At 41.4% G+C, this 144,179-nt stretch overlaps 1 protein-coding gene across 2 annotated transcripts; it reads right to left on the bottom strand.

Annotated features, from left to right (window-relative positions):
• Window positions 1-67,038: 67,038 nt before the first annotated feature.
• IRS1 (insulin receptor substrate 1) lies at window positions 67,039-143,449 on the bottom strand. Of its 2 annotated transcripts, none has more exons than XM_064286620.1 (2): window positions 139,718-143,449; window positions 67,039-71,598 (listed from the first exon to the last, which is right to left on the bottom strand). In XM_064286620.1, exon 1 carries the CDS (start codon window positions 143,447-143,449, stop codon window positions 139,751-139,753), a length of 3,699 nt encoding a protein of 1,232 aa, XP_064142690.1. In that variant the 3' UTR covers window positions 67,039-71,598; window positions 139,718-139,750. The 2 variants fall into 2 exon arrangements, with proteins under 2 accessions (XP_064142690.1, XP_064142689.1); XM_064286619.1 differs by having other exon boundaries at window positions 139,730-143,449.
• Window positions 143,450-144,179: the final 730 nt, after the last annotated feature.

The following is a 144,179-nucleotide window of genomic DNA, read 5'->3' as shown; positions in this document are numbered from 1 at the left end:
CTGAAGAAACTCAGGGATATATTAAGTTAGGTTAAGGGCTCGTCTGCTAACCGAAAGGTCGACAGTTCAAACCCACCAGTGGCTCCATGGGAAAAAAGACCTGGCTATCTGCTCCTGTAAAGATTACCGCCTAGAAAACCCTACTGGGAAGTCCTGCTTTATAACACATGGGGACCCTACAAATAGAAAATCAACTCAACGGCACCTAACAATGACAACATATTGAGCTAAGGTACATCTCATTTCTGAATCACGATCTACATCCCTGAATGACTCAGCTTTGATCTCGATGGTTTCATGAAAGAAAAACATTGCCACAAAGCAAGAAAACCCAAGCTTCAGCAAGATTTTGGCCAGGTATCCAGGAAATTCAAAATAATTCTGGATAGAATGTACCCAAGGTTTTTATCAATGTCCATCTTGGTGGGCATAGTTCATTTTCAGCTCAGTCAGGTCTTTTGGAGATGACCACAGGAATAGGGCAGATGCTGAATAAACCAGATATATCCTGTGGTTTGTGTTTCAAAGGTAGCCACAAATTTTGAAGGTATGATTCATAGTCATCAAGAGCTATGAAACTCCTCTGAAACTGTTCTTTCACTGCCACTAAATTGCTCCATAATTCTTCAAATTTGTAGCTCTACTGAGGTCCAGGAAGTTCAGCAGTAGATTATGAATGCTGTAGGAAATGAGTGTCGTTACCAGCTCAGGCCACTTGACCAGTTAGAGCCTGAATACCTGCATTTACTTGAAACAAGGATAAGACAGGGACCACAGCTCCTGACTCCCTGTAGGGGTCCATGGAGGAGGACAGCTATTTCATGCCTAGCAGCTTGCATCATCCAGACCTCTATGCTAAAATTTGCAGATCCTTCCAAGCTCTATTCTATACACTCAAGCCAGTTTTGAGCTTTTAGGAGCTATGCTAGACTGGAAAAATGCTGGAGAAACCTATTAATTTTGCCAGTAGAGATGCCCTATTAATTCTTTACTCCCAAACCAAACCCCACAAAAACAAACCAGTTACCGTGAAGCCGATTCCAACTCATGGCAACCCCGTGTGTGTCAGAGTAAAGCTGTGCTCCATAGGGTTGTCAGTGGCTGATTTTTCTGAAGTAGATCGCTAGGTCTTTCTTCCGAGGTGCCTCTGGGTGGGCTCAAACCACCAAACTTTCAGGTAGCAGCAGAGCACTTAACTGCTTCACCACACAGGGACTCAGAGTCACAAAAAAGCTCAGGGGTCCCGTATAACAGACGCCATTCCAGGTATAAAATGATAACAATATCAGCCAACTTTTGCTCAGAATAAACCACTCCAGAGCTTAGTATCTTAAAACAACAGCCAATTATTGACCTCACAATTCTGCAGGTTGGTAACTGGGGCTGTGGTCAGGTGGTCTTTTGGTCTCAGCTGAGTTCAATAATGCATCTGAGCTCAGCTGCTAGGCTACACTATCCTGATGGGCCTGACTTAATCAGTTGGAAGACCCTTAAAAGAGGGTCAAGACCCTCACTGAGTGCAGAGACTCCATGTTTGAGCTTGTGCTCTTGGGGACTAGCTGCTCATCATCTTTCCTTCCTGACTGCCTACCTTATGGAGTCTAGGCCTCCTTAGCTGGTCCCTCCTTCCTGACTGCCTACCCTATGGAGTCTAGGCCTGCTTAGCTGGTTCCTGCAATTTCATGAGCCAATTCCTTGTAATAAATCTCATACTAGTTCTGCCTCTCTGGTTGAATCCTGACTGATATACTTATCATCAGAAGTCGAGTAGGAAATTCAAATTTGCCATTTGGGTCTTCCACGAAGAGATTTGTGGCTGCAAAGTATAAGAGACAACCAAATGGCTTGAACCTTCTCCCAACATCTTTTTCCAACTGTCATGGATTGAATTGTATCCTCCTAAATAGCCATCAACTTGGCTAGGCTGTGATTCCCACTATTGTGTGATTGTCCACCATTTTGTTACCTGATGTGATTTTCCTGTGTTGTAAATCCTGCCTCTATGATATTAATGAGGCAGGATTAGAGACAGTTATGTTAATGAAGCAGGACTCAATCTACAAGATTAGGTTGCATCTTAAACAAATCTCTTTTCAGATATAAAACAGAGATGTGAGCAGAGAGACAAGGGGACACCCTACAACCAAGAAACAAGTGCCAGGAGAAGAGCACATACTTTCAACCTGGGGTCCCTCACTGAGAAGCTCCTAGACCAGGGGAAGATTGATGAAAAGGACCTTCCTCCAGAGCTGATAGAGAAAGACTTCCCCTGGAACTGATACCCTGAATTTGGACTTTTAGCCTACTAGATTCTGAAAGAATAAACTCCTGTTTGTTGAAGCCATCCACATGTGCTATTTCTGTTACAGCAGCACTAGATGACTAAAACACCAACCAAGTAATCTTGAGCAACTAGCTCTTGTTACCTCTTTGAGCACTGTTATTTTATTTGCAAAAGAGTCATAGTACTAAGTCCAAGGCTACCTACTTTATAGGTGTGTTCTGAAAATCAAAGGAGATAAGGTATGTAGAAACATTTTGTAACCTGCCATACAAATGAGAGATGGTTAGTGGTAAAACCACCTAGGCTAATATTTTTAGTTAGGAAAGGCAGGGAGGCAGACAGTATGAAAGAATAAACAGTTACTGTGTGCTGACTATGAACAGGAAATGTGAATAGATTCTCCCATGTGATCCTTTCGACCTTGTTATGAGGGAAGCAGCATCTGTCCCATGTCATAGATGTTAAAAAAAATTGAGGCTCAGAGAAGTTGCCAATTTGCAAAAGCCACAAAACATGATTTGGAGTCCAGGGTGAACCTGGGTGTTATGACATCAGAGTTCAGGTTCTTTCTGTGACACCACGCCATCCTTCTTCAAGGAAAAAAGGTGATTAATATTTAATGTCCCACTGTGAAATCCATTCAAATGCCTGGAAAGCTTGCAAGAAATAGTTTCCATATAACAACTATTTGGGGGGACCTTCTACTTTAACTAAGGAACAAACTAAAGATATTTTCATAAGTGCAGAAGTTGTTTCATCTATAATACCCTGAGTCCCACCTTGAGAAATCAGTATAAGAGAAAATCTTTTCAGCTTCCATGCCAACCAGCAAATTTTCTTTCCTTAATCGGCAATAAAACTAGTCACATAGCATAATGAAAGTAAAACTTCACCGTGTACTTCTTTTCTGGTGGCTCCAGCCTTCAAATACTCCGAAAGGACACTTTATTATGTTTGCACCCACAAGGAAATTAGTGTGGTTACAGGTTAAAGCTATTCAACAAATAAAAAGAGGTGTTTTGTGCATTGTTTTTGAATGCACCTTTTCCTCAAAAACTTTAAAGCAGCCAGAATAATTTATGGGTTAGGCATTTCCTGAGAGTTAATGATCAACTATCTGAAAATCTTGTGAGATAGTTGGTAAAATGGCAAGGGAGTTCCTTCCACTGGGCTCTCGAGATTTAGAAACATTTGTTGTGCAGAAATGAAAACCAAAATGAGCCAAATATATGTATTTATAGCAGGTTGATTTTTTTTTTTAGATCACTAAATTATAAAATAAATTCTGAACAAATAACTTTAAAAACCAAAGAAGAAGAAAAACTCATAACACTTATTAAATACCAGCAGTCTCTGGATGGCACAAAAGGTTAAGCACTCAACTACTAGCCAAAAGGTTGGCGGTTCAAACCTACTCAGAGGTGCCTCAGAAAACGGGCCTGGAAATCTGCTTCTGAAGGGTCACACCTTTGAAAACCCTACGGAACAGTTCTACTCAGCACACACAGGGTCGCCATGAGTCGGAATCAACTGGACTGGCAACTAACAACTACCAACTGCCACTCATGGTAATCCTATGTGTGTCATGGTAAAATTGTGCTCCACAGAGCTGTTGTTGTCATTGATTTTTTATTTTGGCAAAAGTATACACAGCCATTTCAACAATTTCTACATGTACAATTCAATGACATTGGTTACATTCTTCAAGTTGTGCTACCATTCTCACTACCCTTTTCCAAATTATTCCACCACCACTACCTTAAACTCACATGCTCCTGAAGCTTCCCAACCAAATTTTTGAGTTGCCCTTGTCAATTTGATCTCACATAGATAATTCTTTAAAGTACGCCTGCTTTCACAATGCTGAAAGCAGACGTACTTTACTAATTAAGATAAGCTTTTTTTGGTGATGTTGTTCAAAGAAGACTTCAGGGGATAGTTTTGGTTTAAGGAAGGATATAACAAAGATCAAGACAGAGATAAACAAAATAGAGAATGAGAAAACTATAGAAAAAAATCAATGAAAACAGAAGTCGTTTTTTGAAAGAATCAATAAAATCCATAAGAGATTTCAATGTTGATTTTTCAGAAGTAGATCACCAGGCCTTTTTTTCCGAGGCATCTCTGGGTTGACTTGAACATCAAACCTTTTGGTTACCAGCCAACAACTTGAACTGTTTGTACCACCCCACCAAATATTATGCTTGCCACTTTAAATAGTTTTTCTCTTAAGTCTCATAAGATCGGCAGTAAGTATTTATTAAGCCCATTTTAATGATGAGAAAATGGCGTTCTGAGAGGCCACACAGCTAGTAAAAGCAGAGCTAGGATTCAAACCCAGTTCTGTCTAGCTCTAACCCAGAGCCTATGCAACCTATGTAGAGCCAGGGATTTGTAATTTCTGCTTTTTGCAATTCTGTATTCCTTTGTTTGAATGAGCATACATCATTTTTTGTAATTTAAAAAGATGGTTCTACTTAAATGTTGTTGCTGTTAGGTGTCATAGAGTCAGTTCCAACTCACAGCGACCCCATGTACAACAGAATGAAACACTGCCTGGTCCTGCACCATCCTCACAACCTTTGTTACACTTGAGCCGGTTGTTGTAGCCACTGTGTCAATCCATCTCTTTGAGGGTCTTCTTTTTTGGTGACCCTCTACTTTGCGAAGCATGATGTCCTTCACCAGGGACTGATCCATCCTGATAACATGTCCAAGGTATGTGAGACATACTTTGCTTCTAAGGAGCATTCTGGTTGTACTTCTTCCAAGACAGATTTGTTCATTCTTTTGGCAATATTCTTCGCCAACACAAGTCAAAGGCATCAATTCTTCCTTGGTCTTCTTTATTCTTTGTCCAGCTTTCCCATGCATATGAGGTGATTGGAAACACCATGGCTTGGGTCAGGCGCACCTTAGTCTTCAAGGTGACATCTTTGCTTTTTAACACTTTAAAGAAATCTTTTGCAGCAGCCTTGCCCAATGCAATTTTTTTATTTAAATAAATAAATTAAAATAAATATGTCAACCTTAACATATTGACTCAAAAACAAAATTGAATCCAATGTGTAAAAATTCAACCAACGCTATTTAAATCTTTATGAAGCTAATTGATCACAGGGCTTAAATTCTCATTATTTCTTGGATGGGGGCAGAAAATTTTAATTCCTTCTAATTTTGAATCAATCCCCTGAGGGCAGGGACCCTGTCTTACATATTTACCCTATCCTGGATACTAAACATGGAGCATAGCACATAGTGGACACAGCACATAGTGAGTACTCAATAATTATTTGTCACTGAATCCAATTTTACGTATCAACAGCATTGGGTTAGTGCATTAAAATGTACAAATCGCTTTCACCCACATCACCTCTTGGATTTGAACTCAAGCAGGTTTCTTGAATTCTTGAATACAAAAAAAATGATGTTTTTTGTTGTTGTGTTGTTTTGCTCTGCTACAAATGCTCTGTCATTAAGGAGTATCGACTTTTGTTAATGTTTGGCAAAACTATACCACCTATTTAAAAAAAAAAAAGCACTAAAATGAACTGACCTGTATAATACCGAATGACATGTTAGTGTTTAAGGGCACAAGTTTATTTGAAGTGTTTGAATCCGGCCTTATTACAGTGATACCTTATAAACAAGACCAGCAGTTGTCAACTATGATGTTGGGTCGCCAAGGTATCGACATACCTAAGATAAATACAAAAGAAAGGCGAGGAGCTGGAGTCAAAAATTCCTATATTATCATTGAGGCACCCAGAGCGAGCAGCCATTTACCGGTAGGAAGGTTAACTAACTATGAAGAATGTCAATGGAGAAAATGGTGGAAAACCAGAGACCAAGGAGGAATATCAAAAGGCCAAAACAAACAAGCAAAAAGTCTACTTATTTAGCTATGTGTTGACACAGCCTTTCTCAGAGATTTTATATTTAGGTCATAAATTAATTTAAAAAAATGTTTGTGTGCTTATGTAACATAAGGCTTGGAGACCTACAGCTATAGCAAAAACAATCTCAGCCAATACAAAAAAAAAGTGAGAGTGTGTGTACATCTGTGAGTGAGTGTGTATGTGTGTGTGCCTTGTAACATGAAGTTAATTGAAATTAAAATGTTTTAAAGGATTTTTTTTTCCACTTGAGTTATTTCAGTGTATGAAAATCAACACATTTTATTCTCCATTACCCATGGTTGTATTTGCTCTCTACAAATACTTGAAGGGCATGACCAAGCCAAGTTATGCATTATTCGTCGTTTTTCCCCAATTTCTCTTGAACAATTTTACTTCAGTCTAATTCCTAGTCATGGCCTCTGGGAAATTCAGCACTCCACAGGAAGGGCCTTTTGCTTTATGGTCTTATATAAAAGAACCTATCACCCAAAAGTCATGGGATATGTTGCTGACTCAACCTAAAGAAGGATTTCAGGTTGGGTCAGCAACATATCCCAAGAGATGAGGCCGCCAAAGCTTCCCTTTAAGGCCGGGTCACAGCAAGGTTACTGAGAAGCCTGTGTAGACACCTGTAATGACTGCTGGAACTCGCTCCAAAACCAACATCTATAAAAAGAAACTTCTCTTCAATCTCCCCTTTGAATCAGCAAACCTGTGTGTTTTCCTAGCAGGAAGCAGAGAAGAAACCATGGTCCCCCTTCTCTCTAGTCTCCCTTGGGAAAGAATCCAATATGTAAATATTCAGCGAGACGATGTGTTTTGGGTTTTGTCCATTAAAATTTGGGAATGTTCATTTAGCAACTTAAGCAAACTCTCAGAAAGTTGGGAAATGGAGAGAGAATCACCACATATATGTGTTACCGTTTCCAGGCCCCAGTTTGGTTACCTCTGAGTCAAGTTGCAGGCAGATAGTTCATTCTTACCTGTGCACCATTTTGGGACTACAGGGTAATTAAGTTACGCCTAGATCGAGGGTTTTCCCAATATCTACCTCGCCAGGCTGGGAGTTAAAATTATCATCACAAAACAGCAGTAAACCTATTTTCTCAGCTGTCACCTACGCTGACATTCTTTCTAGCCCCCCTCAAAGTCCTCACTGCTTATTAGTAGGAGCATCCCCAGTGGTGATCTTATGTGCACTCACAGATACAACTTCTCCGTTCCCCCATCACTTCTGCCATCTTCCACCTTCTCAGGATGTTTGCATTTAGGACCCACCTGGGTTATCCAGGATAAGTTCCTTCTCTCAGGTTCCTTGGCTTAATCACATCTTTTGCCACATAAGGTAATATTCATAGGTTCCAGGGATAAAGACCTAGACACTGTCTTGGCGGCAGCGGGGGCGGGGGGTGTCACCATTCAACCCATTACAGTATCCTACTCCTATTTCATGTCTTCCTGGCATAGATCAAGGGTCCTCACCTCCTCAAATAACCCACATAGAGACAATAAGAATTCTTTTCAGGAATTGATATGGACACGTCAATCAGTTTGATATGGGTGTTTGGCAAGTGGCTTTCTATGAACAGTAAATCAGGCAACAAGGCGTCCTCTGCTCATTGGGCCATGGAGTCCTCGCTGAATCATCTACTGGCAGCTGGACAGAGAGAGTAAGAGGGAAAGTGAAGACTTAGGAGGGAGGGTGGACTGCCTCACTTCAGCCCACCTTCCATTAGCCAGAACCCACCATATGATCACATCTAAGTGCAAGGAGGCCTGGTGGTGAAGTGGTTAAGAGCTCAGCTGCTAGCCAAAAGGTCAGCAGTTTGAATCCACCAGCCACTCCTTGAAAACACCATGGGACAGTTCTATCCTGTCCTGTAAGGTTGCTATGAGTCAGAATTGACTCAACCACAGTGGGTTTCGGTTTGACTTTTTTTTTAAGTGTGAGGGAGGCTGGGAGATATAGTCCAATTGTGTGCCCAGGAGGAACAGGGAAGACTATTGGTGAATAAGTGGCAGGTACCAAAGCCCATCTTTCCTACCATGTGGAAATGAAACCAAACCACAGCAAAACAGTGGGAAAAGCAAAGAAAAGGATTTAAGAAACATCATTTGATGCCCTGGATAGAGCTATCCCTGGAGTCGGACCAACTGCTATGTCTATCATTTACAAAGAAAACATTCCTGTGTTTACTGAAATGTATTCAGCAGAATAATAATTCCATGAGATAATAAGAATTCTTAAAGCTAAAATAGGGGTCTGTGTTGGTGTCTCTGTGGGGACATTGGCGGTTCAGTAATAGAATTCTCACCTTCCATGAGGGAGACCCAGGTTCAATTCCTGGCCCTTGTACCATCTGTCAGTGGTGGCTTGCAGTTACGATGCTGAACAGGTTTCAGCAGAGCTTCCAGGTGAAGACAGTCTAGGAAGAAAGGCCTGCTATTACATTCTGTTTCATGATGGCGCCATGAGTTGGGGGCCGACTCGACAGCAGCTAGCAACAGCATAGGTTTCTGTACTAGAGAAAGCTTGTGCACCTCCCCCATGTCCTCTTGGTCCCCCTTATCCTCCAGCCACAGATGGTGCTGTCCAGGTCCACGAGGCTTTACTAGACTCACACAGGTGCAAACTGACAATGCCTCACCTTGGGTCAATGCTGGTACCTCTCATTTCTGGCCTCAGAGCTTCTCTGACCTCTCAGTGGATTCTCCCATGGAAACTGCTCAGCAATCATGGAAACTGTGCAGCACAGGGGTGCAGGGAGTCAACCCACATGGGGCCACTCTTGAGCAAGGGAGTCCAGAAGCTAATGGATAACTGCTTCCCTCTTTTGTCTCCTGGGAGGAAAAGCCTGAGACACATCTGATAGACACATTTGATAGAGCTCCTCAGGCAAAGCTCTAGTCAGAAGCTCAAATAATGTTTCCCAAGATTCTCTCGAATTTGCCCCGCTTTTCCATGTTTTGGTTTTATTTTCCAGAAGAAAACCCCATAAGGCCAAGCAACAGGGGTGTTGTTAGTGGTAGCCGACTTGGTAACAAAGCCTTACGCTGGCTTCCTCTCCTTTGCTTACTCACTGCCCTTTGCCCTTTGCCCTGCTTTCTGGGTTCACACTCCAGAGTAAACTCCCTGCACACAGCTTTGGCAGCCCCTGCTCTTGAGGGAACCTCGGCTAAGACAGTTCCTTTATAGAAAGACAGAAGCTTTAACACATGAATGTGTGCCATGATTCTCCAAGAAGAGGTGGTATGCAGAGCTTCCCAAAGATTCTTGATTGGGTCACATTATTTCTTTCCAGAAGCCTGTGGAACTGAAATAAACTGCCTTTCTATCAATTTTGCTTATTGATTATACAGAATCCAGTTCTCTAATTATTTTAGATCTCCACCAGATCAGAAGCACTGAGAGAACAGACATTATCTCTCAGAAAGCTTCACATTAATCCATCAATGTGTCCACCTCATTGCCTGGCATAAAGTTAAACTACTTGCATCAAGTTGATTTCTATCCGTGGTGACTCCATGTGAGGCGGAGTAAAACTGTGCTCCAAAGGGTTCTCTGTGGCTGATTTTTCAGAAGTGGATCACGAAGCCTTTCTTCTGAGGAGCCTCTGAGTTGACTCAAACCTTCTCTGGGTTGCTATAATGCTGGACACTTTTGGTCAGTTGGCAGCCAAGGGCATTAACCATTTGCACTATTCAGGAACTCTGGCACAAAGTTAGACACAGAACACTCAATAACCACCTGCAGTTAGATTTATAGCACACTCACAGATTGAATACGCACTCAGATTTTGAACTGATGTCTTTCTTCAAAGGTGCTGAAAAATTCAGTCAGAATATTTTTTCAACTTTTATTTTACTTAATTGGAAGAAAGCGAATTATGATTATGTTGACTCTAAGTCTTTCTATAACAATGCCCTGGCTTCTCCTCTCCTTCCTTTTCTCTCCTTTCCCCTTCCTCTCTCATTTCCATTTTTTTCTTCTTTGCTTTGCATCTCTTTCACCATTCTCTTTCCTCTCTCTCTTTTCTTTTTTGGTTTAAAATTCAGAGGAAAAGACTCCAGGGACAGTGAGTCAGTAAATTAAAACCGTGTTGACTCCCATGGTGTGTGAATAGTAAACTTCAGAGGATTCCAAAATAGTTGTATTTCTTGTGGGAAAATCACCACCATGCTTTCTGCTCCCATAGATCATGATGCTGATTTATAATTATCCTGTGCAAACTATTTCTTACATGGGAGTCTTCCCCACTTCCCATCCCCAGCCTCCTATTAACTCTACTTTGTGCTGCTGGCACTTGCATAATCCAAAGACAGAAATCTTGGTGAGAAAGTAATAAGTGTTTAAAAGCAATCATTGATGGCCATCCTGTCTTAGACATGGGGTTGTAGTTAAGGGCAGAAAAAAAAAAAAAAAACCATTGCCTCCAAATTCATTCTGTCTCATCAAGACCCTATAGAACAGAGTAGAACTGCCCCACAGGGTTTCCGAGGAGTGGCTGGTATATTTGAACTGCCAACATTTTGGCTGGCAGCCATAGCTCTTAACCACTGTGCCACCATAGCTCTGTTAAGGGCAGGGTTCTTATAAATTCCCTTGATCTTAGCATTTTTTATTGGCTAGCAAATTATGTTGATCAATCAAAATCAAAATGTGTTCATTGCCTCCTTCACTTTGAGTCCTAGGTGGTAGGAGCTTTCCCTATCTATTCAACCCCTATTTGTTCATTCACACAGGTAAGGAACTCTGATATGTGCAACGTGTGACAAATTTATTATTGTTATTTACAGCTGCTATTTATTAACAGGAAACCCTGGTGGTATAATGGTTAAGAGCTACAGCTGCTAACCAAAACGTCAGCAGTTCAAATCTACCAGGTGCTCCTTGGAAACCCTATGGGGCAGTTCTACTCTGACCTGTAGTGTTGCTATGAGTCAGAATTGACTCGACAGCAATAGGTTTGGCTTGGTTTTGGTCTATTAACAGATGACTATTTTACACTAGTCACCACCCTTCTGTCAGTTTGTCATACTGTGGTGGCTTGTATGTTGTTATGCTGGACACTGTGCCCCCAGTATTTCAAATACCAGCAGGGTCACCCATGTTGTTGTTGTTGTTGTTGTTAGATGCTGTCGAGTTGGTTCTAACCCATAGCAACCCTATGCACAACAGAACAAAACACCGCCCGGTCCTGCACCATCCTTACAATCGTCGTGCTTGAGCTTATTGCTGCAGCCACTGTGTCTATCCACCTCATAGAGGCTTTTCCTCTTTTCTGCTGACCCTGTACTTTGCCAAGCATGGTGTTCTTCTCCAGGGTCTGACCCCTCCTGAAAACATGTCCAAAGTATGTAAGATGCAGTCTCGCCATCCTTGTTTCTAAGGAGCATTCTGGTTGTACTTCTTCCAAGACAGATTTGTTCATTCTTTTGGCAGTCCATGGTATACTCAGTATTCTTTGCCAACACCACAGTTTGAAGGTATCAGTTCTTCTTCAATCTTCCTTATTTGTCCAGCTTTCACATGCATTTGATGCAATTGGAAATGCCATGGCTTGGGTCAGTTGCACCTTAGTCTTCGAGGTGACATCTTTGCTTTTCAACACTTAAAAGAGGTCCTTTGCAGCAGATTTACCCAATGCAATGTGTCTCTTCATTTCCTGACTGCTGCTTCCATGGCTGTTGATTATGGATCCAAGTAAAATGAAATCCTTGACAACTTCAATCTTTTCTCCATCTATCATGATATTGCTTATTGGTCCAGCTGTGAGGATTTTTGTTTTCTTTATGTTGATATGCAGTCCATACTGAAGACTGTGATCTTCATTAGTAAGTGCTTCAAGTCCTTTTCACTTTCAGCAAGCAACGTTGTGTCATCTGCATAACACTGGTTGTTAATGAGTCTTCCTCCAATCCTGATGTTCCATTCTTCTTCATATATGGATGCAGCCCTGGAGGTGCTCACTCACCTCTGCCAAGAAAAATGGAAGACAGCTTTCTGGCCAACTGACTGGAAGAGATCCGTATTTATGCCTACTCCCAAGAAAGGTGATCCAACCGAATGCAGGAATTATAGAACAGTATCATTGATATCACACGCAAGCAAAATTTTGCTGAAGATCATTCAAAAACGGCTGCAGCAGTATATCAACAGGAAACTGCCAGAAATTCAGGCCGGTTTCAGAAGAGGACGTGGAACCAGGGATATCATTGTTGATGTTAGATGGATCCTGGCTGAAAGCAGAAAAATCCAGAAGGATGTCTACCTGTGTTTTATTGACTATGCAAAGGCATTTGACTGTGTGGATCATAAAAAATTATGGATAACATGGCAAAGAATGGGAATTCCAGAACACTTAATTGTGCTCATCGGGAAACTTTACATAGATCAAGAGGTAGTTGTTCAGACAGAATAAGGGAATATTGATTGGTTTAAAGTCAGGAAAGGTGTGCGTCAGGGTTGTATCCTTTCACCAAACTTATTCAATCTGTATGCTGAGCAAATAATCCGAGAAACTGGGCTATATGAAGAAGAATCACCCACAGTAGACCCATTTCAGCAGAGCTTCCAGAGTAAGGCAGACTAGGAGGAAAGGCCTGAAAAATCTCCTTCCAAAAATTAACCAAAGGAAACTCTATGGATCACAACAGAACACTTCTGATCTTGTGCTACAAGATAAGCCCCCTAGGTTGGAAGGCACGCAAAATACACAGTGACTACAACCATGGACTCGACCATATCAAGAATCATGAAGGTGGCACAGGACCAAGCAGCATTTCATTCTTTTGTGCTTGGGGTTGCTGTAAGTCAGAGCCAACTCAGTGGCAACCGGCAACATTTGACACCAGGCCTAATGTTTTACATATGTCATTGTGTTTAATTTTAGCTTCACAGAGACCATTTGAGATAGGGATTGCTATCCCCACTTTACAGAGAGGTTAAGTAACAGACCCACCATCACAAAACTGGTTAAGTGGCTGAGGTGGGATTCAGACTTACATTCATCTGACTTCAAAACCTGCACTCCCTAAATGACAAGAGAAAAAACAGAGATTTGGTAAGTTAAAATAATGTAATATATGAGACTACCACTGTCAGTGGAAACCGTGGTGGCATAGTGGTTAAGTGCTATGGCTGCTAATCAAAAGATCAGCAGTTCAAATCTAGCAGGTGCTCCTTGGAAATCCTATGGGGCAGTTGTACTCTGTCCTGTAGGGTCGCTAAGGGTCGGAATTGACTCAACAGCAGTGGGTGACACTGCCCATAAAAAAAAAAAAAAAATTTTTTTTTTCCATAGCACATAATAAATTCTTCTAAAATGATCGCTACTGGGATTGTTATGATTGTTTTCATTGTTACTTCGTTATTTCTATGACTATTATTATTGTTATTCAAATCCTCTGACTCTTCAAATTTAATTTCCAGGACTTAAAAATACCTATAGTGTTAAAATTATAAGTAAAACTTAAATGCCCTAAACTAATGAAAAAAAAAAAAAAACTAATGACAGGAGGTAAAATGACAATAATCCAACAAATTCACAAACACGTTATCAAAATGCAGAATAAATTAATGGATTTAAATAACGACAACCTCTAAATGTTGAAAAATCATTCATGTCATTTCACCTCCTTGATCAATTTTTTTCATGAGCTATCTAAAAAACCCATTGAACAGAAAATGTTGAAGATGAATATTGAATGACTAAGCAATGGTAGGACAAGCTGATAACAAAGTCTCTGGAATATAAGTGACTAGTATTTCTCATTGTCCAAATCAAAGACCATATTCTACCTTCATGATGGGTATATTACAAGTTGATTTTTACATCAAAATGGCAAGCAGATTGGTAAGGATGGAAGTCAGCCTCTGCCAGCTGTTAAACACTGAGTCACTTTACCTAGAAAGACTGTGAAATTTTCCTCTTATGGAAGTGCAGACAATTTCCAAATACCAACAAGCTGCATTTCAAAAGCAGTTCAGCTACTTGGTGTCTGGTACTCCAAATGCTCTTTCCCACACTTACATGGTGCCCTTAGGTCCTGGGGTCAACTCGCGGAAGCCTGTGACACAAACAACACAGCTAAAGTGCCCTCTAATCACATGACCTGTACACCATGGACTGCAATGGGACAGTGCTGCTGAGATAACAACCCAGGGTGGCATCCCTGGCAACAGATGGGAGTCACCTTCTGCCTCTTCCCTGCTAACCAGGAAGTAGGACCCAGCTTCCCTATGACCTGTTAGAGGAAAGACTAACGGGATGGTGAAAGGCACCATCAGGGATCCCAGAAGAAAGCAATTAGGGAAGGCTAGAAACTCTTGGAAATCCCAAGGATGCTTCCTGTGCTGTGTGGTTCCTGTCCCAGTTCCCTAAGGCTTACTTCTTCCAAGAGCTTCTGTGGGGTTTCCTGTTTCTCTTTAACACAGAGAAGACAGGCTCAGTTTTCTCTGTCTGTCTTTGAGAACTTTTGAAAGGTGCTTTACTGCATTGAATGTTTCTCACAGTATGGGCTTCAGACACTTCATGGTATGAGGATGGGCACAGATAACTCAAGCCCATGTAATGGACCACTCTTTGGTATTTGGCTTTCTGTCATTCATCCCCCCCTTGTTTAGGTTACCTGGTTGTACAGTAGTTAAGAGCTCAGCTGCCAATCAAAAGGTAAGCAGTTCTAATCCACCAGCCACTCCTTGGAAACCCTATGTGGCAGTTCTACTCTGTCCTATGGAGTCACTATGAGTTGGAATCGACTTGATGGCAAAGGCTTTTTTTAACAGGTGTTTAGGTTATAACATGCCCAATTCCTTTGCGGGAATTATCTCCCCCATTGGTGGGATTATGGATGAAGATGTCCTGCCCTCCCCTGGCCAAGTGGTAGGCTGAGACCCAAGGCAGGTCTAATCTTTTCTTGGGATTTTGATTCTTGAGTAAAGTGATACAGAATGAGGAGACAAAAAAAAAAAAAAAGTGACGCCCTGTAAAAACTATTAATAATCAATTTATGAACACATATATTTATTTAATGAATATTGTTAAGCATGATTCCAGGAACTAGATATTCAGCAGTGAGCAAATTAGACAAAAGGCCCTGCCCTTGGGAAGCTTACATTTTAGTGAAGGGAGACAGACAATAAAACATAAAATAAATGTATTATGTAGTAGGTTTTTCACAGTAGCCAGAAGGTGGAAATAACTCAACTGTCCATCAACAGATGAACAGATAGACAAAATGTGGTATATGCATACAATGGAACATTACACATCCATCAAAAAGGAATGACAGTCTCACACATGCTATAACATGGATGAACCTTGAAGACATGCTAAGTGAAATAAGCAGACACAAAATGACAAATAGTGTATGATTCCACCTAGGTAACTAAGAATAGCCAAATTCATAAAGACAGAAAGTAGAATAGAGGTTATCAGGGGATAGCGGGAGGGGGTAATAGGTAAAAAAATTTAATGGCTATACAGTTCTGTTTTGGATGATTAAAAAAATGTCTGGAAATAGATAGTTGTGATAGTTATACCACATTGTGAATGTACTCAAGGCCAGGGAATTGTATACTCTAAGATGGCCAAAATGGTAAACATCATGCTATGTTCATCTTACCACAATAAATAATTCTTTTTTTAAATGCAATAACGTTAGAGGACAATAAGTACTGTTGGAAAATATAGACCAAGGAAGGGAGATAGGGAAGGAACAGGGTGAGGTTGCAACTGCCATCAAGAAGTAGCAAATTCTGAAAATCCCCTGTAACTGAAATCAAAGAATTTGCTAATGGATTGGATATGAAATGTGCTTCAAAGTTTTTGGATTAAGCAACTACTCATAAAAAGTTGTCATTCTGAGAGAAGAATACTGCAGGAAGAGTGAGTTGGGGAAAGTGGAAAAATGAGAGTTCATTTTGGGATGTGTTAAGTTTGAGATGTATATTAGACATCCAAGCAGAGAGGTTAGCAAGCAGTAGGATACCAGACTAGAGTTAAGGAGAGAAGTCAGGACTGGAAACACAAATATAAAATTTTAGAGTTGTCAGCATGTAAATGGTGTGGTGTACTAATTTTCTATTGCTGTAGAGCAAATTACCACAAATTTAGAGGCTTAGAACAAATCCCATTTATTATAGCACAGTTCTGTGAGACAGACTTCTGGACATAGTGTGGCTGGGTTCCCTGCTCAGGGTCCCACACACTGAAATCCAAGAGTCATCTGGAGCCACAATGAGATTTGGGACCTCTTCCAAGCTCACTGATTTTTGGCAGAATTCAGTTCCAGACTATAGGACTGAAATCCCTGTTTTCTTGCTGGCCGTTGGTCAGAGATCACTCTCAGTTCCTAGAGGCCACCCACAGTTCCCTGCCACCTGGCTTTCTCTACAACATGGCAGCTATCATCACCAAGGCCAACAAGAGAATCTCCTTCCCTTAGGAAGATAATAAAATTTTCTCTCTCCAGGAAAGTCCAGTCATTCTTTTAAGGACTCACCTGTTTAGGCCAGGGAATCCCAGAATAATCTCCCATTTGATGAACTCAAAGTCAACTCACAGTTCCACCCATACTCAAACAGAGGGGATTATACCAAGATGTGCATACCAGGGAGAAAGACTCGTGTATCCAGATACACCCATCTCATCCCTAGCATCTCACATCTCTGCTTTTAAAAAAAAGCAGTAAAGTACAGACACGAAAGCACAGGCTTTAGCAAGAAAAGAATCTGGGTTCAAGTTCTGACTCTTTCATTCACCAACCATGCAACTTTGAGCTCATTACCTAACCTCCCTGGGTTCCATTGTCCTCATCTGTCAGATTCAACAATATTACCTTCCTGCCTGGGTTATTGAAAGGATTCAATGAGGTAATGGATATAAAAGCATTTGTGTTGCTGTTGTTAGCTGCCATGAAGTCAGCCCCCAACTCATGGCATCCCATGTCCAATGGTTGTGTGTCAGACAACACACGAGCCTCCACTGGCAGAGAGGTGGTAGCGGCGCTTGAGGTGCATTGACTGGAAATCAAATACTGGGAGGGAAAATTCTACCACTGAACCGCCCCTTTGTGCTAAGTAACGTTGACTGTTGGAGTGCTGTTGTTCCTGTTCCTTGCTCTGAATAAAAATGGGACAGATGACCTCCTTCTGTCTGTCAGCATGGCCAAATATGCACAGACCCAGAAACCTTAAGATAAAAGCTGTAAATAGCATGAGGCGACAGCATGGCTCGCCCATAGCTCTTGACCTAATAGTGACTTGCTAATGTTATCCAACCCTTACCTTAAGCTTCATCTTGAACTGAACAGAATAATTAAAAATGAAAAACAAAAAAACCTGTGTAGTTGAGCTATGCTATGCAGATTCAAACCAAGGCAACGAGGTAGAAATCTCAAGACCAGAAAAAGTAAAAGCAAGTTAGAACATTAGAAACCTTTCCTTAAGCGAATGCAAATTCAGAGTGACTGCACAATTTATAGGACTTTGGTCCAGTTACCAAGTTCCCCAACATCAGAGAAATACCACATAAAATGAGCATACCATGGTGTCTGTTTTCTTGATCATTTTTTTATACACAGACTTACAGTATGACTTAAAGAATGTTATGCGATTAAATTTTGTGGGTATTTTTCCACATTCATATTAACTATAACTTTCTCTTTTGTTATATTTAAAATCTTTCCTTTATATTACCTTCTGCATATTAACTACTAAGAGTTGTGCCAAATCCAACTTTTCATTTTTCTTCCTAAATCTCACAGTTCTCATGATGAAACAAATCAGATGAACCCAATCATGACATGGTTTGATTAAACATTTCTTCATTCCAAGGGTTACCTTGTCCTAAAAGTAAAGATAGGGATGAGTCAAATATTCCCTTTTGGAGTTCCTTTTATTCATCAATACTTTAAATTGCAATGGTTAAGAGGTTGGCAGTTCAAATCCACCAGCTGCAGTTCTACTCTGTCCTATAGGGTCACTATGAGTTGGAATCAACTCAACAGCAAATTTTTTTTTTTTTTTTTAAATAAGTTGGTTGCTTTGTTGTTGCTGTTACCTTGTTCTAAAACACAAGGGTTAAGTATATATGAAACTCAGGCTGTCATTTTCTTGGGTATGGACCCCCAAAACCCAAATATTCCATGTCATGGAATTCAAAGACATTTTAGGCAACAAAGAAGGGCCGAAGGTCTAAGAAAAATTTTAAACATGATTGGAAATGCTCTAGTCCCCATTGACATGTTCTGACCCTCATCCAAGCTTCACCTTAGTTAAATTATATTATGAATAAGATGGGAGAGAAAAAAAAATAGCATGCCTCAATGAAGCAAAAAGGGAGGAATTTTAGCAATCAAAAATGCAAGTGTATGTTGGGGCAGATGATTAAAGCAATATTTGATGTTTGAATTCCTAACCTCTACTTCTCATGGTAATTATAAGGAATTAGAGGGAGAAGGAAAAGTAGACAACTGCAGGAAAGTAATTTAGTAAATGATCAGGACTATTTTGTAATGTTTCTATATTCTGTACGTGAGATTCAACAAATAATAATAAATATTTCGGGGCCAAATCAACTGGGTTTGTGAGTCAATGGGCCATTAATCACATCTACCATTTTGTCAGCTGCCTAACTCCACAGGCCCATTACACAAACTACTGACTGAATGCATTCCATGGGACTCAAGGGTTTCAGTGAAATGGCTAATGTTGCTTCCTAAGCAATGACAAATTTAACTAAAAATGAAAGAAAAAGTTAAATTAAAGATCAGAAAACTGTTGCATATACATACTGTTTGACTCCCGATATTTGCACATGTATTTATTTCTCTAACTCTCCCCTTCTTCTACATTTTCATTCTGTTTCATTTTTCCTTCCTTTTTTCTTATATTTATGGTGAGACATCAATAATCTACAGGTGTTGTCAAAAACCAAAGAGCTTGTTCACTTGAAGCTCACCTTATTTAGGATTAAGGACACTTTTTCTATAGTTTCCTCATATTTCCTGGGAATTACTTAAGATGTAATAATCCACAAAGTTCGCCATTGTGTAGAATTCACTCCACTGAGTTTCCTCTGACTCAAATGCAGAAATTGACTCCAGTTGTTGACCCAGGGTGTTCATAACTCAAAACCAACAGGAAGTCTAGTAAAGTAATGAAGAAGAGGGAATGGATAAGGACTGGCGATTAGATGCCAAGAAATAAAGCCCTTTTGATGGCAAAAGAAGTCTAGCAACCACAAACTGATAAGGAAGGCTCTGGGGCTGCCTTCCCAAAGAGATGTCATAAGGAAAGCTAATTCTGAATTTAGAGGAAGCACTGCTTGCCAGTGGAGGGTGGAGGCCAAGTGGGGCAGCAGAGAGGCAGCTTAAGGGGGTAGAAGCAGCACATCCCTGCAGTCTGAACTCCAGCACAGCCCTGGATTTGATATGACCAGCTGAATGGCCAGGCCAGTGCCATTCATTCCATCTTCTTGAGTCTTAGCTGCCTTATCTATACAATGTTGCTGTCGTTAGGCACGGTTGAGTCAGTTCTGACTCATAGCGACCCTATGTATAACAGAACAAAACACTCCTCAGTCCTACGCCAGCCTCACAATCGTTATGCTGGAGCCCATTGTTGCAGACACTGTGTCAATCCATCTTGTTGAAGGTCTTGCTCTTTTTCACTGACCCTCTACTTTACTAACCATGATGTCCTTATCCGGGGACTGATTCCTCCTGATAACATGTCCAAAGCATGTGAGATGTAGTCTCACTACCCTTGCTTCTAAGGAGCATTCAGGCTATACTTCTTCCAAGACAGATTTGTTTGTTCTTTTGGAAATCCATGGTATATTCAATGTTCTTCGCCAACACCATCATTCAAAGGCATCAATTCTTCGGTCTTCTTTATTCATCGTCCAGCTTTTGCATGCATATGAGGTGATTGAAAATACCATGAATTGGGTCAGGTTCACCTTAGTCTTCAAAGTGACATCTTTGCTTTTTAGCACTAGCTGCCTTATCTGTATAATGTATATATTGTATGTAGATATAATGTATAATGTAGCTATAATGAGAATTGTTCTGAGGCTCAAGTGAAATCATGTAGTAATGGCCCTCGTAAAGTGGAAAGTGGTTTACCAATGTTAATTCTTATTATTTTTTGCTGAACTTGTGGCCCCACCTTATGATCTTTGCTTGGGAACACAGGACAAGTCTCTGCATCTGTGTAGTACAATTTAGGAGGCCCCATGGAAATTTTCAGAAAAGGAGTCTTTATTCCTAATTAGTAAGAGAAACTTGGTGCTGATTCTCATTACATTGCAAACTATGAAAACTTATTTCCTGGAGTTTCTAGCTCCCTTTCCCTATAACCTAGCCTATCCAATCCTACTCTGGGAAATATTTTCCTTTTCCCTCCTTCTTTGCTCTGTTTGTTCTCCTTGACTCAAAACCTGATCCCACTAATAAAAACACTAACAAACTCATTGTATCAGTTACATTAGATTTTTAAAATCTACAAGACTTAAACAATACAGAATGTATGATTCGCTTATCTGGAAGCTTTGATAAGGGTTAGACAATCTAATGGCTGTACAACATCATAAAACACTAGGTCCTTCTTGTCCCTCTGCTCTTCTAAACACAATGTCAGCTTCAACCTAAGGTCGTTTCCTTGTGGTTATAGGATGGCTACTCATATCAGTTAGGGTCCTATGCTTCCTTGTTCGTGTCCACAGAAGGGGGGACTGGAAGGCGACAGGGAAGGGAGGAAGAGGAAGATATTCTCCTCTAACCACTGATCAAAGCCTTCTTGTCTGTCTGATTGGACAAACATATGCCATTTACCCTTGAGCTGTTGCACAAAGAATGATGCGCTCTGAGTTCTTGAACCAAATGCTGATAAGGAGAAGATTATGTGATTGGCTGAGGGTAGTCAGAGCACCTTCTTCCCTGGAGCTGAGTCAATCCTCAACCTCCATTGCTGATACACATGGTGGCTGGGGAAGGGGGCAGGGGTGCAGTGGAATAGATATTGTGAAGTCAAGTATAATGTCCAATACACCTGAAAGGAAAATATCATAGATGAGGTCTCTTGTGTCACTTCTGCCAGAGATCTCTGCATTTTACCAAAGGAAGAAATAAGACAAAGGAATGAACATCTGAAATTTTAGATTTTATCTAATTAGAAAAGGTTCCCTCAATATCCTAGAGATGACAGACCAGATTTGGGAGGTAAGGAGACTTTTCCTAAAAGTCCATGTTAAGGAAGGAAAAGTACCAGGGTATAGGTCAACGCAAGAGGAGTTTTACCCAAAGAATTGTTGCTAAATAAGAACAGCTCAGAAAGAGAGATCATAGTTTACGTGTGTGGATAGAAGGCCTTAGAAACAAAATCAAGGCCAAGAAATGACAAAAAGGAAGACACAATGAGGTATAAATGTTAATTAAGCATGGAAGTTGGGGGTCAAGTCCATGGGGCGAGAAAGTTTGGAAATTAAATCAGAAAGAGCTGGGCATGAGTCATTTGGGGCTAGAGGACCCATCGCTCCAATACTTGACCAGTTCTGAGGTAGTGTTTATAACAACCATGTGAGAAAAGAAGACGTTCTCTGTTGCTTCGACTCCAGCGTGCTCTTATTGTTTTCTATATCACTTTGTAAGTACCTCTTTTATGCAAGTAATGCACACCTTGTACATTGGTTTGCCAACCACTCCCTCACCCATGAGGTATTTTTGTAAGTGTACTATGCTAATGTTTTTACAGCAACATGTAAAAAATTTAGCATAGCAGCGCCTATGAAAATACCTCGAGGGAGAAGGGAGCAGTTGGCAAACAAATGTAGAAGCTGAGCATTATCTGCATAAAAATATGGTATGTATATAATCAACAAACTGAATGAATTATCTCTACCAAGAGAATACCAAAAAAAAAAAAAAACTCATTGCCCTTGGGTAGATTCCGACTCATAGCGACCCTATAGGACTGTGTAGAACTGTTCCATAGGGTTTCCAAGGAAGAGCTGGTGGATTCAAACTGCCAACTTTTTGGTTAGCAGCCAAGCTCCTAGCCACTGAGCCACCAGGGCCCAACCAAGAGGATTGTTGTTGTTGTTAGGTGTGGTCGAGTCAGTTCCAACTCATAGCGACCCTATGCACAACAGAGCAAAACACTGCCCAGTCCTGCGCCATCCTTACAATTGTTGTTATGCTTGAGGTCATTGTTGCAGCCACTGTGGCAATCTGCCTCGTTGAGGGTTTTCCTCTTTTCCGCTGACCCTGTACTCTGCCAAGCATGATGTCCTTCTCCAGGGACTGATCCCTCCTGACAACATGTCCAAAGTATGTAAGAGGATACACTATATAAATATACAATATATACAGTGTTCAACTGAAGCAGAAACCATGAGGAAATGTAGTGTAAGATGTTTTTTGGAGGTCTCTGATAACATTTAAGGAGTCCAGATGACACAGAAGTTAACAGCCTGGTGGCTAGCTGAAAGGTCTCAGAAGTTTGAACCTCCCAGCTGCTCAGCAAGAGAAAGATGTGGCAGTCTGCTTCCATAAAGATCTATGGTCTTGGAAACCCTATGGGTCAGTTCTACTCTGTCCTACAGGGTTGCTATGATCTGGAATCGACTTGATACCAGTGGGTTTGGTTTTGGTTAATAACATTTATCAAACTCTTTAGTTGAATTAGAAGAAACATCTTCCACCTTAGTAGAAGAGTTCCCGATTTTGGTGGGATTTGTAAATAGTAATTATACTTAGGCTTTCTAGTCAAGATAAATCTGGTTTGGGTGTTGCCTAAACAAAGCAGGTCGCCCTCTGTATTGATGGTAACTCTTTGAATTTCAAATAATGGAACCGCAACTCAAACAAGCTCTTGTGTAAAAGAGAATCCCCTGTTTCCAGAAGGTCTACAAGTATCACTAGCTTCTGGCCTTGTGGAGAGAGGATCTAAATAATGTCATTAGAACTCTGTCTCTTGATCTTACTTTGCTTCATTCTTGAACCTGTGTCTCTCCAAGATGACCTCTGGGAACTGAGAACCACATCTTCTCAGCTTAGCAACTCCACTGTAACACAGTTAGCTCCAACTGCACAATTCTAGGGGATGCAGGGATTGGTTCAAATGGGCCCATATGCCCATCTCTGAACCAGTCACTGTGGCCACGGGGCAGGGGGACTGTGCGTCATGTGGTCAGGAGAGGGCAGGCCACTGTGACGGCTGGCCCCGGCAGGTTCACTCACAATGGGCAAGGCTAACACCAAAAGGAAAACAAAGGGCTTTTCTCAGAAGGGTACTAGAAAAGCCTGCTGGGCATTGAGGGGCCAGAGCTACCACAGTCCTACATACTCTCTGTGTCTTGGTCTTCGCCCCATGACTTCCTGTAAGAGAATTAAAATCTGTTCAGTTCCCCCCGTCCCCTGCCTCCTTAAATATAAAATCATGGTAATTCACATACACACATATCAGAGTAATACAAAAAAAATCGCCTACTAGATATTTATGAGTTCTGCAACTTTAATATAACAGAACATTGAGTAATCATGGTGAACCAGATCAGGAACACTACTGTGATGAAAGTCTTTACTAACCTCAAGTGAAGTTTCACCTAATTAGATGGTAATTACACATAGCTAGCACACAGTGTTTGCACATAAAGAAAAAGGCACAATAAATATTTGATCTGAGGACTGATAGCCCTGGCTGGGTTCTCCTTTTAGACACAGAAGCCTTCAAAGAAAGGCCTTTTTTTTTTTTAACCTAAACATGTCAGTATGTGCTTTGTGTCTTTATGATTAGCTTTGAAGAATTTAAAAAAAAAAAAAAAAAGCCTCCAAATCAGACCATAGAGGCAGAAATGTGTTCCAGCGTGCCTAAGTGTCTTTCAAGGAATTCTCCATTAAAATTCTGCTTTCCACACTAACAAGTGGGAAGAGCTGCTGGGCCGTTACAGTATTCGTTTCATTGACAGATTTTATTGCTGTCTGTTATCCGCCTGAGGATTTCATTTGCAGTTTATCACAGAGCAATTAAAGACATTGCTCCTTAGATACATAGCTAGATGGTTTACTTGAAAGTCACTTTGCTCATTAGAAATCATTACATTAATACACCTAACTCTTAGAAACTATCCTACTCAGCCAAACACTAATTTTCTACCAACTTCACCTTCACATCTTTGAGAAGCTTTCCTCCATCAAAAATATCATTGGACAGGAAGGCCTACAGAATACTTCTTATATAACACGCTCACCTAAAAACCTAGTAATGAATAATAGTTACATTACTTTCATTAAAAAAAGGACTGTTTACTTATACGCAAGTGAATCACACATATAAAAATATGTCACAAAACAGTTGCAAAAACAAGCTCCCAAAAACCCTTACCTTAAAGGGGAAAATGAAGCCCCTAGAAATGTAAAATTCAAGAGGATTTACACTAATAAAATTATTAAAATTTGTTATATTTTAATAACTTTAATTAAAATATACTAAAATGTAATAAATATATTTTACTTACCACCCCACTAAAAAAGCAAAGCTTCTCTTTGGCAAGGACTATTCCAGTATAATTCTCCCCAAATAACATTGGCCCTAAGCCCAAAAGAAAGCAAGAAGCAGATTGCAGTCTGTTTGTGGGGCTGTCTGAACTGCCATTGCTGTAATGCCCTGTGCCCCCAGGGACGCCTGACCTTGCTTATCTGAGCGTGAGCGCCTTGCTGAGTTCAGTCTGGACCTCCCGGTATCTACACGGGCTGGCTCACAATGTAAGCAGGGCCTCTCCATGCAGGTGGCCTGGCTTGCATATGCACCACCTTTCCAGTCCTGTGACAAATGCTTGGTATTATCAGGGTGTTACACACCCAAGTCCATAGAGACATGAGGGAAGTCAGCTGGTCTTAGGTCACAGGAGAAGTAAGCACATATACCCTGGACTCTTTTATTTCAGCAAGTCTCTATGGCTGTTCTACTTTCTATTAGTGAAGATCAGATGGGAGTAGAAGAATAGTGATTGCAACGTCCTGTTTGGGGAAGAAGGAAGAATTTTACAGTGGATCAAATATATCTAGTTCCCATACCATATGTATTCACATTTGGGTACATAATCTTACCAAAAAATAAAATTAAATTAAAAAATAGTTGCAAACGATCCTACTTAAAAGCTATGCCTCATAAATGAAAGATACATGGTCAAGATTTTAAGGGTAGGGTAGGGTCTGTGTCTCTTCAAGGGTAGGGACAGTGTCCTGCCTACAATTCTATCTCCAGTGCTGGGACATGCCTGGAACATAAATATTTGTCCTATGAATAATTAAACAATAGTTCTCGGAAGTATCTGATTCATAACAGAAGCTTGGCTAATGTTTATCTCCTTTGAGCCTCTTCCTCCTACTGTTGTGATCTTTTGGAGAAGGAAGTTCTAATCTGTGTCTCCCAGAGTGAAAGAAGCCTGTGTGGAGACTTGATGTGAGCACAGCACCATCAGATTCGGAATAGGCCTTGTGAGGTTTGGCGAAGGAAATGGCTTTTGGGCTGGACTGCACGTTTCAGCCATCAATGATGGAAAGGAAAGATATCTCAGGAGGGGAAGAGTACCAAAATCACACGGGCAAAGAGCTGTATGATGTGACCAGAACGTAAACCACAGGGGAAAACCTGTTGGAGAAGAGGCTAAGAAATAGGGCCAAATCCTGGAGGCTCTCAAAAGCCAAACTAATTATTCTTGTGTGGTTTGCTCCCCCAAGTTAGCTCAGATGTCAGATTGGATGCGTTCATGAGATGATTTACCACAGTGCCAGGAAGTAATACTATAATACGATCCATCCCCGTTTCAGCTGTTTCCGTCTCACTGGGCACAGGGCTTCACAACCTGGGGAGACTGTGCTCAGCTGGTGGCCATTAGGAGCCGTGTGCCTGCTGGTAATCCTTTCAGAGGCTTCTACTTAATCAGTTACCAACAATCATGAATATGGCACAGGACCAGGCAACGTTTCATTCTGGTGTGCATGAGACCACCATGAGTCGGAGCTGACTTGAAGGCAACTAACAGCAACTTAATCCATCTCCACCTTAGGTTTCTCCTAAGAGAATTAAACATTGAGTTTTACATGTTTGAGAGCTGAGATAATTAGACTTATAAGGACACAGCATAGAGGCTCAAGAAATGCCATGGATGCATTGATTGTTCAAAACAGATGATCTGAGACCTTGAAGCGTATTTTTTCAAAAGTCATTGCTTTGGAAAAAGGAAGTCCAAATCATAAATTAAGGACCTTGCACAGCCTTGCATGAAAGGTTGGCAGTTCGAACACTTCCAGCAGCTCCTCAGAAGAAAGACCTGGCAATCTGCTCCCATAAAGACTACAGCCAAGAAAACCCTATGAGGCAGCTCTACTCTATCACATGGGGTTGCTATGGGTTGAAAACAACCCGACGGCACCCAACAGCAACAGACTGGTAGGTTGAAGTTATTTTGTTATTATTTTTTTTTTCTTTCTATCCTATCTTCCCTTAATCACAAATTAAACTATGTAAAAGTGTCAAAAGTATATTTTTGTTTTCTGTATTCATGCCCTGCCTTGTTTCCAAGGTATTTTTAGAAATTATTAAAAGGTGTATTTTTTAATAGGTTACAAGCAGCCATCTAAGACACAACTATTAGTCTCTATTCATCTGGAGCAAAAGAAAAGGAAACCCAAGAATCAGAGAGGTAACTGGACTACAGGACTAACTGTCTCCATGAACCACGGCCTCCTACACCTTGAGACCATATGAACTAGATGGTGCCCGGCTACCACTACTGAACATTCTGATCAGGAATACCATAGATGGGCCTTGATAGAAAGGGAGAAAAATGTGGAACAGAACATCAAATGCTTGAAGAATCCAGACTTACTGGCCCTGTTGAGGCTGGAGGAGTCCCTGAGACTATTGCCCTGAGTTACTCTCCAAACCTTGAAACGATACTCTCTCTGGCCGTCACCTTTGTACTAAGTAACAGTTTAGCTCAAAAAGTAAATATTGCATTCTTTTAAAAAAAAATAATCTGTATAAGCTCAGGTGGACAACAGCTATTTTAAAGCATAGACAAGAAGGATAGAGGACAGGGAGTTTAAGTCCATCGCAGCGAAACAACTAGTACAGAAATAAGAATGTTGACACAATGTGAAGAATGTAACCAAACTCAATGATCATTATGTTGAATTAAAGTAGGTTTCATTGTGTATATTTTCACCAAAAAGAAAACAGAAGATTTTAAAAAGCATGCTGTCATGGATTGAATTGTGTCCCCCCAAAACATGTGTTAAATTGGTTAGGCCATGATTCCCAGCATTGTGTGGTTGTCCTCCATCTTGTGATTGAAATTTTATGTTAAGAGGATGAGGGTGGGATTGTAACACCACCCTTACTCAGGTCATCTCCCTGATTCAAGGTAAAGGGAGCTTCCCTGGGGTACGGCCTGCACCACCTTTTATCTCTCAAGAGATAAAAAGGAAAGGGAAGCAAGAAAGAGTTGGGGACCTCATACCACCAAGAAAGCAGCACCAGAACCAGAGTGCGTCCTTTGGACACAGGGCCCCTGTGCCTGAGAAGCTCCTTAACCAGGAGGAGATTGAGGACAAGGACCTTCCTCCAGAGCCGACAGAAAGAAAAAGTCTTCCTCTGGAGCTGATGCCCTGAATTTGGGCCTGTAACCTACCGGACTGTGAGAGAATATATTTCTCTTTGTTAAAGCCATCCACTTGTGGTATTTCTGTTATAGCAGCACTAGGTGACTAAGGCATATGCTTTTTAAGACATCATACTACAATATTACTAATGATACCAAACTTGTTGCTACAGAGTCAATTCCGGCTCATGGCAACCCCATGTGTTACATATTAGAACTGAGCTTCATGGGATTTTCTTGGCTATAACCTTTATGGAAGCAAATTGCCAGGCCTTTCTTACACAGTGCTGTTGGATGGTTCAATCTGCCAACCTTTTAGTTCATAACCAAGCACAAGCTGTTTGCACCACTCAGGGACCTTATTTGCTAGTGAATGAATAGTCTGTGGCTTACAATTTGCCAAGCATCTTGCCCTAGACTTCCCACACGGAGACTGACTTTCAGCACAGGAACAATTACAATACAGGAGTCTCTCTCTCCCAGGGAAACGGGTAAGAAACCACAGCCACAAACAACGAGGGATGCTTCGCCCTAATTTATTTAAAAAAATTAGATATTCTTCCTCCGGATACCACCATTTTTATATTTGAACTACATGTTTATGTAAGGAAAATTCTTCCCACCAAACTCCAAGCTTGTGTTTCACCTTACAGATGACCCACCTCCTTAATGAAGTCTTGGTGAGGATCAGAATCAGGTTTACCCTAAGTGTCCACGGCCAGAGTTCAAGATTTCTTTCCCGTTAGCATAAGTCCTCATAGTCCAGTGAGAAAATTGTTAAAAAAAAAGAAAGAAAGAGATTGATGATTCAGTGGTGACCTTAATTGGCAAAGTTAATTAAGAAGTTCCTAACCAAAGGGTTCACAGTGCCAACGCACCCAAAGTTGCCTCAGAAGAAAGGCCTGGCAGTCTGCTTCTGAAAGGTCACACCCTTGAAAACCTACAGAGCACACTTCTACTCTGCCACAAACGGGCTCACCATGAGCTGGAATCGACTTGACAGCAACTGGGTTAGTCTTACAGTCTTCGCTTAACATCGTACTGGTCTTCCCCCAGCCTCTTTTTTTGGAATTTCTTTTTTTTTTTTTAAATTTAAGTATTAGCCCAAATATTTTCTCCTAAGATTTGTTCGTCCTTTTTTTTAATCATATTATAAAATCAAATCTACTTTGTTCATTTTATAACTATTTTGCAGGTCTTTAGAATTTGATCATCTCTCTCCCAAAACCCTGCTTTGGAGGACAAAAAAAAATGTAAATATGTTTTCTTCCCTATCTCTGCCACATATCAACACTGAGTACCTGGCCACTGCCAAGTACGCCTTTCTGTTGGTGGAACATGTAACTCGACCAGGCTGGAATAAGCCTTGTGTTGGCACAGCGCCATGAGGGGGACTGTTCATCTGATTTACCTCTGGGGAGGGGTGACTGTTCATCCGGTCTACCTCTTCAGAGGCTCCAAATATCCGACCTTATCAGTTGATTCTACCAGGTGCAGATAAGTATATAGAAAAATCTGAACAGGGTCTTTAACTCAAGATTTTATAGTCAATTGAAAATGATGAAACACAAATTATGAAATAAAAAATACTAGAGACAGATGGCTAATTAGTGTAAGCATGTCTGCACACACACACACACACACACACACACAAGCAACAGGACCACAACTACTACCACCACACCCAGAAAACAAGCTATAGATACTGCGCTCTAAAGTTCTGGTATTTGCTTTTAAGCCTTTCTTACTAAGGAATTGGTGAGCATTCTTAGCCAGGTGGAGCTAAGGGTACATCCCTTCCTGTTATCATGTGCCAGTTCTGCCACCTGAAGACCCTGTTGTAGGGGCTCTAGATTTGCTTGCACCAGTGAGCTGTTTCCTTCTATCAGGGTGTCTAATGCCAGCTGCAAAGGAGTCTCAGTCTGCAACTGCTTTAAGTGGCGATTTTAAATACATGGTCTTTATCAACCGTATGGAGTCCCTGGGTAATGAACATTAACATGCTCCCTGCTAACTGAAAAGTTAGCAGTGCAAGTCTACCCAGAGGTGCCTCAGAAGAAAGGGCTGGTGATCTGTTTCTGAAAGATCACAGCCATTGAAAACCCTGTGGAGTACAGCTCTACTCTGACACAAATCGGGTCACCATGAGTCAGAGTCAACTTGGATGGCAATTGATTTATCAGACATTGTCTTAATCATCTAGTGCTGCTATAACAGAAATATCACAAGTGGATGGCTTTAACAAAGAGAAGTTTATTCTCTCACAGTCCAGTAAGTTAGAAGTCCAAATTCAGGGCACCAGCTCCAAGGGAAGACTTTCCCTCTTAGTCTGAGCAAGCACAAACTGTGGGAGTTGTGGGGAGGAATGCTGGGAGACAAGGATCTTCCCCTAAAGCTGTTGCGCTGAATTTGAACTTCTAGCCACCTAAATTGTGAGAAAATAAATTTCCGTTCTTTAAAGTCACCTACTGGTAGTATTTCTGTCAAACAAAAAAATCAAACCTGTTGCTGTTGAGTAGATTCTGACTCACAGAGACCCTTTAGGACAGAGTAGAACTGCCCCATAGGGTTTCCAAAGAAGGCCCGGTGGATTCGAACTGCTGACCTTTTGGTTAGCAGCTGTAGTTCTTAACCACTATACCACCAGGGTAAGACAGTAAGTTAGAGTCAATCCAGGTTATTCCTGTAACAGCAGCAACTTCACTCACCCTTTCTTTTGTGGAAGAGAAATACGAACTTCTGCACTGGCAATAAAACATAGCCCAAAGCCTATTTTATCTATGCTACACACTCTTAATATTTGTGACGATAAGAATCTTTATCGTAATTAGTATCCCCCCCTGCCCCCCGCCCCCCGCCTCCCTCCCATTTTGGTGTTTCAGTAAAATCTAAGTGCATCCATGCAAACGTGAAATGATCATAGCCATACGATGGGGGAAGTGGGGAGGTTTAAATGTGCGTGCTGTTATTGATCAGTTTTGCAATCACCCTGGATAACATAAACCTAGAAATGTCCATTCTAAGTATGACCATAAGAAATTGCCACTATTGGACTATTTCTGACCCACAAAAACAGTAACTTCTCATGGTTTGACACAATATTATTCATATTGCATTGAAACAACTTGGGGGATAGAGTGACAAAGATCATCCATCCTACCTGCCTGATGGATCTGCAGGTGGGGTCAGGAGGCAGTCCATAATGTTTTTTGTTTTGTTTGGCACAACTTTAAGCAAGAGGACCCCAACAATATCCAGTGCTATGAGTATTTCCTTTTATCTTAACTCAAATTTGGGTATATACATCTGAGAATACCGATGGAATTTCTTCCTCAGCTCTGGACTCTTCCTGGTTACAAAACAGTGAAACAACAGACATTTAAGAATGGTTGGTCTAAGTCCTCAAGGAATGGAAAACTATTACTTTAAAGTTTCTAATGGCATGTCACAGACCTCTGGGGACACAGTGGTGAACCATTTGGCTACTACTAGCAGCTCCATGGGAGAAAGACCTGGCAGTCTGCTCCCGTAAAAGATTGCAACCTAGAAAATCCTGTGGAGCAGTTCTATTCTGACGTTGTCACTATGAGTAGAATTCAACTCTGCGGCACTTAACAACAACAACCATGCTAGAAATCCCTCAACAGGGTTTTATTTCCTTAATGTGTTTAATTGTATATATGGAACCAGGTCATCTTCCACCGCCAAGATAATAACAATTACAATTTCAAAACAAAGGTGTGGCGATAAGTAGTCGAAATTTTGCCAAGCTCACTCTTCCCCTTTTTAGTACTAAACCTCCATAGAGCCAGATTCTCAGCACTTTAGATCTTGCCTTTTAATTAAAAACATTAAAAAGCAGTGCATCATGGAAATGCCTTTAACAAACATTTTATCATGAGAAATCCAATTAGGATCAGAGCATGTATTCAGAGATGTCTTTACCTGTTGACATTTCCAAAGGATTTCAGCCTTCAATGAGAGAGGAAAAGAGAATATAGACAGAAGCAAAAATGCTTGCTTCGCTGTTCTTTGATTATTATGCACCAGCCATACAATTTATGTTTTCCACACAACAGTGATGATGATGGTAAACAAAAAAAAAACTGCATCTTCAAAGTCCTAATTCATCTTAAAGAGCAGCTCTCCAGATGTCTTAATTGAACAAGTATTAAGAAAAAAAAAAAACCGAGATGACCATTTTAAAGGTAACATCCTCGATGTTCTTCTAGAATTATCTCAGCCTATAAACTATGGCTACATGTCAAGAAGCTGATATTACCTTTTCCTTTGAGTATTTGTATTTCCTTTCTTTCTCTTTCCTCTCCAGGCCATGTTTAACAATTTGGCACAGTGTGCTAAAAATAGCTCGTGTGCACTGTTTTTCCTTTTAGCTTTGTGGTTACAAGCTGATTTCTCATTGTCTTTGAGACTAGGAAAATCTCATGTGAACTCAGTAAGCATATTTGATTGAAACTCGCGGCCTATTAATTCGACACTGGATTTGGGGACCGCCGTTCAACTAACCCCTTCAGCACAACCGTTCCCACCCCCAATGTAATCGTGTCCCCTTTTGGAATGTATTTCTGCCCACGTAGTATCTGGTATTAAATGGTTCTGAGTTGCTATAGTTAGATGGACTCTATTTTTAGTAACAGTTTCCCTGCCATACATACAGCTGCTCATTAACGCTGGAAGCCTTTTTCACAAAGCCTGTGTTCTCTTCCTTTTTAATGCCTAATAGGCTTATGAGGGCAAATACAAACACGGGTTATATTTAGTTTTCTACTCAGCCCTGTCAAGCTAAAGTCTAGAGGAAGTTATAAATACACTACAAGGAAAATGTCTCATTTCCTTTAAGTCGCATTTTAATACCACAGAGTATCATGGTATAAGGAAAAAAGGGAAGACTTCCTTAGAATCAAAGGTTAAGTACATTAAAATTTGACTTTTTGAACGCATTGTACAATATGCGGCATTGATATCCACATTATACCAGATATCGAAGTAAAAAAAAAAAAATTTTTTTGTAGACAGTCATTAAATGTTTATGGAAGGTGGAAGGATTGATATTGTGTAGCAGGTATTCAAAAAAGGTTGATGGCTTCGATGAATATATCATCTGTATAGTTTATCCTTTGGGATCGGAGAGAATAGTCTGGTAAGCGAATTCTCCAAAAAGGGTTCTGCAAACCCAGAAGTGTCCAACCCGTTCCCAGGAGCAGGATCAGCAGTCAGAGCTTGCCAGCTGTCTCAGCTGCTTCCTCCGCAGTCGTGATTTTTCACTAACACAGATGCAAAAAGAGGTATCCCCTGGCTTGGGAGTGAGTTGTTTAATTCCTAAACTTGGGTGTCTTTATCTGATGACTAGTGGGGAAGACCTACCTCATAGGGTTGTCATGAAATGGCATGAGGTAATTAATATAATAATCTAGTTCAGTTCCTGGTGCTAGATGGAAATGATTTATAAGTTGAGGTAATCATTATTATCCACAAGTATATGAATTTCACCTCCAGCAATCCCCTTAATCCTTGACTTCTTTTTTCTTTCTTTCAACTTCTCTCCATTATGCATCAGTCTTTTTCCCTCTCTATTCGTCTTTTTCTCGTTCCCTTTGTCCCACTCACAAATCAGGGCAAGGCTGCTTAGTGATCCTAAGAGCAGTGCTTCAGATATGCCCAGAAGCAAAGAAGAGGAAGCCAGCACTTTTGAAATAAAATATTCAAAGTGAAATATAGGACTAGAGATAACGATTGTAAACACCCTTAAAATTGAGTCCAGAATGCTCAAAATATCTTCTTCAGATTGTCCCCAGAATTTCCATCTACTAAATGTAATTTGTTTTCTTCACGCTGTCAACACTTAAAAACAAACAAAACTAGGTCTTATTCCATTTTTTTTAACTTCGTGTTTTTTGCAGAGAGCAGTATTTACTCATTAATATTGCTGGTTTTTGATGTGGGCTTCAGTTATCAAGCCTTCTCTAATATTTGTATTGCAAATGTGCCCTACTTCAGCCGCACGATGGATAAAATAGGCTGCCAGGTATTAGCCTTGGGAACTCATATGTTACTAAAGTGGTTCTACAGGAGAGCATGTGAGAAATTCCAAATACGTGGCTTACAGTCATGTAAGGAATTGCCTGGTACAAGTTGGGACCCACATTTGTAAGCATTTTCCCACACTTAGCACACCTTTCTCTCTTTGTTTTTCTGTTTTCTTTCTCCCTAAGATGTGATGTTTCCTAAGAAAGGAGTTAGACAGCTCACCAGCACTGCTGAAAGTGCAGGAATTCAGTGTCTAAACATGAATGACAACGGGAAAATGGTCTACTTGCTGAGATGTTACCACCTTTCATTACAGCAAACGTTGGCCAAGAGATGATCATCAGTCCTTCTCTGGGTACACCTGTAACCTCAGCTTTATTACTGATTTTTCTTTTCATTTCTTTTTTTTAAATCAAGATCTTATCGTAGTGCAGAAATGTGTCATTTTTTTATAATCAGCATTGCAGATTCATGAAAAAATTAAATGGGAACCCCTGTACTTTAAAAGCAGACACTGGGCATTGTCTCCATCGGTGTTAACACTCTCGTGAAGCAGCTGGTCACATCCTTGCTGTAGTGCCTCCAGAACTGTGCTGTCCCATAGAGAACCCACTAGCTGTGTGTGGAGCCATCAGTGGTTCAGTGGTAGAATTCTCACCCTTCGTGCAGGAAACCCAGGTTCGATTCCTGAGCAATGCACCTCAAGCAGAGCCACCGGCTGTCTGTCCGTGCAGGCGTAGGTGTTGTCATGATGCTGAACAGGTTTCAGTGGAGCTTCCAGACTAAGACCAGGAATAAGACCTGGTGATCTACTTCTGAAAATCAGTCAATGAAAGCCCTATGGATCACAATGGTCTGATCTGCAACCAATTATGGGAACTGCAAAGGAGAGGGCAGTGTTTTGTTCCATCGTACATGGGGTCACCATGAGTTGGGGGCCAACTCAACAGCAGCTAATGATAACAACAAGCCATACGTGGCTACTTAAATGGCAATGAGTTAAGATTAGTAAAGCTAGAAACTCAGTTCCTTATTGGCAATAGCCACATGTCGCTTGTGGCAATCATATTGGACAGTGCAGGTATAAAACATTTCCTGCCTTGTAGAAAGTTTGTTGGAAGGTGCTGCTCTAGAATCTGGATTTTTCCTGGTAAAGCAAAGCTGGAGATCTGCATTGTACCAGATGATATATTTGGTTTGTTACTCTGGACCTTTGTTACTCTAAACCAGTGTTCAAATGAAGACTCTTCCACTGCGTGACTCCTTTAGACATTTCAGTACTCAGCACAAGAAGGTCATCACTCTGCTCTTCTGACCTAATAGTTTGTTGTTTTGGAAAGACCTAAAGTCACAGATTCAGACTTCGGCTGCTCTTACGCAATTCAGCATTCAATAAGCAGCGAGGGCGTCAGCCTTTGTTCTAACCCACTTTGTTCGTAAGCATATTGAGCAAGGCCAACAATCTAGCTATCATGTTCTCCCTGAATGCAACAGGGATTGTGAGTACATAGTCAAGGCCATAACGCCATTCTGAAATTAGGCTTCCCAAGTTTACTGTGTCACATGAGGTTGCTCTGAGTCGGAATCAACTCTACAGCCCCTAACAACAACAACAGTTTACTATATGGAGTCCCTGGAGGCTGCTAACCAAAAGGTTAGAGGTTTGAGTCCACCCAGAGGCACCTGGAAAGAAAGGCCTGGTGATCTACTTCCAAAAAATCAGCCATAGGAAACCCTACAGAGCACAGCCCTACTCTGACACACATGGGGTCATCATGAGTTGGAATCAACTTGATGGCAACCATTTCGAATTTTTTTTTTTTTTACTGTATGGAAAATGCGACACATATAAAAAGACTCAACATATTCAAGAACCTCAGCACAGAGCACGAGGACCAACTGCTAGGGAAAAATTAGAGAGATAATAGGAAGCTGTTTTAGTCCTAGGACTGAGCCAGTCTTTTGCAGTAATCGTCTCAGTTTAAGCACATATAATATTTTCTGGTCTATCCCTCCTCATTATTTGGACATTAATTTCCCCTTTCTAAAAGGCATCTATTATATTTGGCATTCCAATAAGTGTTTTATTAAACGTGGGTTGAGCTGCCTTTCACTTAACTCTGCCTTGAGCTTATTAAATTAAAAAAAAAAAAAATTTGTTAAGAAGATCAAAGTTCCTTCTTTTAATTCCCTTAGATCCTTTGGGGAAACCAGTGTTTATCCCTGTAAAGTTCAAGTCTGCATAACTAAACGTCAGCCAAAGCTGACATCCAACCACCAAGGCTGGCCGAGGCTACTTCCCCCTCCTTTCCTAGTCTTCGTATTCCATTCCCAGGCCAGACTACGGTTTGGAAGTGGCTGAATGAATTCACAAGTACACCTTTTGCACTTTCACACACTGTTTGAAGGCAGAAGTATTAGATTTCACAGCCCTGACAAACACTTCAAAGTCATTTTGAGGCATCTATTACTTTATTAAGCCAGGGCAATAATGATCTACAAAGTGCCAACTTGTTCATGTTTTCCTACTCTTCCTTCATTTCCTTGTAAATGCTACAGTCCTATTTCCATGCTGAAACACCAGGTACTACACTGCCTTTAAAAGTACAGACCTGCCAGTGATCACAAATAAAGAGCTAACACCACATAGCTAAGTGGCTTCCATAGATATGGAAGCTCCACAAGGGTAGAAAAGATTGCTGTAGTCTCTTGTCCCTTTGCCTATGGCACTATGTATGTACGCACTTTATTTCCCCACCTTCTTTATGTCTGTCCTCCATATGTGCCTATTGATACTGTGAGACCCAATAACGGTCCATTACAGATAGTTGGTCCTTATAGTCTCTCAAGAGATATTTAAATGAGGGTGTCCACCTAGTCCAACACTTGCTAACCCAAATGGAGACCATGTAAGTACAAATAGTCTGCTCTGTACTCAAGGGACACGCAATGCAGTCGTGGAGATAAGTCTGACCCACGTGAAGCAATAATGAAAAATTCTAGACTAATTAACTGGGAATTTGGAGAAACGAATTATCCTCCCTGGTTCTCTTTCTACTTTGATGTCATATGAAGTCTAGGCCTGCATTACTAGGGGGCTCCATTATGCTTTAAAAGCTGCTAGTCTTGTGGATGTTAAGCACCGAGGTGACAATTGAACTGCCATTCCTGAAACTTGACCTTGTCACTTTTAACAAGGCCGGTTCTTACGAAGTGATCCCAAGCACTTAGGATCTATTTGTCAGCAGCTAGTGAAACTCTAGCCTAGTTGATATCTACACTTACCTCTCCCTTCTCTAACAGACCACAGTGGGTTAGAGACATGGGGGTGAATGACTTTCAAGCCACAGTAACCAAATCTGTCTCTATAATGTTATCTGTTATCACTCTGTCCTGTCCAAATCGTCTGCAAGTTCCTATCAGTGAATAAATTCCATGGATTCTAAGTGTTAAATCTTGTTCTGATTATTGGTTACCCTACTTATATGGAAAACAGAAATGGTTTAGCAATCATGGCCCTTCTACCAAATGAAAGGTTGGCAATTCATACCCATCCAACAGTTCCACAGGAGAAAGACCTGGTGATCTGCTCCTGTAAAGATTACAGCCTAGAAAACCCTATGAGGCAGTTCTGCTCTGTCACATGTGGTCGCCATAAGTCAAAATCAACTCACCAGCACCTAATAACAGAAACATTTAAAAAAAGATCAAACGTTGAACAACTTGGAAATGGTATCTACCCAGCAAAACTGAGGCAGAGTTATCTATGAATACAACCAGCTGTCTTGAATATGTCTGAATATAAGTATACAGCTTCCAAGGAAACTTCTCTGCAAATATCTAAGGACTGATGCTACAGTGTACCTCCCAGTGCCACAGCTGTGCTAAGTCTTCCCCATAAGTGGTGTGCCCTGAAGCAGACACTTCTCTACCACCATCATCCTGGCCCCACGGCTTTCATTTCTGCCGCCTTAAATTCTGCACCTAGGAGATGCACTTGAGCACTTGAGTGCTTTCCTGCCTTTTCCAGGCTGACGAAGCAGCTTGTCCTCAGTCAACTCATAGTCAAGTTTGCTTAGATGTTCTTTTAGCTTTTTGTCTTTTTTTAGCTTGAGGTGTCTCATGTTATTTTCCTACACTGACCTTCAAATCTTGTGTTGATATTTATCTTTTCATACATCACTTCATATCTTCTTCCCCAATTAAATTGTAAGATATTTGAAGGTAAAGATCTTTCTTGGGCTTTATTATACTTACCAAATCGTCCAACACTGTGCCTACTAAGTGATAGACACTACATAAATACTTATTAGCTTATTAATAGCAAAATGACTCTTTTTTCATCTAACTTTAATATTTTGTCCTTGAAATTTTGTTGAGTGTATAAAGAACAAAAGTAAAGTACATAGGCCATTAGATGTCTTCTCAACATTGCACATATGATACATTTATTCATTCTTGCTTTCAGTCAACAAATATTTATTGAGTACCTCCAATACAACTGGCTCTGTTCTAGGTGCTAAGAATACAACTGTGTAAGAAAGAATGAAGTGTACATTTCTAGTGAGGAGGAGAGGGAGATAGGTGACTAACAAAATGGAAAATATATATCATGTCAGATGGTGATAGATATGTGCTAGAAAGAAAAAATACAACATGGACAAAGATTAGGGAGTATGAGGTGGGAGGCACAGGTAGAGGCTATAAGTTTTAATAAGATGGTCGGAGGAGAATTCAGCATTGTTGGTAGTTGCCATTGACTCAGCTTCAACTAATGGCAGCCCCATGTACAAGAGAACAAAACATCACTCAGTCCTGTGCCATCTTCATGATAGTTGGTATGCTTAAACCCATTGTTGTGGCCACTGTATATTTTGAGTGCTTTTCAACCAAGGAGGCTCATTTTCCAGTACTATATCAGACAATATTCTGTTGTGATCCAAAGGGTTTTCTCTGGCCAATTTTCAGAAGTAGATCACCAAGCCTTTCTTCCTAGTCTGTTTTAGTCTGGAAGCCCTACTGAAACCTGTCCACCATGAATGACCCTACTGGTATTAGAAATACCAACTGCATAGCTTCCAGCATTATAACAATACACAAGCCATCAGAGTTTGACAAACTGACGGACAAGTGGTGGATGACCTCACTAAGAGGGTGATATTTGAGGAAAGATCCTAAGAGAATGAGGGATCAAACTGTATAACCTGTAGAGAACATTAGGAATGTTCAAAGAAACAAGCCTCATATAGGCAGTTGTTGAGTCTTTGGCATTTCAATGGGTGATCTTCTAAGCTTGATATTCCCTCTGTAAAAAAGAGTCCCATAAATGACTCCACAACCCTTTGTGCTTACTTACACCTAAATGTGAATCACAGTGTGTTATTAATGTTTTATTACATGTCTCATTCAAGAGACTATGACTTATTTGAAGGCAAGGATTATCTCATTTATCAACACAAACCTCATAATATTTAATACAATTCCTGGCCAACAGTGAGAGGTCAATAAATATTTGTAGAATAGTGAATAAATCTTTACTCAGGTGAATAATTCATCTCTTCTAAATCCAAAGCATAGCTTATACTAATTTGAGTCCAATGATGTTCGTGTAGATACATTTATTTTTAATGTAAACACTTGGAAAACCTTTGAAAAAAAAGAATTAAATTTCTTCTAAAAAGTCAAAGTAAACCTGACACCACCACCTTTTTTCGGCCCTTCTGACTGGACCACAGAGAGCTCACCAAATATGGATCTAAAACTGGGTAGCACATTTGCTACTGTTTAATAAGGAAGGAACAGCTAGTACAGGGAGAGATGGTGTAGGTTCCCACAGGAAAATTTTAATCTAGCACACATAGTACTGATTTAGCTCTGGAGCTATTAACATGAGGAAGGAGTAAAGTTCAAGTCACCCAAAGATCCAAGGGCAAACAAGTTAACTGCACAGTCTCCCCCACTTAATTATGGTTGTATAGAAACATAACTTTCTGACTTTTAAGATGGGAGAGCAGGGGATATGAGGATTGCCAATTTCTTCTTAACAATGAGCTATAGCTCATGGAAGGGAAGTTTTTCTTTTTCTTTTAACACATCCAAAGTTCTTCTCATTATTGACTACAAGAGCCCCCAAGTCAGGCAAGTTTAGCAGTCTAAGCCGGGTCATCCATCCAGAATGTCTTTTCACCTAAGGAAGGCTATCCATTGAGTGGTCCTGCAGGCTGACACCAAGTCCACTGTTGATAAGCTCCGTGGTGACAAAGTATCATAAGGAAGGTGATTCCAATCAAGTAAAATCTATTGCAATTATAGTTGATACCAACAGGCCAAATGTAGTCATCCGGTATCCCTCAACACCCAACTGTGAGCACTCCACAGTGTCTCTTGAAGTACTTAGGGAAGCTCAGATGACTCAGAGCCCTGCCATATGCTTGTTGGCCCTGAGCTCCTGTAGCAGTTCCAGTGAAATCTGCTGCTGGCTTCCAGCCAGCCAGGATTGTGTTTGCTGGAACTGCTCTAGTTATTTAATAGAGGGCCAGATAGGGGTATTGTTCTTAATGGTACCTCTCTACCATCCCCACAGGGTACAAGTTGCCTCCAAAAGGCTGCTACAGTCACCTCTCCAGCTCAGGTTCCATCCCCTGTCCACCTCTAACTCTCTTGACTCATCTGGCTTCCACCCCATGGGCTGGACTTGTTCTCTCTGCATGGGTCACTCAAGTTGACAAAATAGCTAGAGAGCTTACTGATTTTACAGCTGACACTTAGAGCTGTTTCTTCAGTGGTTGAGCTTTAGCACTACAGGGCAAAGGACAGCCGTACTCGCTCTCCTCAGTGCCATCCAGCAAGTGTCCCAGGCTACTGCTCCTCTGAAAAAAAACTCATTGCCATCGAGTCAATTCCAACTCATAGCAACCCTACAGCACAGAGTAGAACTGCCCCACAGGGTTTCCAAGGCTGTAAATCTTTAGGGAAGCAGGCTGCCAGGTCTTTCTCCTGGGAACGGCTGGTAGGTTCGAACCATCGACCTTTTGGTGAGCAACCGAGTGCTTTAATGACTGCGCCACCAGGACTCCTACTTCTCTGAGAGGGGATGTGAATGGAATATCATCCCTGGTCCCCCACCAAAGAATAGTGCATAAGGAATCACCAGTGAGCTCCTAACTCTCTGGGTTCTGGTACAGCCAACACATCAGAGAGGAAACGATGTGTTGCCCAGGTAAGTGGGCACAAGGTAGATGGGGACTCAATTTTTCCAATTCATAACGAAAATTGTTTTTCAAAACATTAATCATAGGCTAGCTCAGGAAGCTCCTTAAATCTTCTGTTTGCTTGTGAATACAAAGTTCTGCTTTTAGGGAGCAATGAATATTATGGGGTAGCCTGGAGATCACCTCCAAACTGGTAGGCAGAAATCCACGAAGATTAGATTTCAAAGAATGCTAGAGAGCTGGATTTGAAATTCTAATTCTTTATTTTACAGTTGAAAACCTAAGGCTGTGGGAAGTTAAAGGATGAACCCAAGACCGCTGCTGGAGCTTTTCCACTGGGTATACTGAGACCTCTGCCCTAACTCCTTAACTGAGTTCACATATGGTTCACTCTAACTCTCATCTGTCTCCAAACTCTGTCCAATGAAGTTGACTATTCGATATTCCTTCCCTAAAGGAAGAAACAGGAGCCCTAAATTACATGTAGTTTCCCTCAACTTACTTAAAAACATGAACCCAGACGTTTCCCTATGACTCAGATGGTGCCGTATCATCATAAACTTCTGTCTTCCTGACCCAACTCTAAGCCCAATAAAGACAGAGGCTGTCCTTATGGTGGTGCTTCCAGTGTTTAGCAAATGATTCATACTTAGCACTGAATATTCATGTATTAAATAAATGAATAAACCCTTCTAATGTTATGGTGTTGGTGAAGAACGTTGAATATACCATGGACTGCCAGAAGAAAAAACAATGTGCTGAGTGAAATTAATTTGTTGCAAAAGGACAAATATTGTATGAGACCACTATCAGAAGAACTCAAGAAAAAGTTTAAACACAGAAGAAAATATTATTCTATGGTTACGAGGGTGGGGAGGCAGGGAAAGGAGAGTTCACTAACTAGATACTAGACAAGAATCATCTTAGGTGAAGGGAAGGACAACACACAATACAGGGGAAGTCAGTACAACTGGACTAAACCAAAAGCAAAGAAGTTTTCCGAACACAACCAAACACTGTGAGGGACAGAGTAGCAAGGGCTGGGATCTGGGTACTATGGTTTCGGGGAACACCTAGGTCAATTAGCATAACAAAGTTTATCAAGAAAATGTTCTGCATCCCACTTTGGTGAGTGGTGTCTGGGGTCTTAAAAGCTTGTGAGCAGCTACCTAAGATGCATCAGTTGATTCCAACCCACTTGGAGCAAAGGAGAATGAAGAACACCAAAGACAAAAGGAAAATATTAGCCCAAGAGATAAAAGGGCCACATAAACCAGAGACTCCATCACCCTGAGACCAGAAGAACTAGATGGTGCCTGGCTACCACCAATGACTGCCCTGACAGGGAACATAACAGAGAATCCCTGACAGAGCAAAAGAAAAGTGTGGTGCAGAACTTAAATTCACATAAAAACATCAGACTTAAGGGCCTGACTGAGACTGGAGGAACCCCCGAAGCTATGGCCCTCGGACGCTTTGTTAACCCAGAACTGAAACCATTACTGAAGCCCACTTTTCAGATAAAGATTAGACTGGACTATAAAACATAAAATAATACTTGTGTAGAATGTGCTTTTTAGTTCAAGCAGATGCACAAGACCGAGTAGGCAGCTCCTGTCCAGAGGCAGGATGAGAGGGCAGCAAGGGACAGGAGCTGGTTGAAGAGATGCAGGAAGCCTGGCGTGGAAAGGGTGCTGTCGCATTATGTCACATTATGGGGATTGCAACTAGTGTCACATAACAATATGTGTATAAGTTTTTGTATGAGAAATTAACTTGACTAAACTTTCACCTAAAGCACAATAAAAAATTAAAAAAAGAACGAACAAAACTGTCTTGGAAGAAGTATGGCCAGAATGCTCCTTAGAAGCGAGGATGGTGAGACTTCGTCTCACATGGTTTGGACATGTTATCCAGAAGGACCAGTCCATTGAGAAGGACATCATGCCTGGTAAAGTAGAGGGTCAATGAAAATGAGGAAGACCCTCAATGAGATGGATTGACAGAATGGCTGTAACAATGGGTTGAAGCATAACAATGATCATGAAAATGGCTCAGGACCAGCAGTGTTTCCTTCTGTTGTACATGGGGTTGCTACGAGTCAGAACCAATTCAACGGCACTTAACAACAACAACAACAGGGTTAACAATGAGGGGGCAGCAGTGCTTGAGTGGTAGAATTCTTGCCTTCTATGCGAGAGACTCAAGTTCAATTCCCGACCAATGAACTCATTTTGCAGACCCACCTGTCTGTCAATGGAGGCTTATTTGTTGTTATGATGCTAAGCAGGTTTCAGTGGAGCCTCCAGACTAAGATGGATTAGGAAGAAAGGGCTGGTGGTCTACTTCTGAAAATCAGCCAGTGAAAACCGTATGGATCACAAAGGTCTTATGTGCAGTAAGTCATGGGCAAGGCTCAGAGTAGCGGTTTGTTCCATTACATATTGGGTAGACGGCCAACTCGAAGGCAGCTAAATGCAAAAATAACAAGTGTTAACAGCAGGGTGGTCAACATTTAGACATATTGATTTAATTGTTCCCAGTCATCTCTGATTAGTAAGGTATCTTGGGTAAATTATTTCAGCAAAGTCGTGGTTTGATTATCCTACAAATTGGTTGTCTATGTTCTATCCGTAGAGATTATTTTCATCTACAGTAAACCTACGAAAGCTGGCATCTGTGTAAGGCAGAAACCTGTCAGAGAAGGAAAATTCAAACATTTTCCACTAAAACAAGTGATAGAAAAGTGGCAAGACCGCACCCTGTTAAAAGCGGAAAACATTCGAGACCTGGAAAAACAAGGCAGACCCATGGAGTTACGGCTGTCACGGGTTTCGTTTCCGTCTTTACTAGTCTTCTTGAAGTTGTGCACCACAACTGAAAAACAATTTGCACCAAAGGTCATCAATGTTTGTGCTGTTTGACTTGGTAGCTATACTTTTAGGAAATAAATTTTAAGGAAATAACCCCAGATGTAGATGATTTATAAATGTGCCCAAATGTGTTCATAGCAATGGAATTTATAAAAGACTGAGGAGCAGCTAAGTAAATTACATCCATAATATATGGAATCATTCAATAAATGTATATTAAATGCCTACTATGCCCAGACACTATCCTAGACACCTGATAAAACTTTGGTTAGCAAAATAAAGATTACTGCCATCTTGGAATTTGCACACTTAAAAATTATGTTCTTCAGAGTTTTCAGTTACATAGGGAAATGCTTAACATATTATGATGAGTAAAACAGCATGATAAGAAACTGTATGTTCAATATAGATTCATATTTGCACAGAAAATTATTAAAGGATAATGAGTCAAAATGTTAACAGACATTATCTCTGAGTGGTTACGTTGTGAGTTATTGTTATTTTTCCTTGTATGTTCTATGTTTCATTATTATTTTTGAGCAACTTTTAAACTCAGAAAAACTATAGATTAGGAAAGAAAGTGAGCCATACGCCAACCTGAGCCACAGGAATCTGAAACTCTTGCTCTTAAAACTTTTGTACTCTATGTTCCTTACAAGCAGTATCACTTTTTTTTAAAGTATAAGTTTTCCAATCTACAAAGCCATTTTTAGCATTCTTTCATCTGACAGCTGAAGACAGCAAGCAATAACCTGCCTCAGACAACTGTAGCTCAGTGTTAAGTGTTTAGGGCTGATAAGTCAATGAATTGATTGTTAAATGTAAACCGTGTTTTGTGATATTACACATTCTGATATCCATGGAATTACTTATATAACACTATTTGTATATAGGTAGATTGGACATCTGTGAGCATAACGCACACACAAAGACACACATGCAAACCCAGATAAACATGTACACACATGTGTGCACACATACACACACAGGCACATGTGCCCACAAAGACACCCACATATACAAAGCATATACACACACACGCACACACACATGCACACACACACACACACGGACATACACGCACACACACAGGCATGTACACACTCGCACAGAGGCACACATACACAATTAACACTCACATGCACACCCACGCACACACAGATATCCAAAAAAGATAATAATATAATAGCCAAAAAAAAAAAAGGCAAATTTGTTGCGGTCGAGTCGATTCCAACTCATAGCAACCCTATTGGACAGAGTAGAACTGCCCCACTGAGTTTCCAAAGAGCACCTGGTGGATTCGAATAGCTTCCTTTTGGTTAGCAACCATAGCTCTTAACCACTATGCCAACAGAGTTTCTGGATAATATAATAGCCAGGTGCCCAATATTTTTTAAAGCAGTCCTAATTTCATACTTTTATTATCATCAACACAGGAAACTTTTAAACTTAATGCTCTTTAGTTTTTATGTCTCTGGAAGACTTTAGGCAAATGGATATTCAAACGCTAGAAAACAATACTTTATCGGACCTTGCGTCTTCATTTTGCTTCTGAATCTAAGGTCACCTAAACAAAAGAGGAACACATAAACGTTCCTGGGGTAACCTGAATAGGAAGTTTTACCTTTCTAACCCCAAGTAGATTACCAAATGTGTACAAACATATCTGATGGTTCTTCTGTCATTTTCCTACATATCTGTGACTCTATAAAACACATACAGACATTAAGTTGAGAAACAAGCTGAGCAGGAAGAGGGAGCCTTGAAGCCATAACAAACTGGGTGGAAGCAGATATAAGAACAATGATATAAGTATCAGAAATTGTAGCATCTCCACTCTAGTTAGTGTGTTTGGGGCAGGGCCTTGAATGGTTTGTTCCAGTTCAAACCCCTGCTGAAATTTTACATTTCCATCCCAGACATACTGAATCAGAATCTATATTTTAACAAGATCCCATGTAAGAACCACCTGGAAATCTTGTCAAAAATGTTGATTCTGATTCAGTATATCTGGGGGCGGAAATGCAAATTATCAGCAGGGGTTCAAACTGGAGTGAACCACTTGGAAGCCCTGCTTTGTGGGAGCCAGGATAGGAGATAGAAGGAGACTGGGATGTTAGATCTTTCTGAAGTACGTGGAACTGATCAATCAATACCTTTGGAGAAAGAAGGACAAGCCCTAAATACTCGATTAACATATAAGCAGGTGTTGTTCAAGATTATCTGTCTAAGCAAAAGATTAGCTTTCAGGGTAAAGCTAATGACTAACGAAAGGGAAGAATGAAAATTACAACTTACTGTAGTAGTTGTACAGTGTTGTTGTTGTGTGCTGTCAAGTTGACTCTGACTCATAGTGGCCCTATACGACAGGATAGAATTGCCCCATTAGGCTTCCAAGGCTGTAATCTTTATGGAAGAAGTTCACCAGATTTTCTCTTCCTCAGAGCTGCTGGTGGGCTCCAACAGCTGACCTTTCTGTTAGCAGTCAAGAGCTTAACCGTTTCGCCACCAGAGTTCCTTAGTTGTACACTAAGTCATTACAACTTATTGCTGCCTTCCCAACTAGGTGACTGGGAGAAAGCAGTCACCACGGAAGGATACAGGAGCCCTGGTTGTACAGTGGTTACATGATCAGCTGCTAACTGAAAGGACGGTGGTTCAAAGCCCCAGCCAGTCCATGGAAGAAAGATGTGGCAGTCTGCTTCCTTAAAATTTAAAAACAAAACATTTCAGTCAGTTCCAACTCATGGAGACCCTATAGAACAGCGTAGAACTGCCCCACAGGGTTTCCAAGGAAGTAATCTTTATGGAAGCAGACCGCCACATCATTCTCTTGCAGAGCAGCTGGTGGGTTCGAATGGCTGACCTTTCAGTTAGCAGCCGAATGCTTAACAACTGCACCAGCAGGGCTCAGCCTAGAAGAAACCCTATGGGGTAGTTCTACTCTGTATCGTAGGGTTGCTATGAGCCAGAATCGACTCGACAGCACCGAACAACAACAACCACAACATGAAAGGATAGGAAAGGTAGACAAAAGACTTTTAGGATTTTGCTCCAAATTGGTAGCTAAAAGTAAAGTAACTCCTTTCACCTCCGAGCTCCAAAGAGTTGCTGCCTGTGACATGTGAACAGCCAGGCTTAGAGAAATATTGTGGGGACAGAAAGTCTGTGAAAGAGATGCCACAGCAGCTTGATTCAGGGGAGACAGGTGGTCGGAGGAGCACTGCCTGGCCTCAAGTATGTATATAGATTCCATTCCTTAAATATCTTGACCTTGGACCATGCAAGGAACTCTGTGAGAAGGGGAAGGGATTGTTGCTAGGTTCTGTGCAGTTGATTCTAACTCATAGCAACCCTATGTACAACAGAAAATAACACTGCTTGGACCTGCGCCATCCTCACAATCCTTGCTATGTTTGAGCTCTTTGTTTCAGCCACTATATCAATCCATCTCACTGAGGGTATTTCTTTTTCGCTGACCCTCTACTTTACCAAGCATGATGTCCTTCTCCAGAGACTGGTCCCTCCTGATAACACATCCAAAGAAAGCGTGGCAAAGTCTCGCCATCCTTGCTTCTAAGGAGCATTCTGGCTGTACTTCTTCCAAGACAGTTTTGTTTGTTCGTCTGGCAACCCATGTTATATCCAATATTCTTTGCCAACACCATAATTCAAAGGCATCAATTCTTCGTCAGTCTCCCTTATTCATTGCCCAGCTTTCACATGCATATGAGGCGATTGAAAATACCATGGCTTAGATCAGGCACACCTTAATCCTTAAGGTGACATCTTGTCTTTTTAACACTTTAAAGAGGTCTTTTGCAGCAGATTTACCCAATCCAATGCATTTCTTGATTGCTGCTTCCATGGGCATTGAATGTGGATCCAAGTAAAATGAAGTCCTTGACAACTTCAATATTTTCTCTGATTATCATGATGTTGCTTATTGGTCCAGCTGTGAGAATTTTTGTTTTCTTTATGTTCAGATGTAATTCATACTGAAGGCTGTAGTCTTTGATCTTCATCAGTAGGTGCTTCAGGTCCTCTTCACTTACAGCAAGCAAGGTTGTCATCTGCATATTGCAGGTTGTTAATGAGTCTTCCTCCAATCCTGATGCCGAGTTCTTCTTCATATAGGTCCAGCTTCTCTGATTATTTGCTCCCCATACAAATTGAATAAGTATGGTGAAAGGATACAACCCTGACACACACTTTTCCTGATTTCTGATGCACCATTCCTTTGTTCTGTTTGAACAATTGCCTCTTGGTCTATGTACTGGTTCCACATAAGTACAATTAAGTGTTCTGGAATTCCCATCTTTATCAATGTTATCCATAATTTATTATGATCCACACAGTCTGATGTCTTACATACCAATAAAACACAGGTAAACATTGTTCCGGTATTCTCTCTTTTCAGCCAAGACCTATCAGACATTATCAACGATGTCCCTCGTTCCACATCCTCTTCTGAACCCAGCTTGAATTTCTGGCAGTTCCCTGTCAATGTACTGCTGTGATTATTTTTTAATTATCTTCAGCAAAATTTTACTTGTGTGATATTAATGATACTGTTCAATAATTTCTACATTCTTTTGGATCACCTTTCTTTGGCATGGGCACAAATATGGATCTCTTCTAATCAGTTGGCCAGGTAGCTGTCTTCCAAATTTCTTGGCGAAGACAAGTGAACACTTCCAGCATTGCATCCATTCGTGGAAACATCTCAATTGGTATTCTGTCATTTCCTGGAGCCTCGCTTTTCACCAATGCCTTCAGTGCAGCTTGAAGTTCTTCATTCAGTACCATGGGTTCTTGATCAAATGCTACCTCCTAAAATATTTGAATGTCAACCAATTATTTTTAGCACAGTGTCTCTGTATATTCATTCCATCTTCTTTTGATGTTTCCTGCGTCATTCAATGTTTTCCCACAGAGTCCTTCAATATTGCAACTCAAGGTTTGAATTTTTTCTTTAGTTCTCTCAGCTTGAGAAATGCCAAGCATGTTCTTCCCTTTTGATTTTCTAACTCCAGGTCTTTGCACATTTTATTATAATGCTTTACTTTGTCTTCTCGAACCAATTAATGCATACTAATATGTGTTTATTTTGGAAATATATAAACTAAGAATAATACAAAACTAGAAATTAATACTACCTATTTTTTTTTTATAATCTCATCATTCAGAAATACTCACCATTAACATTCTGCCATATATCCATCCATTTGTATTTTTTGCACAAAATATAAAGTTTTCTGTTAATTGGGAACTATTATAAACTTACAGTTTTGTAACCTGCCTTTTAAATTTAAGGAGTATCAAAAATATTTGGTAATGTTATTAAATATTTTTTAAATAATTTTTTATGTGTTTAAGATGAATATAAAGACAGTAAATTATCTTCCCATTTAACAATATTCTAGACAAATTTTTCAGTGATTTTCTTTACATTTTTCACAACTTGTCTGCCATTATTCTCATTCATTCAGTTCTGGTTGTCCATTTCCAGCACTCTAGTTTCCCTGCCCCCTTACCTTCTCATCTTCACTTTAGAGTAATTTTTAACCATTTGGCCCCTGATCTTTCTTAGAGAAGTTCTTTACTCACAGGTGACACTCTTTATTTTATGAGCCAAGCTATTATTTAGTTAAAAAGGTGACCTCAAGGGATAATTCCAGTTTAAGGTTTAAAGCATAACTCAGGTAGATAGTCTCGGGGTATCCTCTAGTCTCAACTGGTCCCAGTAAGTCTGGATGTTTTGAGAATTTGAATTCTGTTCCACCTTTCTCTTCTGTTCTATGGGGATTCATCTATTGGGATCCTGATCTAAATATTCTTTTAAAACAGGGTTTTTAATGGTTGCATGGAATGCTATCACATGGATATCCTCTAGCTTATGTAATGATCACAGTACTTACATGTCGAATGATTCTGAAATGTACATAACTTTGTGATGCATATCCTTATATCTAAGACTTCATCACATCACATCTCTCTCTCACTCTCTTTTTCTTTTTTTTTTTTTTTTTCCTCCAGCTAAATACCCAGAGGTGAACCTGGGTAAACGGCTATCTTGGTTATCTAGTGCTGCTATAACAGAAATACCACAAGTGGATGGCTTCAACAAAGAGAAGTTTGTTCACTGTCTAGTAGGTTAGAAGTCCGAATTCAGGGTGTCTGCTCCAGGGGAGGATTTCTCTCTGTCAGCTCTGGAGGAAGGTCCTCGTCATCAACCTTCCTCTGGTCAAGGAACTTCTCAGGTGCAGGGACCTCGAGTCCAAGGGATACACTTTATTCCTGGTGCTGCTTTCTTGGTGGCATGATGTTCTCATGTCTCTGCTCATTTCTCTCTTTTATATCTCAGAAGAGATTGGCTTAAGACACTATATAATCTTGTAGATCTCGTCAATATAACTGCCACTAGTCCATTTCATTACATCATAGTGATAGGATTTACAACATATAGGGAAATCATATCAGATGACAAAATGGTAGACAATCATACAGGACTAGAAATCATGACCTAGCCAAGTTGACAGATATTTTGGGGGGAAAAGATTCAATCCATGACAATGGCTATGCATATTTTTTCAGAATTTTGATATTTGGTACCAAATTATCCTCTAGAAAAGCCTACTGATTTATATTTTACCAGCAAGAAGTACGACTGTCAATTCTCCCATATCCTCACTAACATTAAGTTGTTGCTGTTGTTATTTGCCGTTGAGTTGATTCCAACTTGCGATGACCCTGTGCTTGCAGAGTAGAACTGCTCCATAGGGTTTTCTAGGCTGTGACATTTTAGAAGCAGATCGTCAAACCTATCTCTCAAGGCACCTCTGGGTGAGCTCAAACCGCCAACCTTTCAGCTAGCAGTTGAGCACTTCGCCACTTGTGCTACTCGGGGATAAATCTCTCAGGTTTTTATTCAAATATTTTATCATACTGTAGTCTTCATTGCAATTTTTCTCCATTGGTGAGGTTTCCCTTACATTCATTCATTTCTTATGTTTTAATGTGGAAAATAAAACCAAAATGGAATTCTCTATTGCACACATCTTTTTACCCAGGAACAGTCTGAGCAGACACACTGCCCATCCCTACCTGATTCCTGAGGTATCGTTTTCCTCACTGTCATTTTCCCCACTAAAATGTCAGTAAAATGGTTCATAAAAAGAAAGGACGGATAGAATGAGGGAGGAGAGGTCAGCAGAAGAGGATGTGAGAAACTTTGGAAGATGGAAAGCAAACGGACAAGTGGGAAGTGATGCAGGTTTCCCTGAAGGAGGGGAACCCACCAAGAGGCAAGTGAAGTTGGAAAAGATGAGGAAATAGATCCTCTCCTAGAACTGGCAGAAGGCTCATGGCCTTGCCAACATCTTCATTTTGGTCCAGTGAAACAGATTTCAGACTTCTGACCCCCCACCCAAATTATAAGAGAATAAACGTGTGTTCTTTTCAGACACCAGGATTGTGGTATTATGTTTGAACAGCCTTAAGAAATGAATACAGACTCATGCCTATTAATAAACAAAAACCAGTTTATTCTGCATCTAGAATCTAATTACTGATTTCATTGGTTTTCGGTGTCAAAATAGTTTAAACACCGAGATCACTGGGTAGCTCAAACATCTTGTGCTCGACTACTTACCTAAAGTTTGTTGGTTCGAACACAGCCTGAAGCACTGCAGAAGAAGGACTTGGTGAACTGCTTCCATTAAGATTACAGCCAGAAAACCCTACGGCCCAGTTCTGTTCTGTAATACCTAGGATTGCCGTGAGTCGGACTCAACTCTATGGCGCTGCGTTTGGTTGTTTTTGCTTGTTTGTTTTTTGCTCAATGTGTAACTCAGATACAGTGCTGCTTTTTTAGAATATATATATGATGAAAATTTTTTCTCTTTTATAGATCAAAACATCCAGAATAAGCATCCTTTTAATTCTACAAAGAGACGACTGTTTTTTAAAAGGAGTATTTTAACAGCACATTCAAAACAATGCGAGGGGGTACTGTAACTATCACGCTTGTGATCTTTAAGTTTTCTGATATTTAACCAAACATTTAAGCAAGTATCATATTTCAAAGCCCCTCATCTGACGTCAGGCGTAGCCTTGCTCCTGCACTGTTGGATGCTTTGAGGATCTTTAATGAGTAACGTAAATTTTTAGAAGCTATCACAACATACATTTTGTCTTTAAGCACTTCCTGAAATAAACGTACAAAGTCTCTAAAATCAAGACACTCTGGGGAAAGTGTTGATCAGTACTTGTGAAAGAAATTAATTTACGCCGTACCAGTTTCCTCTGGTACCATAGGTGAGAAAGTACTTATCGGTGAATATTTTCTAAAGTCATAAACCTGTTAAGAAAATGCATTTGTGGCTCATTAGGCTCTTAGCTCTGTGTTATTTACTTAGCTAGGGCTTCCTCTTTCTTTTTCACCTCTGCAGAGAAAAGTGTTTCACTTTCTGGAAGGCAGGGCTGGAAGGTGGGAAAGACCCTCTGCGCGTTTGACCATTTCTTCGAATGTTTGGGGATCAGAGTGATTCCATGGGACTCCAAAGTACTGAAAATTCTTGGCTTCAGGAGTTAATTCATATTTCTTGGAGTTTTTATATGATTACTTCAGGGTAAGACCCCAAGCAAAACATTTCTGTATACAGATAAATTTGATGGTCATTCCAGCCTTTGGACATGAATATTACACATCTAAATCCACAATGGAGTCTCAGGTTGGTGCCAATGGTTAACATGCTCAGCTGCTAACCAAAAGGTCGGAGTTCGAGTCCATTCAGAGATGCCTCAGAAGACCTGATGATCTGCTTCCCAAAAATTGGCCACCGAAAACCTTGCGGAGCACAGTTCTACTCCGACATACGTGGTTCCGAAACGAGTTGAAATCAACTATACGGTAACTGGTTTTCCCCACTAGGTAGAATGATGGCCTTAGTGTTGATGTATGTGTGTGGGGGTGGGGTGGCAAGGGAATGTTGTTGAGAAAAATTCTATTCATTTCTATTTTAGTGAAAGGGCTTTTTTAAAATAATTTTTTTTTAAATAGGATAAAGTATTTTATCAAATGGCTTTCCAAAATAAACTGGAACAAAAGACTTGCATGGTTTAATCTACTGATTTGTTAAATTCTGTTAAACTTCTTATTTGTTCAATCATTCGTACGTCCCTGAAATAAGCCCCACTTGATTGTGGTAAATTATTCTTTTCATGTGTTGCTGGAGTTTGGTTGCTAATACTACTTTATTTAGGAACTTGGTGTTGATAGCCACCATGTGAGATTGTCTATGATGTGCATGGGCACCCTACTTTTGTTGGTTTTAGGTGTCCATGTTGTCCTGACCTCATAAAAATTGTTGAGAAGCTTTCCTTTTTGCTGCTCTGAAAGAGCCTGAATAACACTGGAGTTATCTGTTCCTTAAAGGTTTGGTAGAACTTCTCCGTGAAACCATCTGGGCCTGGGGCTTTCCGAGGTTTTGCTTTCATGAACCTTCTTTTGTTTATATTATTTGGCGTGTTTATATTTAGTTTAGTTTTGTTTTTTAAGCCTCAGGGGTGAAGGATTGGGTTTATTATGCCCCTTAGTTCATGGTACATCATTATCATTGACTCACCCAAGGCCCCTTCTTGTTTATTTCTTAAGTGTTTATTCCTTTTCAGCCCCACATTCCCTCCTAGTACCTTTCCCCTCATATATGCAGCAGTTCTGATATGCTTAACGTAGAGTCTTCTCCTCTAAAGAGTTTCTTCTGCCCACTTCTTGCTGTATTGTATTGCTTATGCGCGTTGATCCTATGTTCTTATACATTAAGCATTCTCAAAACTGTTAGATCCTCATTCCGCATTGCACTTTTCATCACTTTAAACTGTGATAAAGTTATAAAGCAGCCAGCAGATCAGAATTATTATAGTTCTATTTTCCCTCCACCCACTTCTCTTCACTATTCAATTTTAGTTTATATTATTTATATTTGTGGCACAAGTGGTTTGTGCTCAACTGCTAACCTAAAGGTTCCTGCTTCAAATCCACCCAGTGGTGCCATGGAAGAAAGGCCTGGCAATCTGCTTCCATAAAGATCACAGCCAAGAAAACCCTATGGAGCACAGTTCTACTGTTTAACACATGGGGTCACCATGAGTTGGAATTGACTGATGGCAATGGGTTTTTTGTTTTTGTTTTTTACTTTTATTACTTATCAGCTATAAATTCTGTTTTGTCTATTTTCAAAGGTCAGAAAATCAGTATGCTTACACTACCTTCATCACATTATATTACTTCTGTCATGTTTATATTATCAGGGTTCATAATATTTACATTCAGTTCCAGAACAACCTATTGGTATTAATATAAATGGAATCAATTACGACTACCAGTTCTTTGGTCTTGATCTTGATTCTGGCCCCCAGCCTGTTCCTAGAGGTCTTAGCACTCAGGAAAGAGAAAACTTGTGTGCCTATCATATGAGAACCACAGTGTACGGCTCCAGTGCCATAAGGACCAAAAGAAATGCAGCTGATTTAGAAACTTGGGTTCTTGGGCTTTGGACCTATAAGCAAGTGGCTTGGTCCCAAAGAAGAGAATCTGAGAGCTTGTGGAGATTGCAATGCCTAGCAGCTGAGAGAGGGTGTCCAGCAGGGAGGACTTGTTTAGGGGCCCAGCTGATATGCCCCCTGAGGACTCAAGGAAATTCTGTGCAGAAACTTTGCAGGGGACACAAGTCCTACTGGAGTAGACAAGGACACTGAATCACTGAAACTGGGGTTGGAGTAGAAAAGTAGTCACATTGTAACCCCCAGGCTTGGTGACCATGGGGCCATTTATGTGACTCAGTGGAAAAATACAGTCTTTTGTAGATAAACAGTGAGGTTTGCTTGAACAGAAATGTGAGATTATAGATGCTTTCATGGAGCTCTTTCTCTGATAGGTACAGATGTGCACTTTTTTCTTTAAGTAAAAAAGTTACAATTGGATGAAGGAAGAAAATATTCTCTACTGTGACAGCTACCTTTCCTTGAATAGAATTTAAACTCATCTTGTCTTTTTTTCTTCCTACACTCAACTGTATTCTACACACACACACACACACACACACACACGCCAGGGTAGCCTTCTGGTGTTTACCCTCAGCATGCCCTGGGGTTTCATGAGTCTCATGGTCCACCTCCAACTGTCCAAATCCTACCACCAAGGTCCAGAAAAACAAAATTACTCTTTCCTGCTCCCCTTTTCCGAAGGCCACTCCTTCCTCCTTTGGATTCCCATGGTGTTTAATCTGTACCTCATGGGGCTTATCTCCTTCTGCCTTGTATTATAGTTGTTTATGTGCACTAGACGTCGTGGTCAGGAAGAAAGAAAGTCTGCTGGCTTTAGAGTCAGGCTCATCTGAGGATGGATCCCAGGTCCCTTCCTTACTAGGTGGGTGGCCTTGGGAAAATCTCAACTCTGAGGGGCCTCCTTTTTTTTTCTTGGCACAAAAATAAAAAACAATACTCCCTCTCATAATTGTTTTGAGGACTGGAGATAGTATACATAAAACACAGTGCCTGGTAAAAAAAGCAAAGACTCTAAATTCTAGCAGTCAGTCACTATTATTGTTATCTTTATTCGTGATGTGATCATTGTTATATCTTATCTCCCCTCCTAAAGTTTTTATTTATTCATTCATTCAACAGATATTTATTAAGGGCAAACTACATTTTTTTTTTTTACGTGCCAGGCACTGTGGGCCATGTGCGGAAAAAGACAGAGGACTTTCAGGGTCAAGACAGAAATAAACAAGACAATAATAGGTACGGAGATCATTTCAGATGAAGAGAGTGCTGTAAAGAAGCTCAAACAAGATATGCATTAGAGAGTGACAGACACAGGGGGTCATAAGCAAAGACCCCTCAAAGGAAAGGGGACCTTTGAGCTGAGACCAGAATAAGTGGGGAACACCTCCTAGAAGTTCTGGAGCCAGAGCATTTGAGGAGCAGGGGTTGATGAATGGGAAGGCTCTGAGGGGGAAGGGGCTGACAGCGGAGTGAGCACAGGAAAGCGTGGTGGGAGTGGGCATGGAGATAGGCAAGGGCCAGTCCTTGTAGGTCTATATTGGCCCTGAGAAACACATGGATTTTATTCTCAATATGATTGGGAACCTCTTTGAAGACACAATTCACTATCCCCCTACTCAATACACGTCAACCACTATTTCTGTCTTGGGGAAAAATGGTACTCAGCAGCCACTCCGCAGATATTTTTATTATTTTTTTTAATTTTATTGTGGTGAGATATACATAACCAAACATATGCCACCTCAACAATTTCTACATCTCCCATTCAGTAACGTTGATTACATTCTTCAAGTTGTGCAATCTTTCTCATTATCCTTTTTCAAATCCTCCACCATTTACGTAAACTCACTGCCCACTAGAGAGAATTTTTCTTTTTCCCCTTCTTCCCACCCCAGACGTTGACTCATGCTGACCACATGTAACAGAGTAGATCTGCCCCAAAGGGTTTTCTTGGATGTAATCTTTACGGAAACAAATCACCAAGTCTTTCTCCCACAGAGCTGCTGGGTAGGTTCGAACCTAATCTTTTGGTTAGCAGTGACTGCTTAACCTTTGCACCACCAGGGCTCCTTCCCATGCCTGGTGACCACTAATAATTTTTGGTTTCTAAATATCTGCTTGGAGCCCTAGAGGCGGGGTGGTTAAGAGCTACAGCTGCTAACCAAAAGGTCAACAGTTCGAATCCACCAGCAGCTCTTTGGAAACCCAATAGGTTTCTACTCTGTCCTTTAGGGTCACTATATAAGTGAGATCATACAACATTTGTCTTTTTGCCACTAACTTATTTCCCCCAGCATGATGTTCTCAAGGTTAGTCCATGTTGCAGCATGCATCAGGACTTGATTTCTCTTTACCGCTGAGTGAACTCCACAAGTATTTGTGAAAGGTAGAGATGAAGGGAAGGAGAGAGGGAGCGGAGGGTGGAAGATGGAGAAGGAGGGAGGCCTGGAGGGAGCAAGGGAAGGAGGGAGAGGAGGATGGCAAGCAGACATCTACATAGGCAATCTGATGGGTCTCCCATTGTCAGCGACTCCAGTCCAGACAGGAGCCAACCACGGTGGGTGGAGAATGTCCCCATTCTCCTGTGAACACTTGGTGCCACACTGCTCTCGTTCCTAGGGTGGTCCCAGATGGCTGAGGGGGCTGGGGAGCTGGGAGGTCTTGCAAGCAGAACCACTCATCGCTGCCTCTGGCACTCATCTCTGGCAGTTCTGTCTCTCAGGTCGCAGATAACAACTGTCAGATGGTCTGACTGTGAAGCAATAAGCTTCCCCAAAACAAGAAGGCAGGCCAAGCTCCAGAAAAGCTGCAGTCTGGACAAAACACACAAGCCTGGAAAGAATTAAAAGTTCATGTGCAACCAAGCAAAGCACCTCGGGGAAAAGTAAGGGGTTAAACCGAAGCACACAATGTTCCCGACGCCCTTGAATGCACAAGTAGAAAAATAATCACACATCCTTGGTAAAAGGGAAGAAGAACTGAGGAGAGAAACAAGTCCGCCATTCCAGTGTGAGAACTAAAAATAATTGTGTGAAAGGTTGGCTCAGCCAAAAATGAGGGGGAGGGGGGAGCGGAGAGAATGGAAGGTGGTAGGAGGTGGAAGAAGCAAGATGGGAGGAAGCGGCTCAGGGAACTCAGCACGGCCTGGCTAAATGGCTCCTGGCTCCTCTGTCTTCCGGCGGCACTTCCTTCTCAGCATCCGGGGATCTGAGCCAGGCTTGGCAGGGCACTCTGTACACGGTCTACTCAGACCTCCGTTTCTTCAGAGCCCTGTGGAGGGGGAAACCCAGACCACAAACAAGGGAGAAACAAGAGCCTGGTTTTAAATATTTTTCCTTATTCATTTTGTCCTTAAATATAAAAAAAAATTCAACTTAAGCCTGGACAACCCCAGGAGTCAATGGTGCAGGGGTTGCTGGTGAATGGGTAAGCGCCTCCGAATGAAAGCTTGTGGTTTAGAACAAAACAGCAGCGTTTGGATGAGCAAGAAGTGTGAGTGTGTGAGAATCTGAGACTATTTGAATCCAATGTACAGGCTAGTGAGCCTGGATTAATGGGAGATTATAGTCCTGGCTCCAATCTTGAGGAAAGTAATGCAGTGGCCTGAATAAAGGGGGAACTAGCCTACTTGTTCATTATTCTTGATGTTCAGTTTTCTTAATTGGTGTCCATTTTGAGCTCATGCATGAAGGTATTTCTGAGAATCCCATTGGTGGCTTCATCATAAACTGTCCTTGAACACAGCCCTTTTTCACCAGAAAGAGAGGATAAGGACTTGAAGCAAGGAACTCCTTCTCATGCCTAAGTCCTTGTAAACATCACATTTATTAAAAAGGTAGACAAAACTATATTGTATCATGAAGGAAAAGATTTTGTCTGAAGGTTATAAAGATGTTTAGAATGAAAATTATTATGCAATGTCTGCAATGCATCTGTCATACACAGGGTCGCTGTGAGTTAGAACTTTCAATGGCACCTAACAACAACAAGGCACTGAGTGTCAGCTATGGGTGAAGTCCCCGGGTGGTTTAAACAGTTAACACGCTTGGCTGCTAATGGGAAGGTTGGAGGTTCGAGTCTACCAAGAGGCACCTTGAAAGAAGGGCCTGACAATCTACTCCTGAAAAATCAGCCATTCAAAACACTATGGCATACAGTTCTACTCTGACATGCATGGGGTTGCTGTGAGGTGGAGTCAACTCAATAACACTTTTTTTTTTTTTTCCTCATTTGGGAGAAATATTATTCCCCATGCTTTGCATATGGCATGAGTGACCTTCATGCTTACAAACCTCTGCAAAGCAAATATCATCATTCCCTTATTATAGGTGGTAAAACTATGGCTCTAAGAAGTTAAACTACTTTCCCAGATCTCTAAGCTTATAAATGGGGTTTCCAGTTTGGCTTAAAATTGTAATTCTAAGCCAAAGCCCTTTTCTAGACTAAAAACACAACTCTCCATGATCACAATAAGAAAAATTAAATGGCGGTTTCAATTGCCTGGTCATCTTTGCTGAAAAAACTTGGGCAGTTAATGATGTTTTCATGGGGGGTCAGTATTTTTACAGAACACACACAAACAGTGGGCATAGTCTTCTTACCTGAAATGTCGTAGTCTCTTAGAGGAGATGTTTTGAGTTTATAATCTCCAAAGAGAAATCCTCTTTCTCAAATTTTGGCTGAGGATGTCCTGGTGTCATGGAGATCAACTCCATTGCTTGGGTACGGAAGAATAAAAATAGATTTCCCATTAGTAGCAACAAGTAGGAGTTGTCTGTCAGCCAGAAGGAAATTCTTTCATTCTTTCCCTGCTTTAGTTCTCTTTCTGCCAACAAAATTAAGCAAGGTTCATGGTAGAGTGGAATCAAGGCCAACTTCATTTACAGATGGAGTAAGTGGTCACCTACCAAGGATGACTTCAGAGATGGGAGGAGAAGGATGTTGAACGAGTGCAGGACTTCGCAGCGCCAGCCCAGCAGGATCCCTCTGTGCCTCCCACCCTCCCTGCAAAGGAAAAAAAAAAGAAAAAACAGTTTAGCTTTGATTAACTTATCCAGAATACAAATTATGCAGAGAATCTAGAAAGTTTTAATTCCGAAAAGTGCAAGTTTTATATCTTTTTCAAAGGAAAGTTTTATTTTTGATTACATATGGGGGAAAGTGATCATCGCATCATAATCCTTTTCAAGATTCAGGGCCGATGAAAGTGCTAAATCTGACCCAAACTATCACTGACCATCTAAAGCATCTCCCCTCCGGAGGCTTAAAATTCCACCGTTGGCAATTAGTTTCCTTTTGCTAAAGCGGTCTCTGCCCTTGGGGTAGGTTTTGTTTTTTTGAGGCAAATGCCCTGGGAGCTAATACATTCACTTGATATAAAGCCCCCAAAACCAAAACTGTTGCCTTCTAGTTGATTCCGACTCGTGGAGACTCCATGTGTGCAGCGTAGAACCGCTCGATAGGGTTTTCAAGACTCTGAACTTTTGGAAGCAGATCACCAGGCCTGTCTTCTGAGGCGCCTCTGGGTGGGTTCAAACCAGCAACCTTTCTGCTAGTCTTCGGTCACTTAACCATTTGTGCCATCCAAGCAAAAAACCCATTGTCGTTGAGTTGATGCCGACTCATATCGACCTTCTAGGACAGAGTAGAACCGCCGCATGGGGTTTCCAAGGAACAGCTGGTGGATTTGAACTGCTGACCTTTTGGTTAGCAGCCAAGTTCTTAACTGCCATACTACCAGGGCTCCGTGCAACCCAGGAACTCCCTTAGTTCCATACACCTCTGAGTGAATAGTTTATCAGATGTGTTTTCTGCATTCCAGAAAGAGCCTGGGTACCACGAAAGCCCATGCCCAACCAATGTGTAGAGTAGCGGGGAGAAGCAAGTAGGGGCAAACTTTGCTGACCTAATATTTTTGCCGTAGGCCAGTCCCTAATTCTATAAAACGTGCTAGGGAATCATAAATATCATGAAAATGCGAGATCCTAAGAAATCATCTCAAGCAGTGATTCTTAACTTCTCTGAAATCACAGGACCTTTTGGGAATCCACTGAAAATCATGGTTGCTTCTCTGCAAGAATGAAAAAATGCACACAGCCAAAACCAGGAAAAACACTGCGTTAAATATTGCAGGGTTCACAAATTCCTGAATCCCAGGTTACAATCAGATAACCCTTATATTTGATAAACAAAGAGACAGTAGGGCAGAGCTAAGAAGTGCTTTGCTCAAAGTCGCACACTGTGTTAGCGGCTAGGCAAGGCTGAGAACTGAAGTGTTCACACGGTCATTTAAAAGAAATACCTCCATGGGATTCCCATCTGTCAAACATTTCAGCAAACACAAATACAAGGGTTACTCTATTCAGGAAGAAGATTGTTTAGCTCAGCCATGCTTATTTTATTTTTCAGCCGATGAAGTACACCAGACTCAGAACTTGACATTTTTTTTTCATATATGGGATCCAGCTAACTGGAGTAGTCGGTGTGGGGTAGGAAGGAAAGGAAGATGTAAAAATAAGTGGATCGTTTGAATTTAAATCAGAAACACACTAAACCAAATTTAAACCGGTTGTCATCCAGTCAATTCCGACTCAGAGCGACCCTACAGGACAGAGTAGAACTACACACAGGGTTTCCAAGGCTGTAATCTTTATGGAGGCAGACTGCCACATCTTTTTCCCACGGAAGGGCTGGTGGATCCGAACTGCCACCTCTTTCAGTTAGCAGCTGCGTGCTTAACCACTGCACCACCGGGGCTCCTAGAAACATGCTGCTAAAGTAAAAAAACAAAAAGTTAGCTGTTTTAGAGGCATTATTAGCATTTCTTCCTTGAATTGGGTATGTGTTGTGTGTGTGTATTTGTGTGGTGTGTATGTATGTGTGGTGGTGGTGGTGGGGTTTGTGTGTATATGTGGTGTATGTGTGTGAGTATGCGATGGTGGGTAGTGATGTGTGAGTGTGTGTATGTGAATATGTGTGGTGGCATTTGGGTAGTGTGCATATGTATAGTGGTGTGTGTGTGTATGTGTGTGTTTTGGTGGTGATGGCAGTGTGTGTGTGTGTGTGTGTGTGGTGGGGTGTGTGTGTATATGTGGTGTATGTATGAGTATGCGATGGTGGTGGTATGTGAGTGGTTGTGTGCATATGTGGTGGTGGTAGTGTGTGGGTGGTGTGTGTATGTATAGTGGTGTGTGTGGGGGGTGTGTATGTGGTAGTGGTGGTGATGGCATCTTGTATGTGTGTGTGTGTACTTTGGCTACGATCTTCTGTGAAAAGCTAATGGGAAGCTGCATTTAACTAGGGAAAGCCATTAATTAAGAATTGAGCTTCAAAAGGTTAACAAGAGAGAGCCCAGGAGCCCTTTCATCTTGATTTACCAGAAGACCTCAAAAATACCTGAGAGGGAAGTGGACCAGCGGGTGGGGGCATGGAGCTCTAGGCTATGTCTAGAGTATTGAAACTCCAAATCAAGAGTTCCTACTCGGCCTCTTCTGACAACCCCGTGGCATAAATACATATTGGGATTCCCAGGGATTTTTTTTTTTGTTTCCACATATTTTGATTATTAAAACTTGGAAAATAAAAGCTCTGGAGTGAGACAGAACTGGATTGGAATCCCAGTTCTATGCTTACCAACTGGGTGACCTTGGACAAGATACCTTCTAGATCTCCATTTTGTACTCTGTAATACAGTATAATAAGACCTACAACCCTTGGGGACAAAAGTTGAATTGTGCGTGTGTTGGTAAGTGTGGTTGTGTGTATGTGTGGTGGTGGTGGTGGTGGTTGCGTGTGGTATGTGAGTATATGTGTGTGTGGTGTGTGAGTATATGTGTGTGTGGTGGTTGATATGTGTGGTGTATGTGAGCTGGTGGCACAAAAGTTTGTATGGGGACCAGAAGAGCTGCTCCATGGCCAGTGACAGGCACACAGCAAATGCCCTATGTATGTGAGCTGCAGCTATCACTTGGGTGTTCACATTATCTGATCCAGGAAGGAGTTCTGAACTCATGGGCGAGAGACTGGGGAATCTCAGTTTCTTGACTTCCTAAGAATGAAGAGTTGTACCAGACAATAAATAAAAGACTTCATCCAGCGATAACAAAGGGAATTTGTAATTCCGTGATGCTTCTGACCCCTCTTAAAGTCTGCCATAGAGCCTGTTGTTGTTGTTTTGAGTCTATTCCCACTCATATTGACCTCCACACATTTCCTATTGCCAATTTTGGCCATTTTTCTAATCATCGGTATCCTTAATGGATAATGCTAGAAGGTCTGATTTTAATGGGTTTAGGCAAAAACCATTAGCATCGCAAGTAAAATTTTGCTGAAGATCATTCAAAAACGATTGCAGCAGTACATCGATAGGGCACTGTCGGAAATTCAAGCCGGATTCAGAAGAGGACGCTGAATCGGGGATATCATTGCTGATGTCAGGTGGATCCTAGCTGAAAGCAGAGAATATCAGAAACATGTTTACTGGTGTTTTATTGGCTACGCAAAGGCATTCAACTGTGTGGATCATTAACAAATTATGGATAGCATTGAGAAGAATGGGAATTCTGGAACACTTAATTGGGCTCATGCAGATCCTGTACATAGACCCAGAGGCAGTTATTCAAACACAACAAGGGGATAGTGCATCAGAAATCGAGAAAGGTGTGTGTCTGGGTTGTATCCTTTCACCATACTTATTCAATCTGTATGCTGAGCAAATAACCCAAGAAGCTGGACTGTATGAAGAATGCAGCATTGGAATTGAAGAAAGACTCATTAACACCCTGTGCTATGCAGATGACACAACCTTGCTTGCTGAAAGTAAAGAGGACCTGAAGCGCTTACTGATGAAGATCAAAGACCACAGCCTTCAGTATGGGTTGCACCTCAACATAAAGAAAACAAAAATCCTCACAACTGGACCAATAAACAACATCCTGACAAATGGAGAAAAGATTGAAGTTGTCAAGGATTTCATTTTACTTAGATCCACAATCAACATCATGGAAGCAGCAGTCAAGAAATCAAACGATATAAAAGACCTCTTTAAAGTGTTAAAAAGCAAAGCTGTCACCTTGAGGACTAGAGTACAGCTGACCCAAGGATGGTATTTTCAATTGCCTCATACGCATGTGAAAACTGGACAATGAATAAGGAAGATCGAAGAAGAATTGATGCCTTTAAATTATGGTGTTGGTGAAGAATATTGAATATACCATGGACTGCCAGAAGAACAAACAAATCTGTCTGGAAGAAGTACAGTAAGAATGCTCCTTGGATGTGAGAATGGCGAGACTTCATCTCATGTACTTTGGAGGTGTTATTAGGAGGGACTAGACTCTGGAGGAGGACATCATGCTTGATAGAGGGTCACCGAAAAAGAGGAAGACTCTTAACAAGATGAATTGACACAGTGACTGCAACAATGGCCTCAAACATAGCAACGATTGTGAGGATGGCGCAGGACCAGGCAGTGTTTCGTTCTGTTGTATGTAGGGTCCCTGTGAGTTGGAACCTACTCGACAGCACCTAACAACAACAACATATAAAAACCTAATGATTAAAACCCAGGTGTTTGTTTATATGTGGCTTTTACATTTAACATACTATCCTTGTGTGTTCCTAAAAAAGAGCCAAACATATCTATTCTGCGGCTGGACAGAGGTATACTTATTGAGAAAAACAACAGGGAGCCAGCAACTATCTTGACCTGAATGAATAACGCTAGGCACAAAGATGAAGAACGGAAATAAATGTAAAAAGGCCCTGTTACTTCATAGGGTGAAACTTATAGGTTGGATAGAGGTTCATTTTCATGCTCATGTGAGATCACGTTTGTTCAGGAAATCATTCACACAAGTCAGGTGGCGTGATCGTGCTTTTAACGTATAATGCACTCACTGCTGTCCAGTCGATTCTGACTCATAGCAACCCCATAAGGTTTCCGAGGCTGTAAATCTCTACGGAAGCAGACTGCTACATCTTTCTCCTTCGAAGCCACTGATGGTTTCAAACTGCTGACCTTTCAGTTAGCAGTCGATTGCTTTAACCACTGCACCACCAGGGCTCCCTTTATTATGTATGGAAGATGGCGTTTTTTTTTTCAAGTACTGGTAAACCAGTGGTATGGGTGAGTATAGGCTTTGCCATCAAGTATTCCTCAGTGACTATGGATGTTCCACTGCTTAGTGACTTGTAAACACAGCCTTGTCCTTCTCTTTCCTGGAAAATCGGGATAATGATGGTACCTACCTCTGGACTGCTGGAAGGATTAAATAAGATCATGGACGTAAATCCCAGTGGCTAAGCTAGAATGAAGGAGGAACCAATGTCGCTACTGTTTCTAATGGAATCAGTCAGATAATGACAAATACTCCTCAGCTATTCATTCTCAAAGGCCTTTTATTGATGTTTTCTTTGCTGTGGTATGCTTCTGGGTATGTGTAAAAGTAGTAAGACAATTATGCTATACATTACACCATAGTTCATCCCAACTAGACTTTCCTCAAATTTATACTAATTAGTAATGTTTAGATATAATTTCAATAGGGGTTAGAGTGATGTTTGCTTTTTGCAATTATCAGTGGGAGGGAAAAATCCACTTTATTTTTTTCAAGTACAAATGGAGGAAGCTAATAGGAAGATCAAATAATGATTTTAAGCATTTATGAAATCATGTCATGTGTTGCTTCTTAGGAATGAAATTATCATTTACACTGCCAGGTAGAGCCTTCTAGTCCGGTATGCTAAGTAAATGTGGAAAAGAGAGTCTTCACTGCCTCAGCAGGGCATCATACTTGTTAAAAAAAAAAAAAATCCTGTATCTGTTTCCAAACGTTCAATAATTTGAGCTCGTCCTCACAACATAAGGTGCACCCATTGTTTCCTATTTTAAATTAAGCAAGAAAGCTCATTGGGATGAGGAAGGGCCTGCCTGCTTCTATATTGGCAATGTGGTTTATTATTTTCAAAAATCTTAGACATTACTATCCCTTCTAACAGTGAGACCATCCAAAAGTCTCCACTTATACAAAAAGCAGGATTTCTCCAACTTGCCAACCCAAAGAGTTGCCTGCTTAAAAAGACACATTCCTAGACAGATGCAGAGAATCAGCATTTCTGGTAAGTGGTTGTTGTAACTAACTAGACAAGTTTGGGCAACACTTCTCAGTACTGGATCTCAGGCCTAACCGCACACTAGAATCTTCTGGGGAGCATAAAAAATAACAACTGACCCCAGATCAATTAAATCAGCATCTCTGGGGTTGACCTGGGTGTGGATGCTTTCAAAAGCCACTGAATGATACTAATTTACAGCCAGGGCTGAGAAACACCATTCCAGTGCCTTACTACTCAAAGTGTGATCAGTAGACCAGGAGTAACAGTGTCAGCCTACCCTGGACTCAGGTTCTCAGGTCCAACCCACCCACTCCCTTTGCCCCCCATTGTCATCAAATCGATTCTGACTCACGGCCACCTCACGTGTTACAGAGTAGTACTGCTCCATAGAATTTTCTTGGCTGTAATCTTTACAGAGAGGAGCCCTGGTGGCGCAGTGGTTAAGTGCTCGGCTGCTAACTGAAAGATTAATGGTTCTAAACCACAAGCCACTCCACGGGAAAAAGTCGTGCAGTCTGCTTCCATAAAGATTACTACCTTTGAAACCCTAAGGGATAGTTCTATCCTGTCCTATATGGTTGTTAGGAGTAGGCATTGACTCAATGGCACACAACAATCTTTACAGAAATAGATTGCCAGACCTCTCTTGTATGATGCTGTTGGTTGGGTAGGTTCAAACCACCAATCCTGAGGTTAGTAGTCAAGTGCAAATCATCAGCACCACCCAGGGACCAAAGAGGTCCTGTCCCAGATCTCCGAATGGCAATTTGCATTTTAACAAACTCTTCACGGGATCCGGGTGCACATTTGAGGTTGGCGAGGCTGCCCTATTGTTGCTATTGTTGTGTGCCAGTTGAGTTGCTTCTAAGTCATAACAACCCCATATGACAGAGTAAAACTACCCGATAGGGTTTTATTGGCTGCAATCATAATTGAAGTAGATCATCAGGTCCTTCTTCCATGGAACAGCCAACCTTTCGGTCAGAAGCGGAGCACTTAACCAATCGCGTTGCACCACCAGGTCTTCTTAAGGCTGTTCTAGTGCATCCCAAGGCAGACTTATCTTTGCACCAGGGGAGGACAAATTTTTGCTCCAACCTCTCCCCTCCCCTTGCACTACCACACCCACAAAAGCAGCTTAAAAACCTTTCCAGAAGTCTTTTTCTTTAAACCCTCAGCCATTAAAAGTCAACTGAAGAGGGATAGGGTGACGTAAACCCACCTGTTCCACAATCACTTATTGAGCTATGTTAAATGGTGTACACTGTTCTTACTCAACCAAATGCCTCCGCAAATTCCCTGGTAACTTCTGTTTCCTGTCCCATAATCAAAGACATGAAGGACCACTAACATTCACATCAGCACTCATTTCGACAGTTGTCTTTAATTAACGATGAAGACACTACAGTTCTAAGTACCAGACAGAATCAGAAAAAAAAAAAAAATCTTCTTTAAATAAGCATAACACTATAAAGAAACTTGGAAAAGTGAAACACTCCTAAATAAAAATATGTAACTGGCCTTGTACCTGTTACATATATACATAATACATATATTATACACAAATATACAATAAATGTTTTGGTAGCAATACAGACCATGCATTGGTCTTTTCATACACAGATGAAGTAGCACCATGAGCAGCACCACCATCTTAAGATGATAAACCAAACTGCACATACATTAAAAGAAAATATATAGGTATTTAATTTGGCCCACCCTGTAGCCAAGAGGTGAAAAGGAAAGAGCTTCATAAGAAAAATTGTTCCAGGAACTACATTCATTCTTAAGCCAATGGTGAAGTTCTAAAAAGAAAACCACAGCACTAAAGATGCCTATGCAAATACAGACAAGTTTCCTGTTTACTGAATTTGACCTATCATATGGCATACTGGTTAACACTGGGGAAATGAACAGCAGGTCCAAGAGAGAGGTTGAAATGGCAGGTGAATGGCAGGAAACTAAAACATCAGATCTCTTGGTGTGTGCCAAGTCATCAAAAAACTAGGAAAGGAAGAGTACTCTCTCATATAAGTCATACATTTTCTAATCAGATTAGCTAATTATAGGCCCTTTATTAATGGTAAATTCTTTCAAGTAGGGTCAAACACCTTCTATATCATTCTACCTTCTCCTAGCACTTAACTTGGTGCTCTGGTTACAAGAAGTACAGCATCCAACATACCACCTGACCCATACGTTCTATCTCCACACTCAGGAAACCAATTTACAGAGCTACTGAAGTACCTCCAAGATCTTATCTGGCTTGGCTGTGGAAATGCCTAAAGGTACCCATGTTTCACCCTTGATGTTTTGCTGACTACAAGAAGGCCACTTTGGCTCTCCATGACTAAGTTCACAGAGTGGGGTCCTCTTAGTATTGGTAAGGTTATAGTTTCTCACACCCCTAAAAGTGCATGCTTCTGCCTCTCAAGTTTCTCAGCAGTCTATAAGAACATGGCATTACCTCCAGCAAATGTTCACGGTATCCTTGGAACACTAACCTTCTGTGTAGTCCCTGCAAAGAACTCATTTCGTATTTGGCTTCCATTCATTCTTTGCATGCCTTCTAAAGAGTCCCGTGTCTCCCCAGTCAAGGTCTTAATTCCCATTATCCCTGGTTTTAGTGCCTCCCTATGTGATGGGCTGACCTATAGAGCTCTACCAAGTCACCCTGAGACTGAGTACGGGACCACTGCCACCAGCAGTTGGAACATTTCACATCAATATTTTCATAGCTCTTATAGTCAGTGGATGATGAGTACCTCTCCCTCATTTTTGAAGCACCTGTAGTAAATAAAATTTCCAACTATGAATGCATGTTGCATTCAGATTTTAATATAGAATAAAACAGGGCTTCAGTATTTTTTTTTTCAGTATAAGGCCTAAAAATAATTCTTAGTACTTATATGTCTCAAATTTAAAAGACAGCTAGGAGACAAAAGCAGGGAAAGAAAGGTTAAAAAATCTTTACTTCTGGCTACGTGATTTTTAGTAAATCCATTTTCGCAAGCAACCCAGATTAGTCAAGAGAGACCCTGACCTTTGAAAGTCAGTAAAAAATAGCCACAAATGTAACATCAGTACTGATTTGTCATTGTTGACTCAGGTGGTTGACCATTAATGGATTCTCCTCACTTCTAGCTGGTTCTAGGTTCATTCTTTTTGCCCAGAATGAAGATAACATCAAAGTCATGAGCCATTATATATTCTTTTTGCAAAGGAGAATTTTAAGACTCTCCCTAAGTCTCTAAGAAAGAATGCTGTGAAGGATTGGCCTCATGAAGAAAAAGCCACTAACTTCTAGTTTAACCAGAAACCACTAGGATCCCATTAATGTAAGTCCTTGGCTGGACTACAAATACTTTGAAATGGATAAAAGCCAACTCTACTTAATAGCAACTGAACACAAGAACTCAACAGCTGATGTTGCTCAAAGTAAAGCCTTTGTATAGCCAGAGCATGAGTTTCTACCTTGTTCTACCAACAATCTTCAGTGTTCAAACAATAAAGTTTAATACTTTCATCAAACCCAGCTCAGGGACCACTGGGAGCAGCTTAAATAAGAAAGTTCTACCTTTATGCTGTTCTGCTCAATCAAAAGTCAGGGAGATAGAAACCAAGAGATGTACCTTCCAGTGTGTTCACTTCTGTTATCATCCAAAATATGTTGATAATTCCATGTGCAGAGGTATCTTGATGATATATATTCAAAGGCTGGATTTCTTGAAAAACAACCAGTTTTACAGTGAAAGTGTTGGGGCCAATTTTGTTCATTGATTTCTCTGTAACTACTTGAGTCCTCAATGGAAGAGAATAGGGCAGCTTCCTTTCTTCCTCCACTAGCAAGGCTATGAGTCAGAAGACTTGAAAAATGAAAGCTAGTTTGGCTAAGTCTTGTTTTTTTAAACAAAAAAATAGAAAAAAAATTTTTTATCTCAGATTATCAAAATTGGTAATGTTCTTGACTAATAGGAAATGCTGTCATTCAGTAAGTTCTTTAAAAACAATGGACTCATGACTACACACCTATTTATCTTAGAAATTATGAGCATGCAAGTGGCTAAAGTCTGCAACACTGAGCATTGTACAACAGTCTGTGAGGTACATGCCATCCACTTGAATTAACAGTAACACAGACCTCAGCAGTAGGAGGGATTCCACTTATCTCCACTCACTTTAGAGTAGAGCAGAGGTCCCCAGTTGATCAGGGGCGGTAGCTCCTGCAACGCTCTCCAGCCCTGGCCCCTTCCCTGATGACCCACCACCACCCAGGGAGCTCAACCCTTCGGAGAAATAAAATGTTAATCCTCCCCCCAGTGGGGCTGAGAACTCCTGATATAGTCCCCACTGACTCAGAGGGAGGTTGATACTTCCATTAATTCATTTAGCCATGAAGAAGTTTACTGGTAAAAAGATGAACAATTCTGTAGGCAATATTTTTAAGTAGGTTTGTTGCCACTTCCTTTTTTCCATAAGGAAAAATTCCAAGATGTGTGTACTCTCCAAACAAGAAAAGGATTAACATTTTCATTGCTGGTTAGATGTTTCAACAGCAGGTCATTATGCTTTGAGGTGCTCCCTGTACATTGTGTTTTATTAACTAATCACTATTGGCCAGTATCCACTAGGGCAAATGGGCCAATGATGTAACATTGGAAGTGCTCAGAAAACATGAGAAAAGGGTCTTAAGGAAAGTGACTTAGAGCCCTGGCCATGGTAAAAACACTTTCTGGAATCTGAATTTCTGGTGAGGAAGCACTCATTTGTCTGCCCATCTTTCTCAAGACAATGCAGGAAACGAAATATCAGAACGTGCACACACATATACACACACACGCAGAAAAAAAAAAAAATGGTGGAATGGAGAAGAAAGTTTACAGAAGGGGGTGAGAAGAAAAGATCAACAGTATCTAGTTTATTATGAATAGAAAGAAATTTCCAGAATTTACAAACACCCACATTGTTCACCCCAAAGAGAGCTTTTAATTTGAAGGGATCGCCCGTGTCTCCTTCTTTTTTACAATATGTACAACGGAAGACGTTGATTTCCTTTTCTTGTAATTTTGCTTCCATTCCATTGCCAATTTTAAGCCGACACTTGAAAACACCCAGTCGAATAGCTCCTTCTTCAGTTTAATTAGCATGGCCTATTGTCTTACAGGAAAAATACAAAATTAAAGTCTTGTAAGGAACTCAGCTCAACATCAGGGTTATATTACAAGAGATAACATCAGTAAATATAACTCTATACAATTGAGACCCATCTATGGCACTATGATTCTTATTATATTATTTTTCTCAACGATCATCTTAAAACAAGGATAGTACCCTAGTCTACTCTCGTTTAGCCTTGTTTTAAGCACTTGCTCCACTCTTTACAAGGGAACATCGTATACCTCAGTTCCACATCCAAAAAAAAGATGTGCTGCAGGAAAAGAAGTTACATTTTAATTAAAAAATTACACATATAAATCAAAACCTATGTTAAATATTTAATACTCTCTCCACCCAACACGAACTGTTCCGTATGAAATAATCTACAAGGATGCGTTGCCGTACACAGTTTCAGCAGCAGATGAAATGTCATCTTGTAAATGCACCGAGAGGAGACCCGTTCTCTCCTGGCGTGGCGGTGGGCCCATCAGCTCCTTGTGGCCAGCTCAGTCCTTAGGATTAAAGACGAAGTTTATGCTGACGCATTGTTCTGGTGTCACAGTGCTTTTTTTGCTTGGCACACTGTAGAACGTGCAGTTCAGTCAACGAACTCCTGAGGATTGTATAAAGTAAACAAACTGAAATGGAGGCATCGTACCATCTACTGAGGAGGAAGATGTGAGGTCCTAGTTGTGAATCATGAAATACTTAAGAGTCTGGGTACCCATGAGTTAAAGAGGATTTGCTGAGGTCAGGTAGGTCTTCATTCTGAAATGGAAAATGAAAGAATTCGTCACCATGGGCATCTCAAAATGCACGTTTAACCACTCTTTTTAGGACTCTTCTTTATAAAAGGGGGTGTTGTTGTGGGGCTGTTGAATATACAATTCCAATGCATAGCAACCCCACGTGACAAAGTAGAATGTCCCCATAGGGCTTTCTAGGCTATAATCTTTACAGTAAGAGATCACTAGGCCTGTTTTATGAGGAACCTCTGGGTGGGTTCAAACTGCCAACCTTCTGGCTGGCCATGGAATGTTTAACCATTTGTGCCACACACACACGGACTTCATACAAAAAGGGCAGCATCAGATAAACTGAACTCAGAGGCACAAGTAGAACTGTGCACCTAAATAAAATTAACAAATTGTATTTAACTTTTTTTTTCCCCCAAAACTCAGGAGTCCAAAGCAATCACAAACTAAAAGCAGTCAATAGTAAATCGGTAAACAAATCAATGTGATCTGGATGGTTCAGAAGTTTAGCAACACAAAAATACAAAATATTTTGTCATTCTTATGATTGGAACCAATATACACATTAAGAGTTACTGAGTAAAACTAGTGCAAAATATGGTAGGTAAACAGTCATGCTGAAGCTTCTGTTGTTCGAAAGTCAACTGCAGATTTTAGAATGTGAAGTCGCAGAGTTTAATGTTACAACATTGAAAAATCAATTTTTAATGGGACGTTGTTTGCCACAGGAATTTTAGATGCAGCAGGAGAACCAAGCCAGTTAATCAGCAAATGAAAAAGCAAGAAAGCGATTCAAATTTAGGTCTACTAGAAATCAGTTACTTAGGCAAAAGCGCAAATTCCTTCTATGCAATTCAAGAAGGCACACTTCAAAGGAGGATTATCCATTGCCCCTCAGAGAGAAGACACCCTTTCTAACCTCATAAAGTCTCTCTTTTGCTCTCAAGTATTATATTAGATAGTCCTTCTGAGGCCCATATTTTTCATGCATTTAAAAGATATCTATAAATATCAAGGTTTATAGAGTGCCCTACACAACACATGGCACAGAATAGATAATAAATATTTGCTGAATGAGTAAATGGTTACATGCACTACCATGAAGGATACAAACCTGAATTCTGCTCTGCCAAAAAAAAAAAAAAAAAACACTGCCATTAGGTTGATTCTGACTCCTGGCAACCCCACGTGTTGCAGAGAACTGTGCTCCACAGGGCTTTCAAGGCTCGGAAGCAGATCACCAGGACTTTCCTTCGTGGGTTCAAATCGCCAACCTTTCAGTTGATATTTGAACACTTAACTGTTTGCTCCACCCAGGGACTCCTAACTAAACCACTGTCGTTGAGTTGATTCTGACTCATGGTGACTGAAATTAGCTACTCTAGCCAGGAAGGTAAGGCCTGTTCATAAACAGAAGTAGAAAAGAATAAGTTCCATGATAGATGCACAGGAGGCAAAAAAGTTCTAGATGCTTGGAGGAGGGAAGAATACTTCTAGCTAGGAAGGTAAAGGAAGCGCCTTGCTGACACACTTGGCTGAATTTAGAAGAGGAATGATTTGGGCAGGTGGCAACAGGCACGATGTCTACGCTGCTTCAGTCTGCATCTCCAGAGCTGAACATGAAGCCTGGCACATAGCAGGCACTCGATAACTACAAGCTGAATGAAAGAAGGGGAAAAGCACCCTTCTCATGGAGAGAAATTATAAAACAAGACCCATGGAGAGGAGAGAACAGCTTCCAACTGGCCAAGAAAAGGGTGTGGCTTCCCTGCAGTACACAGTGTCCGAAGAGTGAGGAGCAGTTGAGTCTGCAGATGTAGGTTAGGCTAGATGGCCAAGAACCTTCAATGGCAGGCCAAGAAATCTTTCTCTAATTATAGGGTCAACAAGGACACGCCACGCTTTGTGATAAGATCAAGATGCAGCAGTAATCCACATCAGCTCGGGATGGTGATGGGTTCTAAAATTCACACAACATCAACGTTGAACGACAGAACTTTTTTCTCCCTCCTCTTGAAGGAGATTATAGCTGGGGTTGGCTAGCATTTGCTACTTACCTAATGGCTTTCAGGTAAGTTGCAGTTTACCAAAGGACGCCCATTCTATGAGGAGATTTGTTTAATTTAAAATATTAACTCTGCTTCTAGAAGACAGGAAACAGTTTCCTTTTCTCCTTACAAATAAGGCTTTGACATGGAGACACCAAGGTAAAAACAAAAAGGCACTCCAGGCTTATTGCTGTAATAGCCAGAGAAGTAGGATTTGCTCAGGCGTGGTGTCTTCACGTGAAAGGAAAGCCCGCTGTTCAGTGGTCACTTGGCTGTGAAACTCCCTGGAGAAAGCTTGCACAAACCTCTCACTGCCGACATCCTCCTGAACTCACACTGCAATCAATCAGAAAGTTCCTACAGAACATCCAGGTACAGCTTAGCACAGCTTGACAGCTCTGAGCCCAAAATCAGGCACCCAGGCCTTGCTTTATTAAAGAGCTGAAACCAAGAAACTGCTGAGTACAAAATGGGGGAAAGCAAAGGGCATGGGGTATGCTTCTTATTTCATATCTGGCTCTCATCCAGAATGGCTGAATGAACGGCTTCGCGAAGGAACAAACTGTACTACCCACTTTTATCATCGCCGGTGCCAGCCTGCACGGGCCCAACAGGGAGAGATCAGGGACCCTGCAAGGGGAACAGAAAGTACAGCTTCACTGTGAGCTCGGATTGACTGCTTTGGGCCACTCTGAAGCATGCCTGTAATTTTCCACGTGGTTAAGCATTTGGCTGCTAACCAAAAGATAGGCAGTTCGAATCCAGCAGCCTCTCCTTGGAAATCCTACAGGGCAGTTCTCCTCTGTCCAATAGGGTCGCTATGAGTCGGAATCCACTCAATGGCAACAAGTTTGGTTTTTGGTATGTTCAAAGAGCACGAAATTAAAGGATGTATCAATTCCACCGTGTACCTTCCCTCCAAAGTCTCAGCATACTACTTTTTAAAGGCCCTTTATCATAAACTCTGATTATATATCCCAGCTACAAACGCTTCCTACTGGGACCATCCACTTAGAAGTCTATGGAAAAGTCAGCTTAAGAGGGAGGCAATGCTGTCCTGGAGGGGGTGGAACATTAGGCAGTAAATAAATAGGCAAAAACCAGGCGCTGCGGAGTCAATTCTAACTCATGGTGACCCCATCCATACGTGTGAGGGTAGAAGTGAGCTCCACAGGGTTTTCAGTGGCTGATTTTTCAGAAGGAGATCGCCAAGACTTTTTTCTGAGGCACTTCTGAGAAGACTCGAACCTCCAACCTTTCAGTTAGCAGCCAAGTGTGTTAACTATCTGTACCAGGCAGAGACTCCAAACAGCCAATAGAGGCCTGGAGAATTTTAAAGGGAAAGTCTGAAGTTTATGCCTGTTTGTCTTTGCACAGGGGTGTGTGTATGTGCACATGTACATAAAGTTTAGCCACCTAGTAATTACATGGGTTTTAAACCGATACCCCTCCATGACAACTGTCCTTCACAGTGGCCACTTCTGGCTACCTTCATGCAGCCATTGTTGGGGACATTTTTGGAATGCCTTCTCAAGTTCTCTTTTCTTTTTTGCAACTGCCTTCTCAGCCTGGGGCATATTCTTTTGAATGGTCTCTATAGCTGCCAGTCTTGGCCCTTTGAGGGCACATTTGATCTTTGCAGACAGCCAAAAAGCATTTGGAGCCAAGTATGGTGCATAAAGGGGCTGATTAAGCTGGTAATGGTTCTCAGCAAGGTATTATCCAAAGGCAAAGAACTCCAGAAACTTCTCTGTTCACAACAGTTCCTCTGATGAGTTTGTTGGAAAGTAGTCTCATAACTTTATAGACATACCTCAAAAAATGCACCTTAAGGCTTAAGTTCATCTGCCATATGTTTGCTTCTGAATCTAGCCTGCTCCTACATACTTGCAGTCAAGAAGAGCTAAGCTTGCATAAAGCAACTCACTTGACAAAATGCAAACGTGTATACACACATTATTGTAACTTAGGGATATATTTTAAAAAAACAACAAACAAAACAGTAACCACAGCAGGCTCTCACAGTCATTTAACTCAATTAATATCTGCTGAGTGACAACTACAATGATAAAGACAGTCATAACCAAACCCGTTGCCATCGAGTCAACTCCGAATCATAGCGACCCTATAGGACAGAGCAGAACTGCCCCACAGGGTTTCCAAGGAGGGTCTGGTAGATTCGAACTGCCGACCTTTTGGTTAGTAGCACTAGCTCTTAACCACTACACCACCAGGGTTTCCAAGATTGTCATAACCCAAAAAAAAACCAAACCCAGGGCCGTTGAGTCAATTCCGACTCATAGACACCCTACAGGACAGAGTAGAACTGCCCCATAGAGTTTCCAAGGAGCACCTGGTGGATTCGAACTGCTGACCCTTTAGTTAGCAGCCGTAGCACTTAACCACTATGGCACCAGGGCTTCCTAAGATTGTCATAAAAAGTAAATAGGCACCGAAAAAGAAGACACGGGCATAACCAAAACCTGTTGCCATCGAGTCAATTCCGACTCACAGTGACCTTGGGCATAGTTATGTTTAATACACTTTATATGTACAACCCCAATGGATTCACTCCAACCACATGAGGCAAATACTGCTACGATGTTTTACAAATGCAAAACTCATTTGAAACATGCATAGACTGGAAACAAAAAAGCAAAACATTTCCTTAGAGAAAACACAATGCAAGTATCACATAGAGTGATGTTCAGCAATGGCGATACATTCTCTCCAGTTACATCATTAGGGAATAACTTCTGAAGCCAGAAATACAATGCACCTGTCAGGAGATTTAGTAGCAGGAAATTGCATTTTGACAAAATTTCATCGTCACATCAGTATCTACTGTATCCTTTCTTGTGTACCTTTCTCCTAAGATAAACCCCACCTAAATCTGTTGCCAGTAGTGAAAAAATGTAATTTTTAAGGCATTATCAAGTAAGTCAGCACTTGAGCAGAGTCATACTTGAGACTGATGGATTATTGCATTCTTACATCCAGTAGGAATTTACATCTTCTGGACTGTACCCACTTACACTATGCCTACTACAGCTGAGAAACAAGGCTTTAGCTTCCCTTCCCATGTCTCAATCTACTGATTAGTGTTTATTGTGAAGGCAGCTGAAAACAGCACAAGGTTATCACCGATGTTGAGTAAAATGGGAGGCCTGGCACTATTTCAGCAATGTATGTTTAGTCAAAACCATCTACTGAAAGTTTTTATCTTGTATTTTACATACACTGAAAATTCTTGCCAATTCTTGAGTAAAGGTGCAACATGGTAGTAAGTATGTGATTAGGAAACAGTAGTAGCATCTAGGAGCCCTGGTGGTACAGTGGTTAAGAGCTGGGCTGCTAACCAAAAGGTCGGCAGTTCGAAACCAGCAGCTACTCCTGTCCCTGTGGAGGAGTTCTATTCCGTCCTATCGGGTCACTATGAGTTGGAATCGACCCAACAGCAATGGGTTTGGTTTCAACGGGTTTAGCAGTGTCTAATTTTACTAAGAAAATAGGAATCAAGTGTTCTAAGTTGCTTGGCTGTTGTCAGATACTAAAACCTAACCAGAAAGCCACACTTCCTCACCCAACTGTGCTTAAAAAATGATTGTAATGATGACTTTTCAACCATGGAGACCACTGTTTGAAATCTTATGGTAGATTCAACGAGAAAAATTTGTATAAGTCAAATCCCTCCATTTAAGGAAATATGTCAAAACAGCATATTTCTCTTTCAGTTAATATAAACAGGTGTTTTTTAAAGTTTTTTTCTTTTTTTAGTATAGAAAATACTATAAATAGTATATATGTGATAAAATATCCCCCTCCCCCAAAAAAAAAATGTAAAGAAGGAATGAATAGAAACTACTTATAATTCCTATCACTCAGGGAAGAGCACTATTTGGCTGTGGTTCTAATTTCACTATTTACTCTAAGGATTTGAACTTTTAAAATTCTACATTTCATATCAAATAGGTTTAAATAAGAGACGAAAAACTGCTTTGAGCATATTTAGACTTTTCCCATTCTTAAATGCCTGTGGTGAGAAAATATGTGAAATATTAACCCATTTTTTTAAACCTTCTTGGTATTATTCTATCCCTTTCCCATCCTCCCAATTGATTGTGTTTGGGGAGAAGTATGGTCGTCTGGAAAGTAGTAAAAGCCATCCCAGCTTTGGTTTCCAGAAGAATACGACCTGAAGGGAATGGCATAGGCAAAACGTTTGGAAGAACCGTGAAGGAAGGAGGATTTCTCTCAGTAGAAAAGAAGAATTCTTTGGACTGGGAGTAGGAGAAAAGGCGGAAGGGATATGAGGCAGAGAGGTTGGTGGGTAGCTCTGCAGGCTGTAAGATGAGGACTACGGTCCTGTGACTCTATTTTATCTTTCCAGGCCTGCTGACTTCTTATTTCATACAATTCCATTCAACTGCTCACCATTACCACCACCTATCCTAACTCATTTCTTCAGCTACCTCCTTGACCTCACTCCCATTTCAGAGTTAATCTAAAGTAACATTTCTTTGTGATGATGGAATTAATTAATGATGTCAAGACTAATTTAGAGCAGATCGATTCTTCTAGAATCTTCATGTATTAATAAAGTACTTTATAAAACACTACGAAAATGTTCTTAAGCATATCTGAAATGGACAAATGGGCCCGTTTAAAAAAAAAAAAAATCACCAATCTCAATTACACTTGAAGCTCTGATAGTGTATAGCTGTTCCTCGTTTTAATATTCACTGTAAACGATGGATAAACTGACTCATTTGATAGATGGCGAAACCCTAATTAAAGAAATGTCCTGGCTTAGAGCCTCAGTTCTCCCATCTGGGTTAGATGGTAGCATCTAGGGAAGCAACAGCTTAACACGGCATAGCTCTATTAGCTATGGTAATCACCCATCTCAAAATAATTGCTAAATCCAGAGAGATTCACGTTTGGGAAGTGGAAGAGCCTCTTTGCTCTTTAAAAGGCACAGCTGGAAAGCTTGGGGCAAGTTGAGAACCTCAGGAGGAAATGAAGTTAATCAGGGGAGAAGCATCCTCTTTCTGGAGGTTGAAAGCCTTCACGATGCCAAAGTCTCTGACTTAGTCACCCCTTCCATAATCTCTCTCTCTCTCACACACATACACACACAAATACCAAGCTAAAATTGAACTAAAGTTAGAGAAAAGACTAAGATCTCTGCTATATTATGTTGAAAAGAGAAAGCCGTTTTTGCTCAAGAAAGGAAACCAAAGTCTTCTAAAATAGGCCAGCACTGGGCTGGGAAGGCTTGGTTTTGTGGTCTCGAGCAGCAAAGGGTAACCAACGGGCCGAGCCAGTGCTTTAACGGAGCTGCTTAAATAGCACTCTTGCCTGATGCAAGTCACATGGGAGAGAGCTGGTGAAAATAACAAGGTTGCTGGCTAGACCTGCTAGTGCACCGGGTTGCCAAGGAAGGAAATCCAGGGAGAGCAGCCAGCATGTGAGAAGCCATCTCGCTCCAGTTCCCCCTTTGTCTCCGTGAAATACCTTCTGGCAGGGCTGGTGACTTCAGGAGACCACCAGTGGAGAAAGGCACACATACTATGAAAAGGCTAGAAGCTTGAGAGTGAAGGGGAGACGACCCTCTAGCCTGTCAGGTCCTGCTGTGGTCCACCAGGTTGACTTCTGCCAGCACTGTGGGTTTCTCCTTAACCCAGCAACAAAGGGCAGAAGAAGACGTTGGAAACACTTCAAGATGGTCAGGGACTTAGGGAGGAGATACAATAAATTTTTAAAAATGAGGTCACAATAATTAAAAGTATTCTGTCAACGGTATATTAAGGTAACATTCAGAAATCTTTTCAAGCCAAAGAAAACTAATTTCGGTTATTTCCCATTCTCTTATTAATAGAGATGATACTGGTATATTAAAAGGTAAAACAAATGGTATCAATACTATAGCACTTCCCCTGCCAAAAATGTAAATCAAAATGTCTCTTCTACCAATATTGTAACATGCCCATGTACAGAGGACATAAAGGAGGTAGAAGAACTCAGAAAAGCAATCCCTCCACATTACAAGCAAGCCCGCATGCGCCGTGGTACAGGAAGCCTTAATTTTAACGGAGTTGAACCAAAACAAACCTGTTACATGAGACGTCACGGACATTACCTGAATAAGGAAGTCATAAAAGTCAGTCTTTCTTCTGCTCGTGGGAGCTATTTCTGCAGCACATTTTCCCCCATGGGACTGACATTCCAGTTCTGAGGTTTATATTGTAATTTCACATCCGTTTTTTGTTAATGTTCAGAAATACAACAGGATATAGGTATTAGATGTCTGGCTTTGATACAAACCAGTAGACCTAAAATTACAACGTAGTTTACAAAGTGGTGTATAGATAGTAAAAAGTGTCTGTTATATTGATTTTGTAATTAGGCAATTGGGAATCCAGTTGACCTATTCCCATCACCTTTTCTTTTTCTGTCAGACACCAAATGGATTTTGCATTCTCTGCCCTCTCCCTAGCGTCTTATTTTTTGCTTCAAGAAAGCAAGCGCCTGATTCTACATTTGAGTAATTGTCAGACTACCCAATTGTTTCTTATCAACCGACGTCAGTTTTTCCGTGACACACATGAACAAGGGCACGGGACAAGCGTTCGCCTAGTGAGTCCTGGGTCTGCCACGGGCTGAGGTAAGGGTCGTTAACGCCACTGACATCACTTTTGGCAGCTGGAGGAAAGGGAAAACCTGTGTTTAATCTATTTCCTACTCACCACAGTTTTAGCCGGAATCCCCGATAATGTGGGTTGTGGTTGACTTTAAAGAAGAATTGGGTAATGTAAGAAAAATGTACTAAGCTAAACAAGCATCTTAAAGGGAACCATGAGGTGCCTCAGCTGCATGGCCCTCATCTCCTTCCCATAAGTTGCTTGTTCATTAAACTGCCCTTTGCAATTGTTGTTGTGTGCTGTTGAGTCCATTCCAACTCACAGGAACCCTACAGGATGGAGTAGAACTGCCCTACAGGGTTTCCAAGGCTGTAATCTTTAAGGGAGCAGACTGCGACATCTTTCTCCCATGGAGTGGCTAGTGGGTTCAAACCACTGACCTTTCAGTTAGCAGCTGAGCACTTAATCACTGCACCATCAGGGCTCCTTTTTAAACTGGCCTATCAGATTACAATGCCACTCCAGTAGTGCCTCAGAAGGTCAAGCTCAGTAGAAAACTTTCCCTACTACCCACATCGAACAAACACCTCCTGGAAACCATCATCTTAAATCATAAGCAAAATGGTTTTAGCCTTTGTCTTCCCCTTCAAGCTTTTAGGAGAATACCAAGGGGAAAATGCGGAGAATTTAATCCAGGATTCTTTGAAGTTAAGTGAGCTGTTCTTTAAAAAAGATAAAATAAAGGCAGTCTAAATAATGAGAGAACACTGTCTGAAACCAACTGAAACTGCTCATAAATACATAAGCATATGGTGCATATTTCGCCTGTATTCAATCCACAAGTCTCATTCATTTTACCTTAAGAACTCTTGTTAAAGAACTGGAGGTCACAAAGATTTCTGGAGCATGAGGGTGATTCTTAAACAAAAAAATGTTAAGAAGTGTGGAAAACTGTACCGGCCATCTTATACAACTGATGGCCACAGGTTGGACCCATACTTAACTGGGTGACTGCTGAGGACCAGCTTCAGCTCTTGCCTGCAATAAAGTAACGCAGTAACTGTGTGTTGCCCTTCGGTTGTCATTCCCTGGATGAAAAGTGAGTAACCTGCATGCAATTCTGAATTCCAAAACGTAATTTAGGAAATTCAACCAGGAAAAAAAAAAAAAGGTTGTTTTGTGAATGGAGATGGAACTATTACATGGCTGACAGGCTTTTTAAACTGATCAGATTATGTTGAACTCAAAACTTATTTCCAAAATCAATTTGAGAGGGATACTAAGACAATCATTTTTCATTTGGGGCAATTTATTCCCCAGTCTAAATCTCAATTTTTGCATCTATAACACATAGTAATAGTACCCATTCCATAAGGTTATCATTAAGATTAAATGAGATAAGAAATTCTGATCAAAAAGGGGAGGAATACAGAAACGATTCTCAAATTCTCATGGAATCCAGACTTTCTGGAACGATAGAGGCTGAATGAGCCCCAGAAACTACTGCCCTGAGGTAACTTTAAACCTTAAACCATAAGTCAAAAATATCCCCTGAAGTCTTCTTAAAACTAAACAAGAGTTCAGCATAACTAGTAAAGAATATCTGCCTTGAGTACTGTACACTTTTAAAGATCTATGTATATGGGATCAAACTGACAATAGCAACTCAAGAGATCAGACAGGAAACTTTGCATAGTCAGAGTTTACGTTAATGCAGGAGAAACAAGTCAGAAAAGGAGGGTAAGGAGGATTGTACAACTAGAAAAATGTAATCAATGTCACTGAATTGCACATGTAGAAACGGTCGAGTTGGTCTATGTTCTGCTATGTATATTCTTAATAACAACAAAAATAAAATAAGTTATATTAAAAAAGATTGAATGAGATAATACATGAAAAGTTCTCATCATTGTGCCTGGCACATAATAAGCACTCAAACATTAGCTCTTATTACAATTATGTTTTTTTAGAACTGGAACTCCTTGGATTTTCAAATCCTCTCCTGCTACCTAAAAACACAACAGCCACAAAAGCACTGGTGGAACTAGCAAGCAAGAATGAATCCATAGGCCCAAAGTCCATTCAATGGGGGAAAAGACAGTCTTTTTAACAAATGGCACTGGCAAAACTGGACATCCATCCATAAAACAAAGGAAACAGGACCCATACCTCACACCATACACAAAAACTAATTCAAAATGGATCAAAGACTTAAATATAAAACCAAAAACTGCAAAGATCATAGAAGAAAAAATAGGGTCAGTGCAAGAGGTCCTAATACACGGCATAAACAGGATACAAACCATAATTAACAATACACAAACACCAGAAGATAAGCTAGATAACTGGGATCTTCTAACAATTAAACACTTGTTTCATCAAAAGATTTCATCAAAAGATTTCATCGAAAGAGTAAAAAGAGAACCTACAGATTGGGAAAAAATTTTTGGCTATGACATATCTGACAAAGGTCTAATCTCTAAAATCTATAGGAAAATCCAATAACCCTACAACAAAAAGACAATCTAATTAAAAAATGGGCAAAGGATATGAACAGACACTTCACCTAAGAAGAAATTCAGGTGGCTAACAGACACATGGAAACCCTGGTGGCGTAATGGTTAGGTGCTATGACTGCTAACCAAAAGATCAGCAGTTCAAATCCACGAGGTACTCCATGGAAACTCTATGGGGCAGTTCTACTCTGTCCTATAGAATCGCTATGAGTTGGAATCAACTCGACAGCAGTGAGTTTGGTTTTTTTCTTAACAGACATGTGAGGAAATGCTCCCGGTCACTAGTCATTAAAACCAACCAAACTCAAGCCCATTGCCATTGAGTCAATTCCGATTCCCAGCAACCCTAGAGGACAGAGCAGAACTGCCCCATAGGGTTTCCAAGGAGTGGGTGGTGAATTTGAACTGCCGACCTTTTGGTTAGTAGCCATATCACTTACCCACTACGCCACCAGGGCTCCAGTCATTACAGAAATGCAAATCAAAACTCTGATGAGATATCATCTAACCCCAACATTACTGGTGCAAATGAAAAAAACAGAAAATAACAAATGTTGGAGAAGATGTGAGGAGCTTGTAACTCTTATGCCCTGCTGATGGGGCTGTAAAATGGTACAACCATTCTGGAAAACGATATGGTGCTTCCTTAAAAGTTAGAAATAGAAATCCCACATGATCCAGCAATCCCACTCCTAGGAATATAACCTAGAGAAATAAGAGCCGTTACATAAATAGACATATGCACACCCATGTTCACTGCAGCATTATTCACATTAGCAAAAAGATGGAAACAACCTAAATCCCCATCAGCAAATGAATGGATAAACAAACTGTGATATATACACACAATGGAATACTGCACAACAATAAAGAACAATGACGAATCTGCAGAACATCTTGCAACATGGATGAATCTGGAGGGCATTAGGCTGAGTGAAATAAGTCAACCACAGAAGGATCACCATTATAAAAACTCATGAAAAGGTTTACACTGAAAAAGAAACAATCTTTGATGGTTACTAGGGAGGGGAGGAGTGGGACGGAAAAAAAAAAAAAGAACAAGTCCACACACCAGACGCTAGCCAAAAACTGAAGCCGAAGCCAAGAAGATTAGAATGCTTCTTGAGAAGAGAGAGAGTTATTCCGGTAAGAAGATGGTGTGGGGAAAGGCCAGAACAAAAAGAAAAGGCTTATGAATCAAATTTGCCCCCCCAAAGCTGAGTCCTAATCCCTGTACCTGCAAATGTGATGTTGTTTGGGAAAATAGGGCTTTTCTTTGCAGATGTAGTCAGTTAAGGACATCAGACCTGAGTAGGATGGTTCCTAAATTCCTTCTGAGTGGTATGTTATATACAGGCAGAAAAGACAGGAAGGGTGACACATGGGGGGATAGACACCATGTGACATAAGAGGCAGATGCATCCATAAGCAGCAAAGGAACGCCAAGGATTGCCAGCAGCCACCAGGAAGTAGAAGAGAGGCATGTATGGAACAGCTCCCCTCTCAGAGCCCACGGAAGGAACCTACACAGTCGGTGGTACCCTGATCCGGACTTCTAGCCTCCAGAACTGTGAGAAAATAAATTCCTACTGTTTTAAGCCATCCACTTGGTGTTGGCAGACCTGGGAAACTAAGACAAAACGTAAGGGAAGTAGTAGTAGAGCTACAAAAGAACCCTGTGATACAATTTTATACAACGACCTGTCCACCTGCACAGGGACCAACCAGGACGCGGTGACACTTTAGATGCTAAGACCACACTAGCATACCTTTGAGCTGATCTTCAATTAACCCTATCTGCAGAAACGCCCTTGAAAGGCCACTTCTGTTGCTTTCCCAGAAGAAACTAGAAGCTTGATGCCTCACACCTTCTGAGTCAGCTAGCCAAAGACTTACAGGGTCACATGAAAGAATTTAATGAAGTCTCACGCACAGGCTTAATGGACGTGCAGTGAGTTTCTTCTGCACCATGTCCAGGTTCTAAGGCATGTTTATAATGGTTGGGGGAGGAATCACGGGGCTTTGTTTCTGATTTTTCCCCCAATGTCTCATCTGCAGGAACTGCACGGGAGAGTGACGTAGCTAGTCAATGCGGCCTGAGTATCACTGACAAGCTAATATTGCTGCCAGATGTACATCTAACGTTGGCAGCTGAAAACCGAGGCGGGGGCGGGGGGGAGTCTGAAAGACAATCTGAAATAACTGGTGATGTACACACTGCCTGCATCTCTAAGGTCTTTGAAGCAGACGATGGTGCAGATATCTAACTTACCACACATTTTTTTTTTTTTTCCCTCATAGAAGGAGGCAAGATTTGCTTACTTCACAAGAGGGGTTCACCTTTTAACCCACTGAGCCCCAAGCTCCTGCTCTTTTGCCTTCATTTCTCAGGTCTGTCTTCCACATTGTTCTCTTTCCGTTCTATTTTCTCCATTATCTGACATTTAAGCCTTTGTCTTGTTAATCTGGAAAATGGCATTTGCTTATAACTTCCCTAACAGTATTCTGAATTTAACTGTACCACATTCCTGTGGTCTGAATAGTTGGTTGTCAGGAGGAACTAGATTCATCTTAAGGACAAAACCAAACCCAAGGCAGTCAAGTCTATTCTGACTCATAGTGACCTTACAGAACAGAGTAGAACTGCCCCTTAGTGTCTCCAAGGATGGATTCAAACTGTGGACCTTCCGGTTAGCAGCCGGGCTCTTAACCACTGCGCCGCCAGGCCTCCATCCTGAGGACAGTTGTGTCAAATTCTTACTTAAGAGGTGGTAACAATTCTTAACTAAGGTAATCTTGCTAAGAAATATTTATCAGTGACCCTGAGGGGATTGCAAGCCCAAGGGAAATAAATTTAGTCCTCATAAATGGCCAGGAGCCATCTGGACTTAAGCTGAAATACACTTGTGGGGCTAAACCCACTTATCTTTCCAGAGTTTACTAAATCTCTAGGTGGACTTGCTCCCCTTACCCACCACCCAATGCCAAGCTAGTCAGAGAATGGGGGCTGCTGAAGTAGTTCACTAAATATCTAGAGGGAAAAGAACCAGTTTCTGTCAAGTCGATTCCAACTCATGGCAACTCCATGTGTGTCAGGGTAAAGCTGTGCTCCATAGAGTTTTCAATGGCAGATTTTTTTGGAAGTAGATCACCAGGTTTTTCTTCCAAAGCATCTCTGGGTGGACTCAAAACTCCAATCTTTCAGTTAGCAGTCAAGCACGTTAACTGTTTGTACCACACTGCCTAGTCTTCACCCTCCTCACAATCATTGCTCTGTTTGGGCCCATTGTTGCAGCCATTGTGTCAATTCATCTCGTTGAGGGTCTTCCTCTTTTTCAGTGACCCTCTATTTTACCAAGCATGATGTCCTTCTCCAGGAACTGGTCCCTCCTGATAACACGTCCAAAGTATGTGAGACAAAGTCTCACCATCCTCCCTTCTACGGAGCATTAAGGCTGTACTTCTTCCAAGACAGATTAGTTTGTTCTTCTGGCAGTCCATGGTGTATTTAATATTCTTCACCAACACCAACATCAATTCTTCTCTGGCCTTCCTTATTCATTGTCCAGCTTTCACATGCATATGAGGCGACTGAAAATACCATGGCTTGGGTCAGGCACATCTTAGTCCCCAAAGTGACATCATTGCTTTTTAACACTTGAAAGAGGTGTCTTGCAGCTGATTTGCCCAATCCAATCCATCATTTGATTTCCTGACTTCTGCTTCTGTGCACGTTAATTGTGCATCCAAATAAAATGAAATCCTTAACAACTTCAATCTTTTTTCCATTTATCATGATGTTGCTTATAGGTCCAGTTGTGAGGATTTCTGTTTTCTTTATGTTGTGGCACAATCCATACCAAAGGCTGTAGTCTTTGATCTTCCTCATGAGCACAATTAAGTGCTCTGGAATTCCCATTCTTCGCAACGTTATCCATAATTTGCTATGATCCCCACAACTGAATGTCTTTGCATAATCAGTAACACACAGGTAAGCATCTTTCTGGTATCCTCTGCTTTCAGCCAGGATCCATCTGCAATGATATCCCTGGTTCCACATCCTCTTCTGAATCCAGATTGAATTTCTGGTGGTTCCCTGTTGATATACTTCTGTAACCATTTTTGAATGATCTTCAGCACAATTTCATTTCTGTGTTATTAATGATATTTGTTCCATAATTTTCACATTCTGCTGAATCACCTTTCTTTGGAATAGGCACAACTATGGATCTTTTCTAGTTGGTTGGCCAGGTAAGTGTCTTCCAAATTTCTTTGTATAGACTAGTGAGCACTTCTAGCAGTACATCCATTTGTTGGAACATTTCCGTTGATATTCCATTTATTTCTGGAGCCTTGTTTTTCGCCAATGCCCTCAGTGCAGCTTGGACTTCTTCCTTCAATAAAGTTTTCACCGGCCAATTTTTCCAGAAGGTCCTTCCTTCCTAATTTGTCTTAGTGTAGAAGCTCTGCTGAAACCTGGCCTCCATGGGTGACCCTACTGGTATTTCAAATACCAGCGATACAGCTTCCAGCATTACAGCAACATGCAAGCCACCACAATATAACAAACCAACTGACAAATGGTGGCAAAGACCAATACTGAGATATACATTCCAGTTGCTGTATCTATGTAGAAGATGTCTTCCTAAGAAGATACTTTTAGGTCTGTTTTCTCTAAACTTAAACTTGAAAAAAAAAAAAAAAAAAACAGTGTGGGGAAGGGAACACATTATTATCAAAGAGCATGCACAGGGTTCAAAGTTCTAAAAATTAGATAACAGAAAGAATAAGTTGATTTCTAGCTGGTTAGACACAAAGTTTTTAAGATTGAGCCCTAACGTAATGATAATAAGAAAAGATCTTCCTTAAATTTAGACACAGGAGCTGCTGTGGTCACAAAGTTCACAAAGAAAACAACTGCTTCTATTATTTCTTGACTGCAGCCTATGACACTGACAAAATGACTTTAAAATAAAACCCAACCACATAATTTCATCATTACTATCAAACAGCGACAGGCTATAATTAACAATTAACAGCCCTGTGATGAACCTTACTTAATTCTGCTCAAAAAATGCCTGAAGTTCCCCTCCCGCTGCCCCAGGAAAACCATGTCACAAATTGGCAATGGTCTACCTGTTCATTTGATTTCTCCATACTTTGCTTCCATTGAAGTATAAGAGATGTGACTAGGTAAGTTTTCACGTCAACCTTTAAGCTCTAGACACACTCCTCTTTCTTTCTATCCTCCCACCCTGAGCTCTCCTCAGCCCCAACCATCAACAGTACCCAACAGGGACCCTAAACATAGCCACTGACTTACCCCACATCATTTCTTTTTGAGATCCTTCCTGGAGAGATTTCCAGTAGAAACAAAGAAAGCCTTTCCAAGGTCTCTCAAGCAGAGATTCAAGGATGGACAGCAACCAGATCCTTGCATACTTCCTACCTTTAAAGCACAGCACCTTAGTCTTGAAGGTGACTTCTTTGCTTTTCAACACTTTTAAAGAGATCTTTTGCAGGAGATTTGCCCAATGCAATGTATCTTTCAATTTCTTGACTGCCGCTTCCATGAGTGTTGATTGTGGATCCAAGTAAAATGAAAACCTTGACAACTTCAATCTTTTCTCCATTTATCATAACATTGCTTATTGGTCCAGTTGTGAGTTTTGTTTTCTTTATGTTAGGGGATGTGGGATGGCAAAACTGAGCAATCCCCTTGGTGGGCCACAATTACCCTATTTACACAGTCCTGCCCAATCATCTGGGTGGGAGTTACAAGACCATAGCTAGAAAGGTCACACAAGTGATCCATCACACCACAGGACAGCACTGGACAGGACAACGTTTTGTTCTGTTACACGTAAGGTCACCATGAGTCTGGGCTGATTTGACTGCAACTAACAACAATAAGCCAGAACCCTTCACCATGGCATCCTACAAGTTAATTGTAAATTAAGAATACACATCAATTTAGTGAGAAATACCTTAACATCAAATGTGTTAAATTAATAGGAATTTGAGATACATAAATACTTGATAGAAATGTTTTTCACCACTATTGTTGGTAATAGCCAGGCTATTATTATAGCACTATGTCTCACTTTAGTCTCCATTTCACGCAGTATTAAAGAAGGGTATAGAAAAAATAACCAAATTACAAAGGGATAGAAAAAAGCAGTGTTTCCCAAACTTAAATGTGATTAGGAAGTCCTGGGGATCCTATTAAAATGCAGACTCTGACTCATTAGGTCTGAGGTGGGGCCCAAGATTCTGCATTCCTAACCAGCTCCCAGGTAATTACAACAATGCGGGTCCATGGGCCAACTCTGAATAGCAAGGGAATAAAAATTTAAAGGGAAATGGGGAAACATACCATTTAAGTTACATGAAAGGATAATGAGAGGGAGGTAACTGGAGGGGTTTATAAGGAGGCCTAGACTAGAAGCCATCTGTTCTCCATCTCCATAAGACAAATGGGCTTAAACTGCAAAAGTACTGAATATTCAATATTGAATTGAAGCCTGAAGAAAAATTTCTTGGTAGATAAAGTTCTAGAAGAGTTACCTAGAGGAGAATGAGAAACTTCTGCCTTGGGGGCTCTAGAATAACAGAGAAGTTTTGGATGACTGTTTTTGGATGGCCAGGAAAAAGACGACAACAGTTAGAATTTCTTATAAGACTCCCCTTTTGATATTCCCTTTACCTCCCTTAGTGCCAGGCTAAGGAGAAAGGCCCAGAGATGGGGACAGTTGGACTGGGAAAAGGCAGATGGAAACTGTGACTCCATTCCTTTCTATCTCTTTGAAAAATGAATGCAGATTACTCTAACGTCTGGCTGTCTCAGTCAAGAGGAACTGAGGTAGGACCATATGTGTTAGCTCACAGATGATAGAACCAAAATAAACAGGCACTCCCCACAACTGAATGAAATACATACACCTTGGTGTATGGAGCCCTGGTGGCTCAGTGGTTAAGAGCCCAGCTGCTAACCAAACCGTTAGCAGTTCGAATCTACTAGCTGCTCCTTGGAAACTCTAACGGGCAGTTCTACTCTGTCCTATAGGGTTACTGTGAGTCGGAATTGACTCGATGGCAATGGGTTTGGTTTGTTTGTTTGTTTTTTGGGGTTTTTTTTTTTTTTTTTTTTTTGCCCTACAACCACCTATTACTAAATAAACCATAAAGCACAAATCAGAGGTTAGTTTACAACTTGACGTCTTTATTATTTCACAAGACTGGCATGTAGGAAAGGAGTCCTGGAGGCACAGTGGTTAATAAGAGCTCTAAAAACCCAGTGACCCAGTGCTGTCAAGCAGATTCCGACTCATAGCGACCCTACAGGACAGAGTAGAACTGCCCCATAGAGTTTCCAAGGAACACCTGGCGGATTCGAACTGCCGACCCTTTGGTTAGCAGCTGTAGCGCTTAACCACTATGCCATTACTGCTCATCAAATGGTCAGTGGTTCAAACACAACAGCTGCTCTGCAGAAGAAAGATGTGGCAGTCAGTCTCCATAAAGATTTACATCCTTGGAAACCCTATGGGGCAGATTTACTCTGTCCTATAGGTCGCTATGAGTCAAAACTGACTTGACGGAAATGGGTTTTGGGCAGGTAGTAAAAGCCACCAAATCGCCAACTCAGATCTTATCACAAAGGAATAAATAAGATCAAAATACAAGTTAAATGACTACAAAAGCCTGAAATACCTTCAACTTTGAAACATCAAAAGTACTCCTACCAAAATGTGCTCCCATTTTCCACTGGGTATCAATTTACCACCTATTTTCTTTCTTACAGAGTCCCTGGGCGGTGCAAATGGTTAATGAGCTCAGCTGCTAACCGAAAGGTTGGAGGTTTGAGTCCATCCAGAGGCACCTCAGAAGAAAGGCCTGGCAATCTACTTCCACAATATCAACCACTGAAAACCCTATGGAGCACAGTTCTACTCTGACCCATGTTCAGTTGCCATGAGTCGGAGACAACTCAACAGCAACCAGTTATCTTTCTTAAGAACAAGGATGTAGACAGCTCATCCCAGGACAAATAGATGCTTAAGATGAAGATACAGAACCAGCACATTTTATAATATCAGGGTAAGCAGCAAAGCCATACTGACTCAAAGGTATCAAAATTTGAAAAAGGCTAAAGATTAAGCACCAAAGAATGGCCCGTCTGTGCTAATGACTTCTATTCAGGTCAACAGACAGTAGCAAACTGGTCATAACTGCAACAAGAAGGCAAACGGGCCCCGGGCCAATACCACGTGCGCTAGTCCTTGTTCATTAGGAAGTCGTACGAGATTCTGTGTTACTGTCGAAGTTTTACAGCAGTGCACAGTCTTAATTACTGAAGGACAATTTCCCTCACTGGGCCTCCACCCTGTGCTCTGACCCAGAGGTGTTGCTATGCTGGTCTGGAAGAGAAGCTGGGCAGCTTAGGAAAGCATAGATTTCTGATGGCTTTAGGAAATGGTAGGAAAATGATGAGGTGGCTGGAGATATTCCCCTAGAGCTAATTCCAGAATCGCAGCAATCACACGCTGGGCAATTCATACAAGTTGTTTTCCTAACCCGGTTGGGTCAGAGTGATAACACGTTTCCCCATAGGCTATGGAATACGACAGGAATGGAAAATGTCTGCAAGACACGCACTGTCAGACCTTCGGACCACCTGACAGTGGTAAGACCCTAGCTCCTCTCTCTGGTGTGGAACCTTGAGGAATTGATCAGCTTCACTGAGCTGCAGTTTCTTGGTAAAATGGTGATAAAAGTACGTACCTCACTGGGATTAAGTTAGATGGTAGCTGTAAAACACTTGGCTTAAACAGTTAATCAAGTATAGGGCAATTAACTCATTCAATCAAGCTACTGGAATCCCTGAGTATTATAAACTACTAACGTGCTTGGCTGCTAGCCAAAAAGTTCGTGGTTCCAGTCCACCCAAAGGCCCCTCGGAAGAAAGTCCTGCCAATTTGCTCCTGAAAAATCAGCCATTGAAAACCCTATGGCACACAGCTCTACTCTGGCACATGTAAGGTCGCCATGAGCCAGAACTGACTTGACAGCTACTGGTAGTGGTAGTGGATCAAGCTATTGCGAATCATAACAGGTGGAGGGCTACGGAAAGGACAAACTGAATGAGAAATGGGAATACTTGACATCCAAGCTCTGCCTTTCTGCAATTTTAAGTGTCTGTTGTTTACAGAGAGGAGCACCTTAAAAAGTGATGTCACTGAAACCCTAATAATTACAGTCAGCTTATGACACCACAAGTTTTATAAATAAGAAATACTATCTAAGCCGTCAACATTTTATCAGTGAATATGAAGGTCCTATCTTGCTTTCAAATTATAATTTGAATACTTGATTCATTATTTGAAATGGATTGCCTTTAACCAAATGAGCAATTCTAAAGCACCTTGAACTTTCTAACCTGAACTGTTTATGCTTCTTCATTAGCTGAAAGGTAAAGTGATATCTAGGCATGGTAGAACCACACTGGTTTCCAACCCTGCCGCGAAATTTAATTTTCTGAGACTGTGATCAAGTGTCCACTTACATTTGATTGACATCTTTTACTAAATTGTTTTTGAGGTTTCTTATCTCCAACTATCTACTTGATTTATCACAATGTTTTATAGGTAACTGGCACTCAATTACTCATAGGGACCCGACGAGTCGCAATGGACTCGATGGCAGCGGGTTTGGTTTTTTGGTTTTTGGCACTTAATAAATGTTTATCTTGACTAACATCAGATATATAGGAAGATCACATGCACTAATACACATATTCCAAGGCCCATATAGCTTTATTAAGGCTAAGTTCAAAGGAGCCCTGCTGGTACAAACAGTTAAGGACTTGGCTTCTAACCAAAAGGTTAGCAGTTCGAACCCACCCAGCCACTTCCTGGGAGAAAGACCTGGCCATCTGCTTCCATAAAGATTACAGCCAAGAAAGCCCTATGGGACAGTTGGACTCTGTCCTACAGGGTCGCTGTGAATCTGAATCGACTCCACAGCACAGAGTATCAACAAACGTAAGTCATTTTTCAGCCAAAGAAAACGGTCTCAATTTTTTTTTTTTTTTTGAAGGAACCCTCACATTTAGCAGTCATTCATTTAAAGTAGCTGTCATGGATTGAATTGTGTCCCCCCAAAATGTGTCTCAACTTGGTTAGGCCATGATTCCTGGTATTGAGTGGTTGTCCTCCATTTTGTGATTATAATTTTCCTATGTGTTATAAATTCTAATCTCTACCTGTGGTCAATGAAGCAAGATTAGATTATGTTAAAGAGGACTAGGGAGGGACTGTAACATCCTCACTAAGGTCACCTCCCAGATGCAATGTAAAGGGAGTTTCCCTGGGGTGTGGCCTGTACCACCTTTTATCTCTCAGGAGATAAAACGGAAGTGAGCAGAGAGTGGGTGACCTCATACCACCAAGAAAGCAGCACCAGGAGCAGAATGCATCCTTTGGACTCAGGGTCCCTGTGCCCGAGAAGCTCCTCAACCAGGGGCAGCTTGATGACAAGGACTTTCCTCCAGAGCCGACAGAGAGAGAAAGTCTTCCCCTGGAGCTGATGCCCTGAATTTGGACTTGCAGCCTATTAGACTGTGAGAGAATAAATTTCTCCTTGTTAAAGCTATCCACTTGTGGTACTTCTGTTATAGCAGCACTAGATGACTAAGACAGTAGGGATCTGTTGACCTTTTTAAACTGTTGACCCCTTTTGATAAATATAAAAATATCTCCGCTTACCTTTTAATGCTACTCGAACTTTCAAAATAAATTAAATACCATGACTAAGAAACTAAGGCAACTTTAATATTGATGATAATGGTTTTCCTCGCTACAAGTCAGAATCGACTCGACCGTAATGGGTTTGGTTTTAAAATTGTTTTCAAATTATACCTGTGTCCTACTTCCTTCCCAGGATACTTTGGTAAACCGCTCTCGGGGTTGGGGTGGGGCATGTAAACTTAGGAACCACATATATGCAGCAATTTAAAGTCTTCATCTACAGAGTAGCCAACTCTTGTTACGCTCCTCTCGGCACTATGACGGGGGTTTCAATATGCATTATTTCATTTACTCTTCATGACAATACTATGAGACGGTATTACTACTCCTGTTTTAAAGACAAGGAAGGAAATTGAGGTTTAGAAAGGATGAATACGGTCCTCAAGATCTCAAAGCTAGTAAACAGGGCAACTGGGATTCAAAACTGGTGCTCTTCACCACAAACGTAGAGACAACACAATAAAAACAAGGGCAGAAGTGTTGTCAAGCTTTTCAGCTAAACAGAGCCCACAAGAAAAGGCAAAATTCAGAAAAGGAGTGTGGGAATGGTTGCACAACCCAAAGAATGTAATCAATGTCATTGAATTGTACATGTAGAGACTTGATTTGGTGTGTATTTCTGCGGTGTATATTCTCAACAATAACAAATTAAAAAAATAAAATAAATTACCTTTTAAAGAATAATATACAAAGTTATTTTCCAAAAGGAAACGGGGGTGTGTCATGCTTACGAAGGGTAATAAGAAATTATCTACTGAAATGCCATTCTGGTAAGTCTAAACTAAATCAGCTAAAACGATATTTCACCTTGTAGGTATCTGCCTATCAGAAATACCTTCACTTCTGGAAAGTAGTTTGCAAAAGAGATTACCATCAAAAAAGCACATTTTTATCCCTTATGATAGGCGTCCTCCTGTAAAAACACTGATTGTGAAATTTCTCATTTCTTGAAGAGTCTAGACAATAGCAGACACAAGCAACTGGCTGTGACTAATAGATTCTGACAAACACGCACAAACAGAGCCGAAAGGTAAAGCACGAGGACTGACATTTACTGACCCCATAAAATAGAAGCCCTTTTCACTCCAAGACTGAGGCTCCTCTTCGCCACGGCTTCCCGGGCAAAGCCTGGGATACACAGGGATATTTTTATCATACAACTTTTCCTTCAGTCCTTCCGTTCTTTATTTAGAAAACCAAAATAAAACCAGAAAAAGTATACTTATAAAGGCATAAGCCATACACTATAATAGGTAAACAAAAGTCCTTTGACATGAGAAGCCACAAAAGAACAGAAGATTAAAAACTAAATCATAAACAGCTGTATCTCCCTCCCAATTGTTTACATTCTTGGACATCCACTTTTTAAAAATATTCCCTATGTGGATGAAAACATGCTGTACTTTGAGAAGGGTAAAACAATGACGTTAGCTTTAAAATATTATACAGTTTACATATAAACAGAGCTAAGTTTATGCGCATTATTCTAGCTGGCAACAGCTGATCTGAACAGGCTCAAATGGAGAGCTATAATTAAGTGTGTTAATTATCTCTGTCTACAGAAAAATCTATGCGCAGACTGTGCGAAGGCATTTGGCTGTGTGGATCATAACAAATTATGGATAACACTGTGAAGAACAGGAATTCCTGTACAATTCATTGTGTTCATGAGGAACCTGTACATAGATGAAGAGGCAGTCATTAGAATAGAACAAGAGAACACTGTGTGGTTTAAAATCAGGAAAGGTGTGTGACAGGCTCGTATCTTTTCATCATACTTAAAGAATCTGTATGTTGAGCAAATAATCTCAGAAGCCAGACTACATGAAGAAGAATATGGCATCAGTATTGAAGGAAGACTCGTTAACGACCTGTAATATGCAGATGACGCAACCTTGCTTGCTGAAAGTGAAGAGGACTTGAAGCACTTACTGATGAAGATCAAGGACTACAGCCTTCAGTATGGATTACACCTCAACATAAAGAAAACAAAAATCCTCACAACTGGACCAATGAGCAACATCATGATAAACGGAGAAAAGATCGAAGTTGTCAAGGATTTCATTTTACTTTATCCACAATCAACACCCATGGAAGCAGCAGGCAAGAAATCAAATGACCTATTGCATTGGGCAAGTCTGCTACAAAACACCTCTTTAAAGTGTTAAAAGGCAAAGATGTCGCTTTGAGGGCTAAGGTGTGCCTGACCCAAGCCATGGTCTTTTCAGTCACCTCGTATGCATGTGAAAACTGGACAATGAATAAGGAAGACTGAAGAAGAACTGATGCCTTTAAATTATGGTGCTGGCAAAGAATACTGAACATACCATGGGCTGTTAAAAGAACTAAAAATTTGTCTTGGAAGAAGTACACTCAGAATGCTCCTTAGAAAGAATGGTGAGGCTTCGTCTCATGTACTTTGGACATGTTATCAGGAGGGACCTGCCCCTGGAGAAGGACATCATGCTTGGCAGAGGTTCAGTGAAAAAGAGGAAGACCCTCAACAAGATGGATTGACACAATTGTTGCAACAGTGGCCTCAAGCATAGCAATGATTGTGAGGATGGTGCAGTACATACGGTCTCGGTACTCTCTGTCGTACACAGGGTCACCATGAGTCGGAACCAACTCAACGGCATGTAACAGCAATTCAGAAAAATTTAAAATATACATGTAACTTTTAAAAAGGTGTCTGGCTTGAGTGTAGAGTCCTTGGGTAGTGCAAACAATTAAGCAGTCAGCTGCTAACCGAAAGGTTAGATGTTGAAATTCACCCAGAGGCACTTTGGAAGTAAGGCCTGGTGATCTACTTCCCAAAAATCGGCCATTGGAAACCCTGTGGCACACAACTCTACTCAGGCACACATGGGGTCGCCATCAGTTGGAGTTCAGTTAATGGCGATTGGTTTTTCGGTTTGGCTTGAGTGTGTTGCCGTAGTTAGGTGCTATAGAGTCAACTTGCATTCATAGTGACCTCATGTGACAGAGTAGAACTGCCACATAGGATTTTTTAGACTGTATTCTTTACGGGAGCAAATCACCAGGTCTTTCTCCTGCAGAACCGCTGGGTGGGTTTGAAATGCCAGCCTTTCGGTTAGCAGCCAAGTGCTTAACCATTGTGCCACCAATACTTTTTAGTCAGATTCCCTACTACACAGTATAAGATGAAACCAGTTTAAGCAACCAAAACAATCCAAAAACTTTTTCAAGTTGATGTAGGCGTGGATGAAACTTGGTGCAATCATTAAGGGTGCTCTGTTTCTTCATTTCCTACTTTCCCCCACAACTATTTTTAATTCCTTTCCCTTAATTCCTTCTCCCTTTCAACTTAGTGCCACCCATGGATACTGTTCAGTGTCATTACTGACACTCAGCCTTAGAAAAGCAAGTGGCCCCATCCCAACAACTTTTTTTTTTATTCTTGCCCTCAGGCATTAAAGCACTAATTCAACAAAAAGCTACCCTTAGGTGTGTGGCTCTCTAGCACCCAACATCATGCATGTTTACATGTGAGGGAAGTGACTGAAAGGCCTATCTCTAAAAGTCCCGGTTTGTGACATATTCAAGGGTCAGGATTTGGCAAAAAAATCTTCAAAACACAATGTCCACGCACAGACTTCATCCACTTACTTTCAATTGTCCGTACAAAAGGAAAGATTTCATTCTAAGTACTAAGTTTTAACTTAACATAAGCCAACTTCCATCATCTGCAACAGCAATTTAGTATGACCAAGTAGGAGAGCCAGTAAGTTCAGGCAGATAAAAGATTTGGCTGCTCTGAAGGATCATGAAGAAAGCACTTATCTTATGCCCACGTGTTCAAAGTATGAGCCAAGGTGAACCACCAACTTCATCTTAACCGAGAAAACTTCTGATGTTAAAATCTGGTACTGCTGATCTCACTGAATCCAAACATACGCTCCATTAAAGGTGGTGAGGTGAAATCCGATCTGGATATACACAACCCCTTGTCACTGAGTCACCATCTCTCAAAAATTCCCAAGGATTGCTTGTAAACATGAACCTGCAACCAGAAGTCAATGGCCTGACATCCAGCATGGCTTCCTGAGTGTTAATGCAGATCCAAATGTTAAATGAGCGTGAATTAAAGGAAACAACACATTTCTCCTTTAGAATATATGCAGGGATGATGATTTTTTAAATCGGATGACTTCTTGATCAATTATAATGTGCTTCTTGATGCATTTGGATTGATATAGCGGCTGCAACAGCGGGCTCAAACACAGCAACAATAGTGGGGATGGTACAGGACCGGGTAGCATTTTGTTCTGTTATACATTAGGTCACTATGAGCTGGAACCAACTCAAGGACACCTAACAACAACATTGATGCATTAAAAATAGCAATGTGAATTCACAATCAGTGGTTCAATCCACAATTTGGACAGAATCACAGGAAAGCACAATAATGTGTCCTTTAAAGTATAACGGTTCCTTTCCTTACACAGGCCTTAGAGAAGGCAGCTGTAAATGGCCAACCAGTTGCCCTTGAGTCAACTCCCACTCACGGCAACCCCGTGTGTGTCAGAGTAGAACTGTGTTCTATAGGGCTTTCAATGGCAGTTCTTTCAGAAATAGATCTCCAGGCCTTTCTTCTGAGGGCATCTGGGTAGATTTGAACCTGCAACCTTTCAGTTAGCAAACGAGTATGTTAACCATCTGCACCATCCAGGGACTCCTATGTGGCCAAAGAAGGGTCTAAATACTTGTGCACTTGCTTTCAATTATGAAGTAAGAAGAATAAATACACTTGACTATTTATAAAGTACAGCAATATAAGGGTTATCACAATGATTCCAAGTCATTCAACATTTTGGAGTTCCTACAATATACAGAATAAGAAGCTTCCTCTACTGGAGGATGGTTGATACCACTGTCTCTGCACTTTCAGAGACCAGTCCTGAGCATGCAGTAAGCCAGCAGCTACAGAATATGTTCCTGTTATGGACCGAATTATGTCTTTCGAAAATATGTTGTAAATCCTAACCTCTATGCCTATGGTTATAATGCCATTTGGGAATGGGTCGTCTTTGTTATGTTAATGAAGCAAGATTAGTATAGTATATATCTTGAGTCAATCTCTTTTGGGATATAAAAGAAATTAAACAAGTGAGCAGAACAGAGAGGGGGAAGAGAGAAGCCAAGCCACATGAAGACTGTCCAAGGGCAGAAGCTCAAAAGAGACAAGAACCTTCTCCAAAGTCAACAGAGAAAGCCTTCCTCGTGAAAGCTTTCCCCTAGAGCTGGCACCCTGAATTTGCATTTCTAGCCTCCTAAACTGTGATAAAATAAATTTCTGTTTGTTAAAGTCACTCATCTGTGATATTTCTGTTACAGCAGCACTAGATAACTAAGGCAGAATTTGGTGCCAAGAAGCGGGGGTGTTGCTCTAACAAATACCTACAATGTGGAAACGGTTTTGGGATTGGGTAATGCGCAGAGGCTGGAAGAGTTTTAAGGTACCAAACAGTAAAAGCCTAGATTGCCTTGAAGAGACTGTTGGTAGACGGATGTCAAAGAAATTCTGGTGAGGGCTCAGAAGGAATTAAGGAGATCTATAGAAAGTCTCCACCCTCTTAGAAAACACAGCACCAGCAAAAGAATGTTGCTAGAAACGTGGACATTAAATGTGCTTCTGGTGAGGCTTTAAAAGAAAATGATGAATATGTGACTGGACAATGAAGGAAGGGTGATGCTTTTAATGCAGTGGCAAATAATTTGTCTGAATTACGCTCAAATGTTTGGTGGGAGGTAGAACTTACGTGATAAACTTGTATATGTAGCCGAAAAGATGTCTCTCTGACTGAAGGGAACAGAGAAAGGATGAAAGGAAAGAATGCTGCCTGCCTCTTGGAATTCTACAAACAGGAAACAAGCCAAAGGAGCTACATCTGTTGTTCTTCAGGACAAGAAAAGGATCATCCCTGGAGCAGCTCAGGGATCAGCAGAACTACTGGACGGAGCACAGGAAGTAGTGCTGCCTTGGTCTCAAACGGTGGGACCACAGCCTCTGGGGTGTCAAAGCGCACAGGCACAGCCTCCTAGGTTTCAAAGCATCAGATCTTCAACACCTAGGATCTGGAGTGTGGGACTGCCATTCAGTTTGGCCAAGAGAATGGGGCTGCTGTCCAAAGCTGAGGGGGCAGTGCTGCCACGCCCAATGGTAGAAGAATGGGGCCTGCCGGAGGAGATGGGGTCACCACTCAGATGAACTAGCAGAATGGGGCCACCCAAAGCTGAGGAGCAGAACTGCCATTCCAGTGGGCCTGGAAGATGGAGACGAAGCCCAGGGCTGAGGGGCCTCCACCCACAATCCAGAGAGCATGGCCAACACCCAGAGTCTGGAGGGTAGGGGCATTGCCTAGGTGGTCTCAGAGAACTGAGGGTTATTTTCAAATCTTGAAAGCTAATACAAATTGTGCTACTAAGTTTTGGACTTGCTTGGTGCCTGTCATCCCTTCTTTCCCTCCAATTTCTCCCATATGTAATGGAAATGTCTACCTTGTTCTTGTTCCACCATTGTACTTTGGAAACAGATCATTTATATTCTAGATCTCACAGATGAAGAAGAATTCTGCCCCAGGATGGAATATGTCTAAAGTCTCATCCATATTTCATTTAACGGATTCAGAAGATGAGATTTTGGACTGGTAGTAAATTTAAGACTTTTGAGATGATGTGATGGGGTGAATGTGGTTTGCATGTGGCAAGGACATGAATTTTGGAGGGCCAAAGGGTGGAATGATATGGATTGAAATATGTCCCCCCAAAATATGTACTGTAAATCCAAACCTCTAGGCCTATGGTTATAATCTCATTTGGGAATGGGTAGTCTTCGTTATATTACTGAGGCAGAATTAGTGTAGGGTGTATCTTGTGTGTTTTTTTGTTTTTTATATCTTGAGTCCATCTCTTTTGAAATATGAGACTAAACAAGTGAGCAGAGCAGAGATGGGGAAAGAGAATTGCCAAGTCACATGAAGACTGCCAAGAAGCAGAAGCTCAAAAATGACAAGGACCTTCCTCCAAAGGCGACTGAGAGAGAAAGCCTTCCCGTAGACCCAGCACCCTAAATTTGGACTTGTAGCCTCCTAAACTGTGAGAAAATAAATTTGTTTGTAAAAGCCACCCACTTGTGGGATTTCTGTTATAGCAGCACTAGATAACTAAGACAGTTTCAAACAGATAACTAAAAATAAGATGGTTCCAGAGAACATGAGCTCCATGAGAAAGAAGATTCTGTGGCCAAAGGTATTTGGGAAATGTCTCCCTGTTGACATATCTCATCCCATATTAGAACCTTGGCATTTTTGTTTAACTATGTATTTCCCAAACTTATGATCAGAAAATATGTGTTTTTGTTTTAACGCTAACCACTTCAACATCCTGTGAAACATTTTTTGGGAAATAATGCATCACAATTCTCCACCACCCACCCACCCCCCCACCCCACCCCAAAAAGCATTTTCCTCTGAACTTTGCTATTGGAAAAACATTCTGCTAGAGTATATCAGCTTTTGAAAGTGGTTTTTTTAGAGTATATCCAGGCATAAACAATAGAAAAGTTCATGAAATTAACTGGACACAGAAATGCTTTTTGAGAATACCATACTTGTTTTTGCATTCATAAATTCCTACTATGAGCTGTAGTCAATACGAAAGGTCTTAAAGCATGGACAGTTTACAACTTGGCATGATATGTGTCAAAAGAATTCTTTGCTGCCCTGATTTCTGAAGGGAAATGAATCTCTTTAAAAACAAGAAGAGTGAAGAGACAGCATTGTCCCTAATTGTTGACAGACCCAATTTGAGTTCAGAAAACCACAGCACATTTTCATGGCCCATGTATGAAAGCATGAGTAGACAGAGGTCATACAAGTGAAATAGTTTACTATTGCACAAATAATTTTAAATCATATTTGGAAAACTAGAGACAAAAGTAAAAATATTTACACTGCTGGAAAAACCAACTCCATAAGCTGAGTACCTCTGAAGTCATAAAAAAATGATAAATGTTTAGTCCAAAGGATAGTAGACCACAACTACCACAGCTTCCACCAGACTGAGCCCAGCACAACTAGATGGTGCCCGGCTACCACCGCTGACTGCTCTAACAGGGATCACAATAGAGGGTCCCCGACAGAGCTGCAGAAAAATGTAAAACAAAATTTTAACTCACAAAAAAAGACTAGACTTGCTGGTCTGACAGAGACTGGAGAGACCCTGAGAGGAGAGGCCCTGTACACACTTTTAACTCAGTAGTGAAGTCACTCCTGATATTCATCCTTCAGCAAAAGATTAGACGTGCCCATAAAACAAAACGAGACTTACTGGGCACACCAGCCCAGGGGCAGGGACAAGAAGGCAGGAGATGACAGGAAAGCTGGTAAAGGGGGAACTTTACTTTCTTTACTGTCAAGAGGGGGACAGTGTTGACATGTCATGAGGTTGGCAACCAATGTCACAAAACAATATGTGTATTAATTATTTAATGAGAAATTAATTTGCTCTGTAAACCTTCATCTAAAAAACTAAAGTACAAGGAAAAAAAGTTTAAAAAAATCATAAATGAAAACCTAATAATATTTTCAAAATATTACACAGAATGTTATGTTACCTTTTAGCCTAAATACTTTCAAATACAATTGTGTATACTGAGGAAGCGTGAAGTTGGAATGCCTAAAGCTGAATATTTAGACTTGGGTAGAAATTTTCCCTTGAGAGGTTGACCTTTGATATAATACATAAACAATTACAATTAATCAGAGTATTATTTCAATTCCCTCCTTAATTTCTAACAACCTTTGATGATATACAATATTTTTTCGGGTATCACTATGTGTATAGATTATATACAGCCAGAAATATATTAAGGAAGCATAATATTTTTAGAAATTAAAAAAAAAAAAAAAGGTGGCAGGGACGAGATGACGTTATCAGATGCAAACGGTAGCTACAAAGTTAGCCAAATAACACACAACACAATCTAAGATTGTGGCAGGGACGAGATGACGTTATCAGATGCAAACGGTAGCTACAAAGTTAGCCAAATAGCACACAACACAATCTAAGATTCCCCAAATGACCAACAGAGAGGAACTTGGGGGCTACGGATAGATACCAGAGTCCCTCAGTGATGCAAACAGCTAATGCACTTGGCTGCTCACTGAAAGCTTGGAGGTGCAAGCCTACGCAAAGGCACCTCCGAAGAAAGGCCTGATGACCTGCTCCCAAAAGTATCAACCCCTGGAAACCCTATGAAGCCCCGTATGACTCCGACACACACGGGGCTGCCATGAGTAGGGGTCCACTCGGCGGCTACTAGTAACGGTAAAGAGCGACAGAGACGCAGATTATCTCTGAAGACACTTCTGTAAATTCCTTTTGCCAAAGCAGTTCAGTGCACATTACAAATTCTTTTATCCAGTAACTGTGGAAGAAGAGAGGTTGTGCAATTATACATTCATTTCTGTTTGTGCCCAGAGTATGAGTCAGAGAGGCCCAATGAGGGATAACGAAAAAATATGTCCTAATAGTCAAAACTGCCTGTTTCAGGAAAAAAAGAAAAAAACATTACATGGGCCTCAAAGCACAAATAAAAGTCACAACTAACAAATATTCACCAGGCACCCATGTGGTTTTGAAAGTCAACTCCAAATACTTATTTATAAATCTGAGATAAGGTAACTGGATTTTTACAAGGCCATGTGAGCCAATGGAAAAGTTCTTTCTAAAAATCAAAACATGTCCAGAAAAAACTTAGACTAAGGTTTGGAGCACATGAACTTCTAAGTATGGTACCTGCATTTAATAAAAGGGGCAAATAAGTACTGAGTTCTGGAGCCTGAAGTTACACAGGTTTTGACAGGGCCAGGGAACCATGACAGCTGGCAAATGTCCTCAACCATGAACTATCAAACAGCAGCTGAAGAGAGTCACATTCTGAAACTTTGTAGCACTTCCTATAATACAGTAAATGGTGGCATTTCAGTGAAATTCACATCTGTACCAAAAGGGAATGAAAATCAAGCTAGCAGAGGTTAGCTCTCATGAGCAAAGCAGGCACACATTTGCAAACGTATTAAAACACTGAACATAAAAGAGAAGAAGAGGGAAAATCATTATTTTCAAAATTCATGCAAAGATAAATAAAAACCATGCTTGGACAGAATTTAAAACATGGCACTTTCTTTACTGTCAAGAAAAGCAACAGAAGTCACAATAAAACACAAACACACCTCCAGTGCCATGTACCACAAAACCACGAAAATATTTTGGCTTCTACTGCTCTGTTACAACAGGTAGAGAGGCTTGGATGAAGAAGAAAAGTCATGCAGAGAATAAGCTCACACCCCCTCAAAGACAAGTCTTTTAATTTCTGTGCATAAATGATTTTTTTTTTCCGCGTTATGTTTGTTTTGTTGCCTTAAGACAAGATTGAAAAAATAATCATTTTAAAATGAAGATTTCAATATGTGGCTTTACTGAAAGGTTGCCTGAAATATTATTTCAACAAAAGTTGGTATTAAGGATCTCCTTTCTACTCCTTGGAGAGAACTGAAAATACCCAATTCATTGAGAAAATGTCACTGGAAGGGTATCTCACACACAGCAAATCCGATGGTGCTCGGTCCACACTTTTCTACAATTATATCCAGTCATACTTTTATTTCCCCTCTTCTTAATCTGCTGTGGCTCCGTTATTAAGTCCCTAAAAATGTAACCTGGCATTTACACTCTTGTCCATCTGGAATGTCTCTACGTCAGAGGAAAGCCCTGAAGCCCCTGCTAAAGACGCACCAGTACACAGCTGGAGCACTCTGGGCACGTAGGAAGGTGCCCACTTCCGTGCACACAGTTCAGTGTTTAATCCCTCTAGGACCCTCTGCTTCGCATTTTCAGATGACGCTCCGAAGGACAGGACTTCCTTTTTAACTGAATACTGTACTAGAATCAGATACCAACTCCTTGTTGAAAAGATATTGCAAGAACAAAGCTGGAAAACTTGCCATCCAAGCTGTCTAAAGTCCAAGGTGCTGTCTTTTACCATCACTAAAAGCTTTGGAACCAAATATGCTTAACACTAAGGCCAAGCTTGTGAAAGCTGCATTGTGAAACCTAACCCTGCAATACTCTCGTCCGCCTCAGCACAGCGGGGTCACTTACGTGCATTTCAGCAGAGATTCAGGAATTGCTGAGGTTTTCCACGCTGCTTCCATGAAAACCAATACTTCTAGGTTTCACCGCTGGCTTGCGATGGGAAGCTAAACTTAGAAGTCAAACTGGGTTCTATATCCAGCTACACCACCTAACTATCTGTGGGTAGGGATATGAATATAGGCATCCCCCGCTTTTCGAAAGTTCGCTTTATGCCACTTCGCTTTACGCAAGACTCACATTAGTACCTGTTTTTGCTAACCAAAAGAAATTTGAAGAGGGCTTCTGCTTCTGCAAAAAGCAGAACCAGCATTCTGCAGGTTTGTTTTATATGCAGAGCGTTGCTGAAAAAGCAGCACGTACCACCAATTTTTTTTTTTTTTTTTTTTTTTTTACCCCAAATAGTGAGGGTGGCGTCACCAAGCTCCTTCCCTGGAAACTACACTCAGCATCTCAGCATCAAGCGGCAATAGCTTTGAACTATGTCCGTGAGCATCTGTGCTTTATCTCGATTTATTTTGTGCATCCGCTAGCAAAATGCGTCCTAAGGTATCAGAAAAGCCTAATAACGTGTTTTATTTGGTATCATTTAGTAAGTTATTTTTTGGGGTCCAGGAACACTCAAAATTTTCCCATGTAAATGAATGGTAACTGCTTCTTTGCTTTACACCATTTTGGCTTACCAAAGGTTTCATAGGAATACTCCGCTTTCAGTTAGTGGGGAAAACCTGTATACAGACGATTCCAATTCTTAACTACTGGTTTTAACAAGCAAAGCCACCCAGTAAAACTCAACTGTCCAAATTATCTGACAACAACAAGAACATAATTGCCTTGGAATTCATGTTGGTATTCAATTTTGGTATTAAATTTGGCTATTGCTGAGAACGGAATCCCCAGGTGGTGCAAACAATTAATGCACTTGACCACTAACCAAAACGTTGGTGGTTCGAGTCCCCACCCAGAGGCACCTTGAAAGAATGGGCTAGTGATCTGCTTCTGCGGAACTCACCCACTGAATACTCCGTGGAGCACAGTTCTATTCTGACACACATGGGGTCACCATGAAATGGAATCCACTTGACAGCAACAGTTTCTTTGTTGTTGTCATGACTCAAGTTTTGACAGCACAACCATAGGGGCCACATGTCTGTGTGAAAAGTCCCACAACATTGTGCCATACACACCCTGTATGGTTGGTGGTTTGGATAAGTCATTCTAAACCAGCTACCAAAAGCTCTACCTTGGAAAAATCTGGAAAGTTATTCCTTTTCTCCCTAATACTCTCCCTACGTAACTCTTCTCAGAGCCACCTTCTCCACATCGGACAGCCGTCATTCACTGTGACAAAGTTTTGCTTCTTACCAAACCTTAAGCTGAGTAGAGGCTAGCTGAGGTTTCAAAGAGCTTCCCTCTTCCTGCAAAGAACCCTAAGTTGTAGACAGATGATACAGGGTCTAGAATTTGAACAGAACTAGGGTTTTAGAGGTACCTCAAAAACCTGAAAACTTCCATGTTCAAAATCTGCCGAAGCAAGAGTTGACAGGCCTGGTTAAGCTACAAATTGAGAATCTTGAAAGTGAAATGACTGTTTCATAAATGAAATTTGGAAATCATGACAATGACATAAGGACTGGCCACAAATAACAGAGGTTGCTCGAGGCATTACTTCCACCATAAACTATAGGAAAAGCAAAGTTTCTCATTATTTTTGCAAAGATCTCTGGTTACTTGAGGGCACAGGTACTTCATCCCAGTCATCCAAAAAGCCAAGTGAGGGAGAGCTAAACTGGCTAATCAATGCAGAGTGCTGAGCTGGAGACCTGTGTCGATACAGTCCTTGCTCATTAAGAAACCACTCTAAATATAAATCAGAAGGCTCTCTAATGTTCACTTCTTTCAACAACTGACAATGATTGTTCTAGAGAAAAAGACAGATTAGAATCTGGTTTGAGTTATTATTTTAGTTATGTTATGAAAATCCTCGCTCTTAGTGAATATAAATGTGCTCTATCGCTATTAGAATGTGGCATCCCAACTTGGACTGTTTACCCAGAATTCTTCAGGAAGTCATATGTCATATTATATTGTCGTATCACATTGACATGACTCCTGAGCAACATTACTCATAAAATGCCATGAGACATTTTATGAGTAAAATGTACAAAAATAAAGAGTAAATCACAATATAAGCTTTACCTACCACAGGTTAACATCAGAGAAGCATCTGGATAACTTTGCACTAACCTAACTATACACATAACATTGCACTAAGAGTTTTAACTAGTACAGGGGTGGCAAACTTTTTTGGTAAAGGGCCAGATAATAAATATTTTTGGCTTGGAGGGCTACATACGGTTTCCACTGCAACTACTCAACTCCGCTCCTGGAGCTTGAAGCAGCCATAGACAATACACAAAGGAATGGCAGCTGGGTTTGGCTCATGGGCTGGCTCTTGTGTGCTGACCCTGATCTACCGTAAAGTGAGCAAAATTACATATTCCATTGTAAATCTGGAAAAGGAACGGAAAAGAAGTCGTACATAAAAAGGAAATCAGCTCAGATTAACAACCGTACAAACAGAAAACACCTTTCTAAAGAAAGGACTCAGGAAAAGAAAATAGCTCACACGTGGTCTGCCAGTGTAAATACGTGGATATTTGTTATTCTTAAAAAATATTAAAATCTGATTGTGATCTTCCAGAAGAGAACAAAATTAATTTCAGAACATTCTGTGTCATTATCTTCCTTTACCTGCTTTTTATAATAAAAAAAGGTACAGTAGTTTCTGAATGAAAAGATACAAGGGGGGAAGAAACAAGACAAAGACAGCAGTTTCAAAGGCAAGAAGGGAACGCTGTTAGTGTAAGGAATCAAGGAATTGGAGAGAATGCATTGCTGAGGGCCTCATCCTGTTGGAGGGTCATGTGCTAGTTTTCATTTGCCATTCCCTAAACATTTCCCATACCATCCTATTTTTGGTTCCTTTTTATTCAGATTACTACATTTTTGGGGTTTTTCCTTTTATACCGTGTTGTGGTTTCTACAGTCCTGAAATTATGCAAGATTCAGAGAGTCCTGTATTAAGGCTCTCTGGGAAGGCTACAGTCCAAATTTATGACAAAAATATTACAAACAAAATCCACAAAAAGTGCCATAGATGCCACATCTCAGATCCTAGTGGTTACCCCCTTTGAATGCCAACATCAAAATGAAATGAGCAATCCAGAGAGTTTAAATTTCAAGGGTATTTTTAAAAAGATGCCATCTGCTTTCCTAAAACAAAACAGAAGCAAGAGTTTTCCTCCTTCCCCTGTTCCAGCAATCCAACATATTAAATCATAGTGCATTTGATCTCCAATGGCCAAGGTATCAACATTTTTGTGGTCTTCCACTCTTGGCTTCTACTCTTTTAGTCAAGCTTTATTCCATCTGGAATCACTCATTATCTTCACTTTAATTCCAAATCAACTTTAAAGGCCATCAAAAATGGATCCGACAAAAATCTTCCTTTCACAACAACTTTGACTTTGGAATCAAACCGATCTTTAGCAACACCTGAGTGACTCTTTTCTTCATTGTCAATACCTACAATTAATCTCCGTGTATTACTATATCCTATTTAACACACCAATCTTTGGGCCAATCACAGTAATCAGGGCTTTAAAGCATGTTTGGATCAATGTCGTACAGTAAATGAGATTTAAATACTAATAAAGTGAAAATCCCTATATACAACTTCGCAGCTCAGGCCAAATGTTGAAAGGTAGAGCGTGGACAAACTTTAACAGCACACAGTTTCAAGAACCATTTCTACTTAGTCTGAAAATGAGTTTTAGGATTTCTTCCCCATGCCAGATTTTCCAAATAATATTTTGCTTTTGCTTTTACTGTACCAGTAAAAGTTCTCCTTCCCTTAGCAAAACCAGAGGATTTCTAAGGGAACAAGACGTTATTAATCAGAATAAGAATCAGACTTATTAATATGGATTTTAAATTGTCACAAAAGTAATCTATCAGCCTGAAACATAAATCATAATTTTCCATGAGGACCAGGAAAACGAGACACAGTGAATGTGCATGACGTTATCAATCCCTAAAAAAGGAGTTCATAACGATGGCACAAGAGTTAAGCACTCAGCTGCTAACCAAAAGGTTGGCGGTTCGAACCCTCCCAGCACCTCCTTGGGAGAAAGACCTGGCAATCTGCTTCCATAAAGTCTACAGCTTAGAAAACGCTATGAGCCGTTCTCCCCTATCACATGGGGTCACTATGAGTCGAAATCGGCTCGATGGCACCTAATGACAACTAAGGGGGATCCATACCATGATCTCTGGACATGAACCACAGTACAATTTATCTTTGAGCTATAATTGTCAAGGTTTCAATGCTCACCTGTATGTGAGCAGGTCAGAAACTCATCAGCTGCCTAACTGATTTTTCTACAAGATTAGGTACCTCAAGACACTAATTAACTGCCCCCTAAAGAAATACCAGTGTACAATCACTTTTTCAGAGGAGGTTACAGAATGCCATCAGCTTGGTACTTAGAACCCTATCATGTGAACTTTGCCTTTTCTTAGTTCTCAGGGAGAACTGCCTGGATCATACAAACTACCTATCCCAATCTTAACACTACAGCTTCACCAATTCATAGTCCTTTCTTAGAAAAAGTCTGTTCAAATTCACCTCTTTTAGGAAGTGCACAGTTGAGCTGAAATGAGAATTTGACATGAGATAATAACTTCAAATTTTTATTGATAAGCAAGTACCAAGCTCTTAGTGGACGTCTAGCTTCACATGACTCTCTTCTGCCACCTCTAAAAAAGAAATACGCAGGATGTCTTCATCAACTGCAGTTAACTTGTACCAGAAAAACGTCACTTGAGAAAGTAAACACGCTTCAAATATGGACCTGACTTTTATAGTAAAAAAAGTTTACCCAGGATTTTATATTGGAATGTGAAACTGAAATATATGGAAAAAGCTTTATTTAACCTCACATTCACCAAAATATAAGTTTTAATTGCATCTACTGGCAAATTCTTAGAATGAGCAAACAGTGACCAAGTGTTCATTTTTGTATTATTTTTTCCTTCATATTTCATCCTTGACTTCTAGATTGATTTCCATTGAGAAATCATAAAAGTGATCATTTCTGCAGAAATATTCAAAGCTTTATCAATTCCCCCCCCAAAAAAACCAATCAAACCCATTGCTGTTAAGTCGATTCTGGCTCAGACTGACCCTATAGGACAGAGTAGAACTGCCCCATAGGTTTTCCAACTGATAGATTCAAACTGCCATCCTTTTGGTTAACAGCCATAGCTCTTAACCACTTTGCTACCAGGGTTTCCAATTTTCCCACAGGCCTCTCTTAATCCTACATTTATATCATGTACTTTAGAAGCACTGAAGTAGTCATTATCCTTGATTTGTCTCTTCAGCAGTTCATTCATCTAATTCTGCTAGATCCTTACTTGTCACTGATTCTATTTGTGAATCTCAGTGGTTCTCCAACATCTCTTTCATTGACTTCATGAAATCCTGCATCTTTTGCAAAGGGTGCATTTCTATGCTGATGGAGAAGCACCAAAACCAAACTTGTTGCCGTCAAGTCGGCCGGTATTAAGTATACAGAGACGGTGAGCAAGGAGAGAGTTTATTAGTGGTTAGTTCATTAGTGAATATTTTTATAACTTCTACTTCCCTACTAAATCCTTGTAACTGCAGGAACTCAGATAATGAAGATCACTCTCCCACCACCCCAACCCCCACCACATGGCAGGATTTGATTTCAACAACACACCAGGATGTCTCCAGAAACCACTAGAGCCAGCTGTCCAGAGCAGCTCAAAGCATGAACAATCACAGAATTAACACCTAAACACAAATGGCATAATCAAAAACACCATTAAAAGTTAACTCAGCCAACATAATTTTCCGTGAAGTAAGTACAATCAAGTTTTTTTGTTTTTTTTTAAGCAGTAAAAGTCAAAACTCGCTCTACACCTGATTGATGACATATGTTTCCATCCTGGATTTTAAATGTCACCTAAAAATGTTCTAAAATATAAGTGTTAGAGCAGAATAATATCTAGCATACAGAAAGATTAAAGGATTAAAATGAACTCATACTGTACTTCCTAAAACATACAGACACAGTGTCAGTCAACTGGCAGTCAAGTGTTATCAGCAAGTCTAAATTTGATGTCATAACCCCAAAACCACTCAAGATAAAAAAAAGAAGTACTAAAATAAAGAAAAAAAATAAGCACAAGTTATAATAAGTGCCAATGTATGACTTGGTCATGCCAGGTTGCACGGATTCCAAAAAAAAAAAAAAAAATGACCAATTCATAAAAAAAAAAAAAAATTCATAGTATATACAAATTGGGTTAAATTATTTTCAGCTAGAAGGCTTAAAACAAGGATTCCGCCCCAAAAGGAGGGACCTAAGCCATTCTTTATAGAAGAATTGAGATCTCGTTTTAAAGAAATCAGAGTAGTGGTGTCTTGGCAAAGTAGGTATGTGTCAACCATCATCAGGTGGGTAGCTAAGTGGCTTGGAACTAGGACTAAACTCAAGTCACAATACACAAAGAGCCTGGTTTGACGAGTGGGTATATCTCAGGGGCTAGGCAATATGCCGCTCTGGTACAAGTAAAGATGAAATCTCCCTGAAGGGCCCCTAAGATATGCCTGGGTAATGGTGGGAACTAATCTGAGAAAATCTAGATCGGAGGTGGCTTTAGTTCCTGCCTAAGAGATCTCATCTGATTGACTCAATCAAAAGGAAAGACATGCGGAGTAAGAACTCATGCTCCCCAACACAAAACTTGGTAGGCATGTTGGGTGGTCGTGGCACATATGCTACCTTCATATTGGGTTTCCTATCTCACTTAGAATGAAATCCAAAGTACTTACCATGGCCTATCAAGGCCTCCAAGAGCTGACCCAAGCCTGCTACTCTAATTGCATCTCCTGCCCCTCTCCCTGCTGCTCCAGGTGCACTGGAACATGCCAGAATAGATCCCATTGTAGGACTTTGTATTTGCTGTTCCTGCTGGGGGAAGTCTTCACCCAGCATCTAGTCACATGCTCTCTCCCTCACCTCATTTAGGTATTTACATAAACACTGCCTCCTTTTCTAACTACCCTTTCTAAGACAGCCCATCTCACTCCCTGTCTCTATTCCTTTACGCTACTTAATTTTCTTTGTAGCTCTTTAGCACTTACTCCCTGTAATAATATTACTTTTATTTAGCTAGGTATCATCCCTCTCTTCCATTAGAATAATACACACTCCACAAGTACAGACATCTACTACTTTGCCTCACTCACCAGACTCTCCATTTTCCAAAAAGGTATCTGGGTGCCTAGGAGCTACTCAACGAGTGAGTATTTGTAGAAACAATGGGCATACATTAGTTGAACTAATAAAAATATATCTTGTGTAATCATGAAATATTAATAAAATAATCAAATAATTATTGATAACATTGAAAAAAAAAGGCAAATCAAAGACTTAGATGTTTGTGTGCTACATTACGAGCCAATAGTTGGTTGATAAAACTGTCTTGACTACTCTGTTTTGCTGACCTTAAAATCTATTTGAAACTAGACTCTGGCTGCTATTAAACTAATCTGGATGCACAGAGAAGTTCATCAAGATCTTGATGCTTTCTTTTAGTCATCAGAGTTGACTGAGGCAGGATAAATGGTGCTTTCTATGACCCATTCTCCATCAACAACGTCATAATGCTTGTTTGCATAAGAGAACCACTCATATTCAATATGTTTGATGTAATTATGTTCACCATATTTCAGTATTGTTTATGTAACTGAAGAGACAATTGGAACCTAGAGACTAGAATGAGAATTCTCCTAAATCAACACAACCACAGTCACCAAATCACTAGGCCCACAAGTATGCTCTCAGAGCACAGATGAAGTGCCAAAGATTACAACTCACTGCAAAAAGTCAGAAAAGAGTTATGAACCAACAATGAAACTGATGACAACTAAGGCACCAGTCCTTGCCCTGCCAAAGATGGTAACTGGCAGCTTACGTTCAAATGATCAGTGAGCAACAAGGAAAAGCAAAGGGAAGCAAGACTGCCTGGAGTGTCATCAAGAAGCTGAAAGACCAGGCCCAAAACAATGCAGGTCCCCAGTACTCCAAGGAGCCAAAAAGCCATTTCTGGGCCTGTCTTTCTAACCAGCCAATCTACTGCTAAAGACCTATCTATGCAGAAGACGTCATGTTGGCTTCTGAAGAGTTTCACAGGAGTAGTGTGTGTGAGAGGTTTAACTTTCATGGGAAAAGCTACAGTTTATCAACCCATCATTACAGGATCAAAGTCATTTAACAAAGCTCTCTGTTTAGTGGAAACAGGACGGATAATTGGGGAGAACTCCTGTGGTCATTACTTCTAGAAAACATGGCTCTAGGAAAACAGGTGCATAAAAAAATAAATCATAAGCCAATGGAATGGAGTCTTGCAACTTTTATCTGAAAGAACCGAAGCATTCATTGATAACAAGCATACATTCATCTTAGTTAAGACATATCATTGATTGACTACTGTATGAGGTGTTACAGCCTTTCAACCATTAGCCAATTGCTGTCGAGTTGATTCTGACTAATAGCAACCACATGTGTTTCAGAGCAGACCTGCGCTCCATTGGGTTTTCATGGCTGTGATCTTTTGAAAGCAGGTTATCAAGGCTTTCTTCCAAGGCGCCTCTAGGAAGTTTCTAACCACCAACCTTTTGGTTAGTAGGCCAGCACATAACCGTTTGCGCCAGCCACCCAAGGACAGCAATGGGCATTCAAGCCTTACATGTGACATCACAGTTTCCCTGCTTTCCTTTCTGATCAGCAGTGGAGAAACACACTCCCCTCCTAGAAAGGTAACATAAAGTTTGGGGGTGAGGGGGAAGGCACTAAAAAAGTCCTAGCGGTCTTAAATGCATTTTAAAAGCTTTGTGGTTGGGTCAACTAAGTCAGAGATAAAAATACAGTTAATTGCCAGTGTTCATAAGTATCTTCACGCAGGGCTAATAATCAAACACACTACATACAGAAGAGGAAATTTCACTCGACAAGCCACCTTTTAAATTATTTACTTTATTTATTCTCATAAATTACTGTTTTGTTTTTTTTTTTGGCCAAAGATATCTTCGAAAATTTGAATGCTTCTTGCCTAATAAAAATTTTTAAAGTAAACGGTACTTTTAAAACAGTAAATTAGAAATAAATTTGAGTGTGGCCTACATCAATTTATGACCATACGTTATGCCCATAAAATCCTCTATCCCGCTTGGTTTTTCCTAAGAGTACTTACCACTACCTGAAATAACTTTGTTTATGGACTGTGTTCCACTAGAATGTAAACTCCATGAGGGCAGAAAACCAAGTCTTATTCACAGCTATATTCCCAGCACCCAAAACCATGTCTGGCATTATAAATATTTGAGAGGCAAATGAATTAATGATTAAATCTATGACACACTCTGTACACACATGCACATCGATCTATATAGAATGGGTATATAATGGTATAGGTATAGAACAGGGAGAAGGCATTTTTTTTCCAGCCTTTAATCCTAGAGATAAAATATCAGGTTTTTTGATGACTCTGCTCCTTGGAAACTCTACGGGGCAGTTATACTCTGTCCTATACAGTCGCTATGAGTCGGAATCGACTCGACGGCAGTGGGTTATCATGAAGCAAGGAGTCCTGGTGGTGCAATGGTTAAGCACTCGGCTGCTAACTGAAAGGCTGGTGGTTCGAACCCACCCAACAGCTCCACAGAAGAAAGACCTGTCGATTTGCTCCCATGAAGGTTAAAAACTAAAACCCATTGCCGTCAAGTCCATTCCAACTCATAGCAACCCCACAGGACAGAGTAGAACTGCCCCATTGAGTTTCCAAGGAGCAGCTACTGGATCTGAACTGCTGACCTTTTGGTAAACAGCCGAGCTCTTTACCACTGTACAGCAACTGCGGATCCCCATAAAGATTACTGAAAATCCTATGGGGCAGTTATACCCTGTCACATGGGCTCCCTGTGAGTTGGAATCCACTCAACAGCACCTAATAGATGGTGCATCATCTAGGGCAAGTTACCTAACTTCTCTGGGCCTGAGTTTACTAGTCTGTAGAAAGTTTTGAGCTTTATCATTTTTAAGGACATTTTCAGCTCTACTATTTTTCTTAATAAATTCAAGACATTCAAACATCAGTTTGCAGCATCTACTTGAATGGAAAGCAAAAGAATCATATAACTAGTATCCTAACTCTTGATTCCTGGGTGATGAGAAGTCACTAGTTGACTATGGTCAATAAAATATAGTTATCTATAAACCTGCCATATAAATTATTTTTTTATTGTGGTAAAAATACATATGGCAAAATATAGAGCAATTCAACAATTTCCACATGTACAATTCAGTGACATTGATTACATTCTTCAAGTTGTACAACCATTCTCACTATACTTTTCCCAACTATTCCACTACCATTAACATACGCTTATTGTCCCCTAAGCAAAAACTCCCACTTTTCTCCTCCCTCCCATCCCTGGTAACCACTAATAATTTTTGGTGTCTATATTTTTGCTTATTTCATATAAGTGAGGTCATTCAATATTGTCCTTTTGTGAGTGACTTATTTCACTCAGCATAATGTTTTCTAAAACATTTTTAAAACCTCTATAAAGTGTTGAAAAGCAAAGATGTCACTTTGAGGACTAAGGTGCACCTGACCCAAGCCATGATATTTTCAATCGCTTTCATAGACATGCGAAGACTAAACAACGAATAAGGAAGACCAAGAAGAATTGATGCCTTTGGTGTTGGCAAAGAATATTGAATACACCATGGACTGCCAAAAGAAGAAATAAATCTGTCTTGGAAGTACAGTCAGAGTGCTCCTTGGAAGTGAGGATGGCAAGACTTCGTCTCATGTACTTTGGACACGTTATCAGGAGGGACCAGTCCCTGGAGAAAGACATCATGCTTGGTAAAGTAGAGGGTCTGCGAAAAAGAGGAAGACCCTCAACAAGATGGACTGGCACAGTGGCTGCAACAATGGGCTCAAACACAGCAACAATTGTGAGGGTGGCGCAGGAACAGGCGGTGTTTCGTTCTGTTGTACATAGGGTCGCTATGAGTCAGAACCCATTCAATGGTACATAACAACAACAACATTTTCTAGGTTCATCCATGCTGTGGCATGTGTCTGGACTTCATCCCTTTTTATGGCTGAGTAATATTCCATTGTATATATATGCCACATTTTGTTTATCTAGTCATCAGTTGATGGAGATTACAGTTGTTTCCTTCTTTTGGCAATTGTCATATAAATTTCACCTCTCCTCCAACCAACCCGTTGTTTTTGCTTCTCATTCTCTAATTTATTTTTGTTTGACCAATGAATCCAAATGCTCTGAAATAATTTTGGAATACAAATGAGTCGAGTGAGGCACTTAAGTGATTGTTCTGCTTAGCTGGCTAATACCACACACTTGAGCACAGGAAAGAAGAGGCAGCTGGAAACTCTTTTCCAACCACTTGGCACTCCATCCTCACTATCTCCTGCCTACAAGTCTTCTAACATTGACAAAGGCAAATCAAGACAAAGCAGAGCTCAAACTTAAATCACCCTTTCCCTCCATAAAAACATCATAGCCTTTGAAATCACAAAGCAGCCAACACTATTAATACTACCAAAGCAGCCTCAACTAAATACAAAAGTTATTCTAGCACAGTGAGTGTGAAGTAACTGAACAGGATTCAGCTAGTTCTCACTCTCCCTTTTCCTCTCCAGATCTTCCTTTCTCTGGGACAAGTAAGCTGTCCCATTTAGACTCCACGATCAACCTCAAGGAGCTGATCTAGGTCCTTCACTAAGCATGTGGGTCATGCTGTTGGCTTTTCCTTACCCATCTCTTCGAGATGGTCATCCCTCCTGCCCGGCACCCCACATAACACCAGATCCCTCACTTTCATTGGCTTCATGAAATCCTGTGCCAAGACTTGAAAGTAGTAAGATTTATCAACAAGAATTTTGGGGAGGAAAACATTCTCTGTTACCAAGTAATACTTTTATGTTCCATATTTAATAAATAATTAAATCCACGAGGAACTATAAAATGTACATATATACCTCCTTTTAAGATGCAATAAATACATTATACATTTAATCCTGATTTATACTTACAGCCAATAAAATAATTTAGCTCATGTGTAGATTTTTTTTTCCCCCATATGCCAACCTAATAAATGCATCCTGGTTTCCTGGAATTTAGCAGTACGACAAACTCATGCTTCATGAAGTAAACATCTGAATGAGAGAGTCAACTTTGAAGCTGTTTTCAGACTCTCAAAGGTGTTATACTCGTCTAGCCAAGACATCTAGGAAGCGGACTGAATTTGAAAAATGTTTTTAATAAGGGAGAAACATAAACCAAAGCACACTTGTGTTATAAGAGGAAAAAGGAGTGGTGAGATTTAAGTCACACTACTACAAATGTTAGGCTGGAAGGGCAATTCATAGTTACAATTTCACTTTCATATATTCTTTCATTTGATCCTCAAAACAACACTGTAGGACAGACTCGGGAAATATTAACCAGTCGCCATTGAGTTGACTCCAACTCATGCCAACCCTATCTGCGTCAGAGGAGACCTGTGCTCCAAGGGGTTTCCAATGGCTGATTTTACGGAAGGAGATCCCCAAGGCCTTTCTTCTAAGGTGCCTCTGGGTGGGCTTGAACCTCCAAACCAGGGGCTCAGGAAAATATTACTACCCGCAATTTCATAAACTAGAAAATTAGGTCAAAGAATGACTAGTCCCAGGAGGTACAGAATTAGAAGAGAATTCACATACCCCCTTTTCTAATCCATGCTGGCTCTAGTCCATCTTTTGTTTACAATAGTCCCGCCCAGGCTTGCATAACAATGTGTATAGAATCAATACTAGACACACACACACACATACATACACAACCAGAGATAGCCTATGGAAGGAGAGAACAGTGGCATAGGCTTTTTCTCTTAGTCAAGCAAACACTATGAACAGTAGGAGATGAGAATCTTATCAAGATGGGGGAAGGGATGCCAGTAAATTCTTTCCTTTCTCACATCAACCTTTTTTTTTTTTCTTTCTAATCCTCTTATGGAAGCTGATTACGAGAATGAAATCTTGGGATTAGGAAAGCAGAACTGAAACCTAAAGCTTATCATACTGATAAGGACACTTATACAGGAAGCAATAAGTTACCATGGCTTCCTGTTTTAAGTATCCTTATCTCCAGGACACTAAATTTTTTCACCACAGAACCTCACATTTAGGACATTTCCCAAAATAACAGCTTCTGATCTTCAGCTGTCAGCTAAAGTTGTTTCATAAATAGCCCAGCATATGTACTCTAGAGGGTTGGTGACACTCTAAAGGCAAATATAGTCCAGTAATACCAATTCCCTTTGGGCTGTGGTAACAATCTAAAAAAAAATAGAATGTGGAAAATCAAGCAGTCACAGAAACTCTATAGAGGATATCATAGCTGACTACGGTAAATGGTCTCTGGAGCTCTATTTGGACTATTTTGGGAAATTTTGAAATAAAGGTCATTAGCAGATACATATTCCTATTTTTAGTGTATGGTTCAAAAAAAGGCACATAGGATTTGTTACAGGTCAGTTAATATTTAAACAGTTTTCAAAAGAACTTTTATCAAGAGATTCATTCTGGTGAACGGGCTACGCACAAAGAGAGCCCTGAGTCTTCTATTTTGAACAACTTGTCCAGAGGCTTTGCCAGTCAACAAGTACAGACAACAAAACTGATTAGAAGGGAACGTGTTTAAAAAAGTACACATGCAACCCAAGGTTAAATACATGGGGAAAACACACAGACAGGTATAAAAGACACCTCGCTGTAATCTTTATGATCTGGTATGTCAGGAATTCTATCGCAAGAATTACACAACAAGCTGAGACGGTTTTGAGGAGACGGAAAAACCATGTTCTGATAGAAATAAAAACAAAAACAAAAAGGACTACATGGAATGGGCTATGGGGTATCAGTAGCCTCAGACTTTTTTACTTTGTTTTGTATCCTTGTACTTGAACAAAACATCATGCCTTACCATCCTCTTCCTCCTTCCTCCCTGCTCCCATGCCAGCCCACCCCAGCCCACCCCAGGAGGGTAAAACTAAGCTGAACCCATTGCTAATGAGTTGATTCCAACTCATGGCAACCCTGTAGAACAGAGTAGAACTGCCCCCATAGGGTTTCCAAGACTGTAAATCTTTATGAGGGCAGACTGCCACGTCTTCCTCCCGAGGAGCAGTTGGTGGGTTCGAACTTCAGACTTTTTGGTTAGCAGCTGAGTGCTTAGCCACTGAACCACCAGGACTCCTTCAGACTTAAAATTGGTTGTGCCTTGTACATAGAAAATGATGGAAAATTTTTGCTGAATGTTGAAAGACTGTGTAAAATATAATCCTCCTTTTCCTTTTGGCAAATTGCTAATGGCTACCTTTATTCATTCATGTACAGGTGCAAGTATTACAGGGCGCACCCCACCCTTATGAGCCCAGGGACAATTCCCTGCAGTCCAGCAAGGACAGCCCTTTCCCTAGTCTACGAACCCAAACAAGGATAGCCCCTATGAGCCCCTTACATGAACAAACAGTTCTGTGCCCACATCAGGCAAGGGTGTCTGAAGCCCCTAATGCCACAGCCAGTTCCGGAATTCCTAATGGATGCCCAGAATTAATGACTGCCAAACTGAGATTAACCAGATTAATTTCCTGAGACCAGGGAATCAACGATGGTAAGAAAGAATGAAAATTTTGTAAACACCTATATTCAATCAAATTTATGTAATAATAAAAAAAAGACTACTGTACAGTCGTACAGATTCTCAAGTTTTTAAAAATCCAAATAGCTATGTCTTCCAACAAATACCAAATGTCTTAATGAATTCCGAAGCCATCCAGAAGTTAAGAGAACCTTCTTTGGAGTTAAACACATCACAGGTTTCTTAGGCAGCTGAAGCCAGACAAGGTCTATAAAGTGTTTTCTATTAATACCTTGCATAGTCCGTACATACTAGTAGCTGCTATGATTAATAAACTCTCTGAGCCACAATTTACTCCGCCGTAAAATAAATGGATTAGATGATCTTCAGCTCTATTCTAAACCTTACATTTTAATTTCCATTCTTCTTCTTATATATGACTTAAAAGGGAAAGCATATTTAAAGTAAAGTAAGATTTTGAAGCTTATTTATCAATTTCATGGATATTTTCCACATTGGAGAAAGGAGAGTAAATTGTGTCACTCTCAGGAATGTTACACTGTTTGATCTGGGATTCAAATGATGCCTGTAGTTCCAAAGTAGTAAGTATGTCAGGATCTTGCAGTATAAGAGTAAATTCCAAGCATCCTCAGGAAATTGAAGACAAGAACCAAAACTAAATTTTGTTCAACAAAATCAAAAGGAAGGAAAAGCAAATGGAACAAATCAAAATCAGAAATACATAAATAGTTATGCAGGACAAGAATTCAAAAAGGCTCTGATGACCATAGTGGCCCCAAGGTGGTCTATAAATCTGTAACACTCTGCTGTCCTTGAATGTCCTTGAATGTGACGTAGATTAAAATATAGAAAAATAAGGAAGCAAATCTCCAACTGTACCCTGGGCTGCTCTGAAACACTCTACTACTGAATGCTGGTCAATTCTGGGCAGAAAAACTTTATAGGTTCTGGAAAGAATCACAAAACTGATTCAAGGTTTGAGAAATAAAAATTACGAGTAAAACTCAGAAAAGTGGTTGTTTTTAAGAAAAAACTGAGAGTGACTTTGAAACGTCCAACGACAGGATAGTGGCCTAGATAAAGAAAACTGTGGTACAGCCACACAATGAAATATTACTCAGTGATAAAGGGAAATGAGCCATCAAGCCGTAATATGAATCTTAAGTGCGTATTTCTAAGAAGCCAGTTTGACAAAGCTATGTAGTATATGAGTCCAATTGTGTGACATTTAGAAAAGGCAAAACTATAGAGGCAATAAACAGATCAGTCTTTTCCAAGGATTTGGGTGAGAAGGGGAAAAGGAGAAGGTTAAATAGGTGAAGCAGAGGGGATTTTTTAGGGTGGTGAAATTATTCTGTATGATACTGTAATGGTGAATACAAGGCATTAAGCATTTGTGAAAACTCATAGAGGTTTATAGTGCAAATAGGCAGTCCAAGGATGGTATGCAGAATGTAACAAAGAATCAAACTGTACTAAAAATGTATGATGCCACCTCATTGAAGGGGGTGGAGGAATAAGGTACTAACCTAAGTAACTTTGTAAATAAGTGACATCTGTAAGACTAAAGAGGAAAGGAACTGTACAAAAGCACTGTATACTAGTTGATAAAGTTCTTTCCTATGGGAGTGTGGGTTAACAATTCTGATACTCCTATACAGGTGCAATGGAATTGAACAACTAAGTAAATGGATGATGGGAGACAGGTTTCCCATTGTTGAAGAGGAAGGTTACAGATAAGCAAAATGAAGTTAAAATGATCCATGTGGTAATGAATTACAGCTGGATACTTCAGTATAAACTAATCTGAGCTTAATATAGATACACAGTTAAGTATAGAAATGTTTTCACATATGTGTATATATACAGTTTTATACACATATGGAGCCCTGGTGGCACAGTGGTTAAGAGCTCAGGCTGCTAACAAAAAGGTCAGCAGTTCAAATCCACCAGCTGCTCCTTGGAAACCCTATGGCCAGTTCTATTCTGTCCTATAGGGTCTCTATGAGTCAGAATCAATTCAATGACAACAGGTGGTTTTTTTTTTTTTTTTTTTGGTTTATACACAGATATTTCATTGCTCTGTCAGCTGAGACAGTCTAAAAGAAACAATGCTCCAGTACTAACGAGCAACTTTGCACTCAGATCTTGGTTTCTACACCATTCTTCAGTAATGAAGGAAGTGCTAAACAAACAAACAATTGAGGATTACAGGAACCAACTGAAAGAGCTCCAAATGGCCAAAACTGGAACAGTTTGAGCAACAAAGTAAATTAGTATTAGATTATAACCCCAAGTATAAAGTAAGTAATCGTGAGTCCATACTAAAATAAATATAATTGAAGAAATAAGTGGGAGAGAAGAAACGTCTCTCTCACATCAATATTAGCTCATTAGTTGTGACAAACGTCACATACTTATGTAAAATGTTAATAACAGGAGAAACTGGGATTGGGATATACAGAGACTCTACAATCTTTGCAAAAATCCTAAAAATATAAAACTGTTCTAAAATTTCTATTTTAAAAATGCTACAGCGTTAAAAATGATAAAACCAGTTACGGTAATTATATAAATATTCATGTATTCTGTTTTCCAAGTGGTTTTCAAATAACTTTAAACTTTCTGACCATTTAAAAGAACTCCGTATTTTAAACCGTATTTGATGCAATATTGTTTTTTATAGACTGGAACAACGATGCAAAATTTCTTTCAGCAAAAATTGACCTTACAACTAAATTTCAGCAAATGAATGTATGGTATACTTGAAAGCTAGGAAGTCATATTTAATTTAATTAGCATTGTCTGATCATATATGTGATACTTTATGGACACTTTCTTCTAAGAATTTGTTGAACTTCAGCCTATTTTCTTTTTTAGTAACCTGATTAGAAACAGTACATAGATTGTTAATGTTTTATCTTCTATACAATTAAATACGTCCATTATGTTTTATTTCAATTTGTTTTTGGTACCTACAGTCCTTTACAAGGAGCCCTGGTGGTACAGTGGTTAAGCGCTCGGTTGCTAACTGAAAGTGGGTAGTTCGAATCCACTAGCTGCTCTGTGGGAGAAAAGACCTGGCAATCTGCTCTTGTAGAGATTACAGCCTTGCAAACCCTATGGGGCAGTTCTACTCTGTCCTATAGGGTCACTAGGAGTTGGAATAGACTCAACAGCACACACCAACAACAACATAGCACTTTTCAGCAGATTATTTATTATATAAATAAAAATCTTCTGATGGAAATATACATCCTTTAAAAAAAAAAAAAGGGCACTGCTCGTCACCAACACTAAAATCAGAATGAGGGAAATGCTCTCACTTGAGAAGGAAGAATTTAAGTTAGCCATGAAGTAATTTCCTCACCATAAAAGCTGGTAACCACTTGGGGGAAAAAAAAAAAAAATCTATCTCAAAATTATGGGATTCCCTCTAGTGATTTATTGATCTAACAAAAAAATTTAAAATATCTGTACTCGTTAAATACACAATAATATGGAAATAAAAGCTTCTCATGTAAGAGCAGTTCAAGATATTTGTCTTTTCCTCCCAAATATTTCATACAAGGAATAAGTGTATATATAAAAATCACATGGATTAAATATTTTTCTAACAGAGTTTTCAAACAAAATTTCAGAAGGGGATTAGTACATAAACATAGCCAGCTTTGCATAATATTCTGGAGAAGAAAACTCTTAATAATACCCAGGGAAAAAAACTGACACCCAACTCTGCAACGTAAGTGATGTGATGGTGCATGACACCAACACACAGACAACAACACACACATGAACATGGCCCAGCATGCACTGGGGGCCAGACTGTGGTGGGAGGAAAAAAAGAGAAAAATCAAATCCACTGCCCTTCGAGTCAATTCTGACTCTTAGTGACCCTATAGGATAGAGTAGAACCACCCCATAGGGATTCCAAGGCTGTAAATCTTTACAGGAACAGACCGCCACATCTTTCTCTCATGGAGCAGCTGGTGGCTTCTTACTGCCAAACTTTTGGTTAGCATCCAAGCATTTAACCACTGCACCACCAGGGCTCCTTCTAGTGCCTGGACCCAGTCTTTTCTACAGCCTCCAGGAGATACCACATACTTCTCACACCCTTCCCCTGGATCATGACATTCACCTAAGACAATCTCTTCCAAGCAGATATGTATCAACTTCAACTCTCCTACTTCCTTCTCTTTTATATTCTGCCCTGTTAACATCAGAAAAATCTGACTTTGCTTTATTTGTGAGTCACAAGGTAACCTTAATCATGACTGATAAAGCCATAAGGAGTGCTAATGATTGTACTCATGCCCAGGAAAAAGGAAGTCATGCGTTTGAAAGTAAAATGGGATGGTGCCTGGCTACCATTACTGAACATATTTATCTAAGATTCTATGGAACAGTCCTGATCAAAAGGGGGGAAATGTGTAACAAAATTTCAAATTTTCACAGACTCCAGACTTTCTGGAGCCACGGAGGCTGGATGAACCCCTGAAACTACTGCTCTGAAATAATCTTTACACCTTAAACCAAAAAGAGCCCCTGAAGTCAAAAATCAAATAGTAAAAAATGTTTGCCTTGAGCATTATGGAAACCCTGGTGGCGTAGTAGTTAAGTGCTACAACTGCTAACCAAGAGGTTGGCAGTTTAGGAGCTCCTTGAAAACTCTATGGGGCAGTTCTACTCTGTCCTATAGGGTCACTATGAGTCGGAATCGACTCGACGGCAATGGGTTTTGGTTTTTTTGGTTTGAGCATTATACTCTTTAAAGAACTATTTATATGAGATGAAATTAACAACAGCAACTTGAAAGATTAGGGAGGAACCGTAGGGGGCAGTGAGTTTATGTTAATGGGAAGAACAACTCAGAAAAGGAGGGTGAGAATGCTTGTAAGACTGGAATGCAATCAATGCCACTGAATTATCCACGTAGAAACTGTTGAATTGGTGTATTTTCTGCTGTGTATGTTCTCAACAACAACAACATAGCAAAAACTTTTAAAAAGTAAAATGGGATGTACATATCAGTGTTGTTAAGACCTCTAGTTCATAAAAGGGGCCAGAAGACCCTGCCACTTCTCTCAGTGTATCATTTGTCCCCCGGAAAAGCTGGTCTTTTAAAGCCTTCTCATTCAACCAGTCCACAAGTAAAACAGCTCTACGAGAGCCTGAATTTTACCAGGTTTCTTCACAGTTGTAACTCCAGAACTCAGAATATGGCTGGTACTCAGTAGACACTAACTACTTGGTACATTAATTAATTAACGAGAACATTCTTTTAATGTCTGATCTTTCTTACAATATAGCCCTGAAACATATGATGCTGGCCTTAACATTCCAGTCTTCAGCAATTTCCCAGCACCATCTCCCTGGCCAGCTATGATTTCTTCATACTATCAGTTTTGGTACTCACTACAATTAATAATAAATTTAAAACAGTATTCAGTACCTACCAAGCATCCAGCAGTGATAATATCATCAAGAAAAACTTTCTGTCCTCCTAATTAGAATCTGATGCTGGCCTACAGATACAAGGTACTAGTATATTTCCCATAATATGCTTTAAAAACATATGGTGAAATATGCATATATTCTGTATCTGCAACAAAAAGTACCTACCAAGTACCAAGCATTCAAATCTAAGCTGGAAAAGAGAAAAGTGGCCTCGTTCAATACTGGACACACAGCTGTTTGAAAAAAATGTTTCCATTATTTGAAAGTAGCATAATTGTCAAAGGGCTACGAAGGGCCAATAAACTGGAAGTCACATTTAAAATAGAACACATTTATATTACAGATTATGGGGAGTCAGGGGTTTTGTATTGAGGGCTGATGATGCTTCACTGTACGTAGAAATGCTAGGATTCTGTTTTAGCTTAATACTTGAAATGTCAAGCAATGTTTTAAAAAGAATTGCTATAATGGGTGATAAACTAGATTAGAATACACTTTCTCTGTTACTTTGTTTATCACACTAGCCCAGGGTCAATCAACCTTGGAAACAAAGTCAAGTAACACAAGGAAGAGTCTCAAATCTTGACTTAGCAATGAAGGTCAGCTTTCTGAAGCAAGGCAATATTTTAGTAGAATAGCTAACAACTGCTAGCATACAAAATGGGCTCATTTAAATTTAATTCATTTCCCATATCTTAGGAGTCGCTGGGTGACGCAAATGGTTAAGCTCATGACTACTAGCTGGAAGGTTGGTAGTTCAAACCTACCTAGAGGAACCTCGGAAGACAGGCCTGGAGATCTGCTTCCAAAAGGTCATAGCCTTGAAAACCCTATGGAGCAGTTCTACTCTGCACATGTGGGGTTGCCATGAGTTGGAAGCGACTTGATGACAACCAACAACAACACAGGTTTTAGCAGACATGCTAATTAGTAACAATATACCCAAGAGGAAGAAAAGGAAAGAGCAGAAGCAAATACTAGAAAAGGACTCTATGAGTCACAAAGTTAATAACTGGCCTCTTTTTACAAATAGAGGTAATCTGTGATACAATAATTATTTTTTCAAATAATTTTCTCATTGCTTTTGATATCTTTAAGCCACAGTGCAAATGCTATGTGGTGACCTAGATCGGCAAGCTACAATTAACATCAGAACTACTACATCAATAGAATAAAAACCGAGGAGCTGCTGTTAGAAGCAGAGAAATAAATCTTGTCAAAACAAAGCAAAGTTTCTGTCAATCTTTCAAAGGATGGTTTGGGGGACAGAGAAAGTATCTAAGACTTTGCAATAACTTGGGACTTCAGACAAAGAAATGATGTACTTGTAATTAATTTTACCCAAGTCCTCACATTCCAAGCACTCTTGTAATTCTGTTTGATGGTTTTTAATATGATATCTTGGGGTCTCTGGGTGGCACAAACAGTTAAGCGCTCAGCTACTAACCAATAGGTTAGCAGTTCGAACCCAACTAGAGGCACCTCAGAAGAAATGCCTGGAGATCTACTTCTGAAAGGTCACAGTCATTGAAAACCCTTTGGGGCACAGTTCTACCCTGTAATACATGCATTGGCTATGAGTCGGAATCAGCTTGACAGACCCTGGTGTGGTTTTCTGTTTATTGGTAAATCTGAATTTAATTTTTAAAATATTTGAGGAATGGAACTGTTTGAAGTACTCAAAATATACCCACACTGTTGTTTTTGTTCGGGACTTTTCTAAAGCCATTCTCTCAGTTAATTCAACAACTCTGCCCTCAAGTGTTAATAAGTTAGCAAGCGTTTTGTGGGTGTCTCCTCAAACACTGGAATCATGAAATGAACAGTGAACCTACTCTCAAACAGCTCACCTTTTTTAGTAGGAAATATTGTCACAAAACCAGTTAACATGTGCTAATGACAGGGGGTTCCATTCTCTCTCTGGAAGGGACAAACTTTCCAAAAGAAAGGAGAAAGATGGGGTGCTTGGTATACTTGAACCAAGCAAATAAAATATTTGAAGTGTTTTCCTTGGTCATTTCAACGTATTGATTTTATATTGCCAATGCAATTTTACCTACTTCAGCTGGAAATCGTTTCAGAACTCCTCAGAGCCAAGAAGAACTATTTACATATCTTCCTAAGTGTCTCCTGCCACTATTTTGTAAAATAGCATTCGCCATGCCAAAACATGCCCCAAGGTTCCTTATCTAGTGAGTAACAGTAAATCACAACAGTTAGCCATGGGGAGGGTGCGGTGGAAAGGGCCTCTTTTCTTAGAGAAACCCAGTGCCCTCGAGAAGACATATTAATTAAAAAATCCACCTAAAAGTAGCCAGTGAATTAGATCAAATTCAGTGGCTTGGGTTTTTGTTGAGCACTTGGTAATTTTTTTTTTTTTTTGGTAATACAAAGAGGGTTTCCAAGAGCCCATCCAATTTGGCCTGGTGGGAAGCAGTCTTTGAAGACACAATAACATTCCTCCCGCAAGTTTCAAGCTGGAGGCTAAAAGCACCAGCCATTCATTTTTCCATCTTGAGACACATTCCTCACCCAGTTCAAAGGCCTGAGGAACGACAAGCCTGCACACTTTCTGAAGGGCGTCCCTTGTAGGAACTTGTGAGGGACCAAAAGCTCAGGCTGCAAAATATTTTTAAAAACCTAGTTTCAGGAATGTTACCCTTTATATTGGGCTGCACTTTCCTCCTCCTCCTCCCCCCAACCCCACACACACAAGCTTCAGAGTTTATGCAAAAGAGAACATTTTCATTATAATCCCAACGACTTCCAGGACACCCTACTAGTGGAAATAAAATGTTTTCATAAATTATTACCCATTCTTTAAAAAATGCCGTATTTATATTCGTTCATCTAACCAGAGGGAATGGAATCAGCTTTGAAAGGAAGTTATTGTTTAGCTGTGGTTCAAAGAGTGTGTCGGAATTGGGAAGGGGGGCAGGAGGGACCAGGGGGGTGCTTGGGGGCTGCATTGAGGCTGCCAAGATCACAATATAAATACCGCCACTCCACCAGCTCCTCATAAAATGTGAAGGACTTCACTCCCCTTCCCCCAACATGACATATTGTATAGTGTCCCACTTTGTTTTGTTCTGTAGACTCGGGAACATTTAAAGCATTTGAGATTCTAGTAAAAGAAGAATGTAAATATTGGCTGTTAAGAGATCTGGGCAAAGCACTAACAAAAGTACTGCCTTCACTTTGAGTGGGACACTGCAAGCCATTTTTACTTGCTTTTTTTTTTTTCCAATAAACAGCAAGCCTATGTCACCAAAAACCTAGACACAACTGTGCTTGGGCCTAAGAACGTCTTACCAACGTTTTAAAGGTATCTGATTCCATTTTGGCCACTGCTCCAATCTCCCCCCAAATTTCTAGAATGTCCAGCAAGTTCTGGATGATCCAGCTTGTTATGTAAGTAGAGGAAGAACCAGCAGTAAAGCAAGGACCGAGGAAAGATGGCCCTAGACGCCTATCATCTCCTCTAGCCCTGGGTTCTCTTCTATCCAAAACCAATAGCCGTGAAGTCAATTCTGACTCACAGCAATCCCATGTGTGCCACACAGTTTTCAACGGTTGATTTTTTATAAATAGATCAGCAGGCCTTTCTTCTGAGGCACCTCTAGGTTGACCAAACTTCCAACCTTTGAGTTAGCAGCTGAGCATCTTAACTGTTTGCATCACCTAGGGACTCTGTTTCCTACCCGGTAACTACCAAATCTGATCTCAGGCCCTATTTAAGCCCCCTGAAGATGGTTCAATAAGTGTACGCTTCTAGCCTAGGTCTTAATAGAAGTCTAGGACAAACAGTATAAATATTTTCACCAACCACCAATGGCATTAAAAATGGAGACAACAGCCTCTGGTGGTAGAAAATGGCGTCGCTTTTACGTTTATCTTAGAGGTAGAGCTTCCAGCCTTTCATGCTTTCAGTAAGAGGCATTCTCAAGGGGGAAATCTAACTCTTAAAAAGATGCCATCCCAAATGGAATAACCAGAACACAAATAATGAAAGCGTTCAGGCATTGTGAAGAATATAGCCAATGTCACCAAATAACTTGTTTAGGAATTGTTGAATAGGAACCTAAGTTGCTGTGTAAACCTTCACCGAAAACACAATAAAATATTACAAAAAATATATATATATATATCATCCCAAGATCTGAATCTGCACCTGGTCTGCTAAATACCAGAAGTAAAACGTTCATGCCTTTGCCTCCACTTTGCAAACCTAAAGGACAGAACATTATTTATTAATTTCCCAAATCATTTCCTTCCCCACATCTGAAGCCGTTTACCCATTTTTCTACTTCATAACACTGCCCTTCTCCTTCATCACACTACCGCATTTTGCAGTCATGTATTTCTTTCTTTGTCTACTTTTTTATCCTCTGTCTTCTGTAAATCCACAAGGGCAGGGACACACTTAATTCAGTCTCTACCACTTGGTCCACAGTACTGACTCAATATACATTTACTGAAGGAATATAAGTGTTCATGTTTTCGAAAGAAAAACTAAGATGAAAAAGTGATACAGTCCTAATGTGAAAGAAACTGCTGGTATTTCACCCTGAGCTAGGTATACTGATTACAAACAAACATCTAAGAATACTTTTATTCTAAATCTAGAACATGAAACTGATAGATATTTGTTAATGGTGAACTAAATAATGGCATTTATAAATGCATTTATATAATGTAGTAAATTGGAAAAATGTGTCTCTTTTTCTACCCCTTGCATCTGGGCTCATCTATATGACCTGCTCTTGGTCAACGGGATAATAGCAAAGGCAATACAAGCAGACTAAATGATGTTCCTTCAAAATAAGTGTGGAATTCCTCGCCCTATTACCTGTGACTGTCATCCCTTTTGGAAATAGAGTTTTTTGTTGTTGTTAAGTTAATGAGGTCATACCAGAGTAGGGTGCATCCTAAACCTAATCACTTCTGAGTTCTAAAAAGACTAGAACAGACACAAGGGGAAGAAAGACGCCATGTGAGGATCAATTACAAGCCAAGGAACCAAGGAGCGTCCAGGGCTACCAACAAGGAAGGAATCAACCCCTGATTTGGACTTTTAGCCTCCAGAACTGTGAGAAAATAAAGTTCTGTTCCTTAAAGCCACCCACTTGCAGTATTTCTGTTATAGTAGCACTGGGTAACCAAGACACACAGAGGCTTGAAAAGTGTCTAAGTACGGGCTGGCCTGTTGGGGACGCGTGGCCCAGCCAGTAGCTAGCATCAGTGAAGAGCCAGCATCATCCACCAGACATGTGAGTAAGGCCATCCTAGACCAAGCGGCCCCCAGCTGACCCTCCAGCTGACTGCAGGCAATGTGTTTACTCAAGTGAGACAAGAAGAACTGCCCAGCTGAACCCAACCCAAATGAGCAACTTGAAGAACTGTGAGCTAATAAAAGCTTCATGTTTTAAGCCACCAAGCTTTGGTATGGTATGTTACACATCAAAAGCTAAGTACTCCTCCCTACTCTAGATAATCTAAGAAAAAGCTGATGGTATTGCTATTAACATAGCCATATTGGCACGCCATCAAAAAATGATAAAATTTAAATCAGAATTTTCAGTACAGTGGTAGTATTTGAAAGTTTTCCCTTCTTAATCAATTTGAAAAAAATTCTTAAAGGTTAGAGAGCAGATAATTTTCTACTCTCTAAAAGGTAAATTACCTTTCTACTAGATAATTTCTCTACATCGTTTTTCTTCCTTTCCTTGGTTATACTAATCAATTGCAACTTTTTGAGCCTGGAGATTCAAAGAAAGAGGCGTAGAAAGGAAAAGGGTACTTTTTGCCTTTAACAGAAAAGCAGTGAGCCTATCATAAGAGGTATGTTGTCTGCCGTGTTCCTTTAATGCAGAAATCTGGGCACGTTCTTCCACTGAAGAGACTGAACGGTCGGGCACTTAACCAACTTTCTATTACTAACATTCAAAATGCATGAAAGAACTCTAATGTTGTATTGGAAACTGCTAAAGATTATCCAGTTAATCCCACAACTTCCAAATACAGAAGCAAGCATAATTATTCTTCTTATCCTACGGAGCCCTCTAATAATTTAAAAATGAACAGAGAAGTGATTATTGAATACCAGGGAAATGAGACTTGATGGCATAATAATAACTGAATATTACAGAGATTTCAACTAGCTGTTATATTTTTATATCTTTTTTTTTTTTTAATATGAGTCTGGGTGCTGCAAATGGTTATGCATTGGACTACTAACCAAAAGGCTGGTGGTTCAAACCTACCCAGAGACACCTCAGAAGACAGGCCTGTCAATCTGCTTCCAAAAGGTCATCCTATAGAACAGTTCTGCTCTGCACACATGGGGTCCTCATAGGTCAGTCAAAATCGACTCCATGGCAACCAGCAACAACATTTTTAAAATTTTGTTTCTGTCATTTAGAGCATAACCTTTCTAAAAGCCAGAAACATGAATTTTCTGTACACAATATAATTTGCTTACCACGCTACATATATGTGAAGGAAAATAACGCCTCTTTGATTATTTCAACAAACAATACAACTACTAATTTCTCAAGATGAAGTGACATGACCTAAATGTGTCAGGGAGGATCAGAAAACTCGTATCAAGCCATCTGTTAGTCAACAAAAAAGGGGGAAGATTTATTTATTAAAGTTTTTTTTTTTTTCCTTACGACAACTTGGGTTTTATCACGCCATCTTTGGACCAACCAATTAGCATCCAATGTACACTGGTTTACCTCTAACCAGACCAGGGCTGAATGGTATTGAGCGTAACAGAGAGTGAAAAAACCATGGAGTGGTGGAAGGAAAACAATGGGTGTAATTCAGGTAACTCAGTAAGATAGTTAAAGTAGGGTAATAAAACTGTAAGACCTTGTCTCTGCTTGAAGACCAAAACCAAAACCAAACCTATTGCCATCAAGTCGATTCTGGCTCAAAGCAACCCTATAGGACAAAGCAGAACTACCCCATAGGGCTTCCAAGGAGTGCCTGGTGGATTCGAACTCCCAACCTTTTGTTTAGCAGCTGTAGCTCTTAACCACTTTGCCACCAGGGTTTCAGACAAAACTAAAACTGTGGTCTGACACAAGCAGTCAACTCAGCTGCCTTCAGGAATGAAAATGTAGAAAGGAGACTGAAAAAGAAAAGCAGCCTCTTCAACACAAACGCATTTTTAAAAGGCATATTATTCAAAGATTGCAGACTCATTGAGGAGGCAGAAATAACATTTATCCGACCACATTTATTTTAACAATTACGGCTGAGCCTGAAGCCAGAATATTATCAAAATAGAAAATGCTCCTTTTTCCACAGATGACAGTACCATATACTTATCTAATCCATCTCCCCCTTTTTCTGTGAACTAAGAATGAGAGAGATACAATTTCCATAATGTCAGACAAGTAATAGATGAAAATAAAAGATATTTACTAGCCTAGCATTTTTAAAGCTTTATAATAACTTTTTTAGTAACTGTTTCATATTAGCTTGAAATCAGCATGCTACTATTGCGTTGCTGGTTTTAGGTGCCATCCAGTCGGTTCTGACTCATTGCGACCCTACGTTACGAAAGAAGGAAACACTACCCCTTCCAGCGCCATCCTCACAATCGTTGCTATGTTTGAGCCCATTGTTGCAGCCACTATGTCAATCCATCTCCTTGAGGGTCTTCCTCTTTTTCACTGACCCTCTACTTTACCAACCACGATGTCCTTCTCCAGGGACTGGGCCCTCCTGATGACGTGTCCAGAGGACGTGAGATGAAGTCTCACCATCCTCCCTTCTAAGGGGCATTCTGGCTGTACTTCTTCCAAGACAGATTTGTTCATTCTACACATTTTGAACATGTTTCAATACCATTTTTAAAAGAGACCTTGAAGTTTGCCACATAGCTGTGTACTCATAAGATAATGAACTAATACACCAATTACATAATTATAAATGTGGTAGGGAGAATATTTTAAAGGCAAAAAATAAAAAGTATTAGAATAAAAAAAAGTTGCAGAATCTTTTAACAGACTTCAAACTGAATTCACAAGAAGCTGTTTTCTTTGAATACAAGTTCCAGTAACTCTGTAACATGAGGAAATAATAGAGGAAATGGCTTTCTTTAAAAACAAAACAAAACCTTAAAATTGTGTGAAGTGTTCTATTATACTAAATTACCGTCCCACCAAAATAAAAGGAACCATTTATAGTCTATACAGCCGATAAATATATCTGATTATAGCAGGGCTGGAAAAGAGTTAAGTCAATGGATTTCTGAATGAAAAGAGTCAATAGACTATTCTAATGATTTATGAAATCCCACAGAGGTGCCAAAAGAGTCGGAGCTTCTGAATACACTGGCAACTCAATAGCCAAGAAAATACTGGGTCAGCAAAGCAATGGACAGCTCAACTAACTGATGAAAAACGCTCAACCCCCAAAAAGCTGGACAACACTAATTCTGCAGGCAAAAGAAGTACTGAGTTTTTTTTCACACACCTAATAGGGAAAATAAAACTAAACGAAACATAATAGGGGGCCTCCTATAGTCTCCAATTGGCCTCTGAAATTTCCTTTCCATTCATTCTTTCCATTCATTGGTTACCCAGCAGAAGGATTCTGATGGCTGTACCGAGGGCAATTATCCATAAACAGACCACCCACAAGAAAGGGGGATTTCTAACAGGAACAATATAGAATGCTGTCACAGAAGTTCCCTGGGTAGTGTAAGTGATTTCCACTAAACTGCAGTTCCACTCTGTCCTATAGGGTCACTATGAGTTGGAATCGACTCGATGGAAAACAGTTTGGTTTTGGACTAAACTGAAGGTTGGCTGTCCAAATCCACCCAGAGGCTTCTCGGAAGAAAGGTCTGGCTATCTGCTTGCATTAAGATTACGGCCAAGAAAACTTTGTGGAGCAGTTCTACTCCGTAACACGTGTGGTCGCCATGAGTCAGAATCAACAAGACAGCAGTGAGTTTGGTTTTATTTGTCACAGACATTAAAGCTTAACCTATACTGAGGGGTGGAGCGGGATGTCTCTGACAGCTGACCTCAAGATGCAGGAACTAGCAGGTGAATACATTCTAGCATACATTTTATTTTTAAATAAATAAATAAAAGAAATGGAAAAAAGAGGGAGCCTAATCTAATCTAGAAGGAGCCCGGGTGGCACACTGGTTATGCATTTGGCTGCTACCTGAAATGGTGGTGGTTCAAACCCACCAGCTGCTCCGCAGGAGAAAGATGTGACAGTCTGCCTCATAAAGATTATGGCCTTGGAAACCCTGTGGGGCAGTTCTACTCTGTCCTATAGGATCACTGTGTTAATCCAGGATAGAGATGGTCCCAAAAACTTAGGCTGGTGCAGTGAAGAGCGTGTGTATTAAAGTCAATCACTGAAAACCTGAAAATGCTAACTCCAAACAAGAAAGGTTCAGATCAGTCTTGAATCTAATATTTTCTTTCCAGGCCCAGGCTGGGCATAAGGGGTGTCTGGTTCCAAGAACAAGACAGAACATTCTTTTAATGCATGTCCTTATGAATGACACTGGAGGAGCTTCCTCAGAAAGAATTCTCATTTCAATCAGCCCATTAAAGAACAGCAAGTGTTCTCCAAAACATCCTTCTGTTTAGAGTCGTAAAGGGGGTTAGAATAATTTATAGCAAAATTCTCAAGATACTGGTGGGGAAATAGGCTCAGAGAAATTCAGCGACTTGCCCAAGGTCACTCAACCAGTGAAGTGCACGAACTGCGCTACAACCCAAGGAGCTACTTTTTCCATTGCATCATTGAGATAGCATACAGCTATTTTCCAGGAATTTTGATAAACAAATGAAAAAAAAAAACTAACTTGCCCTTTTGGATTCTAAGTCCCGTATTGTATAAGACAACACTAGAAATAGGATTTAATTGGGGGGGGGGGAGAGAATTATTCAGATAAATGAATACAGTATGTGGGACTTTTCGATGGATTTTTTTTTTTTTAAAATATAAAAGCTACCTAAACAATGGCAGAAATTAACATTATTAAACCTCAAAGTTTTCTGGAAGAGAGAAACTCTTCCACTACTCAGAGACAGTATTGCTCAGAAGCATTTCTTACACTGGGACAGCACCTTTTCCATACATTTTCCCCTAAGATGTCTCAATAGGCACTTAGGGAAAACCCCTGCCTTTATGAGTCTGAATCGATTGGGTGGCAACGGGTTGGGGCTTGTGATTCAGGAAAGCAACAGAGATGCTGGCTGGTGAGAAGTACCTGAGCAGGAGGGAGGACAAGCAAATACTTCTATAGCATTTCTCCTTATTTTCCTTCTTTCTTTTACGAAGGACAACTGCAAAAAAATTTTCCCATCCTATACACTACTATAACTCACATATGTTTGGTTATGTGACAGTGTATAGCACAAATCCAGCAAGCTTTCAAAATCAGCTCACCCGGTCTGCCCCGTGGTCTCTTCGCTTGAACACTTCCACCAAATCTCACTAAAGAACCCTACACCCAAGCCCTTGTAACGAATCTCTCAAATCACCTAGCACAGTGGTCTCCAAACTGCAGGCGCTCAATCAAGGGTTGAGCCCAATGCAATCTTAAACCAAATGAGGATTTTTTTCTTCTTCTTCCGAGACCCCCAGTGAGCCACAGCACCTGCATTACCGTCTTTTTTTTTTTTTGGTCCTCCCTCCCATTAGTAAGGGATTTAAATAAAGGAATCACGAGCCAGCCCAATTAATCCTACAACTACAAGCGCCTGTTGTACCTCCCTTCTACTCGTGAATTTCAGGACAGAAAAACGAAGGTACAACGCTTTGTAGTAAACCATAGTAAAGAGGAGAGGGAGACAAAATGGGGCGCATCACATGGCCACAGGCTGAATTTTTCTCAATTAAAAATAAGAGGAAGCGTGTGCTTCCGGCATCAGTCAGTGGGCTGCTTGGACTTTCTCATTCTCAGGATTCCGGTCGCGATGCACCAATAACATCCTCTGGGTGGGAAGGGCGGGGTTCATACTTAGCTCCGTTTTCGAGCTCCGGGAAGAAGCAAGCAAACCCCGGGACCCCCCATGCCCTGAGGTCGGAGCCACGAGGCCAGGAGGACCCCACGCCCCAAGCCGAGACCCCGCCCCCCACCCCCGCAGGCGCTCGCGTGAGGCTCGCGCTGATTGGCTCTGGCGAGAACCAATCAGCACAGGGCTGCTCCCTCAGCCCGCCCCAGGCCAGACGCACTGCCTGCAGGGCTAAGGCTCAGCCGCCACCAGCGACCACGCGGCCCCGGGGAGGCTGGGCCGCCCCGGGGCGCCCCAGACGGTGGCGACGGGGATGCAAGACCCGAGGGAGGCCTGGAGGCAGATTCCCCCGCCCCCAGCGAAAGGGGGCTAGGAGGAGGAAGGGGAGCCCCGGGACAAGTAACGAGAGAGGAGTGCAGGAAGCGGAGTTTCCCTGGGCAAAGGGACAGTGCCCAGGCTGAGGGGGGTTCGGGCCAGACAAAAAGGCCACACACCAAGGGGAAGCAAAACGAGGGAGGAGGGAGGGGGGATAGTCGTAGAGACACAGAATCCCTGAAATCACAAAGAGGAAACAGTGAAAGGGTGAGAAATGGTCAAATTCTTGGTTTTGGAGGGGAGTGGGGGAGCAGCAAAGAATGAAAAATGAAAAACTGAACCCAAAAGGGATGGCCCGCGTCTAATTCCAAAACTGAAAGATAATTCGGAGGTGAATGCTGGTTAAAGGTAGCAGGGCTGCTAAAACTGCCTCCTTGGGTTCTCCAGTCACCTCTGGAGACAGCAGAGTCAGCCACCGGTACTGGGAAATTCTGAAAGGACCAAAAAAAGGGACAATGCCAGGAATATGAAATAAGAGGTGAAACAAAAGCAATGGGGTGCGTGTGGGGGCAGGGGGGCGGTGCTGAAAACCAATCTAGCAGATCAGAACCAAGTTAGAGGGCACAGAGATTGCCAAGAGAAACAGAAGATTGTTGGGTAGGAAGTAAAAGCAGATAGGCCACCAGATAGCCCCGAGCACCTGAGCTAAATGCTCTGCAAATGATCTTCACTTAAAAAAAAAAAAAAAATTGCCCTTCAGTGGATTCGGACTCATAGCCACCCTACAGGACAGGGTAGAACTTGCCCACAGAGTTTCCATGGAGCACCTGGTGGATTTGAACTGCCAACCCTTTGGTTAGCAGCCTAGCACTTAACCACTGCACCGCTAGACAGTGAAAATGTTAAACCACGAGAAGAGTTTGAAATGAGGGGTTGGGAGAAGGAACACACCCCTCATAGTATCTCCTTTCCTTTCACCAAGTTTCATGTTTTACCTGAGAAATGGGGAAGACAAGAAAAGGCAGCAATTGCTGAAGAAGTAAGGAAAACAGTGTTTTCACAAACTAACATACTCATTCCTAGGCGAAGCTGTTTGCCACTGACAGTCAAGTCTCATTTCTGTTTGAGATGATAAATGACTATCAAAATAACATCTTTAAACTCAACAGAGCAAAGACAAGCAAGTAGAATCCAGGATGTAAATGTGCCAGTGGCATTGGGTGTCCCACTTCAAACACACACGCACAACTCTACCTCTTTGTTCATTTACATTCTACAAATACACACTGTAGAATTTTTCTGGCATGATGTGGTCACAACGTGGCCTATTGCTACTCCAAGATGGTTTTAGGAATAGGATTATATGACTATTCCAGAATATTAGATTTTTCCTAACAAAGCTAAGAATAGAGGGTTTTTTTTTCATATAAGGAAGATTTTATTTATAAAGCCCATTCTAGAAATGAAAATTCTATTTAGTCATTGATTTCATCCCAGCATATATTATCTACTCTACTCCATTAAAACAGACCTGTTCAAATTAAGAACACAGGTGAGGAAAAGGTACTGTTTCTCAGCCTCTTCATCTTCTTCAAAAATCAAAATGTTAGTTCTGATTTTTTTCCCTTCGAATTCTCATTACTTTGTAAAGGAAGCACTATACAATACAACTGGTTAAAGAATTACAAGGATTCATACTCCCACAAACATCATTTGAAATAACCAAAATCTGTGCTGTATATACTGACAAATGTTGAAGTAAATACTAATTAAATAAATGCTTTTTATATCACCTAAAATCTTAGTTTGAATGTTTGTATACTTACATCTTGTTCTACAGAAAAGTGAATACATGGGTCAGATACTAGAAATTGTTAGAATTAAGGAGACCGTGACTACGTAATAAATGAACAAATATCTATCAACTGCAGCCCAATGCAAAAAATCAATTTCTTATGAATGAACATGTATTAAGAAGAAGAAATGCTTGTTAGAGCTCATTCTGTGAAGTATATATAAAAGGACAGTCACAAGATAATCATTTTGTCAGAATAAAGTGTTTCCAAATGCTGGAAACTTCTGCGTTGCCAAGTCATCACATTATTTGCGAACTACACTCCTCTTTTCTACCCACAATTATGACCACCAGAAAATAGGCTCAACAGAAAGAAAGACAGGCTAATTTCCTATTACAAATGTTTTTCATTTTCAGTACAGCCTTAGCCACAGAAGACCGAAAGCCAACTTTCAACATTTACTGAGGCATAGACTCTTGAACTTAAAGGCAAACGACAAATATCCTAGAAGTGAAGGCTACAAGGTTTAACTCTTAGATTCAATGCAAACAAACAAAACAAAAAACCAAAAATGCTCCCTGACTTAATACTCCTTCTTTTCAACATGAAAATGTTAAGTAATTTTACAGAACGGGTACAGTAGCCCCCAAAGGACAGTGTGATGTCTCAGGGCAGGCTTTTTTCAAGAGCGGACAACTGTAAGGCAGACACACCGGGATGAACTTCCATAACTCTTAACCAATAATGGGTCCCAGATGCCTGCAGTTCACTACATACCCTGTATAGATCGACCACGGCTGTGAGATGATTGGTCCTTGTATGAATCATATTTCAGGAATATTCGTTCAGGAACAAAGAGAAAATGTCACCCCTAATTACCTTCTAGATTCATTCATAGCTAGATAGGCATTTCTCTCTAAACATGTAAGCCTAAATAAGCTCTTAGTTCTGAAATCTTCTTTAGGGCAGCGTGAATATAAACTGATGTTTCCCTGAGCTGCTGTTTACGTTGCCTTGGTGTTCTGAAATAACAGAGCAAAAGTACACAGAGCAACTTGATAAGATCACTCTCAACTTAAGAGTGCAGAGGAACTATTGTAAAGAAAGGACCTAGCCCCTGTTTTCACGATTTTGTGTAGAAGGGATTGTCCTTTCCAAGGACTGACCTAAATACAAAGTCAACAGAAAATCTCAATAAACAGGTCAAGGTTCTGCTACCTGAACTTCACAAATCTCAAAAACTGGTATTGTGGAATATGAGTTTTAAAAATACGAGAGTGAGTACTTAGGAAGTCTTCAATGAAAAAGCACTCCTGTGGCTTCCTCTACACCTTCCTTGACTTCCTGCCAGGTGTCACTGGGGTTGGGGGGGGCCCACATCACGTGCGCCCTGACCTCCCTCCTGCATCTCCAGGGCAAGCACTCCCTAAGGAGCCAGTGGGAGGGAGGAGAGGGAAGGAGCAGAGGGAAAGGATCAGGATTCAAGCACATGGACAAAAGCAGTTTTGTCTCCGGACTTTCTCACCAGGAAACGCACCTGCTGTGCTGTCCAGTTGAGCTACTGGAGGTCCTCTGGATGCTTCTGGAAACTGATGCTGGCATAGGCGCTTAAATCCTCGCTGGAGCGGCTGGGCGAGCTGCTATCACTGCTACCAAGGGGCTGATGAGGGGGTGGTGGTGGAGGGGGCTGCGGTTGAGGGGGATGCTCCTGAGGGCGCTGTTTAAAGTCCTTGACCAAATCCAGGTCTATGTAGTTAAGACCATTCTCGAAGCCCCCAGCAGCCCCACACACCTGGGCTGGCTCCTTGGGGGCTCCCCCGAGCTCCCCAGGCCTCAGCCACACGTTCTCAAAGGAAGCAGAACTGTGGCGTTTCACATCCTCACTGCTGCTGGCACCGCTGCTGCCCCCTGCCCCAGCCCCCCCTCCAAAGGGCACGGCATTGCCTGCCCGGGTGGCACTGGGTGTTGAGGAGAAGGTCTCGGAGCTATGCCTCCTCCGGCACCCTTGCGGGTCCGCACGGATAACTTTGGCACTCTGGTTGCGATTGGGGCTGAGGCTCACCCGGGTGAAGGCGCTCATGCCCCCAGGTCCCTGTGGGCCCCCCAGCAAGGAAGGGCGGGCAGCCAGCTCAGCTGCTCCTTGAGGTGCAGTAGACGAGGCAGAGGCTGCTGGGGATGAGGAAGGAGCAGCCGCTGTGGCCCCAGGAAGGCTCACATCCTCTGCAGCAATACCGGTCCGCATGTCGGCATAGCTGACAGGGGCGACCGGGGAGGTGTCCACATAGCTCTGCCGGGAACAGCCCATCTGCATGGTCATGTAGTCAGCCCGGCTGCTGGGCACAGCCCTGGTGGGCCTGCACACACTCACAGCCCCGGGAGGTGCAGGGCCCACTCTGCCCATCTCCACCCCAGGGCTCTCCTGCCAGGCCACCCTCCGGCCTGCCCCCAGGTCCATGTTCATATACTCTTCAGCACCAGTTTCTTCCTCTCTGGGGGCTGGCTGGAGCTGGGCTGGACACCTGACAGAAGGTGAGCTGTGCGAAGCCACAGGGCCAGATAAGTAGACAGGCTGGTCACTCCCAAATTCAATATTCACATATTCCCCTGGGCTCTTGGGCTCCGGAGGGTGCAGCAGGGGCTGCTGTGGCTGCTCGCGGGCCCGAGGTAAGGTGCTGGCCTTGGGATCTCCCAGTGACAGCCTGGTAGGCCGAGCCAGGCGGCTGTTGGTCTGGGCGGCTGTGTCCACCTTTCGAGGCAGATGGGGTTGCAAGACCTGATGGTGGAGATGCGGGTGGCCAGGCTCCGGCCGAGACCCACAGTATCCCCCTCCCAGGCTGTCACTGCTGGTGGAGGAGGAAGAATCTTCTGCGGCTGCAGCATAGAGAAGACGGCCAGAGCTGGAGGAAAGCCGGAGGTGCTGGTGCCGGCCACTCTCCTCTGGCTCCCCTGGGCGCTGGGTGTGCTTAAAGGACCTTGGCAATGAGTAATAGGAGAGGACCGGCTTGTGCTGAGGGTCCTGGGGGCCGTAGTAGCAGTCGGAGGGGCTGCTGGTGTTGGAGTCCCCCACGGGTGACATGTTCATATAGTCACCGGTGCAAGGCAAGAGCTTGCCACCACTGCTCTCCACAGGTGGTTTGGGGTGAGGCAAGGGGTGAGAATGGTGGCCCGTTACCCCATTTGTCCACAGCTTTCCATAACTGCTCCCAGAAGGGGCGGTGCTGCTGCTGCTGGGCCCACCTCCAATGTCAGGGGAGCAGCTGCCACTTGGAGACATCATCATGTAGCCATTGGGGTCCACTCTCTGGGGATGGCGTCTGATGGGGTTGATGATCTGCTGTGGGGCAGACACGCTCTTGGGACTCATGGGCATGTAGTCCCCACTGCCCTTTCGGGTGCTGGGCACTGGTGCCACCCCTGGGGACATGGGCATGTAGCCATCATCGGTATGGAGGGTGGAGGTGTCTGGGCGTTGGTGGCCCCCACGCCGCTCCAAGGGATGCATTTCCAGACCCTCCTCCGGGTAGGAGTGCGTGGGCACGAAGGCAGAGTGCCGGTACCCGGGCAGTCGGCCTCCACTGCCCCCTCCTGGTGGGTAGGCGGGCATCATCTCTGTATACTCCTCGATGGACGCCACGGAGGACTGGGATGGGGTCTTCTGGTGGGAAATGGTGGGGGACGTGCCTGCGGAGTGAGTCCTCTTTCGGAAGCGACTATCCACATCTGCAGCACTGGCTGCTTCATCTGCAATCAGCGCTGGGCTCGTGCCCAAGCTAGCTCCTGCGATGTAGCGGTGGCCATTGCCACCCCGAGCCAAGATGTAGTGCCCATTGGGGGCAGTCAGGGTGGAGGCCCCTTTGCCGCCCATGCAGATATAGTTGCTCAGCTCCTCCTCTCCGGGGGTGTGGCCCAGGGAATCTGGGGTGACACTTCGGAAGGAACTTCGGAAATCGCAAGGACTGGAGCCATACTCATCGGAGGAAATGAAGCCACCATCGCTGGGGGAACCGGACACAGAAGCACTAGACCGCCGTGGAAAGAGGCAGTCAGAGGTGGAGCCGTGGCCACTGGTGCTGCTGGACGATAGGCTGACCGGGCTGGTGGCGGAAGGCGAACAGCGAGAAGTAGGCATGGGGATGGAGCGGCTGTGGTTGAGCGGAGGGTGCAGCCGGGCGCTGCCGCGATGCCGGTGGGCATGGGTCCTGTTGGTGCTAGGACTCACAGGGCTGCCGTCCACTGAGGCTGGGCGGGACATGGTGCCTTCGCCATCACTGGAGGCGCGAACCCGGAAGGAGCCGGGCTTCCCGCCCACCATGCTGGCAGGGGAGGTGGCGGTGATGCTCTCGGTGCGCGAGCGGCGAGTCAGCCCCACCTGGCTGGGAGGGGGGTTGTTAAGGTGGTGCCTGCGCAGGGGGACACTGATGGGGTTGGAGCAGTTGGAGGAGGACTGGCTCTTGCTGCGAGGTCGGAACTCATCGCTCATGGCTCGCATGGCCTCCAGGATGGTCTCGTGCATGTTCTGTGCCACCACCGAGTCATCCACCTGCATCCAGAACTCCCCAGGCCCTGTTACGGCCGAGCGGCCCACCTCGATGAAGAAGAAGTTCTCGGAGTGGCCGCAGCGCCTGATATTCATCAGCTGCAGCACCACGGCAGCCGCTTCTGAGTTGAGCTTCACGAAGCTGATGGTCTTGCTGGTCAGGCAGAGACGGTAGATGCCAATCAGGTTCTTTGTCTGCCCCAGGCCCTTGGGCTTCAGGATCACCTGCCAGACCTCCTTGAAGGCAGGGCCTGGGGGAACGTCCCCATAGCTCAAGTCCTCCCCAGCCTCACCGAGGCAGGCGCTGCCGCTGCAGCTGCCCCCGCCGCCGCCCAGCCCGGGCGCCGCAGCCCCATCGTGGTGCCCCTTCGCACGATTGTGCAGCTGCAGCAGGGCCTGGTACCAGCTGTCCTGCTCGGCCTCGCTGTCCGCCGCTATAGCAAAGTGTTCGTCCCGGGTGTAGAGAGCCACCAGGTGCTTGTTCTTGGAGTCCGCTCGCTTGTTGATGTTGAAGCAGCTCTCCAGGGGAATTGAGCGTTTGGGGGCGCTCGACTTGTGCCGCCACTTCTTCTCGTTCTCGTAGTACTCCAGGCGCGCCGGGCCCCCAGCCTCGCTGGCCGCCCGCAGCACGAAGAAGCGCTTGTGCATGCTCTTGGGTTTCCGCAGGTAGCCCACCTTGCGCACGTCCGAGAAGCCGTCGGTCTCCGGAGGGCTCGCCATGCTGCCGCCGCCACCGCTGCTGCCGAGCAGAGGGAGGCGCCGAAAAACAAGCGGGTGGGGGGCGGCGGCTCCGCACCGCGGCCCCGCACATGCAAACAGGGCTGGAAGCAGCAAAAACGCCGAAGCTGAATCCACGCAGCCCTCCGCGCCAGGAGGGGCAGTGGAGAAGGGCGCAGCGGCTGCGCCTGGGAGCTGGCCCCGACCCGAGTTCACGGGTGTCTCATGCCCGGGGGGGAAGCCGCGCGTCCTGGGCGAGGGCAGCCCCTATCCTCCGAGAGCCGAGTCCCCGCTCCGTCGACACGGCCGGGAAGGGGCAAAGATGCATCTCTAGCAGTCCAGGCGGCGGCCGGGGGTCCTTGCGCTGCCCCTCCAGGCTCGCGCGCCTTCCCTCCTGAGTTCCCCTCTGGAAGTCGCGATTCCCGAGGCAAATTAAATATCCTTGGGCAGGGGGAGGCGGGCTGCCAAGTCCCAACGTTGCACGGGGTTCTCCCTCCTCCTCCTTCGCCTCCTCCTTCGCCTCCTCCCACCCCCAACCGTCCCCGCAGCCTCCAGCCGCCCAAATACCAGCTCAATCGCGGAGACCGCGGCGCTGCGGCTGTTGCTGCGGCCGCCGCCCGCGGACGCGTCCTCTGCAGCCCCCGTTCGGGCCCATGTCGGCGGGCGGAGCAAGGGGCTTGTCCACGCGAAACGCTGCCAGGCAGCCGGGGGAGCCGAGGCCGGGCCGGAGGGC

This window comes from Loxodonta africana, chromosome 6 (assembly GCF_030014295.1).
Source record: "Loxodonta africana isolate mLoxAfr1 chromosome 6, mLoxAfr1.hap2, whole genome shotgun sequence".
Lineage (NCBI taxonomy): Eukaryota > Metazoa > Chordata > Mammalia > Proboscidea > Elephantidae > Loxodonta > Loxodonta africana.
The sequence above is the reverse complement of the archived record's forward strand: the minus strand, read 5'-3'. Positions and strand labels throughout refer to the sequence as shown.

Coding starts and splice junctions, on each gene's coding strand:
- IRS1 (XM_064286620.1), bottom strand. CDS start 143,449: ATGGCGAGCCCTCCGGAGACCGACGGCTTCTCGGACGTGCGCAAGGTG.